Here is a 115,975-nt window from a genome sequence, read left to right as displayed (position 1 = left end):
GATAAAAACTATTTACAAAATAAAAAATACTTCACCCCCAGCGCCGCAGTCAGGAATGGTGCCCAAAAGGCTGGCAGCATTGCCACGTTGAATGGCCAGGCTAATTCTCTGGCCGAAATAGCTGCCAGCCTTTTGATCACCGGTCACCTCGGTGAGCCTCTTTGCCAGTTCCTTATAAAAGGAACGAGCGCTTGGACCCCATGGTTTTAATTTAATATGATATTTGTCGATATGTCCCAACACTAACATTTTTGTAACTCGAGATTATTGAAACAAACGTAGATTTTTGCAACGACTGTGTTTTATTTCTTTCACATGCTACCATAAACAATACATATTTTGTTACAAGAAGTTCTAATATCAATACCCCCACTTAACAAAATAAACTTTTTTGGAAGAAGCGCNCTTTTATCTAAGTAGGATTTAAGTATCCGGAACAAGCAATGCGGGAGATGCTTCTTTAGCTTGAACAGGAGGCCGTCATGCCACACCTTATCAAACGCTTGGCTGATATCTAAGAAGACTGCAGAGCAATATAATTTGTTTTCTAGGCATCTGCTAATGGTGTCAACTATACGGTGTACCTGTTCGATCGTCCCGTGTTTTTCTCGGAATCCAAATTGGTGGTTTGGTAATACTGTACTTAGGTGTTCTTTCATCCNACACTATAAACCCAGAGAAGATCAATTATTGAAAGAACATTTTTTGAAGATAAAATTCTGCGAGTGACCTTATTATGTCCTACCTAGGATTCGAATCCTTGACCATCTACCAGATGACAGATTCCCTCACTTACTATCAATCAGATGGACGTCAGAAACAATGGAGGCGTTACTAATAAAAATTGTAATAAAGTTCGAATCCATAAAAGTTTTCAAAGACCAGTTTCTACAAAAAGCACAGGCGACGCATCGCACCGCATCGCATCGCACCTTGCGTTTGTATCGCAGACGTCTAATCAAGGCGTTAAAACCCACTCGCGATATTGCGCGCTCTCAAATAGAATAGGGATGGCACTAACAAGAGAGGATGTTTTAATATCGTGCGTATTCCACGAATCCTGCTAATATTATAAATGCGAAAGTTTGGATATCTGGATGTCTGGATGGATGTATGTTTGTTACTCTTTCACGCAAAAACTACTGAACGGATTTTGTTGAAATTTTACAGTATTATTTGTTTGTAACCCAGGTTAACATATAGGCTATAATTTATGCCGATCTGTGACACTAAATTTCACGCGGGTGAAGCCGCGGGCAAAAGCTAGGACAAATAATACTTGTATGAAAATTACACTTGCGGGTGTCACGCATGCAGGGCAATCCCGCGTGCGTGATGAAATCCGCACGCTATTAAAAACACCCTAAAGGCTTAAGTTTGTTTTATTTTTAGCTAGCTCTACATCCTGCTACTGTTACATCTGAAAAACTGTTACAGAACGTTTTTAAAACCAGGGTAATAAGTTTTATCAGAAAGCATACGTACAATCACAATCTCGTTTTTTATGCGGATCATACACGTAGTAGTAGTAGTAGAGGATACTTAGGTATCAACCACCGTACTAGGAACGTGAGACGCTAGGAAAATCATTAAAAAAAAAACGTTTTCTATTTAAAAAAGTGTTGTTCAAAGACCAATCATCTATCTATCTAACCAATGTTCAATACTCAATAAGTTTATTGATTCTAAAATAGTAATGTAAATTTTACAGTAGCACACTGTACAGATACTTATGGACCCTGTTGGGCGCTGGAAATTAAAATTATTTATTTGTAATTAAGTACGCGCATCTTTTGAGCGCTTCTGTGTCAGTATACCTATTTAATTACCCAATATTTCTAAGTAATTTATATTATACAAATCCTAATTCAACAAACTTACTTGCTAACGAGAGAGATTTTTACACCCAGGCCAAAGCGTAGACCGTAAGCGATATTTGAAATGAAAAACTACACACTCGTCACAATATTCGCTGAGGCACCCCTGTCGGAACATGTTTCCCAAATTGCATCAATTCCGTTCTCACAAATATTGCTATTACATCTGCCCTTATGTTTTTACGCGCCATTTTTCCCGCTGCTAGCACCATCTCGCGGATCAATTACGCGGAAACTCCACTTTGTTATATTCCGACAAATATTATAAATGTATGTTACTGTTTTGCAATATGACGGAATTGGAGGACAACTCAAGTTTATTGATGTTTTTCGGGCATTCTTTTTGTATAGCAAAATATTTTCTGTCTTGAAGATGTTATAAGAGCCATACAAAGGCATGAAACTTTTTTTTATGATACTTTAAGAACTTTTGAAATATACCTCTTATTGATCAATTAGCCCGCAGAATTCCTAAACTCAAAAGAGCCAGTGGGCAGGGAACCTAACTCATAGAGCTTAATATGGCCTTTGGGGTAGAAACGTTCTCGAGTGGCGACCATGGGCTGGACTGGAAGGCAGTGTGGGCAGGTCTTCCACTAAGTGAACTGACGATCTGGTGAAGGTCGCGGGAAGTACCTGGCTGCAGCCCGCACATACAAAAACATACGATCAAATCTTTCCTCTTTATAAAATTAGTGTAGTTACGAGTAGATTACAAATTCTTTTTAAAAAATGAAAGGCTTACTTTCATAGTGGATAGAGAATTTTCATTTGCCGTATTTAATTTTTTCATAAGCTGTACGTTGCCTGAATTATCGTGATAAAAACATTGCCAGCAGCAAAAAATCACGTGAGGAGCCACTCAAAGAAGCGAGTTTTAAAAATAAATTTAATCTAGTAAAGTAAAAACTGGCAATCGCGAATAAGTGATGCAGAGAAACCCTTTTTTCCGGTAGAATTCAATTTACTAATTGGATTTTAAATTGCATGATAGTTTTCTCGTTTTAGTTGGGTATTTTCACTTTTTGAAACGGGAGTGCTAATTGATATTTTGTTTGGCGTTTCGTTATTATTCGGGACTTAATTTGGGCTACCATGGTTCAGTGGCCACACTGGTCAAGTGGGAAAGGCGCTTTTTAAAAGCCTATTTTATGAAAAGAAATGAGTTTTATGACTTTTATTTGTTCATATAAAATTGAAGTATTCGATTATTTTTATCCGCACATACACACTCAACCTTACCAAAACAATTACAAACGGTAAAAACGTTGTGCTCAATTTCTTGTGTTACTTACCTACTTAATAAGTAATTTTTACTTTATAATTACAGGAATCATGAATTAAAATCTTATTATAAAATCAATTAATAATAAACTCATACTCCTATTATATTAACGATAAACAAAACTAACATAAATAAATCCAAAAAATCTATTGTACCTGTTAAAAATCTTGCTATAATTGTTTACTTGACAAGTTTGCAGTTCGCAACTTCAGGCGTTTACTCAGTTCCTTGAAAGAACTGCCATTTCTACTGTCTTAGTTTGAATTTTTAAAGTCTCTCTAGAGTTTTTCTCAGTGTCCATTGTTTTAAACTAAGTCAGATTGTGAGTTGATGGGGTTTTGATGCTTAGGTCAGCTTTTTGCCCTACACTTGTGAATAATTCAACTTATTGAAATAATTCTACTGTGATTTACGATATGACTAAGCCCTACCTACATTGAAACTGTTCATAATAAATATTATTCATGTTAAAATTAAGTAATTAAATTGTATTATTCATGCTACAAGCTCGCTAGACAGGACATGCCTTCTAAAATTGTTTCTAAAGTCTATTCTTACATACTTAATACACTTAAGTACATTCTACATAATATTATGCCTACTGCGTTAATATAATTGTCCCTTCAAGTGCCTACCATGGTACTTATAAGTAGTGAATGTTACATGTTACTTCACCAAAATTTACCTTAGGATAGGACTGTCCACGCTTCCATTTCAATGTTTTTTGTGTCTACCTATCGTCACTCCATTATTATGGTAACTTTAGACAGGCTGTGTTGCACCACCTAACTCTGACCGTAACTTTAACGATAACCAGTGTTTTTTGTATGGAGTTTGACAGATTTTTGACGTTTGTCATAGTTAAAGTAAAATGGTGCAACCCAGCCTTAGTGTTTTTGTAAAATTAACAGTCACCGGACATGATTCACCTTAATAAAGTACCTAATTTTTAAGACCAAAATATCACCTCCATTGTCAACAATAGTACAATACGTAGTATGAGGCTGGATAGATTCTGGCTGGGTTCCAGGCCCGACTCAGCGCGCAACGTGAACTGCATCAGCCTAGTGTTGTAACTGTGTCGATAGAATGTATCGATAAAAGATCTAGTCGATAACGCGCGTACGAGGTCGAGAGCCATTGTGCAAAGGCCGATTAGAAAGTGCTTGTTAATGTTTAGTGATGGGGGTGTTCGTCGATTAACGTAAAGTTACGTTGTGTATTTTTAAAGATAATAGAATATGAAAATAAGGTACTTGATACAAATAAGGCCTACGTTCTAATAAGGCCTATACATCAGAAAACACAGATAAATAAATCCAACCGGGACAATACTTCAAGGACACGTACTCATATGCCCTATAACCCGGTAGAGTGCTAGAGCATCCCGATCCACGATCCCAGCACCAATTGGCCCGCGTTCTTCTAAGGTGGTGGGTGATTTCGTGCTCCCTTATAAAAATCCGGCGATTTCATCTTAAGTTTTCGGTAAAATAGCGCTGTTTTAGATTAAGCTTTTCTTATAAATCGTTTCTAAATATATGTTACTAGCTAATAATTACCTTAATTTTTACTACTGGCTATAGATGCATTATTTGTAAATTTTTAAAGACAACAAGAGCGAGATATCTAATAAGGCCTAGGCCTTATTTCAGCATGGTAGGCCATATTAGATACTTATGTTAACACCTGATTACGGACAAATTCATTAAACTAAATGAGTCAAAGAGTAACAAAATATTTATTTAATAAGAATGTTACTAACAGCACAGAAAAGAAAAAGAAAACAGTGTCAAAAAAAATTACAAAACCTGTAAAAAAAGAAACAAAATACAAAAACAATAAAAAATAAGAAAAAAGAAGCCGTATGTATAATTCTTAAGGAAAGAAGAATAAAAGCTGGTATTATCATGCCTGTTTCGAAGACAAAATAGCAGATACGCCACCATAAATGACTGCTTTAGGTGGTATCACAAGTATTGTGTAGGAGTTCGCAAAGATGATTCAGAAGCCTTTTTATGCCCTGGTTCTAACAAAAATTGATATCTCATTTTGTTTACAAAAATTCAAGACTAAATGATGTTCCTAAACTGATTTATTTAAAAGGTTTTATGTGTAGGCCTTATTCGAACACGGTGTTTTAATAAGCCCTATCCAAAAAACAATATTGATTGTTTTTGATATTTTTTTTGATAATATTATGTAAGGAATCGTTACTTTGTTACTATGAATATTTAATTTTATCTATAATTTATGTATAATTCTTAATAAGTGGAATTTAAGTTTATCTAGAGATGTACAGCATATTTCTGTTTACTTGATAAGTAAAATTTTGATAACGCAAACAAATCGACGTGTTTAATGTTATAAGACCGTATTTTGTTTAATACAACCTGAATTTTAAGGTCTAGAGGCATTTGAATCATGTAGGCCTTATTCCGTGTAGGTGATTTAATAAAGCCAAAATCAGTGGTTTCGTAATTTGCTTATTTTGAATAGATTTAGTTAAAAATTGTGTTATTTTTTGTAATATTGCTAAAATCAAAGGATGGAAGAAGATAATTAACCTTGTTTTTGTTAATTGGCGTTAATATTTATTGAATTATAAGCATTTCAAGTTAGGTAGGCCTTATTTGTATCAAGTACCTTATTAGTATAGACTAGCTTTTGCCCGCGGCTTCACCCGCGTGAAATTTAGTGCCTATATGTTAAGAGCGTTTACGTCTAGCGTGGCATGTCAAGTTTAGGTAATTTCGATGCTATTTTTATTCACACTAAAATAATTGTGGCTGTGTGCGTGTTCTCACGCTCTATAGTCAAACCAAAATACTTTGATCCACCATCGTAAAAGTGTGCCAGGCTGTCAAGTGACAGCTCAAGGAAACTATAAAATCTTCAAATCTTCCAACACCGACTCCATAATTATAAATAATGGTATACATTAGTCCTAATAAATAATCAATACGTAAATTCTTTATCAAATAGTAAATTATCAAAAGTTTTTTACTATTTTGAGAATGTTTTGTACAGCCTATGTTCAGCAGAAAAAAATTTTTATGGTGAGATCTATTCAAATCGGTTCTATTCAAAACAAACTTTTCCTGTTAACTATTCTTTTTTTATCCGGAAAATGCATAACATTTCATACCCACCAGAAGGTGGGTAGCCCCTACACCCACTAAAAACCTGACTGTTTCTGCCATGATCCATATGAGTGATATGATGAGGGAACGCGGGACATCGCCATTGGCTGTTGCCTGTAGCATTCGTCCTTAGCCGCCACCAGACACCTCCATGTCTAGCGACCGAGGCCTGTTAGGAAGGGACAGTTGGAGACCATAAGCTGTCCTTTTGCGCCCAGGGTGTCGGCGGCGGATAACCGGAGTGTCGGCTGAGGCCTCTCGCTCCCCCTTTCCACTGCTTCTTTCACAGAAAGTAAGCACACTATACCATCCGATTATTTAATTTTGTCTCATAAGAATATATTTTATACTAATGTAGATATTGTTTCCGAAAGCGAGCGGGTTCATTCCGTACCTTTACGCTTCATGCGTTCTCTAGCAAAAGCTGAAAATCAGTGTTCTGCCCTTTTGAGGGTAGTGTTTATACTGAGTTCTTTGCTTTTTGCATCGCTGCGGCACACATCACTCTGACGCAGGGAACTATTTGAAACGCTAGTCATCTTTATCTTCTGTTGTTTCGTCACTTTTGTTATGTTGCAACTGTTGAAATTATTACTAACCTGTGTAACAAAATACCAGTGGTGTCACCTAGTGTGTTTCTTGACTAACTTTATTTCGATATTGAATTGAATTTCAATAGCAACTATACATAATGTGTGTGTTAAAAGCATTAAAAAGTGTGTGTTACAACAAATAAACAATTTATTTATCTATCTCACGCCTCTTCCCGATTGGTAGGGAGAGGTCATTTCCAACCGCCGCTCGTTCGCTTAGGCTAGGCACTGTTGGAGCGTGTCAGTCAGCTGCGGTGACTCACGCTGGGTCGCCTTATGTGTGAGGCGATCATGCCGTCGCACCCACTCCTCTAATACAGGCAGAACTGCCTCTATGGTGCGACGTAAAATTTGGCTGACAGCCAGGCGTACCCTTCAGCACTCTAGGGCCTAGATCCTCAAGCCTCTACCTTTTGGTTTCCACCTATCGTGGTGCACGTACACGTACATTTCCCCATGGGACCTATGGCCACCTCGCAACTGGCGTCTATTCTCGGTTGTCGACACTAGCTTTGAGCCACTGAGCATAAATGGCATAAATAATATCGATTGTCACCAGTGGCGACACATACTTTCCCAGTTGTAGCTACAGGCTTTCTCACAACTTATGACAAATTATAAAAATACATCCCAATTATGCCTAGTGCCAATACGTACACAAATATTGACGCAAATGTCATCGTGCATGACATACGTAAAGTAAAAGTCAAGTAAGACCAGATGAATACAAATATTATTAATTTTATTTTGAACTAGCGGCCACCCGCGACTTCGTACGCGTGGACCTCGTTTTACTCCTTAGTTCGTAAAATCTTTTGTTTGATATCATGTTGATAGATGGCGTTTCACGGCTTCCCACGCATGAATATTTACGAACGTCAAAAACAGTAGTTTGTCCAGCGCTGTAGATTTTAACCAATGACGATAGATTGCGCTTTTTAGACACGTCTTATTTATTTATTGAAATTTATTTGTCACATATCATCATAAATTAAAGCCTATATGTTAATCTGGGTTATAAACAATAATACTGTAAAGTTTCAACAAAATCCGTTTAGTAGTTTTTGAGTGAAAGAGTAACAAACATCCAGACATCCAGACATATCAAAACTTTCGCATTTATAATATTATAGTTATAGTTATAATATTAGTAGGATAGGAAGTAGGATATACGTCGCCACTAATGACAATTTTTTTTCCCCAATTATCCTCAGTAGGGACATAGTCAGTGTCCACAACCGGGAATAGACGGACTGCGGATACTATGCGGTATCCACGAATTACCTCAGCCTGTGCCTCAGTGATATCATGCGTTGCGCTTTTTTGAACAGTAGGATGCTCCACGACTACACAGCACTGTGCCATACTCGAGCCCCATATAGGACCATATAACGCGCGACGCAAAAGTATAGTCAGCGACTCAGTGCAGCCGGGCCTCCGAGATTAGGCATCAACCGGCTTAGTGCGCCGGCGGTAGCCAAAAGCTTAGGGGTGAGACGATTCAAGTGGCCGTCAAATGACCACTGTCCAACTAACTACAATCCGAGGTACCTACCGCAAAGATTTTCCGACTGTAATATGTTGTGTATGTTCCCCCTACAACTAGGTGGGACCCTGCTGGCAGAGCATTCCTATTAACTATTCTGTAACCACCTATTTATGGCAAATAAATTATTAGTATTATTCCTCTTTATAATATTAGTAGGTATACATACATAACTTGCTGTTCCAAATTTTCGTCATTCGTTTTCGTTTCATCGCTAAAAATAACTTAATTTTATTTTTCATTACGTCTGAAATAGAATTTGTAGTAAAAATAGACTGTAATGAAAAATAACAATAAAATATTTTAATTACCACGTGATCGCAAAATCTACCACCAAGATTTTGCGGATACACTATAAAAGTCCAGCTACCTGTCAAAGATCAACGTACGCGTGACACATGTTAGCAGAGCACCGAGCGACGTGACCTCACTCTGGAACGCCTCGAGGCGGACTGAATTTGAACGATTAGTGCGCGGCGTTTTATAGTACTTTTCAAATACTCATAGAAAAAAAATTACAATGAATTATTTTAAATTTCAAAGTAAATATTTTAGATAAGATATTCTTCTATTATATTAAGCTATTTTTGTGTTGAATAAAGGAAGAATATTGGTAAAAAAATCACTTTGATTTTTGGGTATTTCACGTTCTTTTAATTTGTGATTTCTTATTGTAAAATGCTTAAATCTAAAAATTTTCTCAGATAACTATTTGCCCAAGGATCTATGCTATAGGATATAAATGTTTGTTAAATCGTTTTCACAGTATTTTTATACAAATTTCAGCTTGTAAACTGACGCTAAAGTGGAAATTTACAAAACCTGTGTGGACTTATCTTGATATAATTCTTAAATACTAAACTAATCGCAATGTTTTCTCAATTAACTATTTAGAAGACGAAATTGCCTAACTGTTTATGCCTATAACATATTTGTAATATTACTGGTTAATGATTGTAACGAGTTGAAAAAGTACTGTTTTTGCGCCAAACGGCGTAAACGCTCTTAATCTGGGTTACAAAAATTAAAACTGTAAAGTTTCAACAAAATCCGTTCTCAATTATGTACCTACTTCAAGTTCAAAAAATACATTTTAGGCGGTCTTATTGATAGGAACCAACGTCTTTGAAACAGGGTATTGTTGAGGTCAATGAAAGATCTTCAAAATGAATAATTTTATTTATATTACAACTATTCAGAATCCTCGTCTATGTCAGGGGGGTAGTATGGTCCTGGAGGCTCGTATGTGTCTTTCTCGTCCACTCGTGAGGGGTATGGGTGGTGGGGCATAGCTCCCATCCATTGTGGGTACCAGTACAAGCCCTAGGAAAAAAATTGAAGCATTATTACTAAAGCCTGGTCTGTGAGCACGTAGAATCCCGTTCAATGACCCCAAGCTGCCCAACCTTGTCGCTCGCACGTAATTATGTTGCTGTCGCGCTCGCACACTCACTGCGGGCGCGCGTCGCACAGTCGCGACAGCAATATAATTACGCGCGAGCGATAAGGATGGGTAGCTTGGGGTCATTGGACGGGATTCTACGTGCTCACGGACCAGGCTTTATAGCTTTAGTAGTGCTTAACCGAGTCAGTGCCTTAGGCATGCGAGCGGCACGGGAGGGTGTCTTTTTACGTCAAATGTCAGCGAATCTTCAGATTTGTATGCTCTGTCACGTAATATTATGTCAAAATCATCCTCGGGCACTGCCTTAATACGCTACAGCTATAAGATCCACGCCCTTATTCACAAACATTACTATGAGGTCTCACAGTGCGCGTGGACGCACAGGGTGACACACGAACCAATCACAGAGCTCTATTCAACGCTGTCCGTTCGATTTGCTGCTTCACTTAAGCAAGTATCGTTTGTGAATACAGGCTAACCTAGTGGCGTTAATTTTTTGGCTATATCTGTACCCTCGAAGTCTCACTCTCCCTATATCCCGTGGATGTCGTAAGCGACAAAGGGATAAATATCCGAATATCACGTCTTCTCCCCCAAACAGACCAGTGACGGACAAACTTGACCTTCACTGGTTGGGTTTTTATTGGCAGTCAAGCTGTAGATCCTGGCTACACAGGAGTTGCAGCGGTGGGAACGAGAGGTGGGAATAGTCCCATTCTCCCCAACCCGTCTGGCCAAATCCTCCATTTGCTTCTGGTAAATTAGAAAGGGTTAAGAGATATGTAGTTCAAATCCACTTAGATCACCTGGATTTAATCACCCAGGTGATCAAAGTGGAGTTCAGGCGACACTTTGGTGTTCTTTGATCACCTAGGTGATAAATCCTACAATCACCTTGTTTCCGCCCACGGCGTTGCACGTATACCGGTCGTCGTGTAGTTCAACAGTGTCTAGATAGCTCTTGCCGGCGATGGAACCGTAGTTCGGAGGGTACATGAATATACAGCCCTCCAGATTATCTGAAAATTCGTTACATGGTCAGTAAAAAAAAACATTGTAGCCATTTTAAGAACCGGGTTTGTGGACTTATGACTTGGGAGTAATCGCCCCGGGTGCCAAGCTAGGGTTTCTGATTTCTCGACCTATTTTTTTTCTCGAGTTTCGGGAATTCTCGAGGCCAAAGTCTCGAGTTTTCTCGGGTTTCGAGTCTTTTAAGTGAAATTGTTGAAATCGGTTGAAATTTGATAAAAACACAGGTTTTTTTAAATCTAGGTAATATACCTAAAAAAAAAACTAAAACCCAACTACGTAAAAATGAATTGAAAAGATAGGAACAAGACAAAGTGTTCAAAAATGCAGTCGGAGACATCAATGTCTATTTTTTTTTGTTGGTGATAAGCCGTGTGGTGACGACAGAATAAAATACATTAATTTGTCGCCAACCCCTACTCTTCCCGCGGAGGAGGCTCATAGTTCAGCAGTGGATTGTAAAGCTAAGCGTCCACTTGTCGGTATCGTACGCAACGGACGCATCGTACGAAACACATCGTATCGGATGTGCGATGCGTACGATGCGGACAGGTGGACGCACTTATATGAGTTTCCATATAAATAATACTACGATCCGTTGCGTGCGATGCGATACGTCCGATGCGTACGATACCGACATGTGGACGCTTAGCTCCATCTATAGTGCTTCAAAAACATGCATACATAGGCTGTTAGACACATTCCCACTCCTTTGCGTCACGCAGTCGGGTAAAAAAGGAAAGACTAGATTAGTCTAAAAGCAACGTTAACCTATTAAATAATTAAAAACTTACTTTTGTCTAAGAAAATAGGCTTTTAAGAATATTAAATCTTCAAATTCGAAACTCGAGAATTCTCGAGCTCCGGTAATTTTTTTCTCGTCTCGAATGAAGCCAAATTTCTCGAGTTTTCTCGAGTTCGAGAAAGCTCGAGCAGAAACCCTAGTGCCAACCCATGCTACGCCGCCACTGGCCGACTATACAGCAGTGTCTTTGGCATTTTAGAAAATCTTCAGGTACAGTCGCTAGCACATCAGACTACATTTTAAAATCAAAATCGCACTTATTACAACTACATGACGCCCATACCCCCAACGGTATGCTCATAAGTAGGTACAATAGAATCTCGATTATTATCCGGACTTCGATTATCCGGAGTAATCCGGACATCCGATTACCGGACTCAATCTTATAATCGGAATTCTACTATATACATTGACTTCAGCAGTTCAATAAATTCGAAGCCACGGTAGCCGAACGGTGAAAGGGGCCGGATTGGCCCACTCGTGATCCGGGGAACGCGGGTTCGACTATTGTGATGAGCTCACTCGTGATACAAGCATATTAATTTATCTTAGTACGAGGGTCTAAAAAAAACTCAATCTTACAAGGTACGGTGATGTTGTCTTCTTCCTCCGGCTCCTCTGGTTTCGGCGTGGGTTCGATGTAAGGCGGCACGGGGTCAATACCGCTGCCCGGGTCTCCGGGAATCAAGAATGGGCCTGGAATTACATAAATACTAGTTAAACTTGGGGAAAAACTCTGAAAAAATCATCACCGTATTTGCCATTTAGTGTGAAGAGAAGTGATTTCCATTTCGCGTGGTTGTGCCTTCCTGCTACAGTCAGGTCGTCGTCCACCTTGTAGGTGGACGACCCACGCTGCGTTTTCCGATACGTGACCTCCACTCCAGAACCTTGCTGCCCCATCGGCCGTCAGTTCTGCGTGCTATGTGCCCTGCCCATTGCCACTTCAGCTTGCTAATCCGTCGGGATATGTCGGCGACTTTAGGCATAGTCACTGGGGGAGGCCTATGTTCAGCAGTGGACGTCCTGTGGCTGATGAGAATGATGATGGAGTAGTGTATTTTACCTACCGCCATAATGGTTGGTGAAATTCCACTCGCAAACGTGGTGGTCACACACTAATGGCGTACGTGGTTCTTTGGTGTAATACGTGTGCCCGTTAGGTGATGTCTGAAATAAAAATTGTATTACGGCATACGGTTTCATTGTCGCAGCACAAAGACGTTCACCATCATCATCTTAATGGCTCGATATACGTCCCACTGTACAAATCGTTTGGACAATGATTTGCTATTATCGTTTTTCTACCGAAAACAATGATCCCATTTTAAAGAAAAAGGCATACGATTATTGAAGACTGCAAGCCAAACATTGGGGATTCTTCTGGTCATCATGTGACCCAAAAATCAGTTTGTTCCCTTTTATGTAAAAGGCATAACCTTTTCAACGCCAATGACGGTTACATGCCATCAGGTTGACCGCCAACAACGGATTAATCCGCCTTAAAAATGATGTCAGTAATAGGCTAATTCAATATCAAGCGTGGCGTCAGAGTGATGGCTTTTTGTATTTGACGTGGCGCTGAAAAGGTTAAAAAAGATAAAGCCTAACTAAAGCTTAGAACTAAAGGCTTTATGGCATGAATGAACAGACATCTTCTGGGAAAGCTCGTTCCACCAAAGGTCAAGGTTTTCAAGAGCAAGCCTATTAAAAAAATAAATCTGACACCGTGATTTGCTTAAGGCATTCTCACCAACAAATAATCGTGGTGCCGGTACCGCAACCCCTGGATATTGAAGTCCAGGATGAAGGATCCTGAAGCGATGATGCACGAAGCAGCCGTCAGTGGCGGCAGTTTGTACATCACCAGCCCGCACTTGACTATGGCTTTGGGCAGAATTACCACGTCTCGTTCACGTTGCAGAACTTTCTTGAAGGGAAACCTTTGGATTTAGAAGTATTCAGGTGTTATGAGTGATTAAATACAGGGTGGAATTTTGTAATGCCACCTGGAGGGAAAGTACTCTTAATACTGTAGATAGAGAATTTTACTCAAAGAAAACATTCCTTTATTTTTGAAAAGCAATAGAACTGCACTCAAATATTTTCAAAAATTTGCTTGCCATACCCAGGAATCGAGCCAACTAACATCTGTTAAAAATTACAGCCTGTATTTTTATTGCATCGATCGTTAGGGTTAAGTATAAGGATGAAATCTCTAACAAACTTGATAAATCAAATAAAAGGAAAGCCATAAAATCTTACATTATTTTAATTATTTACAGAAAATTTTATGGTATCATGGTAGTGAATTTTCGAAAAAAAGTCAGAAATCTTTGAATGCAGTTCTATTTCTTTTAAAAAATAAAGGAATGTTTTCTTTGAGTAAATTATTCAATCTACAGTGTTAAGAGTACCTACTTTCCCTCCAGGTGGCATTACAAAATTCCACCTTGTATATTCCTGTAGCGAAATGTAGTCCAAAACTAAGCATACTGAGACCAGATGATAAAAACGTAGGTAGGTATGTTATTATTAATAGAGACAGTGATTGATTGAAAGGTGGTTAGAGCTTTGATTAAACAATTAAATATTTATTTATTGTAGACGTATGTAAGCCTTGTTTGTAACTTATGTAAGTATATTGAATTAGGCCTACTGGTAGGACTTGAAAATGGTATTTATTAATGAAACCTACTATACGTGGTTTCAAGTTTTTCTGCCTAGGCACTGCGTAGATATAAAACTATAGCTCATCGAAATCATCAACTTACCTAAATATACACAGACCGACATGGCATTCCAAGCCATGCAAGAAGTTGTCAGTGGGAAAAGAAATACTAGGATCGTCGATCAAGTAGTACTTCTGTTCATCATGGTAGTGCAGGAAGCCAAGGAACACAAACGATCTATCCTTGCAGTAGGGGGCAGTGCCCTTGCCCATATTATATATGTCGCTGTATAGCTCTGAGACGAATATGTAAACGTTTTTTCCGCAGTAGTACTCTGAAAATGAGACGTATTATGTAGTGTAGCCCTTTCGGACCGCTCCAATACAATTGTGCGGGTTACAAAATCGAGATTATCTCATTAGTTTTACATCGGAAGTGGATGGGCTGAGTATCGTACGATTGTGCGGGATGCGTTCTTTCACCTCCCGTGCAAATTTTGTCCGAAGCGCAGTTGGTGAGCAGGTTACAACCTGTACAGTTCATGACTGATTGCGCTCCCCGACTTTGCGAAAGAAAGTACCTACTATGGTTTTATTTTGTAATTGTAGTAATATACAAGTTATTGATTAGACAAATAGATAAAAATGGCATCTTTTTGTGATAACAGTGACTACTTGTACGCAAAGACTTTGGCGTAACGGCTTAACGAACTTTACTGACACAATTGTATCGATGTGGGCCCTACAATACCTTATGCGTATTTTAAGTTTCTCATAATTATTAATTTTTCATGGTTTCCGCACCATGTTTCCGATTTTAAACGACGCTACTATTGAAGGGATGCTCAATGCATCTGGGGAAGAGAGCGATGACAACGACAAAAGCTAGTTTCGGCTACTTCAGATGATCTACTCCTCTTCTTCGGATAAAGGCTCAGACATTCATGACGATACATACATCTGAGTATGCAAGCGGCATAGCAGACGAAGCCCTTCAATCGTCAACATCTTCCAGGAGATGCTGTTCATGATCCAGGAGATATTAAAACTCTATAGGAATATTTCGAGCGCTATATTTACTGTTGAGCTCATGAAACAGATGGTTTTACCCACAAATCAATATTAAATGGCAAATACTGGTATAAAATTGAAACCTCTTTATTCCTTACGGGTTATAAATACGTTTTTCGGAATACATGCCATTTCTAAAATTTCCAAAACCCTTACAATTTTGACCCTCACAATTGTACGTAGGAAGTAAAGGGCCCAGTTTGATACAATTGTTGGTATATGAATTTTCCAAGATGGCGGCGGAAAATCTGAAAAATTATAGCAGATTCGTAATCTGCGGCCCCAAATTACCTAAAATTCATTTTCAAAATTACAAATTTCTTTCTAGTTTAAGCGCGGGTCCGAAAGGGGTAGAGGAATTTTTCCGTGTCGTTTTTTCCATTGATAGCAGCAGTCCAGTCGCTTAGAGAATTGACTATTAACCCTTTTTTCCATCAAATGTTCCGTACGAATGGCCGATGGGGACGACGAGTGGGACTCCTCGCTAGAAGGGTGGGGCCTACCTACTAAAACCCGACTGTGACCCGACGTTGTCCTCCGGGGCCATAAGAGCCAGAGTTATTGTCCTAATTCGAATATTTGTCCACGGCTCCGCGGTCACGGATCGTTCGCGAACGGCCCACCCATTGGACACTGGCGAATTAAAATGACCCTGATCTACCCTGGTCATTACGTTATCCTGGTCTAATTGAACGATCTGTATCTTACCCTGGCTTAAATAAAATTCCATAGGGACGGGGCCTCCAGTGTACGTCGCCTTTCGCTCTGCAGCCACAGAGTTGTGGTTCTCGTACATTGTCAGCATGTTGTCGATGACGTCATCCAGAGTAATTAAAAGCACCTTTAATTCTTGGATGTGCAGTTTGATGAAACGTCCCAAATGGTCAGTGGCTATGTGGACTCGCTCGTTGATCAGATACTGAAAAAGAAATCATAAAAAATTAAGATCTTTTATTTCCTATTAGTTAGGTACCTACCTACTTCCTGTATAAAGAATATCAGTGGAATAACGAACCTCCTCCTCTTTGAAGTCGGTTAAAAAGCTGTTCACATCCACAGCTAGACGTAGAGACGCTAGCTCTCCCAAGGAGCGCTAATCAGAATTTTCTCCCGCTTTTTCTTCAAGCAACTCCACAACTATCTTCTTCCTTACCTGATTGGTCGACAGTCTTAATCTATGGTCTTGATTCCCATCATCTCGTTCTGGTATATAGCCACAGGTTGTTGAACTTGTCAGTAGAGTCGTTTAAACTAGGGTGCCTCAAAAATACTTAGAGCGCTTTCACATTAGGGCGTTAGAAGCGCGACAGTAGCGTTTTTATAATGTCACATAGTATGAATTATCGGCAGCGCGTCTGTCGCGCGTTTGTCGCGCTGCTAAAGTCGCCTAAATGTGAAAGCGCTCTTAGGTTGAATGAAACGCAAGTGAAACCTGATCCTCGGCAGTCTTGATCCGCATCATCTCGTTCTGGTACAGCCACAGGTTATCCAGCTTGTCTGTGGGGTCGTGACCATAAATCTCGAACGCGTCGATGATCATCGCCAGGGTTAAATTCTCGTTGGGGTCCAAGCAACATGGGTGGTTCCGTATGTTGTACGGAGCCTGGTGTTGAAATTTTATTATTAATGAATCCAATGCTAATAACAATCAGTGCAGTAACTAGCTTTTTACACGTCCACTATTACTTATACAGGGTGTGGCGTAAATAGTAGTCCAAAGCAAAAGGGTCGATACACAGTGCACTGAGGTACCACATACCAGTATTACAAAAATTATGTCAAGAATATTCAAAAAAATATTAATTTTTTTTACACCATAAGCATGTAAAGTCAAACGATTTGCTAGAAGTAAGTATTGAATTTCATAACAATTTTTTTTTATTAAAATTCAGTTTATTGCTTGCTCGATTTTCTCACAAACATTTGCCTCGAGCAAGATTTAAACCCGGCATCCGAAACTAACTTCTAGTCTGGTACAGTCAGCATCAAATAGTTCGTGACATCCAAAGTAGCCAATTTCACAAGATGTCTTTGTTGCAATTGGAATAATGTACCTAGTCTTATCAACTTTTTGGCTAATTTAGGTGTCACGAATTATTTGACGCTGGCTGTACGAAAACCACCGATTTAGGCGCAAAAATAATGTAGTTAAAAACCGTTTATCGTAGTTTCAGGGTATCAGGTAGGTACTCGTATAATATTTGAAAACGACATACCGTAATTTGAACCCAGTTGAGACATAATGCGAGCAACGCGCATGCGCGAATACCGACGTCCATTTTGACGACATGGCGCCCGCCGTTACTCGCTGTTCAAGAGTTTTGAAGCCAATTATTTTAATTGCTATGAATTCAACCTTGTTAATTTTTAACGATGCATAAATAAATGAAAAGTGAAAAAAGTTTGAACAAAAAAAATTGTGGTCTCTTTTGTGATATTTATCAGACCCTCATTATAGAAATATTTAATTGGAAAGACAAAATAATAAAGTAGGTAATTTATAAAAGATAAATTTCTCAAACAAAAAACTCGAAAATTACTTTATTTGTAACTACTCTTTGGTTCAAGTAGGTACTGTATAAAAACTCATTTTTTAAACAAATAAAACAACTGAATCGAATAACATTTTATATTATTTAAAATACACACCTAGAATTGTTCATTTCATCACAATACATGTATTTTATTATATTTATACAACATTATTGCACTTGGATACATTTCTAAATAGTTTTTGAATGTAAGCTATTTATTGTCACTCAACAAAAAGTACGTTTACCTATTTTTATTGATAAGCACATCATTAATTTATTACATTTTATCAAAAGTTCACCCGAGATTTTGGAAGTCCGATTTCTAGTATGAATCAGACAGATATACAACGCATTGCAACCCAGGACTTATTAAATAGTCCCGGTAGGTACTAATATTAAATCTGTATAGTTTTCCTCAACACTTTTTATACGATTTTATTATTTAAGAATCTTTTTGTTTTAGTTATACATGCAGATACGACCCATTATTTTGTATATTGTTGTATTTTTCCTGTATTGTTAAAATATAACTTTTTTACTTAACTTTTTCTGACGAGTTTGTTACAATAGCTTGTATATCAGTCGACTGTCACACTTGATTTTATTATTCATTAATACACAATCTCAACTGACACATTATTATTATTTCCTAATCTAAGTAACGTGTATAATTAATAGTAATCTACAATATGTATAATATATAATCAACAACAATAAATATCGTTACTTTGAAAACTGGAAGACTTAGTTACTTACGTAGTCAATAATCATGAACATTATAATTACCTGTGTACAGTCAGATACAGCAATGTATAATATGTATATTGCGACACAGATATTTTTGACAATTCCTTATTAATCGTGTAAAAAGTATGAGTTTATGCCCTATTCGTTAGTTAGGGCTTAATCAGTTTTACTAATACATTTTTGTGTTTGACTGTACTTTAAGGTATGATAAATATAATTCAAACTTAGTGTTTGTTTGATATTTTTATGTATGATATTTGCTTTTCTAATGCTTTTAATCAATGACAATATTCTTTCATGATATTTGAATTTATTATGAATCACACAGATATTGCATTATCTACATAGAATTTTATATTAGCATTTGAAACATTTATACTATAGTAGAATTATTATCTGTGTTTATTGTTTCATTTTGAATTAAGACAAATAAAAAATTGTATAAGTACAATGATTTGACATAATTATTTTAAAAATGTAAAGAAACATCTCAAAATTTGAGGTCACTCACAAAACTTAACAATTATGTAGCATCATTTTATGCAATTAATATAAAATATTTTATAAAACTGAGTATTTTTGTATAATTTATGGTTAAAAAAATACGGTAAACGGTAACTACCTACAAGGTCTGGTAGATAAATAATGTAGAAATGCTAAACTATGCGAGATTCATCACTCTTAATAACTACATACAATAAACGACTATGATATAATATAAATATACATAAATATAATTACGCGCAGTTTATATTTTTACTAGCAAATTGAATTTCTTTACAACATATTCACTTTTTATTGGAAGACTTCGTTGTTATAGTATACATTATTATAAACATAAATATATTTTTGTAAGACATTGGATTATTTGCATAATTGCTTTTCATTGTAAAATGAGAGCTAACTTACAATCTATATACATAATGTATAATTTATAAAACTATATTGTAATGGAAGACTTTAATAATTTGTCTGTATACGAATTTGTTAAAGTAAAGCAATATTTTCTTTAAATACAATATGTATATGCGTCAAACAGTTTAATTGAGTTATTTACGTGCATACAACAATTCAAGCTGCGTATTATTGCGACCAAACATTTTACGAAGTATGCGTATATCTAAAAATAGATCAACAATTATCTAAGTCTACTTTGAAATTTAGAACGGCAGACCTATCTTGAAGGCCTTCACAAGGGCAGACCCCGAGTCGTACATACCGATGATGCCAAAGAGAACACCTAGACCAATGATGAAATAGTCATAAGCAATAGTAGTGCTCTCCAACTGATTGCCTTTAAGCTTAAGGTGGAAATAAGCAGGCCAGATGAAACTCAACATAGTGCCAGTAAAGCTTCCAATGAAGCCCATCAGTATAGCGAAATGGGGAATGAAAATTGCCATGAGCACGGAAAACATAATCACCCCTAACCGCCAAGCGAGCCCCCACACCTTCAATTCTCCATCCAGGGCGTATATTACTGGAAATATTGTCTTCGGCTTGCCTCTGAAAAGAGCACGCTCTAACAAGTCACACGCAGCGTAATAAGGCAAAGGATAACTTAGGACTGCTTTTATCACGAGGAAGAAGTTAACAAGTCCCTTAAATCCAGCTGATCTTAGATTGTTAGTTATCACCTGCTGAGTATCGTTTTGGAATGTTAGGAAGCAAAGATAGCCGAAAATTGATTTGAAAGCGGCAGCCGCAATGTGGGACCAGTTCAACATCCATTCGAAACGAGAACGATCCTCCATATTCCCTTCTAAAGTTGGCAGGAAGATTTGCGATGTGTAAGAGAAGACAATAACGCCTAAACTTATGGGGAAGTTCTCGAAATCTAAGCTCCACTTGACTTTAGACCAGCCCCAGTCACCGATGTAGAGAATGCAGTAGCCAAGAACAATGGCATTGATGATCAAATGGCTCATGGTGCACCAGAAAGACAACATGCTGACAGATTTCAGGGACTTCAAGAATGCTAATGGAAGTAGGAATATGCCTGTGAGCATCATCCAGGATCGAGTATCAATAGATCCATCAGGGAAGGTGCCGATCATGAGATCTCCGCATACCACGACATATAGGATGCAAGTCATAAGAAGTTCAATAATTTGAGCAATATTAACAATTCGCGCTCCATATTTCCTACCGAAGCATTCTTTAGCGATACTGACATACGAGTCTCGTACTCTTACGCGTTGTCCTGTGACAGGGTCGTCTTCGTAGAGGCATTCCACTAGGATTTTTCCAGTGTAGCAGCAGATGTGGGCAATACCGATCATAGCGGCGATAGCCCAGTAGCCTCCTTGGAGCACGGCGAATGGTAGGGACACTACGAACATTCCCTGGAAAAATACATTTACTAAGCATCGTCCCTTAAACAAAATTAAGCTGTAGGATAATTTGGAAGATGGCATCCGTTATAAACTTACTTGAATGGCATTTGTGACGTTCCAAGCGGCTTGAAACTCGTTGATTTTAGCGCCAGGCTTGCCGCCCTCTTCGAAGCCGCCTTCTTCTGATGAAGCATAGAAGTCCACACTCTGCATACTTTGAGTTCTGAAAAGGTTATGTAATGGAAATTATAGTTGAATAAAGATTGTCTATTATCAATGTTGATATTTAACAAGATGGTCCCTACTATTACACCTCTGACAATACAGTTAAAAGTTTAGTGAATTATTAATTTATTATTCGGCATGTGACGATGCACAGCATCTGGTGAGATATGCGTCTACTTCCGGTGTAGTTTTTTTTTACCATTTTATACCTTAAATGACGTCATTTCCGCAATTATTTAATAGGGATTGATTTGACTTACTTCCGTTTGCCGCCATTTTAGTCACCTGGGGGCGAGCTTGCTCGGAGTTCGTCATAGCGTCTTTAACTTCCAAACTAGCCACATCGTAAGCAGAAACTCTGCTCAGATTTTTACTGAAATAATTTATTTCTCAACGTTCTTATACTAAGTTTAAAATTAAAAAGTGCAATTGACCGCGCGTGTATGACCGCGAACGACATGTACGTGATGGTGGTTGGCGCCAAAGGGGACGAGTGTCTTCCGGACGACGAGCAGGTGGACCCAGAGCGTCGGATACCGGAGAAACTCGGACCCCGGCGAGATTCAAAACGGATGAAACGAGGTACGTGGGATTCTGATAGCTTTAACACTCTTTTCGATCAAATGAGCATTCTCGCGAATCTCTATATTGTATAAATAGATTAGATTGAATAACGTACCCACAACCATCTTATACAATTTTAACGGCGGCCCCGTCAGCCCCAATCGCAAACATTACCAATCAAAATACGTTGTTAGCATCACCACAATCGAACGATAACTCTTTCTGGTACGAGTTTCTTAATAAATACCCATTTAAAGATGCTGTGCATCGTCTCTGCTCAATAATACAAGTTTTATTGTTTTGTAAAACTTGTACTATTAATATATTCCAAAATATAATTTCAAATTTAAATTGTTACACACATAGTTTGTTACACACAACTGTTAGAAATGACGTAGGTATTTGTAACTGTTATTAGTTTCTAGAATAGATGTTTTATACCTATGGAATGGAAAATAGATTTTACCTTGGCGCTCCATCTTGCTGCGGATAGGTGTTCTGGTAGCTGGTGAAGGAGTCTTCGGCTTGTAGCTCCCCACTCAGGAAGGGATTGGTGGGGTTCGTGGATTGATACGTCGGGGAGGTCGTCTCGTTCATGGTGGACAACTCGCAGCTCTCCCCCATGTTGTCTAAAATTTGCAATCAATCAGAAAATTGTCGATAAGACTTCACGTAAAAGTATCCATGTAACATCCAAAAAATTTATGCATAATGTTATTGGAAATCTGCACAATTCAGTTATTATACAAATAGGTAATATTATATTAGTTTATTGTTACGTTTTTACGACATAGAAACCATTTTCATTGGATCACCTCACTTTACTTTCGTATAGTAAACGTTAAAATCGCCTAAAGGGACTGTACGTACCACTAACTCTTGTGTAGTTAGGAATTACAACATGGCCACGAATAAAACCTCCAGTAAAGATTAAGTTAGTCCCGGACTCCTGGGGAAATTTTTGACTGTTGTTGGACCACGTACGAAGTTACATTACTTACTAAAATATAATTACTAGATAATTGTAAAAACTTACCCAAATTGGCAAATCTGACGTTCTGTGGAGGGCGAGGCGAAGGTCCTGCTCCTGACTTATCAGGAATCTGCTGCCGCACCGTTTGCATGGCCACATCCAAGGCATTCTTCAGGGGTGGTAACTTGAATCGACCCAGATTTATCATTTTGATTTTTTTTTATTTCAAAAAATATTTTCAATTTTTCTGTGTTACAATTTTTTGTAACAGTACAAGAGTGTCACACTTGCGCAACAATTAATAATTACGAATAAATATTTTTTATTATATCATGTAAAATTGACGTTAACGGGAAGACATCGATTTTTAGTAACACTATATTTTTTTATTAAATCTAACACTTAACTTTTCTAATTACAATTAGTTTGGAAGACTTCTTTACACTACACTATGTTAAGAGATTACATTATTGTGTTAATGTGCCATTGGGTTGGAGCAGCCATTTCTTGGATTTTACCCATCTCGAACCCCAGGGAGGTTTTTCACTTTTCCGTCACACTATTTTAAGGTTTTTATTTTGTTTTTCAGGTTTAGAATATGTAATTTTGGATTTTACACATTTTAAATGTGATTTTCTTTTGTGTGATGGCTGCTCGGCACAGTTTTCCGTGTGGTGGGAAGGGGTGGGGGGTAAGACGCGGCGCGTTGCGCGGTAGTTCGATCAATATGGTGCGATCGGCGAACGCATTACGTCAGCAGATAGAGTCTGGTCGCTGTCAATTCTGCCAGATGCTATCTAATTGTAGGCGACTCGTAACTTTGATGGCGATTGGGACGCGATGTAAAGAGATGGAGATGGGCATTTGCTTTTAGATTACGCGAGTCTTCTCACCTTGCGTCTTTACTTTATTAGGTTACATTAATTGTTACCGTTGATGTCGAGAAAGGGAAATGTTTTATAACATCACACAGTCACATACTTACCTACTGAGGAGTTTTTGTGTATGTTCAAAAAATATAGTATTTAGTTAATCAATAAATAAAGTGGGGAGGCATTTTTTATTCAGGAACATTATTTTTTATATCCTTAGAAAAAATTGCAAACCAGTGAAATTAAAATAAATTGTACCTACCACATATTTTAAGATTTTTCATTAAAAAATAAACGCATTCTTGGACGTTTTTTGCTTACATATTTTAAATAATAACAAACTTACAATTAGGTAGTTCAAATTTGTATAATTTTAATAATTTTTGTTCTCGTATTTATTGGTAAATAGTTTTAATATTACAAAAAAGCTTATCTACTTAACAAGTAAATACCTACAAGTTGTTATTTTTTATAGTTTTAGAAAAGAAACAGTTTTTATGACCATTTGCACTAATTGGTAGAGTAAGGTCGTTACAGTCAAACGCTGATGGTTATGGCGCCTTACTGTGTTTTAAGTTTTGTATTACTATCATATTTTTTTACTGTGACTGTAAGTATTTAATATTGCTATCGTTCTAGAGATAATGATAGTGTATTATTTTTATGTCTAGGTAGTATCGAATTTGACTGCCCATTTTCACCATCAATCCCTAATTTTTAAGTGACCCCTATGGTAACACTTAATAGGCATTTTGTTTACTTAAGGGTCACATAAAAATTAGGGATTGATGGTGGGCATAAGTCTATCACTCTATGTAATGTGTACCTTCCCCGTTGTAGATAAAAAAAACCTATAGTTGAAAGATTTATTTAATTGTTTCACGTAAACGTCAATTTAGAATGCGATTCCTCCAAAATTTTACAGCGTTCCTGTATGTTCCTGGTACAGTCAGCATCAAATTAATAGTCACCCAAAGTAGCCAATTAGTTCGCAACACGTTTTTGTTACAATTGGAATAAGGTTGTGTTGTCAACTTAAAATTCATGTTATGTGTTATAAGGGTCACATACAAAATTAAGGATTGATGGTGAAAACGGGCATTAGACATGCAATATTTGCAAAAGTTGACTTCCGCAAGCTGTTTACCACTGTGTAAATAGCTGTGGCAAGACAACTTCTGCAAGTTTTACATAGTGGTGACAGCTTGCAGAAGTCAACATCTGCAAGATTCACATAGTGGTGACAGTTTGCGGAAATAAACTTCTGCATAATTACACAGTGGTGACAGCTTGCGAAAGTCAACTTCTGCAAGTTTTATTGCTAGTCTAAAACTCGCTTAGACTAGTTGCCCGCGGTTTCACCCGCGTGAAATTTAGTTTGTCACAGATCGTCATAAATTATAGCCTATAAGTTATTCTGGGTTATAAACAATAATACTGTAAAGTTTCATCAAAATCCGCTCAGTAGTTTTTGCGTGAAAGAGTAACAAACATCCAGACATCCAAACTTCCGCATTTATAATATTAGTAGGATTAGTAGGATGATGAAGGAGAGATTTACAGTTAATAAATAAAGAATTTACAAACAAGATTCCAATTTTATCTGTTGTTTAGAAAGCATACAACATCCGTAATCACCCATGTTGCCAAGAGCCAAGCGAGAACCTCACCTTGGCGATGGTAATAGACGCGTACGAGATTTATGGCCACGACCCCACAGACAAACTTGACCACTTGGCCCACTACCAGCTTGAAATGATGAAGGTGAAACGTGCGGAAGACCAGGTGAGAGACCTTATGTCTTTAACGTTAAGGCTAAAGTTTGTTTGGCAGATAAAACCCAATGGTTAATTCTTTGGAGAAGACAGGAGGTCAAAACGTGAGTTTCTAAATTAATACAAATAAATTAGGATTAAGTCGAACGATCCCAATTGACAATTTTTAACTTTGATGTAGGTAAATTCTACTAATAAATAAGTAGGTATATTCTGCGTTAAATATTTCGTGACCCTAATTTTAATAAGGATGTGTTGTTAACTTTTTTGGCCACTTTGGGTGTTACGAACTATTTGATGCTGACTGTACTTGAGAAACATTGTAATGTATTGTTTCTGTTTCAGTACATAATAAATGAACACGTGCATATTGCCACGGACCACCTTGGGAGGTTTGTCCACATGCATATTAAGGAACTGAAAGTAAGTAAAAGCAAAATACAGAGCCCCGATTACGGTAACTTTTAACGTCTACAATCCAGACACGCTTCATCGACGCTGCGATACGATTGGTCGAAACAGCTGACGTACGCTGTTGAACGACCAATCGTATCGCAGAATCGAGAAGCGTGTCTGGATTGTAAACGTTAAAAGTTACCGTAATCGGGGCTCAGGTTGTCCCAAAAAGTAGTGTCAAACCGAAGCCCAGAGGTAGAGCATCACTAGGGCTATCCAAATCACCCCCATGGATGTTCCGCGATTTTTGATAGTATCGTATATTTATTAAAGTCCGATTTTTAATTCGACGGAATTCTGACAGCTGTCATTTTTTGACAATTCAGATGTAATAAGCCTTTTTTGCTTTGAATTATTAATAAATAATATGAAATGAAATTTCATCAAGTACAACTTACAAGAATGAACTATTGTTTGTTTTGTGAATTCAATGTACACTAATTATTATGTACATTTTAGAGATTAAATAGAAAAAAACGTGTTTTTAACACAGTAAAACAACATATTATCATAAACGAAAATATGTATTGATCATCAATCATCATTATCGTTATCATAATCAACTTGGATTATAAAATTGGCATCTTGTTAAATTGGTTATTTTATGAAGCTAAGATTTTATTAACAAAAGGATTATCATAAAAAAGGTTTGTAACCCATGGATTATTGGCCAGGGAGTCCAGTAATAGAAAAATAATTTCCCATAATTTTTTGTAACTTCAAAAATATGATAATAAAAATTCAAATAACCATTTTGAAATGATCAGTACATTTTTAAGCCTTAGTTTTTTAAGTGAAACCTTAAATTCAAGAAAGGATTATTTTTTAATTTGTGAAAATGCTCTCCATTCATAATGGGAATGTTTCAATGTTGACAACACTTCTGAAATGTCAAAATTCCGTCGAATTAAAAATCAGAGTATAGATGAATACTAGGCCTATCTGATTCAGAAGTATTTACATACATAACACGAATGTAAACCAAAAAAGTTAAAAATTCTCTAGGTTGTAAAAAAAACCTAACTCGAAAGCTATCAAGTCGCGGTGATTCCGGTAGCCGTAGTGATGCTTTACCTCTGGGCTTCGGCTTGACACTACTTTTTGGGACAGCCTGTATAATAGTACCTAAGTATCCATGCAATATGGCGATTGCGATCCCACGCACGCCGAACCTTTAAAGTGCGACCAAACCAATGCGATCACACGTGATCAGCCGGTGTGCAGCGATGGCGACCAGACTTAAATGCATTGGTCGAACTTTAACTGCGCACCTCGCTGGAATGCGACTCTCCCTACCACTTACCTGCAAACCCCCGTTCGCCTCGTCCGTGCCAGCAGAGCAGGGATGTTATGGAATATCCTTCCGTAACCGTAACCGAAACTATTGAATATCCGAAATAAAAAAATATCCGTAACCGTAACCGCTTCAAAAGTTTCGGATAGTTTCGGATAAAGGCAGAGTCTAAATCTTAATATTTTTTAAATATTTGATTTTGTTACTTGTCTGGCATTCCCTGGCACCATACAATATCCTCGCCTGTTTTACCTTTATCATAGGAATAGTGTCGTCGTCATAGTACCTACATATTGCTAGTTATTTGAATTTTACCTTTTTAAAATTCTAATATTCGTAGTTAAATAAAATTATAAGAAACTTTCGGATAATCCGAAACCGTAACCGAAACCGGTATAATATTATTCTAATACCCGTAACCGTATCCATAACCGAAACTTCATAATTATCCTTAACATCCCTGTACCAGAGCGTCGATGTAACAGACATTACGGCTGCTATAGTCTGGTCTGCGAGCACGTAGAATTTTGTCCAAAAGTTTGCACAGTCGCGACAGCAATATAATTACGCGCGAGCGATAAGGATGGGTAGCTTAGGGTTATTGGACAAAATTCTACGTGCTCGCAGACCGGGCTTTAGGTGCGCAGTTAAGTCGACCGGGTTGTATATAATTTTTTGTTGCAAAATCGGACTTATGTATAACAACATAATGCCATAATTTTAAACCTTGATTCTACTATCGTAGGTGCTTCTAATTGCTCTGGATGATGCCATAGACAACATGCTGACTATGTACGACAACCATAACGCCATTAAGACTGAAAGGGTTGCCACTTACAACTCGGCCGCGGGCGGCGCGGTGCCAGCCGAGTTCTATTTGAGTCAAGGTATGATATACAGGGTGGGCCAAAAAATTTTGCAAAAAGAAAATATTTATTTTTTGAAAACGGATCGAAGTAGGATTGCTTGGGTGATAGGAAACTGTGCATAATTTAATTAATTTTTAGTCAGAAATGTAAAAAGACAGACGCAGACAGACATTCGCGGAATTCCAAATTAATTTAGTGTATTACTTTAAGAATGTTAATATTGTTTTTAAATCTATTGACACTCCTTTCTTATAACTTTCAAGCGCTAAACTAGGCTACTACTAAACTACACTACTCCCCTATTCACCTGTATATTAAAGTCGTGTGACTATTACAGAATTCTACTGCGGAAGAAACGTATACTTATTTATATCGGAGATATACAGCGATATATACAACATGGGGAGGGGCCCAGCACCCTACTGCAAGGGCAGAGCGTTCCATTTTCTCGGCTTCGTACATATGATGGACGACACAAAATACTACCTTGAGGAAGACCCCAATGTCGTGTTCCAAACTGACAATTACATTCACGGGCTGGAGTGCCACTTAAGGGTTTGCATTTTTAGGTAAGTAAAGCTTTATTAAGACAAGGGCATTCGACTGGATACTTAAGAATTGAACGCAGTCAAATTTGCACGCCGAAGTTGGGCGTTGGCCTCTGATATGCCATGTCACGCGGGAGGTAAGGGGGTTCGATTAGTAGTATAGCTCATGAGTTTTAGTACTATCAACGGGAAGGGGGCACTAGACCATTCTGGGTCGCATGATAGTGGGTGCCATATCTGTTGGAGATCCGACGAGAAACGGTTTCTTCGCAAAATTAGAGTAGAATGGTAGACAGGCGCAATTGCTCGATGGACCGATGACCTAAATAACATAGCTGGCACCGGCTGGATGATACATACTGATATGATGATGATCTGGGGTGAAGTTGTGTTCATGCCAACAAACTTTGAATAACAAACCAAGATTCACACTTTATTGTAGGTACACCACACAAAACAAGAAAATAACATTATACAAAAAGAGGAGGCACAATTTAGGCGGTCTTATCACTTCACATTTTTAACATACCTATTTATTTGAAAACTAAACCTTTTTATTTGATTCAAATATTGAACGTGTTATGCGTATGAAAACAATTGATAAAAAGGCTTTATGCGTTTGTGGTGACTGTAATAAAAGAAGTCGTCTCTATCGTAAGCCTGTGTGCGTTTGATATTAGTAGCTTCAAACTCATGGCATGCAGTCCCAAGCATTCTGTAGTACTTGCGCACATCTGTAAATACAAGGATACTGTAGTTCCCTTTCGTCAGCATGAAGCTTCCAATCCCATACAATGTATTTTGGTGGACCAAAAACGCCCCGGAACCAACTCCCTTGAGATTATCCAAATTGTTGAGGCATATGTAGTGCCCCCACCAGCGTGGTAGCCATTCGTCGCAGTCCGTCACCGCGTACTCGGCAAAATACGAACGGGATAGCAGCGTATCACTGTCCCTCATAAGGTCGTAGCTAGTAAATCCTAACGACGCAATTGTCAAATAATTATCCTTCAACATGTAATGCTGCTTCGCAACATGAACTGGACTCGGAAATTTGAATCCTATGTAATCCCAATAAATCCAGCTAAACCCACTTCTAATGGCATACTCTCTTGGATTCGTCCTTACTATCATGAGGTCATGCCGCGGACGAATGGACATATTGTGACCGTGAGAATGCTTCCACTTCAATAGCTCTTCTTCCGGGTAAGGTATAATTTGCCTTGCACAAATCATTCTGTGTGTACTCGCATAGAAATAACCGTAGCCGTCTCTTCCCTTGAATATGCAAACTTTGAAACTGTTCAAAGGGGTATTGGCAAGTCTGAGCTCTCTAAATGGTATGTAGGACGTCAGAATCAAGTGGAAATCGATAAATATGCCGGGGGTTCGGAAGCGGCCTTTGGGATCGACGATCATCGCAATTCTGTCGTTGAAAAATGAGTCCAAACTGTCGTAGCCGTCAGTATATTTGACCTCTTCACATTTCGGCTTTGTGGCGTTTACTTTTTTCGTTTCTGTTTTTTTTGGTGTGTTATAAGTGACGACGAGCGCAGGCAAAAGCAAGAAAACTAATAGCGAAAATAACATACTTCTAAATAAACGGCAATACAAAGTCTTATTGAATTTGTAATAAATATGCAACCCATTTTATATTGTTAATTGTTTATTTATGCATTCTATTAGCATTGTTTGAAGGAATGTTATGAAAAGTTGCTAATTGTAATCGAGTGGTCACCAATGTTGTTAAATATGTCGATAAACGATGACATAGCGGCGTTAAGAATCGCTTGAACGCAGTGGGTTCCAATTTTTACCCGACTGCGCCAGAAGGAGGGTTATGTTTTTCGAGTGTATGTATGTATGTTGTTATATTTCTTTGGCCGTGCGCCTACAGCCTAAACGGCATGACCGATTTTAGCGTGAGAGGTGTCGTTAGATTCGTCACACTGGCTATATTTTGAAGAAATCAGAATGACGGATTTTAGACGCCATAATGTCGTCAAAAAAATTTTTTTTTCTGAAAGCTATCGAGTGGGGTATGAAAATAAAGGGTTTTTAAGTAGCTTACAAAAATGAATGGTACTTAACTAAAAAGAATAAAATAAAATAAAAACAAGACACCTTAGTGTTCACAAATGCAGTCGGAGGTATCAAAATCACCAACAAAAGAATTAGTCATTGATGCCTCCGACTGCAATTTGTGAACACTAAGTCCTCTTGTTTTTATCTTTTTAGTTCCTTTTTACGCAGTTGGGATTTTGTTTTTTAAAAAAATTATTTACTTTTGGAGGAATTAACGTATTACTCTCAGATTCCCTTTCAAGAAGAATCTTCAGCATATTCGTGACGTGTCCACGCTGCCCAAGGCCATAGTCAAGTGCGGCACTGAAATGTACAAGCTTCCACCGCTGACGGCCGCATCCTGCATCATCACCTCGGGCTCCTTCATTCTGGACTTTAACATCCAAGGCATAAGGTTCAGACACCACGACTATCTTCTGGTAAGTCTCTAAATATATAACATTTAGTTTCAGGCTGCTTAGCAACGAGCGGGTTATAAAAGACACCGGTGGCTGTCGCTCGCTTCTGACACTCGAAATATGGCGGTAGCGCGCGATAGCCACCGGTGGCTGTGATGGGTGGCCAGACATACCAGACAGACTGCCAATAGAGATAGTGGATAAAGATAAAGATATTTATTTGCAAGAATAGGTAAGTACAGGTTATTGTTGATGTTACATGTATTAAGGACTCTATTCTGTTAAAATATATTAACATGCAAATTTACGGGTAAGGAATTCCCGAACACTGTAGAAACAAACAGTAGTCAGCCATTCCCGAAGCTTTTTCACCATCAATTTTGTAGGGCCATTTTTAAGAAGATGGAATTCGCATTTTTGGAAGATGCCGTGAACGCTTCGATCCATGACAGACTTTTAGCCTAGGCGCAGACCACCAATTTTTTGTTGGCCCATAGTTGGATCGGGCTGGTAATCAGTATGGAGATGTAGGAAAGTGCACACACTTCACCGATTTGGTAACGGTCGATTCTTCATACAAATTAAAATCGGGCCCAACTATCAGCCAACTAAAAGTTGGTGGTCTGCGCCTAGGCTTAGTTTGGTCGGCCTCTAATTTGTATGATAATAATCGTCGGCCGTTTGGTGTAGTGCCGAGAGGTCCCGGGTTCGATTCTCGGCCGGGCAGACATTTAAATGATGAATTTTAATTTCTATGTGGTGTTACTCTGTATAATATGTATGTATTTAAAAAAAAGTATAAGTATTATAATCCGTTGAGCTACTTAGCACCCATAATACAAGCATATAAGTTGCTTACTTTGGAGCTAGCTGGCGCTGTGTGTAATTGTCCAAAGATTTATTTATTATTTTTTAATCGAAATTGCTTGTTTAATTTTCCTCACCACTTCGTTATGGGCTTACTTTTGAGTTGTTTTTGTTTGGCAGTTGTTGCCCAACGGCCACACTTACTATACGAAGGAACCTTACTCCCCGCTCACGTGTGACCACCATGTCTGCGAGTGGAACAACACCAATTTCTACGGAGGTATGATTACGTGGAATTTAATGGCAAAACCGCCTTGTTGTTTCAAAGACTGCTGGGCAAAGGCCTCCCCTATGTGTAGGGTTGCCAGGTGTCCGGTTTAGCCGGACATGTTTGGCCTTTTACGGTCTTGTCCGGCCAAATATTGGCTTGTCCGGCCTGTCCGGTTTTTTTGACAAGTATTGTTTTTGATGGGATATTATTTATATGACACTAATTGCAAAAATGTCCGACATTTAGGGTAAAATGTCCGGCCAAATGAAGCACAGAGTCCGGCTTTTGTGTTTTTGGACCTGGCAACCCTATCTATGTGCCTTTTTCCTGTGATGCGGATTTCGGCACTAATGAAATGCTAAATCCGCATCACAAGAAGGCACTTACTAGGATATTTTTATTTTTCTTTAACTTTCGCTTTGCTTATTTAAAATTGTAGTTGTGTGTGTAGGAACACGGCCAAAACGTTAAGCGAAAAATGTATAAAACTCTGTGTGTCGAAACATTGCTAATATTAAGCATTTTATGAGCATGCAATCTTTTGTATCCGCTTTTGTAGAAAATGGGCCCTAGATATTAGTTATTAAATTTTTTTAGCGTTACGAGTCGCATCTCGGACAACATTTTTAATAACGTGAAAAAATCGAATTGCGTAAGGCAGGCGGGAATCAGACCCACATTTAAGTAGCTCAAATTGATGAGAGCAGTCACCCGGCAAGCAAAAGGCCGTGGATTAGATTCCTGCCTTAGACAATTCGATTTTTTCATGATTTCATTGTGTGATTGATTTAAAAAATAAATTATAGCTTATTTTTTTCGCAAGGTCCATTTATAATACCTGGTGATCCTGGCACGGGCTTGTCTCCGATACCGCCTTTCTTTGAACAAACCACCGAAGCCTACCGGCCGACCACCGAGTCTGGGAGTATTGATGGAGGCAATATTACGTGTAAGTTATTATTTTACAGTGTATTTCTGTCTGAACTGCTGATACATTACAGTTTTCGAGGCGTAAACTGAGCTTTGCATTTGTGTGAATGATCCCATCCCAGCCACGATAGCCGAACGGTGAAGGGTATGACTGGCCGACTCGTGATTCGGGGAACGTGGGTTCAGTCCTCAGATCATAGAAGTTTAGTTTAGTGTTTTCTATTCAAGATTCACTTGTTTTCTATTCCAGATCCACTTATTTTCTATTCCAGATTCCTTGGACGGGTGCTGGTTCATGTTCCCACCGAACTATGGCTCCATTGCAGGGATCAGCTACCTCGACCCACTGACTGTGAACGAATACCGGTATACGTGCCAAGGGTCGGGGAACAAGGTTCGAACCTCGCCGTATAATTCAAATACATAGTTTATTCAGTACATAAGCCCTTTCCAGGGCACTTATACACGTCCCAAATATAGCTTGCCCTGACCACCACTTCGGGACAACATATGGGCTGGTGTTGAGAAGTGGCGGAAGAAACTTAAGTCATCTTTGTCAGCCTCTTTTTCAATCAATTATAGTAATTTATAACTTACATGACACGTAATAAGTGCGAACTAGGCAGGTAAACTCATCATAATTTTAATAGTTTCTAACAAAACAATATTCTAAGCTGTTCCTTTAATCACCATTCATAGAGGAAAGAGGTGAATTGAGAAGCCTAAAAGCAGCACTTTGGCTGCACGGTTTTGAAAAATAATCATCGACAGGACCTGTTGTTGGCGCCAACTGCTGACGTCATGATCATTATCCATTACGTCACGTCCATTGTCCGTTCGCAGGGTCTGTACTGGTACCCGCAGTGGATGGGCGCGCCCCCCCACCACCCCTACCCGCGCTCCGACGACGCCCCGAACACACTCGAGCGCGGCGGCGGCGTGCACTACCCGCATAAGAGCGCACCGCCTCCCCTCAAACTACCCTCAAGAGAATGATCAATAAAACACACTTAACATAACATTTTTTACTTATTTATTACAATTCGATCCGTCGTCTACACTTGAATGATTATACCAACATAGTGTTTAGCTACCTACTTAATCTAATGACGACTGGTTGAGAATGACATTAATAAGGACGGAAGTGAGGACTTCTGCAGATATCTAATATTAAGTCGCTATAAGGCCTTACATCAGTGAAGACCAGTATACTGTCGTTGCCTTTCTTCAGAACAAAGCTGCTGACACCATACAACGTGTTGTTGTAAAATAAAAGTGCGCTTGATCTCAGATGTTTGAAATTGTCAACGTTTCTGATACAAATGAAGTAGCCCCAGTACCGAGGCATGTACTCTTCGCAATCTTCAATCACATTTTCGTCCTCATAAAATGCCTTTGACTTCATGTGGGTGTGCCTCCCTGGTACTTGTGTATTATATAAATAAGTGAGCTTTAAAGGTTGATCCAATAAATCTTCCTCAAACGCTATGGCCGTCAGCATGGGCCCGGCTACTCGGTAGCTGGCCCGATAGCCCACCCCGTACTGTCTGAATGTGTAACGGCCTGGAGTGGGGTTCAAAAATGACACTGGCTCTCCTTTTATTTTTAAAATCATCAAATCGTGTAGTGGGCTGAGTTGTTTTTGTAAACCATGCCACAGTTCGCTGGGTGACGTGGCGTTAGGCATCGGTATGATTTGATGAAACCAGTCTACTGGAAAAAAGTAAGTATGATAATGGCATTCAGCTTGTGTCACCCGTTTACGCCTATGTAAAGCGCGTACCCGTAAAGCATTTAAAAACGTAAAGTACTCGTGTTTGGTTAATTCATGTCTGTATGGGTTATATGTTGTCAAAACGTGTTGTTTAGTTATAAACACGCCTTGAGTGTAACGATTTTCGTAATACCGGTTTCTTGGATGTAAAAGGTGATTAAGACCAAATATTAAAACAACTCTGTCGTAAAATATATCCATATCTATGGGTTGTCCATTTCGGTCGGCACGGTCCACCCATCTGAATTGGCTGGTTACGGCTACTTCCGACACGTACCAGGAGGCAAGCAGCAGAACAATGTGTAGTTCGTTCCTAGAGACAACGAAAGAACTCAATAAAATAACTGGTATGGATGGACACACCTCAGTAAATACTTATTACTACACACAACACATCACATAGCCTTACTTTTGAAAAATACCTTATTATGAAATAGCTGTTTGTTTATAAAAACTATTGAATGTAACCAAAACTATAATGATATCTAGCGTTATTCTAGTACTAGTAACACGTACTCGTACTTGTGAGTTTTTGTGGTTTGTTTAATAATTATGTATCTTTGTAACTTTAAGAAAGAGCGGGCCTCCTAACACAGGTATTATACTTAAAAAGAGACCCCATTTTTTGCCGGACGACAAGTCCCTAAAAAGCTAAACATGTCCGGACTAAAGCCGGACACCTGACAACCCTAGCCCATGGTTAGGCCAAACCTCAGATCATATTCTCTTTCTATGATCTGAGGGCCAAACCTACGCGTGCAGCCTGCGTGCGTACACCATGGCGATCATGTCGCACTATGGATCGAAAATAGGTTTTATAGCCGGTTCACGATGTGTTAATGTACACACACCGGCAGATTTAGCGGAACGCAAAAAAAAGAATGAAAATAAGGAAAATTACTACTGATCTATGAAATATTTATTATACAAAATAAAGAGATAATTAAAATAAAATAAAATAACATAGATTTTTTAAATATTTAGTCGTTTTTATTTAATAAAAAATCATCGAAACGAAATTTCAATTTTTCAGTTTTGAACAAAAATTAGAAATTGTGGCCAGATTAAAAATTAGGGTAGCTTATCACTAACCAAATGAATTAATTAATGATGGGTATTTCCCCCTCTTGCTCTGATGATGGTTTCCATTCATCTGAGCATGCTGCAGTTAATGTTATGAAGGGTATTTTGGGGCAATGTCTGCCATTCCTCTAGTAACGCGTTTCTCAACACCACCGGTGGTATTCTGAGTTTAACACATCTTTTAAGAAAGTCCAAGACATGCTCTATAGGATTCTTGTCTAGGGATCTTGCCAGCCACTGCATCATGGGTATATCCAAATGGTTTAGATGTGCCTGTACTGAGCGAGCACTGTGAAAACGAACATTATCGTGAATTAAACTAAAGGAGTCCACAATAAATGGAGTAAATGGCACATCATGTTCTTCTAAAATGTTCCTAGTGTACCATTCAGAAGTCGTATTTCCTCCATCACCCACCACTAACTCCGTGCGAGCTCCCAAATATCTCCTAAACTATAAAACTTTAGCCATAGAAAGTAAGGTTCAATAATTAGCAAATTAATGACCTCCTCTATACGCCTATTAGCTATGGCGGGTTCAGTTCCAGTCACCCTGTATATGTAAGTAATATTGATAAGTAAGTAAAAATGTGAACCTAAGTTATGAAAATTTTATGAATACATATTATGTGATATAAAAGAGTACAAAATTAAAATAACTAAGTCCATAAACTATTGATTAAATATCCCTTAGTCCGTTCATTTAAAATAAGTCCAACGATTTAAAGAGTAAGGTTTATCGGAACTATTTAAGATATTGTTGATTTTGTTCCTAGAAATTAAAGAACTTTTATAAAAGTAAAACATACATTTTTATTTCATTTTAATTTCCATTAGTTTAGTTTCAGTATTAAAATTAATAATTCAATACGCCATTTCTCAAAAGTGGAAAAATGGACTTAGTGATTTATAGAATTGGAGCATCCAATTGGGATTGATGCTAATAAAACAGCCATGACGATGCAACTGACGTTTATTGTCTATGCCACAGATAATCAATCACTAAACTCTACTCTATGACATCTCTCTTCTTTTAATAAGTTTTTGAGAAGTAACTTATTTAATACTTATAAGTATAAGACACATCTTACGTAGAGAAGTAATACTTAATAATAAACATTTTTGATAATACTGTTTGCTTTGAGAAGTAAACTTATTTAATACTTAAAAGTATAAGACACATCTTACGTAGAGAAGTAATAATTAACAATAAACGTTTTTACTACTACGGTTTGTTACATTTGAGAATATTTTATTTGTTTAAATATTTCTATTCAAACCCATATCTTTGAGGTGGATGAACAATTCTACCAGTCCTAGTTCTACGATAAGGCGGCTGAGCAGCTTCCACCAATCCACTCTCTTCCGTTGTGGAAGTCTGCGCAGTCCCCGTTATCGCAGGAGCCACATCACTAGTCTGGTGATGCAGATTGTTTGTGGGAATGCTATCTAGGTAGTCATAGCGACCTGGTTTGTCTTTATGAACTGCTTTTCTTATATATGAACTATTTCTACGGTATGTACCACCGTTGTCCACTTTCACCCAATATGACCTATTAGCAGCCTTTCCTATAATGCTTCCTTTTTTCCACACACTTTCCTCCCTCATATACACTGTGTCATTTTTAGATAAATCCCTAGCTACTTTTGTGCCCTTATCATACTGCTTTTTCATGTTAATTATTCTTATCTGTCTGTCCTTTCTTAATGTTTTTGAGTCAATTTTTTCTGGAATTAAGTTTTTAGGTGAGACTGGCAATCTAGTATTGAGTGACCTACCCATTAACAACTGTGCGGGTGAATATTTTTCACCCGTAACTGGAGTATTTCGAAAATTGAGCAAAGCTAAAGTCCATTCAGTTTTATCTTCTGTAGCTTTTTTAAGTAAACGCTTTACGGTTTGAACATTTCTCTCTGCTAGCCCGTTAGAACGAGGATACAGAGGCGAACTAGTGACATGTTCAAATTCCCATTTCTTTGTAAATTCACGAAATTCAAACGACGTAAACTGCGTGCCATTATCTGTAACAAGTTTCCGAGGAATACCAAATCTAGAAAAGATACATTTCATTTTGTTAATCACCGTGTCACTTTTCATGTTCACTAACGATATCACCTCAACAAATTTCGAATAATAATCGACTACTAATAAATAGTGTTTGCTTTTAAATTCAAATATGTCCGCAGCGAGCACTTCCCACGGCAGGCGCGGTATGGGGTGCGGCGCGAGAGGCTCGCGCGGCGGTGTCGCGCGGTGGCGCTGGCACACCTCGCAGCGCTGCACGCACTCCTCGATCTCTGCGCCCATGCCCGGCCACCACATGACATCGCGCGCGCGCCTCTTGCACTTTTCTATTCCTAGGTGCCCCTCATGTATCCGGCGGAGCATTTCCTTGCGCATACTACATGGTATGACTAATTGGTTCTGGCGAAATAAAATACCATTTATAATGTGTAGTTCGTGCCTTACTCCCCAATACTGCCGCGCTGCAATATTGACCCGTTGTTTATTATCTGGCCATCCTTCATAGTAATACTTCATCACTGAACTTAGCGACTCATCTTTCTGAGTTTCTCTTTTAATTAATTCTAACTTTTCACTACTGGCATCTAAGTTTGAAAATAATGCATTAACGTGCACCGTAATGTCATCGGTTAGCTCCTCATCCCTATCGTTTAAGGCGATTAGAGTCCTCAATGACCTTGGGCGTTTGACCTTCACGCCGCGAGCAACACCCGCGTACCCCGCACCAAAAACTCCGATTTGACACCGATCAAAAATACACGGTCATAGGTANTTTTTTGTCACTTTCTAAGTTTTGAATTTTATGGAATTGGGAAAGAAGTACCGAGTTTGAAGCGTTCATGAGCAGACATTGCAGTTGAATATTCATGTTCTGAATTTGATTATTGATGAATAATAAAATAAATCCTACTAGCTCGATTGATGGTTTTTTAAACCAGGTTATCTTTAATAATATTTTTCGTTAATTTATGAAAATATCAAATTAGCCCGTAATCCTGGATCCTGATACATAAATTTAGCCTATTAATTTAACACATGTACGACTGTACTCAGTGTTGCACTATCAAATGCAATTGAAGCGCCTCTGTGCCAGGGTTTTTATGTTCCTGGTCAGGCTATATAGAGATAGTAATTTTATTCACAATTTCTATTTCAAAAAAACCTATTGATCTAAAACTGACAGTTTGGCTGGAAAAAAATATTTTCCTTTTTCGTTGGTATGGAATGAGACGGAAGTCACTTACTTACTAGGTTTATTTTTATTTTTCGGAACCATGTCATAGAACAAGCACGAACAAGTCTCATAGTCTTAATCAAGATCAGTCGAGACTTGGATAGTCGAAATTGACCACTTTCTGTCTCATTCACACAACGAAAAAGGATTTTTTTTTCAGCCAAACATCACTTTTAGAGATTTCATAGCGATTGCTTTAGTGGCTACGAAGTAGATAGGTAGGTATAAATCACAAAATAAAATGTTTAGTGTCATTTTTTGAAGATTTTTTTGTCAAAAACAATGTTTTTTTTTGTTATTCTTGAAAAATTTGGTTTATTTGTAATGATCGCATATTTTATCAGCTTTAAAAAAGGCTTTTGGTGAATTTTGTTAAAAAAAAAAAAACTACTGAAGCACTTTCAGGATCAGTAGGTACACCAGTTTTTAGTTAATAAAGGGATGTTTTAATAATCAAGGGAGATTACTTGTCGTTTCCACCCTGTATAACCAAACAGCTAATTATATTTTACAGCTTCATTCTTCAGATATTATTTACCAGGTAGGTAGTTCCTTTAAGTTACTACCTGGTAAATAATATCTTCGAATGAAGCTATTCATATTTTATAATTATGATTGAAGTTCACTTGGAAGTTCGTTTAACCGATTGAGTCCCAGACGGCATTAATTAATTAATGTCATAACAATTAGTCCAGTCAATAAAGCATTATAGATGGAAAACCGTGGAACACAATTTCTGACCTCGGGACTTTATTTAGACTAGTTAGGAGGTGAACATAGCAAAAGTCCCCGCCTGTAATATTTAGGAGTAATTGGGATTGATGTTAATAAAACAGCCATGACGATGCAACTGACGTTTATTGTCTATGCCACAGATAATCAATCACTAAACTCTACTCTATGACATCTCTCTTCTTTTAATAAGTTTTTGAGAAGTAACTTATTTAATACATATAAGTATAAGACACATCTTACGTAGAGAAGTAATACTTAATAATAAACATTTTTAATAATACTGTTTGCTTTGAGAAGTAAACTTATTTAATACTTAAAAGTATAAGACACATCTTACGTAGAGAAGTAATAATTAACAATAAACGTTTTTACTACTACGGTTTGTTACATTTAAGAATATTTTATTTGTTTAAATATTTCTATTCAAACCCATATCTTTGAGGTGGATGAACAATTCTACCAGTCCTAGTTCTACGATAAGGCGGCTGAGCAGCTTCCACCAATCCACTCTCTTCCGTTGTGGAAGTCTGCGCAGTCCCCGTTATCGCAGGAGCCACATCACTAGTCTGGTGATGCAGATTGTTTGTGGGAATGCTATCTAGGTAGTCATAGCGACCTGGTTTGTCTTTATGAACTGCTTTTCTTATATATGAACTATTTCTACGGTATGTACCACCGTTGTCCACTTTCACCCAATATGACCTATTAGCAGCCTTTCCTATAATGCTTCCTTTTTTCCACACACTTTCCTCCCTCATATACACTGTGTCATTTTTAGATAAATCCCTAGCTACTTTTGTGCCCTTATCATAATGCTTTTTCATGTTAATTATTCTTATCTGTCTGTCCTTTCTTAATGTTTTTGAGTCAATTTTTTCTGGAATTAAGTTTTTAGGTGAGACTGGCAATCTAGTATTGAGTGACCTACCCATTAACAACTGTGCGGGTGAATATTTTTCACCCGTAACTGGAGTATTTCGAAAATTGAGCAAAGCTAAAGTCCATTCAGTTTTATCTTCTGTAGCTTTTTTAAGTAAACGCTTTACGGTTTGAACATTTCTCTCTGCTAGCCCGTTAGAACGAGGATACAGAGGCGAACTAGTGACATGTTCAAATTCCCATTTCTTTGTAAATTCACGAAATTCAAACGACGTAAACTGCGTGCCATTATCTGTAACAAGTTTCCGAGGAATACCAAATCTAGAAAAGATACATTTCATTTTGTTAATCACCGTGTCACTTTTCATGTTCACTAACGATATCACCTCAACAAATTTCGAATAATAATCGACTACTAATAAATAGTGTTTGCTTTTAAATTCAAATATGTCCGCAGCGAGCACTTCCCACGGCAGGCGCGGTATGGGGTGCGGCGCGAGAGGCAAACAATCACTAAACTCTACTCTATGACACTAGTTAATTTTATACTGTGTGTAAATTGGAACGTGTAATGTAAATCACTAGTGTTGCAGCGCTGCGGTTTCAGTAGGTTTAGAAATTCATTTAAAAAAAAAATCATTACTCATAATGAAATAAACAAAAAAAACAAAGAGTTTTCGTTATAAATGTGCGTGGCATTTAAATTTTTAAAATTGTATTTTATTTGAAATAAGACTATTTTTTAGATTTTCAATGTTTTTATTGTTTTAAAACTATTGAAATATTAGAATCGATTTTCGATTATTCAATCTCATTTTGACATATCAAGCACTTCATTCACCACATCACTAGTCTTTTTCCGGTGCGCAAGGTAAAGTGTCAAACGTTTCGTGATCAAATTTTCGCTATCTTGAGATATTTAAATAATCTTTCGGGATATTGTGATTGTGTTATTCTTTATAAAATGTGGAAGTTATATTCAATCTACTTTAATCCGTATTTCAGGTCGGCAAACAGTTATAAATCATGGCTGATATTGAAGTGTAAGTATTGTTATTTTTCGGTGTATCTCTTTCCCTTTGTCTATAAATTTGTTCTGAATTACTCTTCTATGTTCTCTAAGTTAGTTTTAAACCAGTAATTTATTTATAAATTGTCCAAGAACATTGATGTAAACATGTTATCAACATAACCTCAGAATGTTTAGAGGTTAGCTGTCTTCATGCTTTTATTGAGCCTGTTTTACTGTCACCATGCTAACTGTGGCTCCTATATGCCTCCTCAACGTTATTTTTACAGCTTTAGTGAATATATTCTCTTATTTATGTGTACTTTTCCTACAGTGAAGTGCCCGTGAACCCCGTCTTGAGCGGAGGTGCTATGGACGTGAACACAGCCCTCCAAGAGGTTCTGAAGACCGCCCTCATCCACGGTGGACTCGTCCATGGTCTCCACGAAGCCGCCAAGGCCCTTGACAAGTATGTACATCTTTGTTTACATGTGAAATGCACATAGTATAGCTTCAACACATGCTGCTAATTAGTAGTACGTGGTATATTTTGATTCAAGAGCAATAATTCCCTTGAAACTTGAGTTTGAACAGCTGATTTTGTGGGTTTTTTCAAAAGTATGAAATTGTGCACTTAGTGATACAATAGGTGTAATTAAAAACTTTCTTTTTGTATTATTTATCTTCTAGTTTTTTAACATTTGTAAACTTGTGTAAAACAAAGTAATGCATAACTGTAAGAAAGCCTGTGAAAGTCAAATTTCAACAAAGGAGACTTTCAATGGGTGCTTTCTGAACTCACCAAATAAAACTTAGGATAAATGAAGCCTTTAATTGGTCTAAATATATTGATTGCATCATAAGCTTGAATCTATACCCTTGAATTTGTGAAATATTTTTCTGTAATGTTTATCAAATTAGGCAACAAAGTTCCTCACAAACATTCACACAGTGTGTGGCTGTTCTAGTCATATGCTATGTGGAAATATCTACTGTAATATTCAAGTTACGCTGGATACACTCTGTTGCCAATAACAAATGCACATACATAGTACCACAGTGCTTGTTCAACAACTTTGTGGCCTCCCAAGTGTGCTACAATACCAATATTGTATAAAAGAATCTCTTAGCCTTTATAAAGAAGCTTCGGCTATACACAGGTGATTATTTGGTGCTCAAACAAAGAAGGTTGATTCTACTACTCAAGTACATCTTATTTTCCAACATATTAATTTGGATATTAATCTCGCAAAAAATAGACATCCTCATACTAAATGACTGATTGCTGATGACAATTTGCATGGAAAGGTTTTTTTTTTTGGAATATTTAAACATTTATTGGGAAAAGATGTTTCATTTGAGCACTTGAATCAATCCTTTTTGATTGACCAACGAATCATAGATATGATAATTGAAACTAAAGCTAAGATACCTCTATCCCATTATCTATTTATATATGGTCTATTTATCCCATTATCTATTTATATTTGATCGCCTGGATGATCAAAGTGGACTCCAAGTGACAATTTGGTGTCCTTTGAACACCCACAGATAAGATGTCCTGGGTGATCAAAGTGGTTTAATTATTATTTTAGTTTCCTTTGATCTCCTATACATAAATTACACCTCTGAAAAGTGGACCTATTTTATATCTAAACAAGTTCTGCCAGGCCAGTCTTAACAGAAACCTAATGATTTGACAGGAGGCAAGCTATGCTGTGTGTCCTCGCCGAGAACTGTGATGAAGCCTCCTACAAGAAGCTAGTTCAGGCCCTCTGCAACGAACATCAGATTCCTCTCGTCAAGGTAACTATTTAATGTTTTGTTCATGCTGGAATATATCAATGATTATTTATACAGTAGAATCCCGATTATCCGGATAAAAAAAACCAGGGGTATTCCGAATAATCGAAAATCCGGATAATCGATTTCAAAGTGAAATCAAACTAAACTTTTTTACTGTAGAAAAAGTTCTACATACATCATTTAGACCATTTTGGGTGAATTCATTTTTAACAATGAACCAAGGCGCCATGCAGTATTGATGGGTCCAGACCCTAAATCGGTAATTAGAGCTGTAAAAAATGTGTCCAGATAATTGAGATTCTACTGTATTAAAATAATTCTTTCTAAAGACAATCCAGCGCTCCGCACGAGCCACTACAGCCCATGCTTTGGTTGGCACAAGGAGCGCAGAGTGAATTGTGTGCCCCTATGGTGACCTGCACCATGCAGAGTCAACTTTCCTAGCACCCATACATTTATTAATATTTTCTACCATACATGTTCTTTTTGGGATTGATGATAATTTGACGATGGAAGTCATTGCTAAAACGGTTCTAATGTTACACTAATTATAATTATTCAATTTAATGATTATTTATTGAAGACTAATTAAATATGGGTCGATCATTTAAATATCAACGTTTGAACTATTTCAGGTTGACAACAACAAGAAGTTGGGCGAATGGGCCGGTCTCTGCAAGATCGACAAGGACGGCAAAGCCAGAAAGATTGTCGGCTGCTCGTGCGTGGTGATCAAAGTAAGTCTGGTATCTATAATATAAAAATGAATCGCAAAATGTGTTGGTAAGCGCATAACTCAACAACGCCTGGACCAATTTTACTAATTCTTTTTTTTAAATGTTTGTTGAAGTCCAAGGATGGTTTTTACAGCGAGAAAAGTTTAAATAATTACCGGGTAAAGCCTAAAAAACTCGAAACTTCACCTCTAAGGGTAAAACGGGGTCCACGCGTACGAAGTCGCGGGCGGCCGCTAGTTTATAATAAAATATTCTGTTTAGCGGTTTAGCTTTAGAACCAGTGAGCAATATGGGGAAAGCTAGATTATAATACCCAGTTTTATAGTAATTCTAGTAGTCACGAGTTGGCTTCAGGTTAGTGTGCCACCTGACTGTCGAATTCCTCCTATGTTCGCGCTATTTCGAAGTTCATAAATCTAATGTAGGTTGCTGCAACGTCAACGCCCGTGTGGCATCTCTCTAAAGGCTTGTACTTGATGAAATAATGCCGTCTATTGCCCCCCACATTGTCTTTTACTGACGGACGGAACGTCGCGAAAGGAGTTGCGATATCCGCAAGTGGTAGATAATGCTACTGGAATCTTCAAATGGACTAACGGAAAATAATGTACATTTCTTTGTATCTACGGGGAATGTACTACTGAATGAAGTTAGCAATTCGTTTTGCTATGCGCTTAGCACGAACACTAGCAGTTTTTATAAGTTGTTAGTGTACATTTAATCGGCGCTATATCAACTGAATGACCCTATGGTGTCGTGTTACTTGCACAGGCTACCTTCCTATCACTCAAACATTTCTTGCAAGACTCATGAAAATTTACCCTGAAAATTGATCGATATTTCTAGGGACAATAAAAGCTATGTTAGTAAATAAATAAGTGTCTAGGATTTTCGATATCTGGCTTATTCAAGCAATGAATGATTTTGTTTCCAGGACTTCGGTGAAGAGACACCAGCGTTGGACGTGCTCAAAGACTACCTCAAGTCGTCGAGCTAATTCCTAGGTGTAGTCGCTAAGTTTTAAAAATAAAAATCCAAAAAAATTGAATTTCTTTTTATTACTATCCAAGTTACTTTCAATAACACAATCATGGGCTTGTGTTTGTGTTGTTTCAACCTTAGGTAACATTTTTTTCGAAAAGTACACAACTATAGCCCTTAGTATACATACATAAATAAAACTATATAATTACTATATTGCTAAAATAAGAGGAAACTACAGAAAAGTATAGGGATACGACAGCCTTATTTCTCTCGTCTTAGTAAAAAAACTTAAACAGCTAGGTTGGCGAACTGATCGCAGATATCTTTGTGTTTCGGCCATTGCTGCACTTGGCATTCCCTGAAAATTAAAACATGAGTAGGTAAGCATTTTGTTATAACTATAATCGCGAAATAAATAGACCAAAAGGGCGTTTTTGACCAAAATGGCATAGCGCGCATAGTGGTGTGCTCAGGCCCTAAGTTTTACTTCCAGCTAGGTCCATGCATCCAGCACACTGAAATGGAACCCTGATGACCCTGACGGATCAAATACATCTGCTCATGGCAAACCTTCATCATTCATTGCATCATGATAATTATTCTCTAGCTTCTACACTCACCTGCCACAGTACCACTCGCTCTTACACCTAGAGCATTTCTTGCTAGCCTTGTCGCCGCACTTAGCACACTTAGCTCCGCCGCTGTCCAGAGCCAACGCCGCATCACTGGTGTAGGACTCCACGAGTTTCTTGGCCACGTCGCGGGACTCCTCGGAGCCATTCAGAAAGAATCGTTCGATGTGCAGCTTGGCAAGCTGCTTCGTGCGTTTGTGGACTTGTTTTAGATACTCATCTTTGATCTATGGACAAACCAAAGTACATCGGATAAGAATTACAGATAAAAACTGAGTTTTTTCTTAGCATTCAAATTCTACACACTAGTGTCTGGTACTGTAAGAGATACAGCATAATTATCAACCAAACTTAAATAATGGCTGTTATTTTATTTCTTTCAAAACAGTTATTTCTAAAAAAGCTGCAGTTATGATTATAGTCATTGATTACTTCTAAAGCCTGGTCCGTGAGCAAGTAGAATCCCGTCCAATGACCCCAAGCTGCCCATCCTTGTCGCTCGCACGTAATTATGTTGCGGGCGCGCGTCGCACAGTCGCGACAGCAATACATGGGTCATTGGACGGGATTCTACGTGCTCACGGACCAGGCTTTACTTGTAATTTTATTTTATTATCGAAATGCTTAGGCACTCTTAAAATTACAGAAAAATCTAAATTATAAAAGATCCTTTATTTCTGTAGAACGGAGAGTGAATTTGTAAGAGTTACAAAATGAAAATTATTTTTTTTTACATTAAAATAGAACAGTATTTAATAAAAAATATGTCTTTTAAATAAAAAACATTTATTATAATAACTATTATGTACCTATTTAGTTATAACTTATTTTTACTTTCCAGCTCACTTTTTAAAATTGCAATTTTTAAAAGCCTTTCTTCTTTTTCCAATTCAAACAGCTCTTTTTTATAAGTCATTTCATCTTTCAGCATCTGTTTTTTTAATAACTTTTCTTGTAGTTCCTCCTCAATTATTTTTTTCCGCAACTCTACTACTTCTAGTTTTGCTTCCACTAATTTATCAAAAGGCCTCTTTTCTTGGGGTTTTTCTGAAACTAAAATTAATTGTTAAATAATAAAATATAATGCTGTAAGTTTGTAATAAAAGTTGTTTATTATTAACACACATTTACTTACCCATATTTTGATCTGAATTACTACAACTTTCGCTATCTTCAATGGACAAAGAAAGCATACGTTTTACTTTTTGCTCGGCTGGTGTTAAAGGGGGTACTTTATTTATAGAACTACCATTCTCATTTTGCTGTGCAATGTGGTTCGCTTTCTTTCTGGTGTCTCTTTTGATAGCTTCATATTTTAATTTAAGATGCCTGGCATCTCTATAGACGCCGACACCGCAGCTGTTGTACTCAAATTCAATGGCTTTCCACGCTTTTTCTTTTTCTTGCCAAGTCGCAGCGTCACTTTTCTTATTTTCTATAATATTTTTATAAGTTTCTATGAGAGAGATAAGGTTTTCGGTCTCCTCACGAGAAAAGTTCGTATTTCGCTCTCGTTTCATGTTTCTTTCCATCATTTGAATTCGTAACTTTTATTTAATTAAAGAACGAACACCTCTTAAGTTATCAATGATTGTAGAAAATTTGTAAAATACACAACACTAAATCAAAGTTTTATTTAATTTCAAAGCAAAACAAATTGAAAAAGCGAGCGACTGCTATTTATTTAGCTGTCATCCAATGATAAGAAATGTCAAATGATAACAACAGTGCATCAAACGTTCCTTTTTTGGCGTCGTCGCTCAACTACATATTTGTTTCACTTATCAGTTTTTATTTTCTTAAAATTAATCAATATTAACATCTCAAAAGCCATTAAGTAGTAAAATTAGAGATATACTAAGCAATAAAAATATTTTTCCTCGTTTTAAGTACTATTTTATTGAATTTGCGTAGTAAAATTAATAACGAAATTGCATGTAAAGGAATGTTATCCATATGTGTGATGCAGATATGGATTAGAGGTGTGATGGAACACCACATCGCGTTGCTGATGCCGCGCAGCAGCGATAGGCCAATCATACAGATAGTAGATAACATGCAGATAACGAGATAATGGGGGCTGGATCAACGATATTGGATATTCTAGATTAATCTAGATAAACTGCCAGCGCTGCGAAAATTCGTACTACCCTCGCACCGTGCTTGCACACCACTAGGTATGTAGTCTGTGGTGAAAGAAGACGCGCGCGAACCACGATCTTATTCAAATTAAGCCGAAGTGCTCCGTAAAGAAATGCAAAAACAATACTATGACGACTCTAAAACACGTTTATCGTAAGCAAAATTAGTCTTAAAATTGTAAATCGAACAAATCATTCCTTCTCGGTGCAGCACATCAGGGACAATAGGCCCTAATCCTCCTAATAAATGAATCCACAATTTTACAGTAAATTCGAAATAGTTACGGCGAGTGGGGTGGCGGTTAGTTCAAATTCTTATCGGATATCTCATATTTACTGAAGCTATACTTTGAAGTTAGAAGGGAGATCAATCCAACCTGCGGAACCAGCGCAATGAGCGTGCAGCCTGGGCCTCCTCTCACGCCGTTAGTGCGGTTGTGCAAGCTGGAGTAGTCGCCGACTGACAGCCGACACAGGAACGTCTTCAGGTCTATCAGAGGCGGGATCTGGTCCAACATGTCTTCCGTCAACTTTGCTTCCAGCTGAAAACGGAGAAGAGGGCAGTTAGCAGACACCATAGTNCGATATCACTTCAACAAATTTCGAATAATAATCGACTACTAATAAATAGTGTTTGCTTTTAAATTCAAATATGTCCGCAGCGAGCACTTCCCACGGCAGGCGCGGTATGGGGTGCGGCGCGAGAGGCTCGCGCGGCGGTGTCGCGCGGTGGCGCTGGCACACCTCGCAGCGCTGCACGCACTCCTCGATCTCTGCGCCCATGCCCGGCCACCACATGACATCGCGCGCGCGCCTCTTGCACTTTTCTATTCCTAGGTGCCCCTCATGTATCCGGCGGAGCATTTCCTTGCGCATACTACATGGTATGACTAATTGGTTCTGGCGAAATAAAACACCATTTATAATGTGTAGTTCGTGCCTTACTCCCCAATACTGCCGCGCTGCAATATTGACCCGTTGTTTATTATCTGGCCATCCTTCATAGTAATAATTCATCACTGAACTTAGCGACTCATCTTTCTGAGTTTCTCTTTTAATTAATTCTAACTTTTCACTACTGGCATCTAAGTTTGAAAATAATGCATTAACGTGCACCGTGATGTCATCGGTTAGCTCCTCATCCCTATTGTTTAACTCGGTCCCGCTTGCCGCTCGAGATAACGCATCCGCTATATGCATTTCCTTACCTGGTTTGTATGTCACATGCAAACTATAAGCTTGCAACTTCAATAGCATTCTTTGTAACCGTGGTGGTGTTTCATTTAAAGGTTTCTTAACCCTTAACTGGTATCGTAAATTGGACATACGTAACTGGTATCGTGGGGGCCGCGCGGCCCCCATACTATATTTGCTTCGAGTAAGCATGTTTTACCTATATACTTGAATAAATGCTCATAAATGATATATCATCATCATCATCATCAACAGCCCTTTACAGTCCACTGCTGGACTATGAGCCTCCTCCACTATGGTGGAGGGATTTGCCATAATCTCCACGCTTGGCAGGCGGGTTGGAGATCGCAGTTTAAAAGATTGATGTTTTTCAGAGAGCGCTGCTGCCCATTCTCTGTTTGTTGTGTAGTCCCTAAGTCGCCTCTTACGACACCCGCGGGAAGAGTAGGGGTTGGTGACAAATGTATTCTACTCTGCCGTCACCACACGGCGATGTAGACCAAATGATATATATCAGGCTTTTTCTATGTAATCATTTAGTTTTTATTGTAATTAATCTTCTTACTTATATACTTCAAGACATTACATAATAGTAACAACTTTTTACGTAATATTTTTTTAACGTTACAAATATCTATTAAACCTACGTTCAGAAAAATATAATCAAAAATATTATTATCTTAATTAATCCATAAAAATGTGAACGTAATAATAAATAAAGTTTTAATGTAATGTTTAATAAAAATAATAAGTATTTTATAAAAATAAAAACATAAATATTATGTTGACAAACATTAGCAGGTGCTGGTGGATTTTCAGACCACTTGTATTTATTTTTTCATAATAGCTGGATTGACTAGGTCCTAGAACATCTTCATTTTCACTCTCTGAAGAAAAAACTTGAAAATCAGAATCAATATCCTCATTATCGACCGAATATTGTTTATTGGGTCTTCACAATGACCTATAATTTTATTATCACTATATCCTTCTTCTGACATGCTACTAATCACTAATTTGGAATGAAAAACTTCGTTCTAGGTATCTTCTATTGTTTTATCACTAATAAGCCATCAATACTGCAAGAAAACAAAAACAAATAAAAATTGCCATGAAAAAAAAAACTAACGTAACTGGTATTGTGGGGGCCGCGCGGACCCCAACACATGCATATCTTCGTCCTGGTGAATGATGCAGTGCTGAAACGCCTGCACCAGACGCGAGTAGCGCCGAAATGAGAATACCAAAAATTTTGGCTGCCCACGATGCGTAGCTTCTTAGAAATCAAAGAAAACGTCATGCGTAGGGGCCGCGCGGCCCCCACGATACCAGTTAAGGGTTAAATATAGTTTCAAGAGGTTTGTGATCACTTTCAACAAAAATCTCATTATGGCCGTAAATAAATTGGTGGAACCTTAAACAGCCAAAAAGAATTGCTAACATCTCTTTTTCTATTTGCGCCCAGCGCTTTTCTGTCGGGGTGAGCGTGCGCGCCGCGTACGCCACGGGCCGCCCGCCCTGCAGCAGGCACGCGCCCAGCCCCTCACTCGACGCGTCCACGCTTAACGTCACCGCCTCGTGCGGCGAGTAGTACCGCAATACGGGGGCACTACTTACCCTGTTTTTGAGTTCATTGAACGCATTTTCATGAACTTCTAGCCACTCAAATATTACTTCTTTTTTAAGTAAAGATCGCAAGGGAGACGCCAATTGTGAATAATTAGGAATAAATCTTGACAAATAATTAGTCATACCCAGGAAACGTTCTAAGTCTTTCTTGTCACTTGGCCTTGGTATATTTTTGATAGAGATTATTCTCGTGCCTGTTGGACTAATACCTTTGCTGTTAAAAGTGTGACCCAAGAATTGTACCTCCGACTTCCCAAATGAACACTTTTCTTTATTGAATTTGACACCAAATTTTTTAGCTCTTTCTATTACCTCCTGTAACCTCATATCATGCTCAATTTTAGTTTCACCCCAAACTAGTAAATCGTCAGCGAATACTTCAACCCCTGGCATAGAAAATATTTTATACATTTCATTATGGAATATTTCTGGAGCACAATTGATACCAAATGGCATTCGCAAGAAACGGAACCTCCCAAACGGTGTAGCAAAAGTGCACAGCTTTGAGCTGGCCTCATCCAGCTTTAGCATCCAAAACCCGTTTTTAGCATCTAATTTAGAAAAGTACTTGGCACTAGTAAGATTGCTTGTTACCTCTTCTAGTGTTGGCAGCTGAAAGTGACAACGGCGTACTGCTTTATTTAGGTGATGTGGATCTAAACAAATTCGCAATTTACCAGGCCGCTCGACTATAACAATATTAGAAACCCAGTCTGTGGGTAAGTCCTCCTTTACAATAATGCCTTGAGCTTGCATTTTATCTAGTTCATCTTTCAATTTGGGAATAATTTTTATTGGAACTTTTCTTGAGCTGTTAACCACTGGAGACACATTTTTATCTATTTCAATTTTATAAATATATGGTAAACAACCAATGCCCTCAAAAACAGTTTCATCAATCTTACAGTTTTTTAGCTCATCAATATTATAAGATCTTGACAACAAATTGAGCTCACAACATGCATTCAGCCCTAAGAGATTGCTACACTTTAGGTTCAAAACATAAACTTTTTGTTTACATTGCCTATTTTTGTGCCGCAATATTGGCTCAAAATATCCTACAACTGGCAGTTTAGATTTACTAACCTCTCTTATTATAGCCTGATTCTGATTAAGTAAACTTTCACAAAATCCTACTTTCTTAAATGCCTCCAGTGACATGACAGATACCTCAGCTCCGCTGTCTAATTTAAAGCTCAATTTTTTATCATTTACAAATATATCATTGTACCAAGCATTTTCATTGTCACTAACTTCATCAATTGATAAAGTACACAGCAATGACTCACGTAACTCGGCGCAGTCCTCTCGATCCTCAGACTCATTCAACTGATTCAACTCACTTACTTGCCTAGATCTACACATTTTAGCAAAATGACCGAATCGCTCACATCGATAGCACTTCACATTACGAGCCCAACACTTGTCACTGGCACTATGATTGCGACCGCACCGATCACATTTAGCCGCTGCCTCCCTCCTGCGCTCCTGCTGTGCTGGGGGACGCGGCTCTCGCCCGCGCTGCTGCTGGCGCGCCCCGAAGGCACGCGCGCGCACCTCGTCCAGCGCGAGGTCGGCGCCGGTCGCGGCCCGCGCGGGGCCCGCTTCACCACTGCCGCCCATGCACCGTTCCGCTTGCTTGCTTGCTGTTTCTGCTGCACGACACCACGACACCGCTTCCTCCAGTTCCAATTTGGGTCTAGTTAACAATCTTTCCCGCATGTCGTTGTCTCTTATCCCTCTAATAATTTGCGTGAGTATCAAGCTGTTACGAAGTTGACCAAACTCACATGACTTGCTTTGTAGTTTAAGCGTGCTCAAAAATTTGTCGAATCCATCTTCTCGCTGGTATGTTTCAAAGAAGACATGTCTCATGTAGTTAACGTTGCGACCGGGATCACAGTGACTGGCAAACTTTGTCACCAGCACATCGTAATTTGTCTTGGCCTCGCGGTCCAATTCCAGTTCCTCCAATATGTCCCGCCCGCTTTTGCCAATTACGTGCATAAACAGAGCTCTAGAAGTTGCCGTCTCTTTGCCGATGGCTATCATATAGTAATCGAAAGCCGATTTCCATTCCCTCCAATTTGTTGCTATGTTGCCCTCGTCCGACATGGCGGCCGGCTGCTGCCACATCGTGTACAACGCTTCACTTTTTATGTTGTGATGAGTTGCTTCCGTCATTTTCCACGTATTTTATTATAGCTTGTCAATCCATACACCCATTAGTTACGCTTCTACCACTTTTACTAGTAAATTCACACCTGACACCATGTAGTATTTAGGAGTAATTGGGATTGATGTTATTAAAACAGCCATGACAAAGCAACTGACGTTTATTGTCTATGACACAGACCATCAATTACTAAACTCTACTCTATGACAAAGGTGATGGTATGGTTGTGCTAAAAACGGTAAAGGTAAAAGGGTAAGTAATGGTAATAAAAGGTAATAGTAATCAGGTACCTAAGAAAGAACATTCAGAGGTAGAATCTTGACATAGCTCTTCAGCTGTGTATGTTAGGTAGGAAGACATTCAGTGAGAGAATCTTACCATGGGTCTTGAGCTGAATGTGTTAGGCAGAACAAACGGTAAGAGAATCTTACCATGGGTCTTTGGCGGCCGAGTGTACCGCTAATTTATTTGTATAGAAGGAGTGCGAGGAAGAAATAACAACGCAAAGTTACGAGTGATAGTCGCGTCAGCCGGTAGGTATAGTGTAATGTGTGACGTTCGGGAGACACAATAAAACAGTTAGATGTGCGCACTGTAGGTTTAATCGTAGTAGAATGAATATTATCCTAAGCTTATATACTAGTGGTTTGCCTAATACGGGGAAAGGATGCGTACACACTACACCTCCCCCCCTTTTTTTTTGAGAAAAAAAAAACGATTTTTTTTTTTTTATGATTTGATTAAAAAAAGTTATACAATACAATAATAATTTTGATTTTAAATAAGAATTCAAACCAAATTAAATTTTGTAAATTCCAAATAATTATGTATGTTTATAGACACAATACTAATATTTCATTAATATGATTGAAATTATATTGATAAAATACATTTTCAAATTGGCTCAATTCAATAAATTTTAAAATGCAAATGAAATAGATAAAATACTCTATAGATGTAATAAAAGCTGTCTCAGTTGGACATTACGATTTTTAGAATTGATAAGATTTGAATTTTACATTGTCGGAGTAGAATGGTATATCTATTGATTTTGAACATTATTATATTACTGTTTTGTCACATCAAGATTTAAACAGATTTCCAAATAATTTCATCATAATGTCAGCCAAAAAAATAAAACCAGCAGTAACTTGAACTGAATTTACAATAAAATAGTAAAATAATCAAGTTGAAATATAAGCAATACCAATAACACAATTATTGTANCAACTCGGCTGGGCAGCGTTCGGGAAACTACGCAACATCTTATCGTCCAAAATACCTCAATGCCTGAAGACTAGAGTGTATAACCAATGTGTGTTACCAGTGATAACTTATGGCTCGGAAACGTGCCCTCTCACTATAGGCCTTATACAGAAGCTCATCAGAAACGAGGAGATCCGTAAACGAACCAAAGTCGCTAACATAGCCCGACGGATTAGCAAGCTGAAGTGGCAATGGANCACCATGTAATATTTAGGAGTAATTGGGATTGATGTTAATAAAACAGCCATGACGATGCAACTGACGTTTATTGTCTATGCCACAGATAATCAATCACTAAACTCTACTCTATGACACCGCCCTTAGCCCTTGAGCCGGCGGGGAGAGGGGGGTTTAAAGGTACCACTTTTCGGTTTTTCGCTTAATCCTCGGAAACTACTTATGTGTCCTAGTGACATGACTACTATGAACCAAAAAAAGCTTATTCAATTTGCTACAGGTGAGATGTTAAATTTTTTCTATATCTTGTATAGTTTTAGCGACATCTGCTCTAGAAGGTCTGTAATATTGGAAATTTTATTTTTGTCTTACATGTTCCTATCAGGAGAAAATCGACTAAATCAATATTGAGCAAACATTCTAGACATGCGGGAGCATGTTAAGCCTAGTTTTAGGGAGGGGACTGCACCGTGCCAATATTTAAACGAACCACTTGGAGCCACTTTTGACTCCTCATCACTCAAAAACTACTGTGCATTAACACCTCAAATTTGGCACATGTGTTGAGACTTGCAAGATAAACATCAGCTTTAAATTTCATAAATATATCTCAAACGATTCTTTAGGTATTGACGTCCAAAAATCTACATGTCTGACCTATAGATCAAATTCTAACCACTTCCAGAGGACCTTGAAGGTTCATATTTGGCATCCAGATAAGTAGATGTGTAAATACAAAGGAACAAATAAAAATCCAGTAAATTTTAACATTTCACAGGTGATAGATAGATTTTAGTGTACTAAATTTCGATTTTTGAACGTTAATATCTAAATCACCGTTTAAGGTATATTTATGAAATTTAAAGCTGATATTTATCTTGCAAGTCTCAACTCATGTGCCAAATTTGAAGTGTTAATGCACAGTAGTTTTTGAGTGATGAGGAGTCAAAAGTGGCTCCAAGTGGTTCGTCTAAATATTCGCACGGTGCAGTCTCCTCCCTGAAACTAGGCTTAACATACTCCTGCATGTCTAGAATGTTTGCTAAATATTGATTTAGTCTATTTTCTCCTGTTGGGAACATGTAAGACAAAAATAAAATTTCCAATATTACAAGCCTTCGAGAGCAGATGCCGCGAAAACTATACAAGATATAGAAAAACTTGACTATCTCACCTGTAGCAAATTGAATAAGCTTTTTTTGGTTCATAGTAGTCATGTCACTAGAACGCATAGTTTCCGAGGATTAAGCGAAAAACCGAAAAGTGGGACCTTTAAACCCCCCTCACCCCGCCGGCTCAAGGGCTAAGGGCGGGGACTTTTGGTATGTTCACCTCCTAACTAGTCTAAATAAAGTCCCGAGGTCAGAAATTGTGTTCCACGGATTTCTCTCTACACCGTCGTTAAAGCATTCATTGACTGGACTAAATTGATTATCTATTGTGTCTAGATTCGCGGAGCTTGAAGGATTAATCATCAATTATACGTAGGTACTTACATTTTTGTCACGTGTAGTAGGTACGCATGTACCTACGTATCTCCCGATGTGTTCTTATTACCACTTCTGAAGTCAAACTGTTCAATCTGACTGAGATCGCAAGCAAAAAAATGGAATTTAATAGCCCAATCATAGTTTACAAATAAGAACGGACGTTTAGCAAATTCTTAGTTTTTGTGTTATCTAAGTCTTACAACAATGGAACTTCCACTGTATCTGTTTTTAAGCGAAAACAAATTACAACTGAATGTCTTGATTTTGTGTAGAGGGCCTCAGTAATTCCAGCTACCAATTTCAGTGCAGTTCTTCCTCTTGATTGTACAACTAACCCGAATCATGAATGATCGAATAACGATTGACCGAAATAATTTTATCCCGAATAATTATTGACTGAAAAAACGTTACGCTTGAATAACGGTTGCCCGAATTTATATTGACCGAATATTTTAAAATATGTATTCGTTAAAGTTAAGTTTAATTATTATGAGAACTATTAGTTTTTTAAGTTCACCCTAAGAGTACTAAGGTACCAATACAATGATAATTATGTTTAAAAATATCCGGTCAATGTACCTAAATTCGGGCAACCGTTATTTTCGGTGAAAAATTATTCGAGTTAAAAGTATTTCGGTCAATCGTTATTCGATCATTCATGATTCGGTCCTAAGTTGTACAATCCTTTTTCGAATATCAAATAGTAGAATTCTTTGCGAAACGAGACTGGATAAGTTTAGTGACACTGTAAACGAAAATCATTTTTTTTTGAGGTAAGTAACTTACGAAAATTTTGTAAATGTAAACTTTGTAAGTAGCTAAACATATTTATCACATAAAACGACAATGTTCGTTCTTCATACATTGTTTGCCTCAGAGCAACAGAGCCGAAAAAATATTTTCTAGGTTCGAAATGATACAACTCTTTATGTATGAACAATGATTGGTGAACGAATCCTATAAACTTATTGATAGCAATATTGTTATCATAACCTCTAAATTACTATTATTGTATTAGGTATATTGATAAAGTTTTTCTGTTACTGACAAAATTCCACGCGGGCGAAGCCGCGGGCGGAAAGCTGCTTAGTAATTTCATATACCGTGTAATGGCTATGCTCACGTGACCTCTGCTCACTCGCTCACCGGCAACGAGCCTGAATCGGGCTGTTCAGTCGAGTTCATTTAGAAACCACCTGTATTGTAAACTGTACTCGACCAAAGTGTGAACGGTGTTTTGGTCAGTTAGCGAGTAGGTACCTACTTAGTTTAGTTACTAAAGGCGAGTTTAGTTAAGTACTCGACTAATGCGAACAAGGCTTTAGTTAACTTACTTTCTTTCTTTCTAAATTTTACGGAAGTTACAAGAGTAGATATTAAAAAAATAAAATTATTTAGCTTAAAAGAAGTTACAACTGTAAAGGCGACTACGCACTCTTCCTTTTGATCATCATTTTGTTAAAAAACAAACTTCATTTAAATTTTTAATAAAATTCTTATTTATAATAATCATAATTTACACAAACATAACGAAAATGTAAGTAAGTTGTATATTATACCTAGCTATTATGTTACGGTAAATGTGATAAAATGTGAAAATTGAGAATGTTACTTGGTATGCAAAATCACTTGAAACCTATGTTACAGTTAAGCTTTTACATTTATAAATACATTAGTTTTTATTTCATTCAAAAATACCCAATAGTTATGACTTATGATTTTATAGGCATTCAAAGTTCGCTTAAATATTGAGTCCCGTCGACGGTCACGTGACCCCGCGTGACGTACATTCACAGTGTCCGCTCACTAGAAAACGGATATAAACATACTTAAATACATTTTTTTTGTAAATACAAACTTATTATACATATTAACACCCAGACCCCTTACAGAAATTAAAATTGAACCAAACCCAAACTTGATGCGATCGTTTTCAGCCAAATGACGTCCACTGCTGGACAAAGGCCTCCCCCAAGGTTTTCCACAATGAACGGTCCTGCGCTGCCCGCATCCAGGCTCTTCCCGCGACCTTCACCAGATCGTCGGTCCACCTAGTAGGAGGCCTGCCCACGCTACGTCTTCCAGCCCGTGGTCGCCACTCGAGAACTTTCCTGCCCCAACGGCCATCGTCTCTACGAGCTATGTGCCCCGCCCACTGCCACTTGATTTTAGCAATTCTGCGAGCTATGTCGGTTACTTTGGTTCTCCTACGGATCTCCTCATTTCTGATTCGATCACGCAGGGAAACTCCGAGCATAGCCCGCTCCATCGCCCTTTGGGTGACCTTGAGCCTTCTTATGAGGCCCATAGTAAGCGACCACGTTTCGGATCCATATGTCAACACTGGCAACACACACTGCTCGAAGACTTTCGTCTTGAGACACTGCGGTATTTCGGACATGAGTATATGGCGAAGCTTCCCGAACGCTGCCCATCCGAGTTGGATTCGACGATTGACCTCTTTCTCGAAGTTGGACCTACCTAACTGGACTGTTTGTCCCAGGTATACATAATTGTCGACAACTTCGAGTGTAGAGTCTCCAACCTTCAGAGGAGTGGGTGCAACACGGACATTAGACATGATTTTTGTCTTGTCCATGTTCATTCTGAGGCCCACTTGTTGAGAGGCTCTACTGAGGCCATCGAGCATTGTGCCTAGATCCTCCAAGGTCTCAGCCATGACTACGATATCGTCCGCGAATCGAAGGTGGGTGATGTACTCGCCGTTGATATTTATGCCAAATCCGTTCCAGTCCAGAAGCTTGAAGACATCTTCCAGGGCGGTGGTAAACAGTTTTGGAGATATGACGTCTCCCTGTCTTACCCCTCGCTGCAACTGGATAGGTTTCGAGTCCCGATCCTGGAGGCGGACCGACATTGTAGCGTTTTTGTACAAACCCCTCAACACTTCGATATATCGATAGTCAATTTGGCACCTTTGGAGAGACTGTAGCACTGCCCAGGTCTCGACCGAATCGAAGGCTTTCTCATAATCCACAAACGCCAGGCAAAGTGGTTGATTATACTCCTCGGTCTTCTGTATAATCTGCCTTAGCGTATGTATGTGGTCTATTGTACTAAAGTTTGAAATGAATTTTTCGGAAACCGGCTTGTTCGGGAGGCTGGAAGTCGTCGAGCCTGCGAGCGAGACGATTCGTAATGACTCTTGAAAACAGCTTGTAGACATGGCTCAGAAGTTTTCCTTCGAGGATGACGGAATTTATACGGAGATGCGATTGTGTCGTTTTATTGCGAATTACCTTCCAGCTCCATCATTAGACCCTGATTACTATATAGAATTAAAATACTCATCAATACAAAACGAACGAGCCCAAACTCGATGCATTTAAGTCGTTTTATTATAGAGTTCCTATGGCCACCTTCCAGCTCCATCATCAGATCAGCTCCATGTCATCATAATATTGCATGGTCATCCAAATCACATGTGTTTGCGAAATTTCAGCTTAATCGGTTGCCTGGAAGTGGGTCTTAATTCAGCTTGCAAGATTCCACCCATACAAATATGAGCCAGTCACTGTAATATGACGTCACGCGCATAAAATGGCGGGCCGGCCGCCGCCCGCACTTTTAAAATTCAATACCTTGGAAACTAATTGACGTATCGAAATAATTCTTTCACGTGTATTTTTTATTTTTAACAGAGAATACAGAAACCTAAAAAACTAAATTAGTGAACATTCTTCATTATAAATAATTACCGGTTATTACGAATAATTACCTCATGATTTGGTAAATGTGATTAATGTGAAATCATTTATGTAGGTACTTACGTGTTACGGTAAATTTGATAAATTGAAGATTAATAATCGCCGGTTATTAAAGTAATAAATGAATTACATTTATCAGTGATTATTAATTATAATGTTACCTTAGTACTAACAAATACATATTATTATCATAGAAGAGAATACGGCTGGTGTATAAGTAGTGCTCGTGTACAGCCCCTCATTTTGAACGTTTTGATATTATATTACATTAATTTATTTTGGCATAATGAGTTTAGAATATTTCTTGCATAATATTACTTTTCCATGATGCCCATAACTCATGTTTTGATTTAAAGTGTCAAATAGGCTAATGGTGCGGCGGAAGTGGCCTTTGGGCCACCCCTAAGCCGCCTATTTGGTTTTATACATAGATAAATTATTTCATATTTATCACATTTACCAAATCATGAGGTAATAAATTCATAATAACCGGTAATAATTCATAATTTTCACATTTATCACATTTACCGTAACATAAAATATGTCAAGGAAAAACTTCTGTGTAACTTTGTAAAACTTTATTTATTACCTAGTTACCTACAATTTAAAGAAAATTTAATGCAATTTATTTTTAAATTTACCTTAAGGTAAAACCACAAAAAGGAGTTTTCTGGAGTGAGATCTGAGGTGGATTTGTGTAAAGCAATCGTAATCATTTGACAGTTCTTAACGTACGATTACTTATTATGTCAAACGCTTTGTTTAACTGACTTTATCGTACGTTATGAACTGTCAAATGATTACGATTGCTTTACACAATTCCATCTCAGGGCTTCCTGATGGCCAGAAGATGTCACCCCTGCCTGAAATTATTTTTTTGTGGGAACACGTCTCTTACATCTAAATGTTCTCATTTGAAGTGTGACACGTAGTCACATCTTGATGAAACCAAGTGCTCCTATCACAGCCTTGCGAATCTTGTAGCTTTGAAATCAAAAAGCTTATCAGCATACCAGTATAGCGCTCTCAAAAAGTAATCATCCTTTCAATTTAACAAATAAATATAAGCAGGGGTGAAGTCTCATTGTTCTCATTCCAGCAGACTTCTTTTTGTGGGGTTACCTTATGAGCAGAGTAGGTATACTCTAATAATCCAAAAACTCTGCAGCATTCATCTATCCTGAATCCATTTCGAAGTAACTCTAACGAAAGTTTTCCAAAACTTTAAAAGTGAATTTTCTTCTGGGCCGTCCTGAACTATGGAAGTATGGATGGACAGTATACTTTTCTATGGTATGGTAAGTAATGGACTTATTATATTTGTAGTTAATTAAAAATATTTTTTTTCCTTGTACTAGACTCGACTCTGACTCACACTCGTGTTTTTTTTGCAGAGGAATGCCTCTGGAGGACCACTTGTTTTCTATTCCAGATTCACTTGTTTTCCATTCCAAATTCCTTGGACGGGTGCTGGTTCATGTTCCCACCAAACTATGGCTCCATTGCAGGGATCAGCTAACTCGACCCACTGACTGTGAACGAATACCGGTATACGTGCCAAGGATCGGGGAACAAGGTTCGAACCTCGCCATATAATTCAAATTCAAATAGTTTATTCAGTACATAAGCCCTTTCCAGGGCACTTATACACGTCCCAAATATAGCTTGCCTTGATCACCGCTTCGGGACAACAAACACATTAATAAGGACGGAAGTGAGGACTTTTGCAGATATCTAATATTAAGTCGCTATAAGGCCTTACATCAGTGAAGACCAGTATACTGTCGTTGCCTTTCTTCAGAACAAAGCTGCTGACTCCATACAACGTGTTGTTGTAAAATAAAAGTGCGCCTGATCTCAGACGTTTGGAATTGTCAACGTTTCTGATACAAATGAAGTAGCCCCAGTACCGGGGCATGTACTCTTCGCAATCTTCAATCACATTTTCGTCCTCATAAAATGCCTTTGACCTCATGTGGGTTTGCCTTTTTGGTTCTCTGTGTAAATAAGTGAGCATCAACGGTTGATCCAATACATCTTCCTCAAACGCTATGGCCGTCAGCATGGGCCCGGCTACTCGGTAGCTGGCCCGATAGCCCACCCCGTACTGTCTGAATGTGTAACGGCCTGGAGTGGGGTTCAAGAATGACACTGGCCCTCCTTTTATTTTTAAAATCATCAAATCGTGTAGTGGGCTGAATTGTTTTTGTAATCCATGCCACAGTTCGCTGGGTGACGTGGCGTTAGGCATCGGTATGATTTGATGAAACCAGTCTATGGGAAAATCGTAATAGTGATAATAGACTTCAGCTTGTGTCACCCGTTTACGCCTATGTAAAGCGCGTACCCGTAAATCATTTAAAAACGTAAAGTACTTGTATTTGGTTAATTCATGTCTGTATGGGTTATATGATGTCAAAACGTGTTGTCTAGTTATAAACACGCCCTGAGTGTAGCGATGTTCGAATAAGATGTTTCCTGGCTTTAAATGGTGATCGTGACATAGTATTAAAACAACTCTGTCGTAAAATATATCCATATCTATGGGTTGTCCATTTCGGTCGGCACGGTCCACCCATCTGAATTGGCTGGTTACGGCTACTTCCGACACGTACCAGGAGGCAAGCAGCAGAACAATGTGGAGTTCGTTCCTGAAGATAAAGAAAAACTTAATAAAATAACTGGTATGAATGGATAATTAATTATGATACGGTAAGTGTGACAAATTGAAAATTTTTAATAATGACCGACAGTCGAGGTAAAAATAAAATAAATTAATCACTAGTGATTATTTAATAATGTGACCATAGTAGTAGTAGGTTCTAACAAATCCTACTAATATCCTACTAATATTATAAATGCGAATGTTTGGATGTCTTATCCGTTTCCAAACCAAAGATATACAAGCTTTAGACTGGCCTGCACAATCCCCTGACTTAAATCCTATTGAGCATGCCTGGGATATGCTTCAGAGAAGAGCTCTTAGGAATTTCCCTGAAGTGATTGTGCATGAAAACCAGCTTTTCTTGCATCTTATTTAGGACTTGGAACAGTATTTCACAACAGGATATTGACACCCTTCTTTTGAGAATGCAGAACCGCTGCAGATGTGTCAGGAGAGTCTCTTAGGTGGATCCACGGATTATTCATTTTAAGTTTTCAACAATTTTTACAAAAATAAAATGTTGTTTTGTTTAGGTTTTGATGTTTCAAAAATAAAGTTTGTTGGAAAGTTAGTTTTAGGTTAAACGCAAGTATTTTAATATTTGAATTTGGCACTCCGCTGTCAATGCAAGGCTTCCAGGCTTCTGGATCAATCACTCGATCTCATGTAGTCTCTGTGTGCTGTATGTTCTAAAATAAATCCGTGGTAATCTTCGTGGTCTTTTCCTTCTTACGCTCCAACTCCAACATGGTAGCAGTAAATTTTGTCTGAGATTTTCCTCTTGTAAGTTTTTTTAAAAATTTCACTTTATCTAAAAGTTTACTATCAGATTAGATAGGTTATTAAACAAGGTTTATTTTAATGTGTCTTAACAAAAAGTTAATAGAATTTTAGTTATTTAGGTTCAATTTATATATCCCTAGCTGGACCATGTTGATGTGTGTAGTTTAGAAACAATCAAGGAGATCACTTGTCGTTTCCACCCTGTATAACCAGCTAATTATACGTACTACTTACATTTTTGTCACGTGTAGTAGATATGACTGTATCTCCCGATGTGTTCTTATTACCACTTCTGAAGTCGAACTGTTGAATCTGAAATCTTAAACAAAAAATGGAATTTATTATACTTAATAGTTTACAAATAAGAACGGACGTTTATCAAATTCTTAGTTTTTGTGTAAGTATTATTTATTTATTTATAAATTACAACGGATGTCTTGTTTTTGTGTACAGTGGACCTGTCCCAGCTACCAATTTCAGTTCCATTCTTTATTTACCATAAACAGAAATTTTTAAAACTAACGCAAACTAAGTTATTTCTTTTATCAAATGTTAATTCTTTGCGAAACGAGACTAATCAGTTGTAAACTGTACTCGACCAAAGTGTGAACGGTGTTTTGGTCAGTAGCGAATAGTTTAGTTACTAAATGGGAGTTTAGTTACTCGACTAGTGCGAACAAGGCTTTAGTTTCTTTCTTTCTATAACTAAGCGCAGACCATCGATTTTTCGTCGGCCGATAGTTTAGTCGGGCAGTTGATCAGTATGGATGTATGGAAGTGCGCACATTACACCGATTTGATTTGGCCGATTTTTCATACAATTTAAAATCGTGCACAACTATCGGCCAACTAAAAATCGGTGGTCTGCGGCTAGTCTTACGGAAGCAACTACAAGCGTAAAGGCGACTACGCACTCTTCAAAAATTCAGGCAGTGACGAATAGGTACTTGGTAAACCCTTTTGATCATCATTTTGTTAAGAAAAGAAGCAAACTTCATTTCAATTTTTAATACTTTATTCCTATTTATAATAAGTAGGTTTTTTGCATCGCCTTACTCTTTCTGCATGACCCGTGGTTGACTGGCAGAGAATGCCATCCGGCATTAAGTCCGGCACAGTGCATTGTTAGTTTGTGTGCTGAAGTTTAAATAAATAAAAATAAATAATCATCATACGTCGGGCCTTTACATCAATTCGTATCCCGGCAGTACTTGAACCCTTAGGTATCTGTCGAGATGATGGTAAAAGGCCCGACGGTATGACATTAATTCCTTGGTCTAAGGGTCGGGCATTGGTCTGGGATGCGACGTGCTGTGACACTCTTGCCCCCTCCCATGTGCCTTCCACGTCGAAGGCTGCAGGCGCTGCGGCTGCTTCAGCGGAATCTTTGAAAAAAAGCAAATATTCCGCTTTAGACAGCTGCTACCGTTTTGTACCTTTCGGCGTGGAAACGCTGGGACCTTGGGGCCCGGAGGCCAAAAAGCTTTTCACTGAGCTTTCCTCCCGCATCATCGAGGTTACCGGTGACTAGAAGGCCGGGTTCTACCTTGGCCAGCGTTTAAGCTTAGCGATCCAACGCGGAAACGCTGCCAGCCTTTTGGGCACCGCTAACCTCACCGACAGATCTGGGGATAGGGATACTTTTTTAATTTAACTTTTATTTTCCTTTTTTGTAAATATTGTATTTTTTTGTATATAGTATAGTTTTTAAGTTTGTAAATTACCTGTACAAATTTAGTTTGTTGTTCTGAATAAAATAATGTCTAATTAAAAAAAAAAACATCATAATTTACACAAACATAATGAAAATGTAAGTAAGTTGTATATTATAATATTATGTTACGGTAAATGTGATAAAATGTGAAAATTATGAATGGTAAATAAACCTCATGATTTGGTAAATGTGATTAATGTGAAATCATTTATGAACTTACGTGTTACGGTAAATTTAATGAATTGTAAATGATTAATAATCGCCGGTTATTAAAGTAATAAATGACGTTTATCAGTGATTAATTAATAATGTTGCCTTAGTACTAACAAATATCATAGAAGAGAACAACGGCTGGTGTATAAGTAAGTGCTCGTGTACAGTACAGCCCCTCATTTTGATATCATATTATATTATATTAATTTATTTTGGAATCATTATGCCAAAGTAAATTAATATAATAATATGATAAACTCATTAGTTTAGAATATTTCTTACATAATATTACTTTTCCATGATGCCCATCCCATAACATAATATTGTTTTGATTTAAAGTGTCAAATAGGCTAAGGTGCGGTGAGGGTGGCCCTTTGGCCACCCCTAAGCCGCCTATTTAGTATTATACAGGGTGGCCCAGAGAGAAATTCAGTTTTGAAAATTCAAGTAAAAAATCTGTAATTTTGTAGTACTTTATTCATTACAATTCAAAGAAAATTAAATGAAATTTATTTTAAAATTTACCTTTATTAAATTACATCGCCTAAAAGACTTCCTTGACGCTTACAACATTCGATCAATATACATCAAAATCCTGAAATGCGTTCGTTGGGATTACCTCGAAACCTATTTTCCATTTTTTCCCGAATGTTCAGCTTCATTTGCTCATTTGCTGCATGGTTGTTGGATTATAAAAGTATACTTTATTCTTAAGGTAACACCACAAAAAGGAGTTTTCTGGAGTGAGATTAGGGCTTTCTGGTGGCCAGGAGATACCCCTGTCTGAAATATTTTTTTTGTAGGAATATGTCTCTTACCATCTAAATGCTGTCATTTGAAGTGTGACACGTAGGGGCTACCCCATCATCATGAAACCAAGTGCTCCTGTTATAGCCTTGCGAATCTTGCCACTTTGAAATCAAAAAGCTTTACAGTATGCCAGTATGGCGCTCTCAAAAATTAAAGTTTTCCAAAACTTTAAAAGTTAATTTTCTTCTGAGCCACCCTGTACCTACTATGGAAGCATGGATGGACAGTATTCTTTTCTATGGTATGGTAAGTAATGGGCTCATAAATATTTGTAGTTAATTAAAAATATTTTTTTCCTTGTACTAGACTCGACCACACCCGCGCTCCGATGACGCCCCGACCACACTCGAGCGCGGCGGCGGCGTGCACTACCCGCATAAGAGCGCACCGCCTCCCCTCAAACTACCCTCAAGAGAATGATCAATAAAACACACTTAACATAACTTTTTTTACTCATTTATTACAATTCGATCCGTCGTCTACACTTGAATGATTAAACGACGAAGTCATTAATAAGGACGGAAGTGAGGACTTTTGCAGATATCTAATATTAAGTCGCTATAAGGCCTTACATCAGTGAAGACCAGTATACTGTCGTTCCCTTTCTTCAGAACAAAGCTGCTGACTCCATACAACGTGTTGTTGTAAAATAAAAGTGCGCCTGATCTCAGACGTTTGGAATTGTCAACGTTTCTGATACAAATGAAGTAGCCCCAGTACCGAGGCATGTACTCTTCGCAATCTTCAATCACATTTTCGTCCTCATAAAATGCCTTTGACCTCATGTGGGTGTGAGTTCTGTGCCACTCTGGTTCTTTATGTAAATAAGTGAGCATCAACGGTTGATCCAATAAATCTTCCTCAAACGCTATGGCCGTCAGCATGGGACCGGCTACTCGGTAGCTGGCCCGATAGCCCACCCCGTACTGTCTGAATGTGTAACGGCCTGGAGTGGGGTTTAAGAACGATACTGGCCCTCCTTTTATTTTTAAAATCATTAAATCGTGTAGTGGGCTGAATCGTTTTTGTAAACCATGCCACAGTTCGCTGGGTGACGTGGCGTTAGGCATCGGTATGATTTGATGAAACCAGTCTATGGGAAAATCTAAAGTGTGATAATAGACTTCAGCTTGTGTCACCCGTTTACGCCTATGTAAAGCGCGTACCCGTAAATCATTTAAAAACGTAAAGTACTCGTATTTGGTTAATTCTTGTCTGTATGGGTTATATGATGTCAAAACGTGTTGTTTAGTTATAAACACGCCCTGAGTGTAGCGATTTTCGTGATACTGGTTTCCTGGATCTATTTTACGAGTAAGACATAGTATTAAAACAACTCTGTCGTAAAATATATCCATATCTATGGGTTGTCCATTTTGGTCGGCACGGTCCACCCATCTGAATTGCCTTTTTAATACGGCTACTTCCGACACGTACCAGGAGGCAAGCAGCAGAACAATGTGCAGTTCGTTCCTGGAGACAACGAAAAAGTTAATAAAATAACTGGTATGGATGGATAGTTATGATACGGTAAATGTGATAAATTATTAATAATTACCGACAGTCCAGGTAAAAGTAAAATAAATTAATCACATTTATTAGTGATTATTTAAAGAACACCGGCTCATGTACAGCGCTCGTGTACGTACAGCCACACATTTTGATATGATATATTAATATAAATTGGCATAATGAGTTTGGAATGTTTCTTGCTTAATATTACTTTGCCATGATACCCAAAACATACTGTTTTGATTTAAAGTGTCAAATAGGTTACCCCTAAGCCGCCTATTTCGTTTTATACATACCTACATATTAATAATAACCGGTAATTATTAATAATTTTCACATTTATCACATTTACCGTAACACGAGTTGTATTACACTATACATAATAATATGACATTAAAGATTTTATTGACATCAAATCCTAACATTTATGTAAAATTCAATTAAATTTGCTGTAATATAATATTAAATACTTGAAATGTAATTTTTCATGCTATTTGTAATGGCGAAACATGACGTGCACTACTAAAATCTGTAAAATCTTTAAGTTGTATACCATGTTTTACGCAAATACAAATTCTGATTCTGACACAAAGTGTCGAGTCAGGAAATATACACATCAACATGGTCTAGGGATATTTCAATTAAACCTAAATAACTAAAATTCTATGAACTTTTTGTTAAGACATCTACACATTAAAATAAACCCTGTTTAATATCCTATCTAATCTGATACCTAATAAACTTTTAGATAAAGTTAAATTAAAAAAAAAAACTTACAAGAAGAGGAAAAACTCAGACAAAATTTCAATCTTAACTTTATTTTTGTAACATCAAAATCTAAACTAAACAACTATTTTTTTATAAAAATTGTTGAAAACTTAAAATTTATAATCCGTGGAACCTAAGACTCTAAGACTCTCCTGACACATCTGCAGCGGATCTATATAATTATTATTCAAAACAAGGGTGTCAATATCCTATTGTGGAATACTGTCCCAAGTCAGTAATAGAATATTAGTTATTAAGGTTCAATTTAAATATCTCTAGACCATGTTGATGTGTGTAGTTTAGAAACAATCAAGTGATATCACTTGTCGTTTCCACCCTGTATAACCAGCTAATTATACGTACTTACATTTTTGTCACGTGTAGTAGGTACGTATACTGTACCTACGCACGATATCTCCCGATGTGTTCTTATTACCACTTCTGAAGTCGAACTGTTGAATCTGAAATCTTAAACAAAAAATGGAATTTATTAAAATAGTTTACAAATAAGAACGGACGTTTATCAAATTCTTAGTTTTTGTGCAAGTATTATTATTTATTTACATATTTATAAATTACAACGGATGTCTTGTTTTTGTGTACAGTGGGCCTCAGTTCCAGCTATTAATTTCAGTTATTCTTTCTTTTATCGAATGGTAATTCTTTGCGAAACGAGGAATAATTACTTGTAAACTGTACTCAACCACAGTGTGAACGGTGTTATGGTCAGTAGCGAGTAGTTTAGTTACTAAATGCGAGTTTAGTTACTCATTCGACTAGTGCGAACAAGGCTTTAGTTTCTTTCTTTCTAAATTTAAGAGTAGGCGCACACCGTTGATTTTTCGGCGGCCGATTGTTTAGTCGGGCAGTTGATCAGTATGGATGTATGGAAGTGCGCACATTACACCGATTTGATTTGGCCGATTTTTCATACAATAAAATCGGGCACAACTATCGGCCAACTAAAAATCGGTGGTGGCGGCTAGTCTTACGGAAGCAACTTACAAGCGTAAAGGCGACTACCAGTGGCGGCGTAGCATGGGTTGGCACCCGGGGCGATCACCCCCCTCCCCCCCGTCATAAGTCCTAAGGCACCCCCTGGTACACCCCCGGATTTTGGGGTTACCTACCGATTCAAAGATTGAAAGACAATCGCACCTCCCCCCCCCGTATCCATGATAGACCGCAGATTTGCCATGCAGATGCGCNCCACAACCGCGCTCCGATGACGCCCCGACCACACTCGAGCGCGGCGGCGGCGTGCACTACCCGCATAAGAGCGCACCGCCTCCCCTCAAACTACCCTCAAGAGAATGATCAATAAAACACACTTAACATAACTTTTTTTACTCATTTATTACAATTCGATCCGTCGTCTACACTTGAATGATTAAACGACGAAGTCATTAATAAGGACGGAAGTGAGGACTTTTGCAGATATCTAATATTAAGTCGCTATAAGGCCTTACATCAGTGAAGACCAGTATACTGTCGTTGCCTTTCTTCAGAACTAAGCTGCTGACTCCATACAACGTGTTGTTGTAAAATAAAAGTGCGCCTGATCTCAGACGTTTGGAATTGTCAACGTTTCTGATACAAATGAAGTAGCCCCAGTACCNTTGAAAGACAATCGCACCTCCCCCCCCCGTATCCATGTTAGACCGCAGATTTGCCATGCAGATGCGCCAGTGAGTACTAATCTGCGCGACTTGTGTCACCCCCTAATGCTTGGCACCCGGGGCGGACCGCCCCTACCGCCCCCCCCTTACGCCGCTACTGGCGACTACGCACTCTTAAAAAATTCAGGCAGTAACGAATAGGTAGGTACTAGGTAAACCCTTTTGATCATCATTTTGTTAAGAAGCAAACTTAATTTCAATTTTTAATACTTTATTCCTATTTATAATAAGTAGGCTTATTATCAAAAATGTAAATTTTTTGCATCGCCTTACTCTTTCTGCATGACCCGTGGTTGACTGGCAGAGAATGCCATCCGGCATTAAGTCCGCCACAGTGCATTGTTAGTTTGTGTGCTGAAGTTTAAATAAATAAAAATAAATAATCATCATAATTTACACACACACAGCCACACATAACGAAAATGTAAGTAAGTTGTATATTATATTATGTTACGGTAAATGTGATAAAATGTGAAAATTATGAATAATTACCGGTGAATAATTACCTCATGATTTGGTAAATGTGATTAATGTGAAATCATTTATGTACTTACGTGTTACGGTAAATTAAATAAATTGAAAATGATTAATAATCGCCGGTTATTAAAGTAATAAATGACGTTTATCAGTGATTAATTAATAATTTTACCTTAGTACTAACAAATATCATAGAAGAGAACAACGGCTGGTGCATAAGTAAGTGCTCGTGTACAGTACAGCCCCTCATTTTGAACGTTTTGATATCATATTAAATTATATTAATTTATTTTGGAATCATTATGCCAAAATAAATTAATATAATATGATAAACTCATTAGTTTAGAATATTTCTTACATAATATTACTTTTCCATGATGACATAATATTACATAACATAATATGGTTTTGATTTAGTGTCAAATAGGCTAAGGTGCGGTGGGGGTGGCCCTTGGGCCACCGCTAAGCCGCCTATTTAGTATTATACAGGGTGGCCCAGAGAGAAATTCAGTTTTGAAAATTCAAGTAAAAAATCTGTAATTTTGTAGAACTTTATTCATTACAATTCAAAGAAAATTAAATGAAATTTATTTTAAAATTTACCTTTATTAAATTACATCGCCTAAAAGATTTCCTTGACGCTTACAACATTCGATCAATATACATCAAAATCCTGAAATGCGTTCGTTGGGATTACCTCGAAACCTATTTTCCATTTTTTCCCGAATGTTCAGCTTCATTTGCTCATTTGCTGCATGGTTGTTGGATTATAAAAGTATACTTTATTCTTAAGGTAACACCACAAAAAGGAGTTTTCTGGAGTGAGATTAGGGCTTTCTGGTGGCCAGGAGATACCCCTGTCTGAAATTATTTTTTTGTGGGAACATGTCTCTTACCATCTAAATGCTGTCATTTGAAGTGTGACACGTAGCCCCATCATCATGAAACCAAGTGCTCCTGTTATAGCCTTGCGAATCTTGCCACTTTGAAATCAAAAAGCTTTTCAGCATGCCAGTATGGCGCTCTCAAAAATTAAAGTTTTCCAAAACTTTAAAAGTTAATTTTCTTCTGGGCCACCCTGTAAGTACCTACTATGGAAGCATGGATGGACAGTATTCTTTTCTATGGTATGGTAAGTAATGGGCTCATAAATATTTGTAGTCTATTAAAAATATTTTTTTCCTTGTACTAGACTCGACCACAACCGCGCTCCGATGACGCCCCGACCACACTCGAGCGCGGCGGCGGCGTGCACTACCCGCATAAGAGCGCACCGCCTCCCCTCAAACTACCCTCAAGAGAATGATCAATAAAACACACTTAACATAACTTTTTTTACTCATTTATTACAATTCGATCCGTCGTCTACACTTGAATGATTAAACGACGAAGTCATTAATAAGGACGGAAGTGAGGACTTTTGCAGATATCTAATATTAAGTCGCTATAAGGCCTTACATCAGTGAAGACCAGTATACTGTCGTTGCCTTTCTTCAGAACTAAGCTGCTGACTCCATACAACGTGTTGTTGTAAAATAAAAGTGCGCCTGATCTCAGACGTTTGGAATTGTCAACGTTTCTGATACAAATGAAGTAGCCCCAGTACCGGGGCATGTACTCTTCGCAATCTTCAATCACATTTTCGTCCTCATAAAATGCCTTTGACCTCGTGTGGGTGTGAGTTTTGTGCAAATCTGGTTTTTTATGTAAATAAGTGAGCATCAACGGTTGATCCAATAAATCTTCCTCAAACGCTATGGCCGTCAGCATGGGCCCGGCTACTCGGTAGCTGGCCCGATAGCCCACCCCGTACTGTCTGAATGTGTAACGGCCTGGAGTGGGGTTCAAGAATGACACTGACCCTCCTTTTCTTTTTAAAATCATCAAATCGTGTAGTGGGCTGAATCGTTTTTGCAATCCATGCCACAGTTCGCTGGGTGATGTGGCGTTAGGCATCGGTATGATTTGATGAAACCAGTCTATGGGAAAATCTAAAGTGTGATAATAGACTTCAGCTTGTGTCACCCGTTTACGCCTATGTAAAGCGCGTACCCGTAAATCATTTAAAAACGTAAAGTACTCGTATTTGGTTAATTCTTGTCTGTATGGGTTATATGATGTCAAAACGTGTTGTTTAGTTATAAACACGCCCTGAGTGTAGCGATTTTCGTGATACTGGTTTCCTGGGTCTATTTTACGAGTAGGACATATTATTAAAACAACTCTGTCGTAAAATATATCCATATCTATGGGTTGTCCATTTTGGTCGGCACGGTCCACCCATCTGAATTGCCTTGTTAATACGGCTACTTCCGACACGTACCAGGAGGCAAGCAGCAGAACAATGTGCAGTTCGTTCCTGAAGACAACGAAAAAGTTAATAAAATAACTGGTATGGATGGATAGTTATGATACGGTAAATGTGATAAATTATTAATAATTACCGACAGTCCAGGTAAAAGTATCACATATCACATCACATTTACTTATTAGTGATTATTTAAAGAACACCGGCTCATGTACAGCGCTCGTCACGTACAGCCACACATTTTGATATGATATATTAATATAATTTGGCATAATGAGTTTGGAATGTTACTTTGCCATGATGCCCAAAACATACTGTTTTGATTTAAAGTGTCAAATAGGTTACCCCTAAGCCGCCTATTTCGTTTTATACATACCTACATATTATTAATAATAACCATTTATCACATTTACCGTAACAGATAGGTAGGTACACGAGTTGTATTACACTATACATAATAATATGACATTAAAGATTTTATCGACATAAATCCTAACATTTATGTAAAATTCAATTAAATTTGCTGTAATATAATATTAAATACTTGAAATGTAATTTTTCATGCTATTTGTAATGGTGAAACATGACGTGCACTACTAAAATCTGTAAAATCTTTAAGTTGTAATACCAAATACCATGTTTTACGCAAATACAAATTCTGATTCTGACACAAAGTGTCGAGTCGGGAAATATACACATCAACATGGTCTAGGGATATTTCAATTGAACCTAAATAACTAAAATTCTATTAACTTTTTGTTAAGACATCTACACATTAAAATAAACGCTGTTTAATATCCTATCTAATCTGATAATAAACTTTTAGATAAAGTTAAATTAAAAAAAAAAACTTACAAGAAGAGGAAAAACTCAGACAAAATTTCAATCTTAACTTTATTTTTGAAACATCTAAACCTAAACTAAACAACATTTTTTTTATAAAAATTGTTGAAAACTTAAAATTAATAATCCGTGGAACCGTGGACTCTCCTGACACATCTGCAGCGGTTCTGCATATTATTCAAAACATCCTATTGTGGAATACTGTCCTAAGTCAGTAATAGAATTTTAGTTATTAAGGTTCAATTTAAATATCCCTAGACCATGTTGATGTGTGTAGTTTAGAAACAATCAAGAGATATCACTTGTCGTTTCCACCCTGTATAACCAGCTAATTATACCTACGTACTTACATTTTTGTCACGTGTAGTACATATGTATCTTCCGATGTGTTCTTATTACCACTTCTGAAGTCGAACTGTTGAATCCGAAATCTTAAACAAAAAAACCGACTCCAAAAAACCTACACTAAAAAGTAGAAAAATAATTACTAATTACCTACTTATTTATTAGGACGAATTATTAATATTTATGTAGGTATACCATGATTGATACTTTTGGAGTCGGTGCAGGCAAACTTTACATGTTTCATAATCTTGGCACCGACTCCAGAAGTATCAATCATGGTATACCTACATAAATATTAATAATTCGTCCTAATAAATAAGTAGGTAATTAGTAATTATTTTTCTACGTTTTAGTGTAGGTTTTTTGGAGTCGGTTTTATTTTTTTTTATAAAATTTTACTTATTTCTTGCATTTTAGTTAACTAATTATTACCTTGATGTTACCACTGAAGGTAGGCAGTACATTGAGACCATATTCTTCATGTCTAGTGTAAAATAATATTCCCTACAAAATAAATTGGTGCATAATCGGCGAAGATATTGCGTATAAAAAAGTTCATCCCCAATTTTCCACCCTTGGGGGAGAAATATTTTCTTCAAATTCGCATGAAACCACCCTTTTGATAATACCTATTCAACAAAAAAATAATCGTTCAAATTGGTTTATAATCGGCGGAGATATTGCGTATAAAAAAGTTCATCCCCGATTTTCCACCCTTGGGGGTTGTTTTTTATATTATTAAATTTAAATGGGACCACCCTTGAGCTATTACCTATACGCCGAAAAAAGATTTGTTCAAATCGGTTCATAATTGGCGGAGTTATCGCGTAACAAACATAGAAAAAAAAAAAAACATACGGGTCGAATTGAGAACCTCCTCCTTTTTTGAAGTCGGTTGAAAATGGAATTTATTATAATAGTTTACAAATAAGAACGGACGTTTATCAAATTCTTAGTTTTTGTGTAAGTATTATTTATCTATATATATAAAAGAAAGTCGTGTTAGTTACTTCGCTTATAACTCAAGAACGGCTGAACCGATTTAGCTGAAAATTGCCAGGGAGGTAGTTTAGAGCCAGGAGAAGGACATAGGATACTTTTTATCCCGTACGAAATTAAAAAAAAAGTCTGCTTATTTATTGCCATTAAGGCGGAACAAAGTTCGCCGGGTCAGCTAGTTTATTTATAAATTACAACGGATGTCTTGTTTTTGTGTACAGTGGGCTTCAGTTCCAGCTATTAATTTCAGTTCTTTCTTTTATCGAATGGTACTAATTCTTTGCGAAACGAGGACTAATTACTTGTAAACTGTACTCAACCACAGTGTGAACGGTGTTTTGGTTAGTAGCGAGTAGTTTAGTTACTAAATGCGAGTTTAGTTACTCATTCGACTAGTACGAAATAGGCTTTAGTTTATTTCTTTCTAAATTTAAATGTAGGCGCACACCGTTGATTTTTCGGCGGCCGATAGTTTAGTCGGGCAGTTGATCAGTATGAGCATGTATGGGAGTGCGCACACTACGCCGATTCGATTTGACCGATTATTCATACAAATTAAAATCGGGCACAACTATCGGCCAACTAAAAATCGGTGATCTGAGCCTAGTCTTACGGAAGCAACTTACAAGCGTAAAGGCGACTACGCACCCTTCAAAAATTCAGGCAGTGACGAATACCTACTAATCCCTTGTGATCATCATTTTAGAAACAAACTTCACTTCAATTTTTAATAACTTTATTCATATTTATAATAATCATAATTTACACAAACATAACGAAATGTAAGTTGTATATACTCAATACGTTTGTAGCGAGTGCATTAACTTAACTCGAAATAAAAATAATTAAAGGTAATAATTATGAAGGGCACACATATTGCACAATTTGTCGTTAGTGTTCTGGGGCCAAAACTGTGGATAAAAATATATTGTGACCGAAGACTTCCCATATAAAAGCTGTTATCAACTATTTCTACTTACACACTAAGCATATCGAAAAATAACTATGAAATATCACACATTACATGTTACCTTACAATTTACGGTCAATGCTGTCGACTACGTATAGGTAATATTCAAATTTTATTGAAAAAATGGCATTAAAATTTGTTAAGTTAGCTTTTTCTTTTTTTTGCCGCAGAAAAATAAATAAGTAAGCATCACTGTCCACAGCGGCATAGCGTACTATGTAAAGTCCGGTCGCCGAGCACACAGAACTTCCTCCAATGACCTCAAGCTACCCATCCTTGTCGCTCGCGCGTAATTATATTGCTGTCACGACTGTGCGACGGGCGGCCGCAGTGAGTGTGCGAGCGCACGCGAAAATATAATTACGCGCGAGCGATAAGGATGGGTAGCTTGGGGTCATTGGACGAAAGACTTGTCACCGTGACAGTATGTCCCTCTTTTTCTCTTTATAAAAGTCCGTGAACAGTGACGCTAACTAGTTACGTTGTATATTAAATCCTGACGGAGTTCACAATTTCACGTCGACGGATATAAAATCATAATTTTGGTCTCAAACTTGAGATTGGGGGCGTTTGGCGGAAAATAGCGCTAGCTAGTAAAAGGGCGTCCTTTTAGCGGTAAGTGCAGTCACTGTCAAAAAATGTATGGGAAAACGTCACTTTTGAAGTTTAGCAAACGTGTTCTAGCCGAAAACATGCTAAAGTTTTGGCGGTTGCCATGGAGATCGCCATTTTGCTAACAATTTCTAACAAGCGCTATTTTCGGCTGAACGCAGCCATTGACTGACTGAGACTGTGAAAGTGTGACGTCACAATGCAATAACGGGTCCGCGCCTTTACATTCTAAGGGAGAATGGTTGTGGTCAAATACCTTTTTACTATGAATCCTGGAATGGTTACTGAACACAATCATGGAGTGCAACAGACCTAACCAACAAATTAATTTAGTCACTAATGTAAATGCAAGAGGAGTCATATTTTGACAGGAAAACGCAGTAATGTATAGTCAAACGATTCTGAAACGTCAAGTGGCAAAAATCGGAACTAATAACCCAGTATTGCATAGTAGCGCCCTCCTGTAAATGCCATAATTGTATGATTGTCCAACGTGGCAGAAATTGGAACTAATTCAGTATTGATAGTAGCGCCCTCCTGACAACATGGCTGGGACGGTTCAATGTTGGACAATTATAATAATTTATTGATATAAAATACTTCTGCTAATGTAGTAGAATGTCAATGTGAAAGTAAGCAGAATTTCTATATAAAAAAACCTTCAAGCATGGTAATAAGGTTGAAATATAAAGGATTTGCTTAATTTAGTTACTACTAGTAGTACTAAAGCCCGGTCTTTGAGCACATAGAATTTTGTCCAATGACCCAAAGCTACCCATCCTTATCGCTCGCGCGTAATTATATTGCTGTCGCGACTGCGCGACTGACGGCCGCAGTGAGTGTGTGAGCGCGAGAGCAACATAATTACGCGCGAGCGATAAGGATGGGTAGCTTGGGGTCATTGAACAAAATTCTACGTGCTCGCAGACCAGACTATAATTAAGCAGAGTAGTAGTGGTAATTTGAGTGATTTTATAATATTTACGTACTGAAGTAGTGTCCGAAGTATGTAATAACAATCCGTTACGGTTCTGGAAATTTTTATTAAAGAATTTCAACCTTATCTCATATGAATAAAGCTTAAAATTCAGCCACTGCATGAGGCAAAGAGCGAACTGCGTTTTCCTGCAAAAATGCGCCATAAAGGGTAAATTATGAATGACGCTAAATGAACTTAAGTGCATCTTATTAATCTATCGATACATAACTTTAACGTTTCATATTATCTTCAGTCATCCTTTATTACTATGAAAAATCTACCGAGTACGCGATTATAGGCTTTACCAACGGGTACTAAGGTATCTTATTTATTGGAGCCACCAGTCTAGCCAGGGATCGGCAACATGCAGGTAAATGCTTGAAAATTAGGTTTTCGTCACAAATACATATAAAAGAAGCTTTAAAGAAATATCTTTCGCTTTGGGCAGGTCGTTTGTGACTTGTTATAATAGTGTCAACGTAGTGCCAATCGACGTGTCAGTCCTTTAAAATAAATTTAGTTTTGAACCCTATTCCATCTGCATAAAGTACAAAATATGACGGCAACATTCCGTGTCCACCAGACAAACGGTTCAAATCTATAGGTTGTCTTTCCATATATGTTGACGATCTCTGCCGCAACATTAATGAAGACGTAAGCCTAGGATGCGCGCTACGATAAACTTTTATCGATACGCGATAAGCCCGTACATTTGTCGTCTAAGACATCGATAAGATTATATCACGGCGCGTATCCTAGCTCAGATGGACTCTCCCAGTTTACATTTTGGTAAAATATTGACAGCAAAATGTCAAATTTTTTGGACGTGTGATGCGTTATAGAATAACATTATGCGTTATAGTATTCCATGACAATTGCTAAAGTTACACATTCCGTGAGCGACTCAACAATAATTCGATTACACATTAATACTTTAAGGGCAGATTACACCACTGGTTGACATTGTTTGGTTTACTAGCGGCCCAGTATAAATGTCATAGCAGACTTATCAACTCGTACAGGGTTAACACCGTAGATGGAATTTTGTAAAGCAATCGTAATCATTTGGCAGTTCATAACGTACGATAAAGTCAGTTAAACAAAGCGTTTGACAGAATAATCGTACGTTATGAACTGTCAAATGATTACGATTGCTTTACACAATTCCACCTCGTACCGCCTTACGCGCGCTGTCAACCGCAAGGCGTTTACGTTACCGTACGGATAAGTGTGCGTGTACGGAGTTTCATTCAGAATATTACCTCGAGTTGATACGGTTACGATCCGTTTGAGGGTTGATAAGTGTGCTTCGTCCTTTAATATCGACCGATAGTTTGGCCGGCTTCTAATTTGTATGAGAAATAAAATATGCCGATATGAAATCGGTGTAATGTGCGCACTTTCATACATGTTCATACAACAGCCGGGTTAAACTATCGGCCGATAAAAGGTACTTTAAAATAATATGTATGTAAACACATACATAATTATTATTTCATACATGTATGTGAATATACAAGGAAACCCTTGTCGACTTGTATTATGTACGGACGAAGGCATATCAAGCTTACAGCTTCAAACACTGTGGCATTTTGCAGTTGTTTTAGCTGCCATTTTGCAATGTCAAAATGTTATGTGTTACTATAGGAGTCACTTAAAAATTAGGGATTGATGGTGAAAACGGGCAAGTCTAATTTCAACGGGAGCAATGTCATACGCCGTCTAGTAAATTATATTAAGTGGTGAATCTGCCGAATGTATGGCCGGATGCGAGCCAATTTAGGCTTTCTGCTCTACGTCTTCGAGTTCAAACTCCTTCTCCCAACTTTCGTCAGAATTAGCGCTCGCATCGTCTTTCACTTCCTTGTCCCCAAAATAATCTTCAACTAAATTCCCGCAGTCGTCAGCCTTAACCTTTTTCGGTGAGCGGCCATTTTTCTTGTCTATGTTTTTATTTTTGTCTGTGGTCTTGTTAATTTTGTCTGTGGTTTGTGCGTCGTTTCCGTCTGCGTTGTTGTTGGTGGCGTCACGGGCCGGCTTTTTTGTCACTTTCTTCGAGGTTATCTCTTTCTCGTATTCTTCTAGCAGCAGAGTCTGTTGTTCTTCGGTCAGTTCCACGTCGTTTGCGAAGTCTTCTGGAAAATAAGGGCGTGGTTTTAAACGTGGTCACACTTTGATCTATTGGGACTCATGGAAGTGATGTCACAAACTTGTCAAACTAAGGGTGGGTTGCACCATTTTACTTTAACTTTGATAAGCGTCAAAAATGTGTCAAACTCCAAACAAAAAGCACCGGTTATCGTTATAGTTACGGTCAGTTCAGTTAGGTGGCGCAACTCAGCCTTAGTCTCAACCAATCGACAGTTATCGATAAATAAGAGAGGTACAGTCAGCGTCAAATAATTCATGACACCCAAAGTAGCCAAAAAGTTCGCAATACGTATTTGTTACAATTGGAATAAGGTTGTGTTGTCAACTTTTTGGCCACTTTGGGTGTCACGAACTATTTGACGCTGACTATACCAACTGTACATGTTTTTGCAATGGACTATAGTTCTTGCAACTCACGAAGGCGAGTGAGCTTTACTTGTGTGGGTACATGCACATAACGCCGTAAGGTAGCATCCCTATCGGTTTTCTACAGGCTACACTTCGGAGAATGTGCGAAAGAATTACATGAATTAATTCCACCAGCCCCCTTCCATCATCGGGGAACCAGACGCAGGTTAGCGTACCATCCCTATATTGTTGACATTCCACCAGCTCGCACTAAGCGTTTCGATGACTCTTTTATAATGCGAACAGCTAGGGACTGGAATTCGTTGCCTGCTGCTGTCTTTCCCGAAAACTATAATCCGGGCCTTTTCAAGGCGAGAGTGAATAGGCACTTACAGGGCAGATATGTACCATCCTAGACCGCATCCCACTTAACATCAGGTGCGATTGTGGTCAAATACCTGCCTTGTTATGCATAAAAAAAAAAAAAAAACGACAGTGTAATGTCAATCAAAATTTTTAAAAAACGAACAGTAGCGAGCCACCACACATGTAAAGCTCACTCGCCTTCGTGAATTGCAACAACTATGACCTGTGATGATGATGATGATAACAATGAGGGTTTTCGCGAATGAAAAATCCGCTAGATGGCGGGACGTGGATGTGGGGTCTGACTGCTGCGTGATTGGTGGATTTTGACATATCTGTCAATGTCATGTCAAAAATAACCAATCATGCAGCATTTGGACCTCGCGTCTACGTATTGCCATCTGGCGGATTTTTCAATAGCGAAAATTCTTATTGGAATAAGGGTTGTCAAATTTTTGGCTACTTTGTGTGTCACGAACTATTTGACGCTGACTGTACATGTTTTTGCAATGGACGAAATGACCTGATAATGATAATGATGATATAAACTACACTCAACATCAAATAAATCGCACCTCCCGCAACAAGCACTTTCAAACGTATGCATCCCCACTTCCCACAAATATTGGCACCATTTAAAAGCCTAGTTCTAAACGTCATTTCATTAAAGGAAAGGTTTTTACCCCAAAAATGTGTCTTTAGAAGGTTCCAGAGACACTTCTTAAAAAAATAGGCTATTACGCTTGAGCCAACTTTTATGGCTATAAAACTGTTAAGTTGGGATTAATCGCTATCTATCTGTTAAAGTGGACACGTGTGATCATTATTTGGTTTTATAACCATAAAAATTGGTCTAATTGATCCCAGAGGTGAGCCCAAAGTGAGGAACTTTTTTCAAGTCACATTTATTGTTTATGTTAATCGTTGTTAATCGTTTATTAAGAAATTAAATGTGTTTTTCTTTAAGGATATTTATTGGGCTTTCAAATAACATCAATATTGTTGGGATACCATGATTGTGTCAGTAGAAACGAGTTTTCCTGTAAAATGTAGGTAGGCCGATTTTTGTGATGACCAGTATATTTGAAGCTGTACATGTTTTTGCAATGAACTAAATCACCTGATGATGATGATATAAATTGTATACCTATTATACACTCACCATCCTCCCAGGTAACGTTGTCAATGTCAGGTGTTTCGAACGGCGTCTCCGCTTCTATGCCCGACAGCACTTTCTTAGGGCTCCTGTGGGATATTTAAAGCTTTTTAAAGTTTCTGGAATTAAACATAGGCAAATATTTAAAATTAATAGATTATCATTACTTTGTGACAAATATTTGGATGGCAATAATTTATTCGTCCACATAAATATTTGTATTTATATATTTTTAAAATTTAAATAATTGTAAAATATTTGTAAAAAATAATTTGTATTCTGTTGCTGTACCTAAATAAATAAATAAATAAAGTTGCCATATTATAATGGCCCTGTATGCCCGTTGCTGTAGCCCTGTATATAGTGCGAGTCTTGATAAAGTGCACATGTCAAAATAGGTGAAACTAGAGCTATTTTTATCGAAGGAAAAAGTGGCAAAATATATTTGAGATTCGCGTGTAATTATATTGCTGTCGCGCTCGCACACTCACTGCGGCAGCCCGTCGCACAGTCACGACAGCAATGTCAGCAATATAATTACGTGCGAGTGATAAGCATAGGTTTGTCGGCCGTTTGGTGTAGTGGTTCGAAACGGACTGCTATTCCGGAGGTAGCGGGTTCGATTCCCGCACAGTACAAACATTTGTGTGCATGAACATATTTGTTTGTACTGGACTGGGTGTTTTTTATGTATAATAAGTATGTATTTACAAAAAAAAGTATTTAAGTATGTTTATATCCGTTGTCTGTACCCATAGTACAAGCTTTGCTTAGTTTGGGACTAGAAGCGCAGTGTAAAATTTTCAAGGATATATTTATAGGTAACTTGGGATCATTGGTCGAAATTATAACTGCTCGGCGACCGGACTTTAGTTTGGGTGTGACTCGTTAGGAACAAGCGCAAATCGCTGTCGCTTACGCTGTACTGTAACCCTGTATATGTATAAGTTGTCGTTTAAACTCACTGTTCTATAGGCGCGACTACAGTCTGCAGCGGCAGATGTGCGCGCACCGGGTCAGCTTTAGGCGTTTCCATTACTGCTGTAGTCCTTACTACTCTATGCCGTAGCGCTAATTGCACTTTGTTTAATAGCTGTAGCCTTGTATACACGTTGCTGTAGCCCTGTATACACGTTGCTGTATCCGTGTATACTCACTGTTCTATTGGCGCGACTATAGTCTGCAGCGGCAGATGTGCGAGCACCGGGTCAGCTGTAGGCGTTTCCATTATTGCTCTAGTTCTTACTAATCTTTGCACTTTATGTTTATAGCTGTAGCCTTGTATACACGTCGCTGTAACCCTGTATACACGGTGCTATATCCCTGTATACTCACTGTTCTATTGGCGCGACTACAGTCTGCAGCGGCAGATGTGCGAGCACCGGGTCAGTGGTGGGCGTTTCAACCGGCTGCTTGCGCGAGGCTGCTGCCAATCGGTCTTGCAGCAACGCCACCCGGAATAGGTACCTGGTTGAGAAGATACATTGAATTGATTGGTTTGTTATCATTATTCTACCAATCTTTTGAGTTTGAGAAGGAAATTGGGAGAAAATTCAGATAAGAACAAATAAGACAACTTTGAATAACAGGTTAACCTTATTCAAAAAAATTGGTAACACTTTGCAATTTCACCCTGTATAACGAACTTATTGCTCCCAAAAATCATCGCGCGTGTATTAGGCACCAGATTCTAAATCAGGCAGCATCAATAACTACTCCCAGAAGTGTCATAAGTATCCATGTCCAGGTCTTCAGGAGTATTTATGAGCCTTGAGGACAGGACTATTCACAGACATCCATGTCTATAGTCTTCAAGAGTGCAGGCTGCTGGTAGAACCTAGCTAGAAGGGTGTATCTAACAACTCATCGCTTCCAGAAGTCTTCGTGCGTGACTGCATCAGGTAATCAGGAGCTAATCATCATAATAAGCATATCCATAGTTTTTAGGAGACTGCTGCTGGTAGATAGAAGACCCTAGACTTCACGGGTCAAAGTCTCGCCGCTCCCAGAAGTCCTTGTGCGTAGTCACGCATCAAGCACCAGCATCAGATTACTATACCAGGCACCAGGTTGGCCTCAATAGTCCCCAGAAGATTGCTGATGGTAGATAACCTAGCTAGAAATGGGGCACATATCACTCTCTATCTATCTACTCTCCTGAAGAACTGCTCTCTGCTCCCAGAAGTCTTCCTGCGTGACTGCATGGATTCCTGGATTTGACAGTATAGGACACTACTCCCGGAAATGTCATAAGTCCATGTCTTCTAGAAGACTACTGGTGGTAAGTAGAAGACTGTTGTTGGTAGATAGGAGACTCTAGCCTAGTTTAATCTACTCACCGCTCCCAGAAGTCGTCGTGTGTGACCGCGTCAGGCACCAGCTTGCGGTACTGCGCCTTGAGCAGCGGGCTGGAGTCCAGGCGGCGCGCGGCGGCCGCGGGGGCGATGACCTCGCCCTCGCCCCCCTCAGGGCTGCCCCGCCGCGCCGGGAACAAGGGGCTGGGCTCAAGGCTTTAGGAGATCGCTGGTGGTGGATAACGTACCTAGAAAGGCGACCTAACTACTCACAGCTCTCAGAAGTCTTCATGAGTGACTGCATCAAGTAATCAGGAGCTAATCTTACAAACCACGTTCATAGTCTTCAAGAGACTGCTGGTGATGGATAACCTACTTAGAAAGACGCATCTAAGTACTCACTGCTCCCAGAAGTATTCATGAGCGACTGCATAAGGCACCAGTTTCTGCGCCTTGAGGACCGAACTGGTCATACATATCCATAGTCTTCAAGAGAATTCTGGCTGCTGCTGCTGGTAGAACCTAGTTAGAATGGGGTGGAACTGCTCTCCGCTCTCAGAAGTTTTCGAGCGTGACTGCAATCGGAGCCTGATGCTTTCAGATCCAGAGTTTAACTTCTGGATCTGACAGGATCAGGCATCGCTCCCAGAAGTGTCTTATGTATCCATGTCCATGTCTTCAGAAGACTACTCCCAGAAGTCTTCAGGCACAAGCTTCTTTATCTGTGAGCGTCCAGAAGTGTCTAAAGAATCCATGTTTTCGAGAGTCTGCTGGTGGGAGATAGGAGTCTCTAGAGCCTTTACGAGTCAAGCACTCACCGCTCCCAGAAGTCGTCATGTGTGACGGCATCAGGCACCAGCTTGCGGTACTGCGCCTTGAGCAGCGGGCTGGAGTCCAGGCGGCGCGCGGCGGCCGCGGGGGCGATGACCACGCCCTCGCCCCCCTCTAAGCTGCCCCGCCGCGCCGGGAACAAGGGACTGGACTCAAGGGTTCAGGAGATCGCTGGTAGTGGATAATGTACCTAAATGGGAGCATCTAACTACTCAGTGCTCTCAGAAGTCTTCATGAGTGACTGCAATAGATTCTGCGTCTTGAAAACAGGAATGATTACACTCATTCAAGTCTAGTCTTCAAGAGATTGCTGGCTGCTGCTACTGCTGGTAGAATTTAGCTAGAATGGAGTAGAACTGCTCTCCGCTCCCAGAAGTTTTCGAGCGTGACTGCAATCGGAGCCTGATGCTTTCAGATCCAGAGTGTAACTTCTGGATCTGACAGGATCAGGCATCGCTGCCAGAAGTGTCTTATGTACTCCCAGAAGTCTTCAGGCACAAGCTTATTTATCTGGGAGCGTCCAGAAGTGTCTTGTCTTGTCCAGGTCTTCAGGAGTCCGTTGGTAGTAGGTAGGAGTCTGCTGGTGGTAGATAGAAGATTCTAGACTTCAAGTGTCAAGCACTCACCGCTCCCAGAAGTCGTCGTGTGTGACGGCATCAGGCACCAGCTTGCGGTACTGCGCCTTGAGCAGCGGGCTGGAGTCCAGGCGGCGCGCGGCGGCCGCGGGGGCGATGACCTCGCCCTCGCCCCCCTCTAGGCTGCCCCGCCGCGCCGGGAACAAGGGGCTGGACTCAAGCGACGGGCGCCCGCAGTGAGTGTGCGAACGCGACAGCAACATAATTACGCGCGAGCGATAAGGATGGGTAGCTTGGGGTCATTGGACAAAATTCTACGTGCTCGCAGACCAGACTATAGAAGGGCGCATCTAACTACTCATCGCTCCTAGAAGTCTTCGTGCGTGACTGGATAAGGCTCCAGTTTCTGCGCCTTGAGGACAGGAATGGTCACACTCATCCAATATTCATAGTCTTCAAGAGAATTCTGGCTGCTGCTGCTGGTAGAAATTAGTTAGAATGGAGTAGAAACTGCTCTCCGCTCCCAGAAGTCTTCGTGCATCAGGCACCAGCTTCTGGATCTGGTAACATCAGGCACCGCTCCTAAAAGTGTCATAAATATCCATGTCTAGATCTTCAGGAGTCTACTGGTGGTAGGTAGGAGTCTCTAGCTTTCACGAATCAAGCACTCACCGCTCCCAGAAGTTTTCAGGCACAAGCTTCTTTATCTGGGAGCGTCCAGAAGTGTCTTAAGTATCCATGTCCAGGTCTTCAGGAGTCTGCTGGTGATAGATAGAAGACTCTAGACTTCAAGTGTCAAGCACTCACCGCTCCCAAAAATCATCGTGTGTGACGGCATCAGGCACCAGCTTGCGGTACTGCGCCTTGAGCAGCGGGCTGGAGTCCAGGCGGCGCGCGGCGGCCGCGGGGGCGATGACCTCGCCCTCGCCCCCCTCTAGGCTGCCCCGCCGCGCCGGGAACAAGGGGCTGGACTCAAGGCTTCAGGAGACCGCTGGTGGCGGATAAGCGACCTAACGACTCACAACTCTCAGAAGTCTTCATGAGCGACTGCAATAGATTCTGCGAGTTAAGGACAGGAATGGTCACACTCATTCAAAGACCATAGTCTTCAAGAGAATTCTGGCAGCTGCTGCTGGTAGAACCTAGTTAGAATGGGGTAGAACTGCTCCCCGCTCCCACAGAAGTTTTCGAGCGTGACTGCAATCGGAGCCTGATGCTTTCAGATCCAGAGTGTAACTTCTGGATCTGACAGGATCAGGCATCGCTCCCAGAAGTGTCTTATGTATCCATGTCCATGTCTTCAGCAGACTACTCCCAGAAGTCTTCAGGCACAAGCTTCTTTATCTGGGAGCGTCCCGAAGTGTCTTAAGTATCCATGTCCAGGCCTTCAGGAGTCCGTTGGTGGTAGGTAGGAGTCTACTGGTGGAAGGTAGGAGACTGCTGTTGGTAGATTGGAGACTCTAGCCTAGTTTAATCTACTCACCGCTCCCAGAAGTCGTCGTGCGTGACGGCATCAGGCACCAGCTTGCGGTACTGCGCCTTGAGCAGCGGGCTGGAGTCCAGGCGGCGCGCGGCGGCCGCGGGGGCGATGACCTCGCCCTCGCCCCCCTCTAGGCTGCCCCGCCGCGCCGGGAACAAGGGGCTGGACTCAAGGCTTCACGAGACCGCTGACGGTGGATAAAGTACCTAAATGGGAGCATCTAACTACTCACTGCTCCCAGAAGACCTCGTGGGTGACTGCAGTAGGCACCAGCTTTTACGCTTTGAGGATAGGACCTTTTTGCGCTTTGAGGATAGAACTGGTCACATACATCCAATATCGATAGTCTTCAAGAGACTCCTGGCTGCTGCTGCTGCTGCTGGTAGAATTTAGCTAGAATGGGGTGGAACTGCTCTCCGCTCCCAGAAATTTTCGTGCGTGACTCCGCTCCCAGAAGTGGCTTATGTATCCATGTCCAGGTCTTCAGGAGTATTTATGAGCCTTGAGGACAGGACTGGTCACAGACATCCATGTCTATAGTCTTCAAGAGACTGGTGGTGGTGGATAACCTAGCTAGAACCGCTCTCCATGTACTGAAAAGTCGTCATGCGTGACCGCGTCGGGCACCAGCTTGCGGTACTGCGCATAAGCTTCTGTATCTGGGAGCATCCAGAAGTGTCTTAAGTATCCATGTCCAGGTCTTCTGGAGTATTTTGGTGATGGGTAGGAGCCTGCTGGTGGTAGATAGGAGATTCTAGTCAAGCACTCACCGCTCCCAGAAGTCATCGTGCGTGACGGCATCAGGCACCAGCTTGCGGTACTGCGCCTTGAGCAGCGGGCTGGAGTCCAGGCGGCGCGCGGCGGCCGCGGGGGCGATGACCTCGCCCTCGCCCCCCTCTAAGCTGCCCCGCCACGCCGGGATCAAGGGGCTGGACTCAAGCGACGGGCACCCGCAGTGAGTGTGCGAACGCGACAGCAACATAATTACGCGCGAGCGATAAGGATGGGAGGCTTGGGGTCATTGGACAAAATTCTACGTGCTCACAGACCAGACTATAGAAGGGCGCATCTAACTACTCATCGCTCCTAGAAGTCTTCGTGCGTGACTGGATAAGGCTCCAGTTTCTGCGTCTTGAGGACAGGAATGGTCACACTCATCCAATATTCATAGTCTTCAAGAGAATTCTGGCTGCTGCTGCTGGTAGAAACTAGTTAGAATGGGGTAGAAACTGCTCTCCGCTCCCAGAAGTCTTCGTGCATCAGGCACCAGCTTCTGGATCTGGTAACATCAGGCACCGCTCCTAAAAGTGTCATAAATATCCATGTCTAGATCTTCAGGAGTCTACTGGTGGTAGGTAGGAGTCTCTAGCTTTCACGAATCAAGCACTCACCGCTCCCAGAAGTTTTCAGGCACAAGCTTCTTTATCTGGGAGCGTCCAGAAGTGTCTTAAGTATCCATGTCCAGGTCTTCAGGAGTCCGTTGGTGGTAGGTAAGAGTCTGCTGGTGGTATATAGAAGATTCTAGACTTCAAGTGTCAAGCACTCACCGCTCCCAAAAATCATCGTGTGTGACGGCATCAGGCACCAGCTTGCGGTACTGCGCCTTGAGCAGCGGGCTGGAGTCCAGGCGGCGCGCGGCGGCCGCGGGGGCGATGACCTCGCCCTCGCCCCCCTCTAAGCTGCCCCGCCACGCCTCGAATTCCGGGCTGTATGCCGGGACTATGAACGTGGCGTCCACGCGCTGCAGTGCTTCTAGCTCTTTCTAGAAGATGGTGTATTAACGTTTAGAATGTGAATAGGCTACTTTCCTAAAAAAAAAGGTTTTAGTCCGTCAATTTTAATAAAAAAAATATTGGACACGTATATTTTTAATTGTCAGTCAAACAAATAATTACAAAGTTATAGTGCGTTGAAGTTCCGCGTGACGTCACAAAGTGCAGCACTTTTACGCACTCACTGACGTCACGGGTCTTTAGAACTTTGGCACGCTTTATCTCTTTACATTTTCATCAGTGTTAAAAAGTGAAAAATAGGTGTCGAGTATTTTTTTATAAGCTAACTGACGGACTAATTAAAACTCTTTTTTATCCAGGAAACATTCGATATGTACTGATCAGGATCTGTAGAGCACGGAAATTAGGAGAGAGTAGGGACTGTACTACTATGAAAATGACGTCCACGCGCTGCAGTACTTCTAGCTCTTTCTAGAAGGTAATAATGATAGTGTTGTAGTGTTCCAAATCGGGGGATGTTTTTTTGCGAATTATAGTACAGAGGTGTATCATAAAAGGTGAAATAAAATTACGAAAATTCTTCAGATATTATCATGATGAAGCACTTTCTCAAAATTGGTAGCAAATGGGTTCGGTTTAAACTCGTGATCCTGGCCAGACATATCGGGGAGGCCTGTGTGCTCACCATTAGTTTACGGTAGGTGTGCTCGCTGGCGAGTAAGTAAAAAAATCTATGAAGATTTTAGTTCTTGAAAGTAGCCGCTAGTGGCGCTGTATAATCTATTATACATTTAATGTCATTTTTTTACGCTGTCGCTAGCGAGCACACTTTACGTAAACCCATGGTAAAGCACTGATGTTCACATCTTAATATTTGAAATATTATTTAAATCTATTTTAAAACTGCTATGGGGTGATTATATCGGAACCCTTGAGTAGAAAAAGTTTGTTACAGCAACACTGACGGACAACATTAAAGAATTTGGCATCATAGTCTGATGTTTTAGCAGTTAAATGAAATTGTTTTTATGTGGACACAGCCTTAATGTCTTAAAAATACATATAAACATGATTGAAAATACTTTAACGGACTAGTGTGAACAACCGGAATCGCTTACCTTATAAGTGGACAGCATAGTTGTGTCTCCAGACGACAGTATGACCTCCGTGTCATCCTCATCATCCGGCTCTGGATTCAGGACTGTGCTCACTTGACCTGAACAAACACAGCACCACTTCGACTTTACCATGCTTGACTTAAGAGCTTATTTCCAATGAAAGCGCTATTTGATTTAAGTTTCTATTTCCAATGACAATGCCTAAGTTTTTTAATATTCGCGATCGAACAACAGTGATATGTTAGAGAACAATTAAAAGTAATAGAGTATACATGAATATTTAGTAAACCTTGACACGCTTTTGCCAATTTGTACGCGGATTCTAGTATTAGTGAATGAATTATTTCAGTGCGAATCTTCAGTTATTTTGTTCTTGTTGGTAGTCGATTATACTCATATATATATGTTGCCGAACAAAAGTGTACAAGCTTATTGTGTGCAAAGAAAAATTAAAGTGAAGATTTGTGTTTTTTAGGTGACGTGGATTTTTGGACCAACAAATTAATGGTGACTTATATGCTAAAGTTTCATAATAAAATGAATCTTAATTGGACTTTCAAAAATAAATATAGCAGAATCTTAGGCGCCTGGATGCGAGCGGCGCAAGACCGGTTTTTGTGGAAATCCTTGGGGGAGGCCTTTGTCCAGCAGTGGACGTCTTTCGGCTGAAACGAACGAACGTTAAACAGTAAAAAATTTGGTAAGAAAATACGTTCTACTCACCAATGAAACTGCTAAAACTCTTTTTCATAACATTTGCTGGCGATTCTGGTACGTCTAACTGAAAAAGGAGACAAGTCAAAATTATTTTATGTAAGTTATCGCTTTTAAAGAGAAGTCCATGCCTTTTGTGCCATTTTATTGCCCGAGCAAAGACACAAGGTGGACCTGGATGACCTCTTTAAAGTAGCAGGAAGGCCACTACCAACCGGGCGATGTGGAAATCATTAGTGGAGGTCTATGTTCAGCAGTGGACGTCCTGTGACTGAAATTATGATGAAGATGTCGTGCTTCAAAGCTTATAAGGACGATTTTTTAAATTAAGTAGATATAGTTTCTAAAGGTGTTTAGTCCATACCACTAGGACTATTTTATTGTCCGAGCAAAGAAATAAGATGGACCGACGACCTCATAAAGGAAGGTCAGGAAGGCGCTGGATGCAAATCCGGGCGATGTGGAAATAATGATTTCCCCTAATGAGGGGAGGCTTATGTTCAGCAGTGGACGTTCTCAGTGCCGGATCCATTGGCTTTTTGGGCTTCAGCCCAGGGCCCCGTGGATTCAAAGAGCCCCCAGCTAAGTAAGTCAGTAAGTCAAGTCAAAGTCAAAAATAGACTGATAATGCGAAAGAGTATAGTAGGTGGGCCCCTAAATAATATTAGCCCAGGGCCCCTAAACTCACGGTCCGACCCAGGGTCCTGTGGCTGAAAATGATGATGATGAAAGACATTATGCCCTGCGTCAAAGCTTTTAAGAATTATATTTTTTTTAATAAGTATAATAAGTTTCAGCCATTGTTTACCTTGAAGGTCTTGCCTATGACGTTGGATGTGGTGCTGAAGACGTGGGTGGCCTCACTCTTGACCGCGCTCCCTATTTCGTCCAGGTCTTTCTTCACCATGGAGTACACTTCTGCTGACTGAAACAACCATAAAGTTAAAAACTAATACATGGGATCAAATACTCTTTAGGCAGTTCGATTTTTTCAAGTTGTTTATTTAAAAACTTTATTTGTATTAAGGCACTTTTCATGCCGTCATCTCATGCCGCATCGAAGTACCTTTGAGAGACTGGGAAGACTGGGTTTGAATATTAAACTGCATTGGGACTTGTATATTTTTATATCCCAGTTGTAAAAAATAAAGGACTTTCCTATAGATAGAAGAATAAAATAAGAAGGTGAAGAAAAAGAGTTGTAGAAACAACAATACACCAAAATGTGTATGTCAACTGATTATTATAATTTTGTGTATTTTTGTAGTTATAGTCTTTTTCACGTAAGATGATCCGTATGACACTTCAAGGTTATCCATATTACGCATACTACATATTATTATGCAGAATATATTTGAAAAAATATTTGTATTTTATTAGCAATATAATAAAAAAAATTAACTACTTGTCTTGAAATATATAGTAAAATCTGAGTCTATTGATTATATTTTAATTAAATACGATAAAAAATATGTTTTATTTAATGTACGCAATGTGTGAAACGGAATAGATTTAGTGCTGGGGTATTTCTTGTATAATAAAATCGATTATTTCCGCGGTTCATTAATCGATTGCAGTAAATACTTAGTTATTAAAAACATCACAAAAATCAACTATATTTTTCGTTTATTGACTTTAATAAACGCATTGAAAATAAATTAATCGTTTTTAATTTAAAGAAACAGAACCAATACTTTCTAGGAATCGTTTTTTTGAACACGAACCATGAAATTTGAATATTTTCAATAAAAAATTGTTACAATAATATTTGTAATTAAAAAACATGTTTTTTTTGTTAAATAACACCTATACAAAATATTTCTCTAAAAGTAGGTTTTACTAACTCTTCGAATAAAATCGATAGATAAATCGCTATGGTTTAGTTATGTGACATCTCTAAATCTTTCAAACTCGAAACGTCATACGGCCCATCATGGCGGTTGTTTACTATGCAGTTGATTTCGTTTGAGATTTTTCAAGGGACCTTATCATTGTTTTGTCTGAAGAAATGGTGCAAAATTGTATAGTGCGTGGTTGCGGTAGTTCGTGTTGTCCTGGAAGTGATATAAAATTCCACGCGTAAGTGTTTATTTCGTGATTTCTGACAGTGGATCATTGTTAACATATTTCTTTGTATTTTCACAGTAATTACTTCCTAAAACGTTTTACCAGTATTTAAACTTATTATTAAATGTTACATATGTCAAGAAAAAGAAGATTTTACATTGAGTTTCATTGACTTTGAGCAAATTTAAAATTTTTGTTTCTATAAGACATTTTGAAGTAGTATGACCATATTGAGGATATATCTGGGACTTTCTGTGGGACCTTACTTATCTAATTTTGCATAATGTTTTCTACGGCCGTTTACTGTAATCAATCCATATCCAAATCCGTCTGTCAACTGCCAAATTAAAATCTGTTTTCTATCAAATATCCACAGTTTTCGATGCCTTTACACTTTTTTAATGTTGTAATTCATCTTAAAACAAAAACATCGAAAACCTTTTTTCATAATCATATTAAGTGCACTTTATCAAGACACACTGTTTAAACGTAAATCAGTCTTTGTCGTCCTGAGAAAAATAAATAAAAGGTTACCCTACTTAGAAAGAGAGAGCCTGCCCACAGAGAGCGAGATAGTGATACATAGGTTGTGCTTCAAGTAGGTATTCTAAGTCTGGCCTCCATTTTTATCTTTAGCTTCATGGTCATACGGATCATCTTAGGTGAAAAAGACTATAGTGATTAAGTGTAGGGGTACCTATTTAAGTATTTATAGTGATATTACAAGCTCTGCTAAAGAATCGATAGTTGATGTGACATTTTAAAAGAAAACCTTGATATTGTACTGTTTACAAAACATTAAATTATCAGCGTAGGCAAACAAATTTTTGCTTTGTGTGAACTTCAATTGCTTTAATAAAACCAATGATAAGACGCCTGTATTTTTATCGCAACAACCAATAATAGCCATGTCAAGATAAAAATTTAGGTTAGCGTTAGTACGTATAGCTTGTTTATATTGAATAAGTATTTTTATTTGTGCAGCTTTATAAAGAACTAGCTGTGCCCGTGACTTCGTACGCGTGGATCCCGTTTTATCCCCTTTAAATTTTTGCTATAAACCTCACGGAGCCCGAGACCTTTCCAACGAATGCAAAACCGTGGAAATCGGTTAGTGCGTTCTGGCTGGAGTTATAGCGTCAGGAAGGAAAACCCGACTTATTTTTATATAGTGGATGAATATTTTGAACAGACCAAAGCCGAACGGTGAAGGTGTCGGACTGGCCGACTCGAGATCCGAGGAATGCTGGTCTACTTATTGTGATGAACCCACTCATCATAACACAAGCATATTTAGCTTAGTACGAAGGGTAAACGGGGCTATTATACTAATAATATAAATGCGAAACTAACTCTGTCTGTCTGTCTCTCTTTCACGCCTAAACCACTTAACCGATTTTGATGAAATTTGGCATAGAGATAGTTTGAGTCCCGGGAAAGGACATAGGATAGTTTTTATCCCAGTTTTTGAAACAGGGACGCGCGCGATAAAATTCCATGCGGGCGAGGCCGCGGGCGGAAAGCTAGTTCTTTATAAAAAATAATCTTGGGTCCGGGGCCCCCTCGGCTTGGGCCCATGGCATTTTGCCAACTCTGCCACCCTGTAGTTACGCCACTGCTGAGGACTGTATTAAATATACGTTACCAACAGTTCATGGATCACATTAATTTTGCACTAAAATCGATAATTCGAGTTTAGATTAGATAAGATTTCGTGTTTGGGAAATTTATCGATTTAAGCTTTTGTTAAATCATATGGCGCTGGTATAATTAGAGTAAGTTATCGTTACTTATCTATTGCATATTAATATTATACTTTACTAGAATCTAGATGTAAAATGATTAAAATTGTTATTGTTTATTATTGCTCGTCTGTACCAGTTACTACTTCTGAATCAAAACTGAGCCATGTACTTACTAGGTAGGAAAGAGTTCATAAAAGCAGTGATCTTTTACAAGAAACATGAAAAACAAACTTTGTACCCTATTTACACCAGTATCGAGTTCACATTCCAAGAAGGTATGAGTAATTCGTGTTGATATTAACTTACTAATCTTATCAAGCTGAAGAGTTTGTCTCCGGAACTACTGGTCCGATTTAAAAAAAATGTAAAGAAAAAAAAATTAGGCTATTAACATCACCTTACAGCCAATAAGGGCGGAGTAGTAACGAAAAATGCAAAAACGGGAAATATTATTCAAATAATTTTCGCGTACGAAATCGGGGACACAGCTAGTAATTTATAAAGCCCGGAGCAGTTCGGACTGGTCCTATTTTTTTCTGCTTTATTTCATTGTGGTTCCAATGACAGTTTAACGTTAAGCCCAGGAACAAACTTGGTGTTCATGGTTTCCAATATTAGTAGGATTACCATAGATCGATACGAGACGAGACCGTGCTATAGGCGACATGAAGTCTACGCCATGACCCCGGTCAAATTTTTGAACGCATGCCAATTTGCCCTCGTAAAATTATTGCTATCATCATACAGTATTAAGTTAAACAGTATTATCTGTCTGTTAAACAGATGACCATCCAGCTATAAGAAATAATAATGATACTAATTTTTATTTTATTTGGTGCACAAAACAGAGATTCAATAACATAGAACATTTTGTATCTTACATCAAAGATAGAAAGGCGAATACTTTTTTCACACATCTGCTATTAATAGTGATTCTGTCAAAAAAAAAAGAAATCTGAGTCAACCCAAAAAATATAAAAAACTAGGTCATAAAATTTAAAAAATGACAAAATTAACGATAATTTCTAACCTACGAAAAATCGTAGAACATACATGGGGATGAAATCGATAGGTCTGGTCCTCATCTATCACCTGCCTTTCGACACCTTACAGCAAACACCCTGTATAACTCAGTGGCCTGATGATAGTAAGATGGTGGCTAAATTGGCTTTATTGGATGCGGTTGGGGAAGACACGTATGGAAAAATATGGCAGAACCTGTAGTTTAGGATTGGCTGATGGAAAGATGGATTTAGTACACCTACTTTATTTTCCCAGTATTAAGCATAAACAATTGTTTAAATATTTACATATGCATAACACATTTATGTACACGAGGAATTAAAAACACTTGTCTATTACGTAAGACCTCGTAAATAGATTCCTTATTGATATACGATCCAATTCCAAGTTTTAGTAGGCCAAAGTGTTGTAAACTATAATGATGACATTTCACCAAAGTTCAAGTCACTGTCACTAGTATTAGTTGGTCGGTGTGAATTAGTTTTAGTTTACGTAAATGTATTGTGTAAACAGCGCTGAAAAATTATTTTCAGTATGTTCTTTTTGAAGAATTACGTAAAACTTTTGTGATTTCGAATTATTTGAAAAATATGTAGTAGAATGTCTCTTTAATATACATTAACTAAGGTTATTCACCCTGAATTTGACTGTCCTTTGAAAGTCACAAGATAAGGATATAAAATGCATAAATTTAGTTTGTATATTTAAAATACAATTTGTTTATTGTGTTATTTTATTGTGCCAGCAAATATAGTAATATTATAACTATTCAAAGTGAAGAAAGTAAATTAGATTAGTATGTGTTCTCTAAAATAAAAAAGAAATTAATTAAAATAAAATTAACACTGATACTTTTTGTAAAGAAGTAAGACTGATGAAGGCATAGAAATATATATTTATTATACGAGGGCTGCACTAAAAGTATCGGGAATGGAATATTTCCACTGTTCCAGTCATATTAAAATCTATTTAATTGCAAAGTCCAGGGTTTTAAAAATCGTATACCATTTATTTATTTAAAAAAAGATTCTCGGTCGTATCACAAGGTCTTGTCAAACTTGTTTAGTCGTTGAGAAAATGGAATTGACTCGAGAAAATTCAAGAGCGATGATTTATTATGACTTTTGAAGTGGTTTAACACAAAAACAGTGTGTTGACCGGATGATTTCTGCATTTGGTAATGAAGCCCCATCCAAAACCACAATTTATCGCTAGTTTCCTGAATTTCAACGTGGACGTGTCAAGCTCAGTGATGATCCCCGTCAAGGTCGTCCAAAAACTGCAGTCACCTAAGAAAACGTTGATGCTGTGCGTAAGCTGATTGAAGAAGATCGACATGTGATATACCGCGAAATTCAGGCAACTTTAGACATTGGCATGAGTCAAATACAAATAATCTTGCATGAACAATTAGGTGTAAAAAAGTTGTTTTCCCGATGGATACCGCATTCGCTCTGTGAAGAAAATAAAGAATAAATTGCGTGGTCAGAGATTTTCATCACCTGAAGAAGCTGTGGAAGCCTACAAAACGGCCATTTTGGAGACCCAAACTTCCGAATGCAATGGTTGCTTCAATGATTGGTTTCGTGTATGGAAAAATGTGTCAAATTTCGCGGAGAATACTTTAAAAAGCAATAAATACATTTTTAAATAGTAATGTTGTTTCACTTCCTTGATTCCCGAAATTTTCAGTGCCGCCCTCGTATCTACCTAAATTATATCAAACTATAACTATTGTAGAATGGATGTTATAGTTTTAAAAGTAAGAGTTCTGATGATCTTTGAGATATAATTTGAGAATTTTCCCAGGCTCCGAATGCTTTGTTATTATAAATCTGCTGTACTGGGAAAGGTATCATTTTTATTTCCTTGGAAATCATTACATATTTCAAACCACTGACTTTCATTGATGAACCAGTATTGCCAGGTAGACACACTACACAACTTATTGTATCTATCACATACCTCTGTTGCTTATTATATCACTAAATCTTTCAAAATTCTATTTATTTAGATTGTCCCAATGATTTAAGTAGTATTACTTAAACAATACACACAATTGAATCCAATTCCTACTTAGATATTATTTGAATTCGATAATTCTCTACATTTTTATAAACCTGCATAAAACTTAGATTAGAAGTTTAGTTTAAATACCTTGTTTTTGGCCGAAGACAGCCAGCTGTCCCACCAATTACCCGATTGGCTCTCTTCATGTTGTGGAGACGTGGCAGCGTCACTGGGACTCGCCTCTCCTGACCTGAAAATCGTGCGATTGCGGTCAAATACCTGCCTTGTTACGCATAAAAAAGAACATGATACATTTGTTATTACAACATTGTACTTGTGAAGGAAGAAAATAACAAATGTACTGAAAGTTATCTTGCCAGTTCTCATCAGGAATCGTTTAAGAAAATGAAGATTACGTAAAGATCAGGAAATAATTCAAGTAAAATTGAGTTTTCTATTGCATTATGTATTTACTGGAAGTTACTTGTTGAAATTAATTTAAAGGTTATTTAACTAATCAGTAAACTAATAATCTGCAGAAAATATAATAATGGTAGAGTTCAAGATGGACAATTTCTTTCATTTGGGGTAATGAAGTACTTAGGTTGTTTTGTAGAGTCCAGCAATGAATTAAGTAAGATCTAATATTATAATATTTATTAGTCAAAGGCTCATCAACATTAACATTTCTAACAATACAATAATATCTTACGGCACTGTAATCTCAATAACAATAAAATTTAAATTCATTGACCTTCTTTATAACATTACACTCTGAAAGAAACCTTCTGACCGAAAAGTTATGTAAATTGAAGCATGGTCAATTTGGAAAATAAGATACGCGGAAAAATGCAGACAAAACCACTTATATGTTGTTGTATTATGTTACCAACTTGTCTAGATTAGATTTGTGTACGGCCCTGTTACAATGCGGAACCAATTCCGAAAATGAAACCAAAGCTAATCACATTCCGCGGTTGTTAGAGCTTAAAACAACTAAGATTTACCAAAATAAACGAGTTTATAAGGATATATGAGTAAAGAAACTGCGTATATTAAGTTACAAACTAGTTTCTGGTATTCCAGGGCAATCTAAGCATGAACAATAGTGGACCCATTTTGGAAATTCTCAAAGGCACTCACCTCTCAGCCATCACGCAATATTTTTATTACACGTCGAAATTACGGGAGCACATGGATTTGTACACATAAAATTGTTATGAGAACTGTTGTTGTTTTTACACAAAATTTAGAATTAATTTTGACATAGTTTTTGTTTGCGTTGACATAAGGTTACAAACGTTCCGTTGCACGGACAGGATGAAATTCAGAACTATGATAGTCATAAAATATTCTTACAAAGTATTATTTTCAAAGAATGTATATTATATGTTTTATTAATAATGAAAATCCATTTCTAAGCTTAAAATAATTTTCAAATTGTTTCAAATTTAAAAAAAAATACAAAGCGTCTCTAGCTACGGATAACGGAACGTTTTTTTCTTTTTAATACATCTAATCTCCACCAGATGGCGTTAGGGGTATTACTGCTCTACTGCTTTAGCTAGGTATCTACATCTACCTTTCTCGACTGCAGAAGAAAAACTTATGTTTTAGAAAACAGTAGTAACATAATAATTTGGTATTATTAAGTATCAATGAAAAATATTTTTACACATAGCCTACATTTTGTTTTGTACAGTTGGCTTTTTTAAACTTGTGTAGAAAAGAGCAATAAAAAATATTTTCTGAATTTTTCTGGCTTTTGTTTTTAAAACGATAATATTTAAGTAGATTATAGCTCGCAGAATTGCTAAAATCAAGTGGCAGTGGGCGGGGCACATAGCTCGTAGAGACGATGGCCGTTGGGGCAGAAAAGTTCTCGAGTGGCGAGGCGACCACGGGCTGGAAGACGTAGCATGGGCAGGCCTCCTACTAGGTTGACCGACGATCTGGTAAAGGTCGCGGGAAGAGCCTGGATGCGGGCAGCGCAGGACCGTGAATTTTGGAAAACCTTGGAGGAGGCCTTTGTCCAGCAGTGGACGTCATTTGGCTGAAACGAACGAACGAACGAACGATAGAGGTTAGAGCATAATTATTATTTGCAATCGGTTTGGCTTCTGCCACATCATAGTTCAACTTTTTTGATGTTTTAACTTTTTTTCTAAATATTTTGTAAATTTTATAAATATGTATTTTGTTCTAATTAATGAAACAGCTAACTACGTTTTACATCACAGTACATAAGTATCTCTCTACTTACCTAATCCACATGTTATTTCTACATCAATTTTATCTTGCACGCTAAACAAATACATAGTTTGAACCGACTCGGTTATTCATCCTCAATACCTTATTGAATAATGCTGAAGATGGCCGATAACGCCTACACGACGCAAATTAATATTTTGCCTCGCGAATAATATAATTAGTCGTAATAACGTCCATATTCGTTCCTTTTTTAAAATTTTCGGGCATGGGAATAAAAATTTCGCGCGCTTTATTTTTCTTTTTTCTTGATGCGAGTGTGATGTGAGCATTTTGGACTGAGATTTCGTGTAGGTTTTTGTAAAAAGTTTTATCTTCTTGTAGAAATTTTAATGCGTGTGTAAATACAAATTCATATGAAAGTGGTATCTTTTGTAAAAAAGTCGAAGGAAAAATGGTAGAGAAGAAGTTTATTGAGCAACTAATGATCGGTACAGTTAAGCGAAAAATATTATTTTTTGGCTGACATAATGACCGCGATCACTTTACTTTTCGCCAAAAAGGTAGAGAAAAAAAACTATTTTCAATATAACTACCTAACTTTTCAGGGTCGGACTGGGCCGGAAGGGCCCGGGTGGCTGATAGCAATCCCGAGGCCCGAGACTAGATCATGGTGATGGGATACTATCGAAAAATACTGAGATACACAAATTGAGATAAACAAACTGTAAAAAATTTATTACAATACTAAAATAAAGTAAAATAATAAGTAGGTATTTACTAATAACAAATAATAATATAAAGCTAGCCAATCAACATTTTTTTTAAAACAGGAGAACTTTCAGCTAAGCTGTTAATGACTCGATCGTAAAAGCTGCTGTTTTCGTAATCCTTGATAAGATCCGATTCTGTATTTAATACAGTGTGAGTTACGATAAAGTGCACATATGAAATCAGGTGAAACTAGATCTATTTTTATCGACAAAAAACAGGTCAAATTTTTTTTGAGATTTTTTTAAAAAAATATAAAGATTTTTTTTTCTTCCAATTACTTACCTATTGTAAAGAAAACGTAATAACTTTTAAACTAAGAGGTATATCCTGTAAAAACAGTAATAATGCTAAATAACAGACAATACTAAAAAATTAAATAAAAATCTCAAAAAAAATTTGACCTCTTTTTTGTCGATAAAAATAGGTCTAGTTTCACCTAATTTCATATGTACATTTTATCGTGACTCACACTGTATAATTAACGAATCTAACAGTTCTTGCCCCAGTAGAAAACGAAGTCTCGTTTTAATGCGCTTTAATGCTGAAAATCGTCTCTCACAAGTCACTTGCGTGAATGAAATTGTGAGAATTAAACACTGTAATTACATAAAAAAAGCAAAATAAAACTTCCATCATTTTCCGGCAATTTTCCGAGTATTGCATTTATTAGAGAACGCAATTTTATTTTTGGGATATGTGTGGGTGAATGTGGTCAATAGAAGCTTAACCTCAAGTTTTTGGGGTCGCCACCCTTGTCCCCCAACCGCCATCTTGAAAAAAGGGGTGAATACACTTTTTTAAGAGTCTTACAAAAATTCGCTGTGTCATAATTTGTAGCAAATTGTTTTGCCTATAAATATGCTTACACAGGCCCCTCTTTCCCACTGGGCACTTTGGGCACGTGCCCAGGGCCCCACGACGGAAGGGGCCCCCGTCTGCTCAAAAGACCTTTTTCCAGATGATAAGACCCCCCTTGATCCTTAAGTGCCCAGGGCCCCTAGTAAGTTCCCTTTCAAGGTCACTAACATAATTATTATTACTGGACGGGATTATTACTGATGGAAGAAACATATTCCATAAACAACAACCACTCACCGATCACAGCGGGCATCAGCTCGTGATACACGATGTGCTGGTAACTACATAGCAATGTTCACGTCCCTGGCGACCTGGTAAAGCTTGTCGTCGCCCCAGCAAGGGTTGAGCTCGTGCAGCTTGTCGGCCAAGTAATTGTGGTTGCGGAACAGCCAGAAGATCAGGTTGACCTGATCTCAACATCAATGCCGTGGAGAGCGTCGCGCTTAGCTAAATTATGTTTTTGTGACGAGTGGTTTCCCCACAATAGTCCAGCGGCGGCGGGGTTCAAACCAGTGTTCCTTGGATCCCGAGTCGGCCAGTCTGACATCTTCACCGTTCGGTATTGTAGCTTTGTTCTATAGTTCAGGATTCTATGTGAGTATCTACTACTTGACTGCCAAAAATCCAACCAATGAAGGCCAGGGCATCATGAAAGAAACATAAATGGTCAAAGCCCTCTTTCCCACTGGGCACTTTAGGCACGTGCTCAGGGCCCCGCGACGGAGGGGGCCCCCGTCTGTCCGTCTCAAAATACCTTCTTCTAGATGACAAGGGCCCCCTTGATCCGTAAGTGCCCAGGGCCCCTAGTAGGTTAAAGAAGGCCCTGTTTTACATAACTTTTTGTCCTAAATTAAATTAGAGAAGTTATACATAAGCAAAAAGGATTTTTTTTGCTTATAACTTCTTCAATCTTTAATTTAAGGCAAAAATTTATATTAACATATTTGTAGGCAAAGCAATTTTCTACAAATTATGACTGTACAATTTTTTTGTACGAAGCATAGTTTCCGAGACATGCACGCGGGCAACCGTAGCACAGGGGCCACGCTGCGCGGGCCCCCTGTGCTACGGTTGCCGCATGCCCCGCAACCCAGGCCGTGGGGGGCCCGCGCAGGCTGGGGCCCGGCTGGCAAATGCCACCCCGACTGTATGGCCAGTCCGACGCTGTAACTTTTATTCTATGATAGAATTTGAAAGCTGAGTTGGCCTTACTTTGTTTGTTTCATTGCAAGGGCCAGCGATAATTTTATGGTTCTCTGACTCTACACTGTTGTCTGCATTTTAATAAGTAGGTACTCATGAGTTCATCCCAAAATGCTGGTATGAGCGATAAAATTAGCGTTAGCTATAATTAAAAATTATTTGTTGTATAATTATTTAATTATTTATTTATTCATTTGCATTAACATATTCAGCACATACAGGTATACATGCATTCACACATTGACCCTGTGAGGGTGTAGCAATTATTAATAGTAGAGAGAATAAATCACAGTGAGATCTACTGGCGCATCATGGTGATCATGGTCATCATCTCCCATTTTGCGAAATTGTCCAAGGTATATTCTTCTCTTTCGATAACAACCATTGCGGATCCCAAGACATTCATATACTCGTACCCCCAGAAGTCAGAACTAACAAACCTTTTCTGGTTAAATTTCACACTGCATTGAGCACTAGAATCACCCTTCCACATTTAACTAGGTTTTTAATAAAAAAACAGTTTATACCAAAACATCATCCACGGTTTTCCCATGGCCACGAAGGTACCTTAAATATCGCGGGAGTTAGGTGGGTACTCTCAATATTTGTTTAGCGAGTTTGCAAGGATGCGCGCACGCCCATTATGCGAGTTCTCGATCAGATTCGCGTGGCTTTCTTCATTATTAATAAGGGCCCCTCGAACGATGCTGTAACGGCCTGTCCAGTACAGGGTGTTCGTAATTTGAATTAGACGTCTATTAGGGTAAATAGTTTTTAGACGGTTAGGCTCGATAGATGTCACTATCTTTGCTTCTTTTTTTAATGGGCTCGCGAACGATGCTGTAACGGCCTGACGAGTACAGGGTGTTCAGAATTTGAATAAGAGTAGGCGCACACCGTTGATTTTTCGTCGGCCGATAGTTTAGTCGGGCAGTTGATCAGTATGGGCATGTATGGGAGTGCGCACACTACGCCGATTCGATTTGGCCGATTCTTCACAACTATCGGCCAACTAAAAATCAACGGTGTGCGCCTACTCTTTAGACGTCTAATAGGGCAAATACTCTTTAGATGTTCGACTTGGTATCATGTTGTTATCTTTGCTTTCTTGTTAGAGTCCGGAGTCCGGACTGCTCTCGCATACAGATGTTCAGAGTAGACGTGTTGACACCACCAATCAATTGACGTACTTTTTAAAAACTGTCAAAACGAGACATGGTTACTGCTACTGAAAGTGCTGAGCTCTATCAATGAATCGGTATCAATAAAAGGCTAAACTGGATCTAAGTATACGAAAATTGAATGTTTCCAGCTTCCAAATCAAGCTAAATAAACTGCAGTGTATATGTGTTGACTTATCTAATTAATTTAGTCCTTTATTGGGAATGGAACGTGCAAGTTTCTCTACTTATATTATTTCAATCATGTGCTAAAATACCTGTTTAAAAGGAGGATCGATTTGGAAATTTAAAAAAAAAACGCACCAACCTCAAACCAGAGCACCCTATACCACAAAATCTGAATGGATAATCCTCGTATAATAATAACACAGTAATGATCGACACAGGCCTCAAAGTGCATCGCTCAATCAGCGCGCGCGCCGCCGGCGGTGACGTCACGGCTCGTGACGCGCCCCGCCCGCCCCAGGTGGCGTTGCCATCGCGGGATCTGGGTTTTGTGAACCTACGTGTGTGGTGGGGTTGATGGACTGGACCTAGATTAGAAAGCTTGGAGGTTAGGGGTTTGGATCCACTAAGGGTGGATTCGACCAAACAAGAGAACTCAATACTCAATTCTTTATTGAAGAAGAAGAAGAAGAAAGAACAAGAAAGAGTTTCACAGAGTAAATATTAATCTCAGAATAAATCGTCTGTTATTAGAAACCTGTAGGTAATAAACTACTATGTGACAGGCCTATTCAAAAATGCAAGGTTCTAAGGTGCATGCCTAATTTTTTTCAGAAAGGTCTCACTCGGTGCTCCGAGATGCGTCTTGAACATGTAGCGATTATTTTAAGGCTATTAAGTGGCATATTACATTCTTCATTTCTACCATATGGGTTGTTGTAACAACTATTTATTATCACTATAGGTAGAGTGTCAGATTTAAATGAGCCGCCATAGGCGTCTGATAAGGTTTATTCTCTATCAAAGTGGACTTTTTATCCATGGGTGATCAAAGGGCACCAAAGTGTCGTCTGGAGACTCCAGACTGGAGTCCACTTTGATCATCTGGTTGATCAACAAATCCAGGTGATCAAGTGGAATAGACCTCTGATAATCACCCAATCAGACATGTAAAAGGATTATGTACCCTCTGAAGGAAGTGCATATTTTATGATAACGTAATACAACATATTTTATTAGCCTAATTTATTACGAGTAATTTAATGCGAATTGCGATAAACGATTTGATTTTTTTCCTGCAATGTCTTAACCAAACTGATCAGTCTTTCCTAATACAATGGTACAAAATGATTTCCCATTAAGTAAGTACACGTGCACCACTTGGGAATCGAGCCCAGAACTTCCATGTTTCGATAGCCTAACTATTGCCACTGGACCACGTAGACTTTAAGTGATTAGTCATGAATCTTGAAGCAGGTACTCACTCATTAAAGGCAGATCAGCATTTGCGAAATAACGCATTCATTTACTGTATGCCCGATTGTTCTATAGCTCGGCGATCGTTTTATTGATTGGTTGGAAAAATCGTGCTTACAATGCTGGGGTGGCCATATTGTTGCTCACAACGTAAACTCGACGTTAGAAGTCTGCATCCATTGCAGAATTAACATGAATGCAGGTACAGTTTTGGTTATTATCAGACATTATGACTTCATTCTCTCATAGTGTGGTGGGCTTTAATAATGAGGTTCATGAAAACTCTAGTGTTAGTAGGGCTGGAATTGTTCCATCTGACGACGGTCTAACATTCATGCATATTGTTTTCGAGCAATCAGATTGACTCATCTCGTCTTATTCTGTTCTAATCTGCCGGGGCTTTCCCGAATAGAATAGAATAAGATGATTTGTGTTAATTGAATGTCGAAATCTGGCCAGAGTGGAAAGTGTACGCCAAATCCTTAATTTGCCTCTGGTAAATTAGAAAGGGCATGCTAATGCAGAGGATACTAAATTACCTGATGATGATGATAATGAGGTTAATTCAACCTATGGTAACTACATACAGTTTTTTAGTAGTTTAAATAATGCAAAGTTGTCTTGATTAGTCCTTTAATTTATCTAAACCTGGTTACCCTATTCACTGTGGGCGCAGCGTGGGTGCGCATCTCTATGTGATGCACATTAAATTTGATTGTACCGCAACCTGCGCACTTAAACACATTATTATTAATATTACATTCAGCAAGTTGCCAAACGAAATATTAATATCGTGACGATGAGCCAAAGGCCGCGTAAAGGTTTCACTTAATTTTAGTTTAATGATGTTGGTAGGTATTTAAAGGTACGGAAACCTGTTAATAGAATGATGAAAATTTAGGTGGTGAAGCTACTTTATTACTTGATTTCGTAATGGTAATGTTGTGGGTGGCGAAAGTTTTCGCACAGCACGTGGTTTGAGTTCCACATCTGGGCCTCCCCCAATGATTTCCAGATTGTTAAGCAGTGGACGTCTTGTGGTTGACTGAAGTGATGATGATGAATCAAAAGACGTCCACTGATGGACGAAGGGAAGGACATTTTTGTTCGATATTTTTCATGTTTGACTTATACCAAAAATTATGAACTGGCCGCATTGGGAATCTTAGAGATTTGTATGCTGAACATCTAAATGATTGTAATTTCCCAGCCAAAATTCCTCTAACCAAACATTGACAGATCCCATCCGAGCCTTATCTACCGCCTAGATCGGCCTCATTACGCTTATCAATTGGCCATGCTTCACAATGGCCGCATGTCCAGCGTATTTACGCTAAAAGGCTGCGCGGCCCGCTTTTAATAAACAAATGACGCGCGCGCAGATTTAAGGCCACGCTTTGCAATTATTTCGCTTTTCGACGCGAGCGCTGTACGGCGGCTCTTTGGTTTGCACGTGGCCGGATTTAGGGGACAGGGAAGTTTTTTCCTCATGAATATTGATGTAGAAAGCCTTAAGGTGGACCTTTGTCCAGCAGTGAACGAACGAATAACTGAAGTAGGTGTGGTTAATTTCGTGCGTTCGTTTTAGCCAAATGACGTCCACAGCTGGACAAAGGCCTCCCCCAAGGATTTCCATAACGACTGTGCTGCCCGCATCCAAGTACTTCCTGCGACCTTCACCGGATTGTCGGTTCACCTAGTGGCCTGCCCACACTTAGATACATCTTCCGTGGTCGCCACTCGATAATTTTCTTGCCTGAATGTAATTTTTGCCTCATGAATATTATTTAAAGTAACAACATGAATAAATTAATCGGTTTTCAGGGCTAGAATGAAGTGTTTTATTGTTTCTTTTCTATAAGATGAGCTCAAGCATAAAATTTCAATTCAGAAACTGGGTCTACGTGTGTCCACTGCCCATTTACGTATTTAGGGTTCTTCCTCAATCCGGCCCTGCTTCACGTGGCTGACGGGATAGGAGAGGGCATGATAAATGCGCGCTAGCCGGTGGCCGGCTGGTTTGATGAAATAAACAAATGAATTACGCCATGACGGTGTATGGATGCGTTTGGTGCAAGAGATTACGTCATAAGGTTTTTATTTGGAAAATGCCACATGAGATTAGAATAAAATGTTAGTTATTCCCCATAAATACTTGATTGAAAAGAAATGTTTATTGTTATTTCGATAGAGAATACAAATTGTAGAATTCCGATGGGGGGAGATTAGGAAGATAAAGGAGGAAACTGAGCCTTCTTTGATGCAAAAGCTTAACTCCCTTTGTTAAGCGCGTTTAAAATGTGGACTGTATTAAAAGTTAATATTAACATCACGACATTCTTCTAACATAAACAAATAAACAACATCCCAAACGTCAAAACCCGAATCTACCAGGCGAGCATAAAACATGAGAGTAACCACGCAAACCCGGAATCCCGATACCGAAAGGTACCAGGCGCTCACAACGCGTAGAGTGGTGGCGCGGCCGCTTGTCATCGGAGGCCCGCGCACACATAAATACGGCAGCGACATTCTTTGCAAGTTGCAACCGCCGCGCTGCTATGCGCTCCTGGTCCAGCCAATGCTTGCGAATATAAATTTTGTAACGAGCGCCCGATAAGTTTGGCATCCTGTAATAAATACAGATTTTTGTTTATAGCGACCGCTGGCATTTATAGTGACCGAGGGCAAGACGCAAGCTTGGAGATTTGTGGGACATAATAGTTGGGAAGATACATTTGACAAAATATTTTATTCGTTTGCATTTTTACATAAATGTAGAGTCGCATAACTTCCACGGGGCATACTTAATAGCGTAGGTAACAGTCACGGAATGAGTGAAGCACTGAAAAAACTCAACACCTAACATGACTTTTGTTTTTGTTAAAATGGTGTTAATTAGTTTTGAAATTACAATAGAATTAAAATCGAATTACGAATAGCTCTACATAACTAAAAGTTTTCTCATGTTAACGGTGGTCAGTACAAATAAACCACGTTCGAGATTGATCTGAACAATCCCAACCCAACAGCGATAGATAAGTAACTCCGATAACTTTTTCACCGTGGCAAATAAGCACAAGTAGGTGTTTAAATATCGGATTTCCAATAACGCTGCTACTGGATATAATCTTCGGAATGATAAATTGCCCGCTTCATCTGACTGACTCGTCAAAATGAACTTATTTGTCAAACTTAGATCACAGTGTAGATACGAGGAGCAGGAAATTGAAATACTGTATCACTGAACGAAAATCGGGCGCTCGACGGCCTCCGTGGATGCTAATCGTCGACCACGATTTGAAAATGGAACGCTTTATTCGTAAATGGGTTTTACTTTTTTTAATGTTTCTCAGTGGCCAGTTGATGGATTCGAGTTAGAGAGGAAATGAGCGTTATTAAAAAGCCGTACTTTATGGTTATTTTTTCATGATGTTTGTTTCATAATCTGTATAAAAAAGTTTGTTTGTATTTCTTATAAACAAATCGCCTGATATCTCGTATTCTTTGCTGATTTATTATGTTTGCATTTTTCTTTTATGGAGTTTTGCAGGCACTCTCGATATTTTACAACTTTTTTTTTTATAAAAACTTGAACTACATTATGTTTAACAATAAAAATAAGATTTAATTCTTCCTTATATGTATTTTGGAACGACTTTGTAAGGAGGCGATGCGCAAAGCGCTAATTTCACCTGAATATTCATTTTTCCAAAAATCCCATCGTTTTTCACAGCACGTCCACGGTTTTGTTCCATACATTATGCGAGGAACGCCCAAAACAGGTAATTATCGCCGCAAAAGCAATGTTGCCAGACTAAAATTGATTTGTAACCACGGACAGTGTTGCCAGCGGAATAAACGTGATACCCATAATGGGTGAATTAAATCGGCATGTTCTGAATTAAGCATGCTTTTTACGCTTTTGGCGGGAATTTTCGATGTCGAATCTGTGGACGTGTTTTTGAAAACATTTGAAATTTCAACATGGTCAACTCCAAGCAAGATTAACCTCTATTTACTTCTTCTTTGGGTGGAAAATAGGTTGTATGTTCTGAGATATATCTTTCCTTATCATGTAAATCAATTCAGTGAGCCTACTCAATCGTTTAATTAGCGGATATCTTTTAGAAAAACGCGGATTCCTTTTGGAAAAGATCATATCGGCAATTTGTTCATAGTATGTGATTTACACTTGGGTATGGCACGGAGAGTAAAAACATGGCCTCGGTGGAGTGTGAATTGAATAATTCAATTAATTTGAACGTTTTGTACATGTGAATATGGGTTTAATTAGTTTGAACAAACAAATGATGCTATTGTTTACGTTCCGTACATTACTTCCAGTAATCAAATTGCTAAACCACTTTCGTTATCTTCTTTTAGGTCGTTAGAGTTGAAGAATACTTTTTATTTTATTTAAGCTTTCCCTAATTTTTACTTTGGATTGGATTAAGTACCTACCTGTTACATTATTTTAGGAAGTAGAATAATGTAGGTTTAATCAGTAAATGTCGCAAAAATATTAATAACACTAAGGCTGGAGTACACTATCTTACTTTAACTTTAAAAAACGTAAAAATTCTTTCAAAACCATACAAAAAACCGGTTATTGTTTATAGTTACTGTTAAAGTAAGTTGGTGCAACTCAGCCTAAAAGCTTTCAGAGTTAATCGAAGTGCAGTTGAAGTATTAATTATTTTACTGAAAAACTAGTGGTCGTTGTCTTGCTAACCTTCTAACTGACATTTAGGTATTAGCCCTAATTACATAGGAATTTGTATTTTGTTTATTTGTATTAAGGTACAAGTTTAAACGCGGTACTCACCGTGGCTAACTGGCTATGTTATGTTTTCTGTGCCTATGTAGACGAAAGTCAAAAAGAACAAAAAAATAAATCGTTCTATTTTCAAAACAGCGTATTTTTAAGCATGTCCAAAACAGTGCAATACCATTAAAAACTAACTGCGTACAGTTTATGTCGACATTAGGCTGACCATTCGCATGTCCCGATATGGACTATCTGGACTTTATCTCATCTAATTCCATAAGTCTGATTTATACGCCCCACTTCAAATTTGAACTTTAATATCTAAAGTATTAAGCCGAATTTACATTGGTGGTTCAATGATTTGGTACGAAACTTTATGCTAAGCTACTTTGAGATGTAGAGCTTCAGTAATAGAGTCGTTTTGATGTTTTCTAAGTTTCGTATCAACTGCTGACCGAATGGGACATTTGTTTTGCGTACTGTACAGTCCCAGTAAGGCTAATTTTCATATGAAAAGGTAAACAAATTAAAGCTAAGTAAATTTCGTTAGCTGCAACCGGAGGTTCCAAGAAAAAGCAAACTTTATTTAATTAAATTTAATTTAAAAGAAAGAAATTACAATAAAAGTAAAATTAGGTAAGCTAGTGATACCGTCTCGAAGTGTGAAACAAATATGATTATAAAATAATTAGTAAAATTAATGAAACGTCGCCGCTGTCGTCATGAGAGGCGCATTTTGCTGATGCTGCTCCTCGCGGTCCATAGTGCAGTTGCAATGTTGATTTGGGTAAACTGGGTCAGCGTCGATGCAGCGATCTTCATAGATTAGGCGTACGTAACACCTCCCCCCGAAGAACAGCCACCACCGAAGAATTTCGTAGTGAATTGAGGTGGGGGTTGGCTTGCCCTTGTCTTTGGCTCTGGTACAGCGTATATTATCCTTTGTGTCTGAGTTTCCCTTGGTTGGCTCTAGACAGAGTCTAATTTCTTGTAGTACTCGCGGTATAGTATGACGCTGATGAGTACAGATGCACCGATTAATACCATGTACAATGGGATGGTAGTATGGTATATACTGTAATCTACGTTCTTCTCAAGATTTAACTTTGGATGCTGGGAAATCTTCATGTTGGTGGTGTGAAGATGATCCAGATTCATAGAGTTTAGTTTGACTGTAGAAATATCGTACTCTGGTTCCTTCGGTAGATTCGTGATTGTCAGCACATGTCCTTTCAGTCGATCGTTGAGGTTGAAGATGGTCAACTGAGATGTTTCCATGTGCAATTTGTGTGGGATGATTGCGAGATAGCTGCCTCGATACTCCTTGTTGATGTTGAAAGATCTTGCCCGCAGGACATATGTACCTTCGTAGAAGTAGGGAAGTTGATGACGTAGTGGCGGTCGTCTCGTTGTTCGTATGCTGGTTGATTTAGTGTGACAGTGATTGGGCTGAAGTTTGGCTTTGGAGACTTCGTGTTTCTTCACATAAGAACCATTTGTTGGTCTTCGGGCATTCAGCCTCTATGTGCTTGAAATCTTTCTCATGGATAGCTAGGAATGGGGATGATGGAACAAGGATTTCGTGATTTCCATTAGGGACAATAGATAATTTGTACCTATATTAGGTCGTATGTATAAGGAGTAAAGATTGGGAACTTGTACACTATTACTATTTCATTATCGACGTAATATGAACTTAACTTAATCAAGTTTAATATAATTAGGATTAGGAAGGTGAGGACTTGAAAGATTCAAGGACTTACAGCATTGCTTTCTTCTGGACGAATCGATGGCTTGATTCACCTCTGGACTGCAGCTCCCGTAGGTTCGGATATTCGAAGCGCGACTTGATAGCCACTCGGAGGGCTCGGTGAACGGAAATCTTCTTACGCGACCCGGGCCTAACCGTGAATATCCTACCGACTGCGCCAATTTCGTTAGCTGCAACCGGAGGTTCCAAGAAAAAGCAAACTTTATTTAATTAAATTTAATTTAAAAGAAAGAAATTACAATAAAAGTAAAATTAGGTAAGCTAGTGATACCGTCTCGAAGTGTGAAACAAATATGATTATAAAATAATTAGTAAAATTAATGAAACGTCGCCGCTGTCGTCATGAGAGGCGCATTTTGCTGATGCTGCTCCTCGCGGTCCATAGTGCAGTTGCAATGTTGATTTGGGTAAACTGGGTCAGCGTCGATGCAGCGATCTTCATAGATTAGGCGTACGTAACAAGTATAAAAATATCAAGAATAACAATGGAATAAGTTGAGTATAAGTAGGTCTGATACTGAAACAACAGATTGAACTCAGGTAGCATCAAACGTCGTCACTAGCGAGCGCGTTAAAAAAATATGAAGATTTTAGTTCTTGAAAGTTTCCGCTAGGGGCGCTGTACAATCCGTCCTACGTTTAATGTCACTTTTTCTGCAGTCGACATCGAATGCGTTTGACTTAAGCTCACACTACGCCCCTACGCTGCTTCAGACTTGTATGCTCTGTCACATCAATGTCATCCCTTCCGACTCTCCCGTGGCTTGCAGAGCAGTATGCGTCCTCAATTTTACTTACCGGTAAATAAGTAATAAGCAACATAGCTATATTTATTATAGCCCACAATTACAGGTTCAAATCGAGGTCACCAACAAAAGAACCAAAAATATCTAACCACTAGCAGTTCCTTGGCGGAAAGGCATAAAGCGAGGATCGGAAGCTATGTAGATACAAGCATCGCGCATTAGTATAGCTAGCGCTGCGCCCGCGCTTCGGACATTACCACATTTGGTAGGCCGGGTTGTACCACCTTCGATCTGCACTTGATTTTAATTGCGGGTTTGAAAAGTGACGTCAATTTGAGTTAAATTAGCTACTAACATTATACTTATCCATAAATTACGTCACACGAATTGTAAGTACTCTATTGTAAAAGCTGGTCACATTTGTGAGACTACCCCCTCTCTACTATGACGTCACATAAAGGCTTCACCAAGAGTAGCAAGCCTAGGATACGTGCCGCGAAAAGCTCACTCCATTTTATCGATATAACGCGATAAGCCTATACATTTATCGTGTAAAATCGTCGATACATTTTTCTTACATCCTTGCCCGGTAGGTTCAGAAATACAATTTCTAACTTTCCTTGGCGGAAAGGCATAAAGCGAGGATCGGAAGCTATGTAGATACAAGCATCGCGCATTAGTATAGCTAGCGCTGCGCCCGCGCTTCGGACATTACCGCCGCATTTGGTAGGCCGGGTTGTACCGAAAGAAGTTAACAGAAACTTGATTTGGGCTTAACTAAGGTTAATTGTTTGAAACTAAGTCATCAAAAATCAGATGAATTTGTTAAAAAATAACCGGTATTTCTGAAAATGACTGAAGAAGTCTGTCAGTATTTTTGAACATCGTTAAATATTATTAGGTCTAAATTTTTAATTTGTTGTTGGTCATTTTGTTGTATTTGAATAAAAACTTATGTTCTGATAAATCCCAATTTTTTTTAAAACAAATGGAATATCTGACTCTAGTTTGATTTGGGCAACCACTAACCATTTACCGGTCTTTATACTGAGAGCATCTAAAGAGCGCTAAGTATAAATTGCCTTTGGTTTTATGCGCGAAGAACTTACTTAGTTTGTCAGTATTTGTGCACATTGTCAACCTCTGTTTTAGATATTATATGAAGGGTGTTTTAGGGGGCGTAAATTTTTTGAGTGTCCAAAGGTGTAAGCTGTTAACCATGTTAAAGTTGAGCGAGAGGATTGTTTAATAACTCTCTGGCNCGCAGCGGGGCGGCCGTCATCAGCACACCAGACTAAAGCCTGGTCCGTGAGTACGTAGAATCCCGTCCAATGACCCCAAGCTGCCCATCGTTGTCGCTTGCACGTAATTATGTTGCTGTCGCGCTCGCACACTCACTGCGGGCGCCCGTCGCACAGTCGCGACAGCAATATAATTACGCGCAAGCGATAAGGATGAGTAGCTTGGTGTCATTGGACGGGATTCTACGTGCTCACAGACCAGACTATAGCTGCCTGTTTCAAGCTTGAGTTAGCATCATCAGTACCTGTGTGTTCGGTGAGGGTGGCGGGCGCGGGCGCGAGCGGCGGCGGATGGGGCTGGTGGGACGGCGTATGGGGCGGGGCGGTGCGCAGAGGGAAGGTCGTCATCAGCACACCAGACTATAGTCCATCCTTATACCCATCCTTATCGCTCGCGCGTAATTATGTTGCTGTCGCGCTCGCACACTCACTGCGGGCGCCCGTCGCACAGTCGCGACAGCAATACAATTACGCGCGAGCGATAAGGATGGGTACCTTGGGGTCATTGGACGGGATTCTACGTGCTCACGGACCAGGCTTTAGCTGGCACAGCTTTCAGCTTGAGATAGCGTTGCTATTATATACCTGTGTGTTCGGTGAGGGTGGCGGGCGCGGGCGCGAGGGGCGGCGGGTGGGGCGGGTGGGGCTGGTGGGGCGGCGTGTGGGGGGGCGCGGGCGGCGGGGCGGTGCGCAGCGGGAAGGCCTCCTCGGGCAGCGTCCAGTCCGCCGCCTCGATGTCCACGTAGTGCGCCGACGCCGCCGACACCCAGCCCATGTTTTCGCCTACAAAAATGTACGCGTTATTTTGACACACTTTAGTTTTTTCCGAACCTCGGACTTTTTGTACATTACATACAGATTTTTTAAGTGTCTACAGAAACACGAGTCTTCATTTTCCTGTGCTTCTGCACAAAATGAGGTCCTGCACGAATTGATGAAAATGAAGGATTTGGCCAACATTACACGCTGGCTAGACCGGTTGGATATTAGAAAATGGGACTATTCCCATCTCTCGTTTCTACCGTTATCACTCCTGTATAACCAAGATCTTTACTTCGACTGCCAATAAGATCCAAACAAATGGCAAGCAAGAAGGCTAAAATTCTAAGAGGAAGTGGGACATACGAATCGTAAACATAGGAGTTCGAAATTAATGATAATATTAGAGATTCCACTTTATACAAGCATCCACGAGGATTACATTGGGTATGCTCACTAGCGAGTGCGTCAAATAAATCGTCAAAAAATTTGTTCTTCAAAGTAACCGAGGGATACTGTGCAATCTATCATACTAGCAAACACAGCTAATGTAAACTCAAGTTTTTTTTTTTTTTTTTTTTAAAGATTATTAGTAATTTGTTATTACACAAATTACTAATACTCCCGTTAGCCCCTCGTACTAAGCTAAATATGCTTGTGTCACGAGTGAGCTCACCACAATAGTCGAGCGGCGGCGGGGACCGAACCCGCGTTCCCCGGATCACGAGTCGGCCAGTCCGACCCCTTCACCGTTCGGCTATCGTGGCTTTTTTAAGTTTGGGCTCTGGGTACGTACAGTCCAACGTCGGAAGAGTAAACATCTTATTTACCGTTTTAAAAAGATTTTGTTGAAGTGATAATTTTATACGTACTGTCCTCCCGCAGCTGCTTGGCGTACTTGGCGGGCGGGATGTAGATGGTGAGCGTGGGCATGCCCAGCACGCCGCTGTTGTGGAACGACGTCTCCGCCCACTCCTCCGCCTCCTCCAGCGGCTCCTCCTCCACGGCGCTGTGGGATGTATCCATTTACATCTTATTATTCACGACGAGAAGTTTCCTCTCCGAAGGTGAGCCCCTTGGTCTGCATCTGCTTTTATTTCAAAATAAAATACAGCAGCGTCAAGTAGCCAATAAGTTCGCAACACGTCTTTACAAGTCAACTTTTTCGTCACTTTGGGTGTCACGAACTCTATAAAAAATAAGTACTTGTTATGTCTTTCACTAGCAGTTTTGTAAATATGTAATGCATAATGTTGAATAGGTTCTGGAGAATGTAAGCAATAACTGAATCTCGACTACTTGACTTTATATCAAACTATTTGTTTTTTGGCGAGGCATTTTGATTACGAATATTACCATTCCAGTAGGCCTAAGCTATTGCGCCATTTTATCGATTTTACGCGAAAAATCCGTACATTTTGAAGTCTAAAATGCGCGCCGTGATATATTCTTATCGATAAGAATTTATCACGGCACTTCATTCTGGCGCTTTATTCCGGCTGGTAAGAGGTGGAGATGATTGACTATTGGACACTAGGCCTGAGTTGACATCTGCCCCTTGCCTGTAGTGCGGCGGCGGCGGCGGCGGCGGGCGGCGGGAGGCGGCGGACGCACCAGCTAGTTCATACCTGTAGTGCGGCGGCGGCGGCGGCGGGTCGGCGCGCGGCTCGGGCGGACGTGGCGGCGGCGGGCGGCGGGAGGCGGCGCGCGCCTCGCACACCGCGCGCACCACTTCCCATACGTGCGCCACCTGATACAAACACACGAGTTAGTATAGTCTGGTCTGTGAGCACGTAGAATTTTGTCCAATGACCCCGAGCTGCCCATCCTTATCGCTCGCGCGTAATTATGTTGCTGTCGCGTTCGCACACTCACTGCGGGCCCC

At 38.8% G+C, this 115,975-nt stretch overlaps 11 protein-coding genes across 14 annotated transcripts; 2 read left to right on the top strand and 9 right to left on the bottom strand.

Annotated features, from left to right (window-relative positions):
* Positions 1 to 9,635: 9,635 nt before the first annotated feature.
* Positions 9,636 to 17,704, bottom strand: LOC114349766 (uncharacterized). Its single transcript, XM_028300268.1, has 9 exons — positions 17,642 to 17,704; positions 16,858 to 17,028; positions 16,134 to 16,344; positions 14,458 to 14,689; positions 13,437 to 13,626; positions 12,754 to 12,853; positions 12,266 to 12,379; positions 10,744 to 10,868; positions 9,636 to 9,767 (listed from the first exon to the last, which is right to left on the bottom strand). The coding sequence occupies exons 1-9, from the start codon at positions 17,702 to 17,704 to the stop codon at positions 9,636 to 9,638; spliced, it is 1,338 nt and encodes a 445-aa protein (XP_028156069.1).
* A 1,449-nt stretch (positions 17,705 to 19,153) lies between these two features.
* On the bottom strand, positions 19,154 to 23,467 carry VGAT (vesicular GABA transporter). Its single transcript, XM_028300458.1, has 4 exons — positions 22,868 to 23,467; positions 22,298 to 22,460; positions 21,139 to 21,265; positions 19,154 to 21,051 (listed from the first exon to the last, which is right to left on the bottom strand). Exons 1-4 carry the CDS (start codon positions 23,010 to 23,012, stop codon positions 19,867 to 19,869), a joined length of 1,620 nt encoding a protein of 539 aa, XP_028156259.1. The 5' UTR covers positions 23,013 to 23,467; the 3' UTR covers positions 19,154 to 19,866.
* Positions 23,468 to 24,576: 1,109 nt separating this feature from the next.
* Positions 24,577 to 34,109, top strand: LOC114349760 (uncharacterized). Its single transcript, XM_028300254.1, has 10 exons — positions 24,577 to 24,624; positions 25,291 to 25,461; positions 25,797 to 25,874; positions 27,947 to 28,088; positions 28,408 to 28,639; positions 30,933 to 31,122; positions 32,089 to 32,188; positions 33,003 to 33,128; positions 33,382 to 33,503; positions 33,953 to 34,109. Exons 1-10 carry the CDS (start codon positions 24,577 to 24,579, stop codon positions 34,103 to 34,105), a joined length of 1,362 nt encoding a protein of 453 aa, XP_028156055.1. The 3' UTR covers positions 34,106 to 34,109.
* LOC114349849 (uncharacterized) lies at positions 29,010 to 30,217 on the bottom strand. Its single transcript, XM_028300433.1, has one exon. It carries the CDS (start codon positions 30,206 to 30,208, stop codon positions 29,198 to 29,200), a length of 1,011 nt encoding a protein of 336 aa, XP_028156234.1. The 5' UTR covers positions 30,209 to 30,217; the 3' UTR covers positions 29,010 to 29,197.
* A 5,915-nt stretch (positions 34,110 to 40,024) lies between the features above and the next one.
* Positions 40,025 to 49,052, bottom strand: LOC114349825 (uncharacterized protein K02A2.6-like). The gene is made up of 2 exons (XM_028300390.1): positions 48,740 to 49,052; positions 40,025 to 41,225 (listed from the first exon to the last, which is right to left on the bottom strand). Exons 1-2 carry the CDS (start codon positions 49,022 to 49,024, stop codon positions 40,380 to 40,382), a joined length of 1,131 nt encoding a protein of 376 aa, XP_028156191.1. The 5' UTR covers positions 49,025 to 49,052; the 3' UTR covers positions 40,025 to 40,379.
* Positions 41,665 to 45,439, top strand: RpS12 (ribosomal protein S12). The gene is made up of 6 exons (XM_028300424.1): positions 41,665 to 41,710; positions 41,845 to 41,882; positions 42,183 to 42,317; positions 43,552 to 43,654; positions 44,290 to 44,391; positions 45,326 to 45,439. Exons 2-6 carry the CDS (start codon positions 41,866 to 41,868, stop codon positions 45,386 to 45,388), a joined length of 420 nt encoding a protein of 139 aa, XP_028156225.1. The 5' UTR covers positions 41,665 to 41,710; positions 41,845 to 41,865; the 3' UTR covers positions 45,389 to 45,439.
* Positions 45,431 to 48,685, bottom strand: LOC114349831 (zinc finger MYND domain-containing protein 10-like). Of its 2 annotated transcripts, none has more exons than XM_028300412.1 (3): positions 48,526 to 48,685; positions 45,996 to 46,234; positions 45,431 to 45,733 (listed from the first exon to the last, which is right to left on the bottom strand). In XM_028300412.1, the coding sequence occupies exons 1-3, from the start codon at positions 48,664 to 48,666 to the stop codon at positions 45,664 to 45,666; spliced, it is 450 nt and encodes a 149-aa protein (XP_028156213.1). In that variant the 5' UTR covers positions 48,667 to 48,685; the 3' UTR covers positions 45,431 to 45,663. The 2 variants fall into 2 exon arrangements, with proteins under 2 accessions (XP_028156213.1, XP_028156205.1); XM_028300404.1 differs by lacking the exons at positions 45,431 to 45,733; positions 48,526 to 48,685 and adding exons at positions 46,854 to 47,060; positions 47,143 to 47,690 and having other exon boundaries at positions 46,142 to 46,234.
* A 12,455-nt stretch (positions 49,053 to 61,507) lies between the features above and the next one.
* On the bottom strand, positions 61,508 to 63,567 carry LOC114349754 (uncharacterized). The gene is made up of 2 exons (XM_028300240.1): positions 63,491 to 63,567; positions 61,508 to 62,459 (listed from the first exon to the last, which is right to left on the bottom strand). Coding segments are annotated over exons 1-2 (954 nt in total). The 5' UTR covers positions 63,493 to 63,567.
* Positions 63,568 to 66,502: 2,935 nt separating this feature from the next.
* LOC114349744 (uncharacterized) lies at positions 66,503 to 67,063 on the bottom strand. Its single transcript, XM_028300228.1, has one exon. The coding sequence runs from the start codon at positions 67,061 to 67,063 to the stop codon at positions 66,503 to 66,505; it is 561 nt and encodes a 186-aa protein (XP_028156029.1).
* Positions 67,064 to 71,824: 4,761 nt separating this feature from the next.
* On the bottom strand, positions 71,825 to 73,995 carry LOC114349736 (uncharacterized). Its single transcript, XM_028300217.1, has 2 exons — positions 73,931 to 73,995; positions 71,825 to 72,788 (listed from the first exon to the last, which is right to left on the bottom strand). Coding segments are annotated over exons 1-2 (966 nt in total). The 5' UTR covers positions 73,933 to 73,995.
* A 3,680-nt stretch (positions 73,996 to 77,675) lies between these two features.
* On the bottom strand, positions 77,676 to 98,397 carry LOC114349810 (BSD domain-containing protein 1). Of its 3 annotated transcripts, none has more exons than XM_028300368.1 (10): positions 98,240 to 98,397; positions 97,244 to 97,346; positions 91,060 to 91,176; positions 90,261 to 90,318; positions 89,538 to 89,635; positions 88,344 to 88,448; positions 87,457 to 87,566; positions 82,842 to 82,973; positions 81,513 to 81,595; positions 77,676 to 79,620 (listed from the first exon to the last, which is right to left on the bottom strand). In XM_028300368.1, exons 1-10 carry the CDS (start codon positions 98,248 to 98,250, stop codon positions 79,265 to 79,267), a joined length of 1,173 nt encoding a protein of 390 aa, XP_028156169.1. In that variant the 5' UTR covers positions 98,251 to 98,397; the 3' UTR covers positions 77,676 to 79,264. The 3 variants fall into 3 exon arrangements, with proteins under 3 accessions (XP_028156169.1, XP_028156160.1, XP_028156178.1); XM_028300359.1 differs by having other exon boundaries at positions 87,457 to 87,581; positions 88,359 to 88,448; XM_028300377.1 differs by having other exon boundaries at positions 77,676 to 79,617; positions 87,457 to 87,581; positions 88,359 to 88,448.
* Between the last annotated feature and the right edge of the window lie 17,578 nt (positions 98,398 to 115,975).

This window comes from Ostrinia furnacalis, unplaced genomic scaffold (assembly GCF_004193835.3).
Source record: "Ostrinia furnacalis isolate ACB-3 unplaced genomic scaffold, ASM419383v2 OfSCF0070, whole genome shotgun sequence".
Taxonomy (NCBI): domain Eukaryota; kingdom Metazoa; phylum Arthropoda; class Insecta; order Lepidoptera; family Crambidae; genus Ostrinia; species Ostrinia furnacalis.
The sequence above is the reverse complement of the archived record's forward strand: the minus strand, read 5'-3'. Positions and strand labels throughout refer to the sequence as shown.

Coding starts and splice junctions, on each gene's coding strand:
- LOC114349766 (XM_028300268.1), bottom strand. CDS start 17,704: ATGGACGTCGGTATTCGCGCATGCGCGTTGCTCGCATTATGTCTCAAC. Junction 17,029..17,641: donor TCAACTGGGTTCAAATTACG/GTATGTCGTTTT, acceptor TTTCAACACCAG/GCTCCGTACAACATACGGAA. Junction 14,690..16,133: donor GGAATTTTATTTAAGCCAGG/GTAAGATACAGA, acceptor TCTCATTTTCAG/AGTACTACTGCGGAAAAAAC.
- LOC114349810 (XM_028300368.1), bottom strand. Junction 88,449..89,537: donor CTATGCTGTCCACTTATAAG/GTAAGCGATTCC, acceptor ACCATCTTCTAG/AAAGAGCTAGAAGCACTGCA. Junction 82,974..87,456: donor CACGATGACTTCTGGGAGCG/GTGAGTGCTTGA, acceptor CTTCTCAACCAG/GTACCTATTCCGGGTGGCGT.
- LOC114349825 (XM_028300390.1), bottom strand. CDS start 49,024: ATGCGCAAGGAAATGCTCCGCCGGATACATGAGGGGCACCTAGGAATA.
- LOC114349849 (XM_028300433.1), bottom strand. CDS start 30,208: ATGTTATTTTCGCTATTAGTTTTCTTGCTTTTGCCTGCGCTCGTCGTC.
- LOC114349831 (XM_028300404.1), bottom strand. CDS start 47,542: ATGATGGAAAGAAACATGAAACGAGAGCGAAATACGAACTTTTCTCGT. Junction 47,061..47,142: donor TAATTCAGATCAAAATATGG/GTAAGTAAATGT, acceptor AATTAATTTTAG/TTTCAGAAAAACCCCAAGAA.
- RpS12 (XM_028300424.1), top strand. Junction 42,318..43,551: donor GCCGCCAAGGCCCTTGACAA/GTATGTACATCT, acceptor ATGATTTGACAG/GAGGCAAGCTATGCTGTGTG. Junction 44,392..45,325: donor GCTCGTGCGTGGTGATCAAA/GTAAGTCTGGTA, acceptor TTTTGTTTCCAG/GACTTCGGTGAAGAGACACC.
- LOC114349760 (XM_028300254.1), top strand. CDS start 24,577: ATGCGATTCCTCCAAAATTTTACAGCGTTCCTGTATGTTCCTGGTACA. Junction 24,625..25,290: donor TCCTGTATGTTCCTGGTACA/GTCAGCATCAAA, acceptor TCTGTTGTTTAG/AAAGCATACAACATCCGTAA. Junction 28,089..28,407: donor CGAGTTCTATTTGAGTCAAG/GTATGATATACA, acceptor TGACTATTACAG/AATTCTACTGCGGAAGAAAC.
- VGAT (XM_028300458.1), bottom strand. CDS start 23,012: ATGATAAATCTGGGTCGATTCAAGTTACCACCCCTGAAGAATGCCTTG. Junction 22,461..22,867: donor CGTCAGATTTGCCAATTTGG/GTAAGTTTTTAC, acceptor TGCAAATTTTAG/ACAACATGGGGGAGAGCTGC. Junction 21,266..22,297: donor CAGCAAGATGGAGCGCCAAG/GTAAAATCTATT, acceptor TAACCTTTTCAG/AACTCAAAGTATGCAGAGTG.
- LOC114349744 (XM_028300228.1), bottom strand. CDS start 67,063: ATGCCTAACGCCACGTCACCCAGCGAACTGTGGCATGGTTTACAAAAA.